The following is a 144,179-nucleotide window of genomic DNA, read 5'->3' on the forward strand; positions in this document are numbered from 1 at the left end:
TATACGTACTTCTGTTATATATATACACCAGAAGTGTATATATATATATATATATATATATGTATATATAGAAAGTGAATGGCAGAAATAGTAAGGCTCTTGAAATCGGGAATCAATACCAGGAAATGATATTTTCAACGGACATACGTATATATACGTACGTCTGTTGAAAATGTCATTTCCTGGCATTGATTTCTGTTATTTCCTAATATTTGTAGACTAAGAGCTGATTATGCACTTCCATGCGGCCACGTTCTGCACGGTCTTCCAACTATCACGCACCAAGATTTATAAGTACGCATATGCCGCGTAGATGGACAGAATGAAGGTAATACTATTTTCTGTCTCTTGGAGATACTCAGCTTAGGTTTTGCGCGCCGCCTAATTACATAAGAAGCCTTAATTATTTAATGAATTTTTCAAACGTTTCACTTGGATGGTCAATGAGAATATTGTAGACCAACATGAAAAACCCCCGACACAGTTCTCCGTTGCTCAGTACGTGCTACATAAAAGTGTTCTTCGAGCGTGGAAGAAGCCTGCGAATAAATGCAAAGTACCTCGAGCTGCCAGTCGCGCGGCAATTTTGCGTGTATTCGCGGGCTTCTTTCACGCTCGGAAAAAACACTTTTATATAGCACATGCTGAGCAACAAAAAGCTTTGTCGGTAGCTTTTCATGTTGCTCTAGAATATTCTCATTGACGCTTTTCACTTAATTAATATATTTGAGAAGTTGATTAAATATTTATGAGTAGTTATGTAATTAGGCGGAATGCAAGAACCAATATCAGTATCTCCAAGCGACGGCAAACAGCATTATCTTGGTTCTGCGCGGCTACGTGACATTTGCCTACTTTTATATCTTGGTGCAAGATAGTTGGGACACTCTGTATATGTAATCATATAATCGAATAGTTGCCTTCTTCCGAGTCTAATTGAAGGCGTTAACGTGAACAAGTTTGGTCAGCCTTTATTTATTCGTTTGTTGTTGTTGTTGTTGTTGCTGCGTGAGAAATTACCTATTTTCCTCCAACAACGTTACGAAACCAACTGGGCCAGCTTTCTGTTGATAAAACCTTTGTCTTTCTTTACCAGGCCGAAGGAAATCGATCAGTTTGCTGAATTGTTTTTCCACGCGCTACTAAACAATGACTACGGCACTTGCGTGTAATATTAGTAAGGCCATTAAACATGCCATCTCATATGCCTATATGCCTTGAGGCATTACCCTCGCATTAAAAAGACAAAAACAAAAAAACATGCCGATATAAAGCTACTTCTATTCTTCCTTCAATTATGGGCCAGATTTGTCAATGCTTGGTACATTGAGGAGTCCTGGAAACGAAAATTCGACTGAAGGTGTCATTTAGAAATTCACCTCTAGCACATGTCATGCTAGGCTGATTGAACAGTGAAAACATTTTCACTTTAGAGGACTCGGCTTGGCTATCTCTAAACAATAGCACCGCTAGAGAATAGCAAATGCAGTCAGATTGCCTGATTTTCCACCACAGACGATGCCACAAGCCTTAGACTCACGCTACAGACCGCACTTTGCAAAGCGTAAGCATTTTTTGGCGAGTACCCCAGCAAAATCTGCCTGTCATGAGAAAAGTGTAATGCCTTGTATCTGCACGAAAATGCGTAATTTGCGAAGTTAGGAAGTTAAATCATTAATATAGTGTAAATGTGGATGATTGCTAGTCTCATAAATGATAACAAGCAACAGAAACCAAGAGAAAAAAAATACTGTTAAAGAGAATACCCATACTAACAAATTTATGCATAGGCATAGGGCTCAATCGAACATGCATAGGGAAGCCTGTAGTAGGTGGGGCCATCTTGAAATTTGGGCGTGGGCCAGCATATACTTGGGGATTGGCCAACTTGAAATGGAGGGGTCGGCCAACTTGCAATCTAGGGGTGGGCCAACTTGAAATTTGGGGGTGAGTCAACATGAAATGTGGGGCTGGGCCAACCCTAACGCTTTTTTTTTTTTTTTTGGCGGAGGTTGGAGGACAGCTTGAAATTTCGGCATGGGCTAACTTGACATTTAGGTGTCGGCCAAATTGTAATCTAGGGGTGGGCCAACTTGAAATTTGGGGGTGAGTCAACATGAAATTTGTGGCTGGGCCTACCTTAACCTTTTTTTGGCGGGGGTGGGGGCGCAGCTTGAAATTTGGACGTGGGCTAATTTGAAATTGAGGGGTTGTCCTACTGAAATTTGTGGTGGCCCAACTTGAACTTCGCGGGTATGCTTCCACATTTAGACAACTCCAGCGGAGTTTCTGGATATATATATACATATATATGTTTGTGCTTGCATAATCACTATAAAGAGTGCAAATTCGATTCCTTCCTTGCAGCGGTGCGCCTTCATTTATTATCGTGTCAGCATGTAAGCTCAACGCATTGCGACAACTATGGTGTTCCCTGTGCGTGGGCGTATCACTGAAAGGCGCGCAGTCAATTTGAGCGTTGATGACCAGCGTAGCATTCTCGCGCACCGTGGCGAGTGTGTCGGTGCCACTCATGCGCCGGCCTGCAGTTACGTTAAATCATGCACCACGTGCATCACTTGCGAATATATCAGAGCGGCAAGCGTGTACTGCCGGAGAAAATGGTACTCGTAGACGGAGACGTCTTTGTGCGCGTGTTCGGAACTACTTATAATACGCCCCTGTCTGGAATCCGCACATAGTGCAACGGGTCACCTGTCATCGCTTTCTGTCTCTACGTTTCAGGGTGTCTAAGAATTGGCGGGTACGTGCATATATGGCTAGAAATCTTCGAGGAAAGATTTCGCGTTCGCGGCTCCTTTGTCCTTGCCCAAAGTTCGCAGAAAGTGCGCATTCTGGAGTTTACATCGCCTAATGTAACACTTGACACGGTTACCTGCCTAGTGTTTAAGGAAAAAAATACAATGTTGCCTTCGTTTATGAGTATGCAAGCTACAGGCAAGGTGGCGCTACAACATGCATATGTAGCTGCCTGTTGGAAGTTGCAGAACGCAACCGTTCAGGCAGGGTTGCAGCGTGCTGCCTGTTCTTCTGAAACTCGCGTATTTCTGCAGCCATAGAGGTAGGGAGATTAACCAAGGATGTGACCGGTTGACTGCCCAAAACTTAGGGCAGAAGAAAGGGCGCAAAATAGATAACGAAGAAATAAAAAAATAATAAGGTGACTCATTCTGAACACAAGAGATTTGCAGGCTGGCTAGTCAGAATTGCAGACAGGTAGCACGTCTTCAGTAAACATCAAATGAAGTTTTAACGTCCGTATCGTTGACTGCACTCCGGAGAACACACAATCCAGCATTTGGCGGCTTGACAGAAGTAGACAGAAGTGGAAAACCGTCACTCCGTGTTTCGTTTATACTTGTTTGCATAAAAACGACGTGTGACAGAGAAGCTCTTTATTGAAAAGCAGAGTGTATATTTGCCTACGCGCTATCGTGTAGAAAATAGGACGTAGTGGAAGAAAGGCCCTGGAGGAGCGTAGGCAGAAAAAAACTGGAAAAAAACACACATCAATAAGAAGCACTTTTGTGCTTTCATCGGCTGCAGAAGAAGTGCCCTAGGCAATGAAGATAGGTAATGGCGTTAAGACTTGACGGCTCATGAAAAAATAAAGAGAAAAAAAAAACGCATTCCCAATGAGATGACGTATGTGGGTGGTAGCTTAAAGAGTAAACCTATTGTTAGAATATATAAAAACAAATAGTCCTAGACTTTGCGCTGCTTTGATGGGCAACACCAGGGACCCAGCGTCCATGTCAAAGTCACGGGGCCTTAGTGGAGCTCTTCCAAATTCAATCAAACAAAACAGATTACAAATGCCCTACATCGCCTGAATGTTAAAAAAAAAAATAGCTGCGCATCTCTTCCCCTGAACCGTTTCCTTTCGTCACTGTGTTCTGCCCCAGAAAATGTCCCTTTTCAGCGTTAGATGGTTAGAAACGGCCTCCTGGTTACCACCTTTGCAATCAAGGGGCCTTGCAACGCATTTCTAAAAAATTTAATTATGGGGTTTTACGTGCCAAAACCACTTTCTAATTATGAGGCACGCCGTAGTGGGGGACTCCGGAAATTTCGACCACCTGGGGTTCTTTAACGTGCACCTAAATCGAAGTACACGGGTGTTTTCGCATTTCGCCCCCATCGAAATGCGGCCGCCATGGCCGGGATTCGATCCCGCGACCTCATGCTCATTTCTAAGTCACCATATTACTTCTAGGCGTACTCTCAGCAGGTCAATGAAGGGCTGAATAAAATGTGAAAAATAACGCACATGAAATCCGTGTTACCAACCGCAGGAAGTTTAAAATGTAGGCAAAATGACAGTTACCACCGACTTGTATTTTCTATCCGTGGTAGACCAGCGGCAATGGCGTTGCGCTGCTGAGCACGAGGTTCCGGGTTCAATCCCGGCCGCGGCAACCACATTCCGATGGGGGCGGAATGGAAAAAGAATGTGTTCATGTACCGTAATTTGTGTACATATTAAAGTACATCAGGCAGTTTAAGTGAACGCGTAGCCGTCCACTGCTTCGTCACTCATAACCCACCCTGAACTTTGGTGACCCGCATTCAAACCGCACAATTTAGTTTAGTGTTGTGATACTATCGTTCCCATCCAACATGCTTTCACGGGCACATAACGTGGTCCTTTCTGAAAGGCTCGTCCGGTTGCTAACCGCTCGCGAACTCTGCGCATATCACCGCAGGATGCACGCAGAGAGAAACTGCGCGGTAACGGTATGCGCCAAGTGCTCGCGCAGCAACTTGGCGCCGTCCCATTCTTTGTATTTCGCGTCTCGCTTCTCGCAACGTCAGCAAACGCTCGCGCCAGCGGCAACAGTTGCACGATATCAATGCCTCCCAGGGAAGCGCAGCTGTCAGGCGCTCAGCTCGCGTGAAGGGCGTTGGCAAAGTTTGCGCGCAAGGAAGAATCTCCCTTTCAGGTCGCGAGAAAAAAAGAAATATTGCCCGAAGCGAGGCGTCTGTTCCGACTGTCCGAAGTGCTGCGTTTGCCCCCATCACCGACTCGGGGCAGGATTCTCTCACATCTATACAAGCGCTTGTCAAAAGCTTCCCGCGCGGCCCTGCCTGCATCGATTTCCGAGAAGCTGTGTATATAAGAATGCTCTTTTTTGAACACCGGTGCGTGCTCTTGACAGGTAATTTCGACGTGTTTCCCAGAGGCCGTTAATGCATATCCTGCACTTACTTTTCTTGAGTAGCATTGCTTTGCGATATACTTTTGTTTCTAGGTGATCTCAAGGGAACCTCGGCGTTCCCGGAGATCGCTTATTGCTGGGAGCCAGTTTAAAGACCTGACGATATTGCTTGTCATGTGCAAGCAAGGTTCGACGGGAGTCACCTAACTGCCGTCACACGTCAGCGATCCTATGAGGTGCCCAATATGCTCCCTGTCAACCTTACGTTCCACCAAAACACAGGTGCGGCGCTGGTTGTGGGCAGTAAGTAGTAACAGCCTCGTGTGGTGTCGTATCACTTAATAGTACTAATTATGCACACGGTCTATGTGCCACCTGCTTGAGTGCTTGCAGCGGCTTTAATCGTCGCTAAACAGGGGAATATTCGTACGAATTTGTTTTTCAATATTGTGAGCCGTTTCAATGTTGTGAGCACACTAGAGCGCAATAAGAATGAAGAGCAGTTTATCTGACAAAGAACGCAAATCAAGCAAGGAGTACTTGCAACCTGTCTTAAAATATGCGCTAACAAAAGAAAAAGAAAAAAGACTCAGTGCCCTCCAACTATGAGAAGAAGGAGGACTAGCGAAGCTTTGTATGGGGGACCCTTAATTGCGAACTGCACCTGCGCCGCTGGTCGGCCTGGTATCACACTATCTTCGGGATCGGCATACGTATGGGGAGCGCTTAACGCCTGCATCACCTCCGCCGCGGGTCGGCCCGGTATTGCTCTATATATACCTACGGCATCGGCATACGTATGGAGAGTGCTTAACGCCTGCATCACCTCCGCCGCGGGTTGGCCCTGCATTGCACTACTTGCGGGATCGGCCCACGTGTGCTTAACGCCTGCTTCACCTCCGCTGTGGGTCAGCCCGGCATTGCACTATCTTCGGAATCGGGCCACATTTGGGGAGTGCTTAACACCTGCTGCACTTTCGCCGCGGGTAGTCCCGGCATCCCAGTACCTGCGGGATCGGCATACGTATGGGGAGTGCTTAACGCCTGCTTCACCTCCGCCGCGAGTCAACCCGGCATTGCACTATCTTCGAAATCGGCCCACGTATGAGGAGTGCTTAATGCCTGCTTCACCACCGCGGGTCGGCCCGACATTGCTCTACCGGCGGGATCGGCCCACGTATAGGGTGTGCTAAACGCCTGCGTCACCTCCGCCGCGGGTCAGCCCGGCATCACACAACCTGCGGGATCGGCCCACATAAGGGGAGTGCTTAATGCCTCCTTGACGTCCGCCGCGCGTCGGCCTGGCATTGTACTAGCTGTGGGATCGGCCCACGTGTGGGGACTGTTTAACGCCTGCTTCACCTCCGCCGCGGGTCGGCCCCGCATTGCACTGCTTGCGGGATCGGCGCACGTATGGGGAGTGCCTAGTGCCTGCTTCCCCTCCGCCGCGGATCGGCCGGCATTTCACTACCTTCGGGTTCGGCCCACATAAGGGGAGTGCTTAATGCCTCCTTAACGGCCGCCGTGCGTCGGCCTGGCATAGTACTAGCTGTGGGATCGGCCCACGTGTGGAACTGTTTAACGCCTGCTTCACCTCCGCCGCGGGTCGGCCCCGCATTGCACTACTTGCGGGATCGGTCCCCGTATGGGGAGTGCCTAGTGCCTGCTTCACCTCCGCCGCGGATCGGCCGGTATTTCACTACCTTCGGGTTCGGCCCACATAAGGGGAGTGCTTAATGCCTCCTTGACGGCCGCCGTGCGTCGGCCTGGCATAGTACTGCTGTGGGATCGGCCCACGTGTGGGGACTGTTTAACGCCTGCTTCACCTCCGCCGCGGGTCGGCCCCGCATTGCACTGCTTGCGGGATCGGCCCACGTATGGGGAGTGCCTAGTGCCTGCTTCACCTCCGCCACGGATCGGCCGGCATTTCACTACCTTCGGGTTCGGCCCACATAAGGGGAGTGCTTAACACCTGTTTCGCCTCGGCGCGGTGTTCTGCATCAGCTCGGCGGCGACGCATCGCTTTTCGCTCGGCAGTACGGCGCTCTTTCTGGTAAGCCGCTTCTACTTCGGAAGTCCGGGCTTCGGTCTTCTCATGGCAGGCGCACGTACGCACGGAGTAGAGGAGGCGAGAGGTGTGTCGCCGAGAGGGCTGTTCCAAGCTTTTACTCGCCCGTGACGTTACGACTCCGCCCTACGCGCGTTCCGTGCGAGGAGATTACCTGGCTCGGTGCTTTCGCAGGTGGTTGCTAGGCAACACGAGTCGGCGCACAGCTGGGCTGAGTTTTCTGGTAACGCTGCACGGCGGAACTAAAAGCTTAAAGAGCTCCACTGTTAATACAAATTTCTGCACTATCGACCACAGGATTCTGATTTACACGTTTCCGGCACCCACTATCGGCCGCTTCCTGAGTAGCGCCTCCTATTGATACAAGGTACAATAGATAAGGCAGTGCGAGTTGAAAAAAAATTGCGTATACCATCGGCGATGATGGCCAACGTAGGAGATAGCTGAACCCCGAATATCTGAACGACGTGCTTGCATGCGTATATTTGATACAGCGAGGACGTTTAGGCAGCATTTAGGCAGCGTTTAGGCTGTAGAGAACGGAGTTGTTAAACAGCACGTGAGGAATGGCCCCGGAGCGTTCTCCAGCACCGCTACAGGTGGAAAGGGTGGCGAGAGAAGAGGAGGGCAACTATTTCCGAGCGCTGTACCACATCATCTAAACCTTCGGTACCCCAGAGCACGTGCCGGGAGACCCGGCTGTTCGTTAGTTACGTCAGCTAATGCTCACATGCTGGAATGACGAGCTGACAGAGCGAGGAGGCGAGGAGATTTGCTGCCCTACCCTGGGAGTAAAGGAAAAGCTGAGTAGGGGGGATCGAGTGAATACTGGGTGCACGCTGCAGGATGCACAGGTGTATAAACGAGGACTCAGCCTAGCACACTTCAAGAACTGCGCCAGCATACGAACAGCCTAAAATTGGACTGTGGCCATGTCGATCTGAGGTTGCCGAGCCCTGGGGGACTCCGAACGGGAAATCGTGGCCTCTGTGTTTTAGCCGATAAATCGGGAACACCATTTTATGTAGCGCATTGTCCTCAAGGAATCAATGTGCGGTTTCTGCACAGAGAACTGAGCAGCTTGTAGTATTATCTGCAGACGTAATACTTTGTTTTTTCGAATGTGCAGGTTGTTGTAATTAATTATTTCATTGGACCTTGAAACATTGAGAAAGCTCGAGCATTTCCTCCTCTTGGCAGCCGTTCCATTGTCCTAATATAGACCACCTTAACCTTCTGTGGGGAAGTGTTACCGTTTTGTAACATACCGTGTTCTGTGCAGTCTCCGAGACTCACAGGCTGGTATCCTCTTACTAACGCTGCACGTGGCAGTTTTCTGGCTTACCTATTTTTCAATGTTGCTAGGTCAGGCTTTTTCCTCCAGGGAGCAGTTTCTGCGAATCTTCCGTCAAAGCATGAACACGCGCGCTCATCGTATTATTCTTTTCACGTTTTCTTTGGGCAACTATTCTTGCGCCTGTCGTAGCTGCATGAATACTAAAAGTACGCATAAAAAGAAGGAATAATAAATAGATGCATGATCATCATTTGAATGCGTTGGTGTTCCTTTATGTAAGTGAACCATTCGAATTCGTGTTTGTGTCTCCATAATAACATCGCGGGATAGTTCGTAATATTCGGTCCTCTTTTGTCAGAGGTTGTAAGTTTTCTACATTTTTGCATTTCTGGCTCTGTCAGCTATATGCATTCTATCAAAGCGTACGCGATGGCAGCAATCAGAAACATAGGCGTAAGTTTTTTTGTAAGCGTAGCTTCTCGCGCGAAGACTGGGCACTCACATTTGTGTTTTGACCACTTGCTAACATACCGCGTTCATGTTTCTCATGTCCGGGCTGTTTCTCACTGTGTCAATTTAGCTCAATCTTCTCTAAACCAATGTAGTCAATCATTTAATGGCTTTAGCATTGTCTGAGAGCCTATCCTAATTTTGGGTATCTGTCTATCCGTTTTGTGGATAGACAATAGCGCACGAAACCAGAGTTTAACCAGACTCGCACGCGGAGGCCAAGCGGTGCTTCTTCGAGCACCCCTTTTTCGAGGACCAGTTCTGAACCCCGCGCAGCCTCGGTGCGCTAAATGAATAAATAATTCACCCATCATACTCCACCTATTAAACGTATATCACCCATAAAACATAGTGCTACACAGCGGCACAAATAAACGCCTCTGAAAACGTGCTATACGCATTCTTCGATAGTAACCGGAATTGGTTCTTCATAAATTTTTGTAGTTGAAGGCCGGAGTTTGCTACAAACGGCCATCTGTACGCGTTCAGCGCATACCTAGTGGCAGTGAAGAGCGTAAATTTGAAATACCTTGTTGTGCGATGTTAGTAAACGGTAACATGCTAATTTCTCGTTTTGTTTCTGAAATAAACAGGTTCCGTTTTTCGCAACGATTTACAACTGGATTAGTAAGCACTAAGAGCCAGCAATAAATTTGTTCAGTTTGTTTCTCAATACATTGCACCAGTGAAGCTCTTAAGCTTCCGACCCTATTTGCGCCGTGTAAGGAGCACTTGTAGTTTGTAAACATCCATAGAAAGATCTGGTTGTACATAAACTCCACAAGCGGCGTTACTGTATATTTTAGGATAGTTTCCTCTATCATGCATGACATTTCGAGCGCAATTATGTGACAGAAGAAGAGTACCCGGGGCCACCTACAGGAACCAACATACATTAATGAAGCTAATAAAACAGGACTACTCTAATAGTCTAGTATGTGGTGTCCTACGCTTTAGGTGATAGTCTCTAATAGTTTCTCAGTATGCTATAGCGCCGATGTGCGCATATATGTGGCAAAGCGCACAAGACCCGATCTGATTACAAGAAGGCCAACAGCCCGAACCGATACTTAACCCCATTGGAGCATATTTCCCTTGTTTCGTTTATTATGTAACCATAGGCGAATGCTTACGTCTTGACAGTTTGCGCAGTACAGGTCATAAATTCGAGGCAATATGAAAGCAAAACGCTGACGCCCGCTTTGCGTTGCCTCGAAGCACCTGGTGGTTTAAGCCATTCCGTAATTTGCTTATTCATCGTCCAACACTGAGAGGTTACCGAGCAGCCCGCCTTTCCCCAAAAGATATCGGGGAGCGGATTCAGCGGGGAATTCGCCCATCCAATCCATAACAACGCTACCAAATTATCTGCGCGCCTTATGGCCGCCATAAACTTCCTCTTCCCGCTGCTCTTTGAAGAGGTCGTTCTCAAGGCGATGCGGCCCTTACGCGGCCCTGTATATGGCTTCGTTTAGAAGACGGCGACTGCAGGAATCTCCGGCGTTTGGGAGAAAGCGATGATGAGGCACATCTCATTCACAATAATTTCACTTAATGAGCTTCTACCGGTGGAAACTCGACAGTGACCTTTCACTACGTGAATGCGGCACGCGCATATGGCCGCCGTGAACGTGCACAGCGAGCACCACGGCGTCGAACCACAAACGGAAAGGGCGCGAACGCAGTCGCGGACGCCACATTGATCTCGACGGTGCAGCGCCTGCGGCGTGTCACAGGGAAACCGCATGTTGCTACACATGCAAAGAGACGCCACGAGCACGCGCAGTCCACGACGTCGAAGCACAAACGGGAATGCCGGTGCGAACGCGGCGATTCTCTTCGCCAGGCGCCTTCCTCCTCCGGCGCTCGCTTCCCTCGCGACTTCGACCACGATCTATTTATTGAAATAAAAAAGACAATTACTGGCGCTGCAATGGCCTTCGATATACGTGCACTGAAATCAGTACTCTCTGAATCCGCAATGACGCGAGAAATCACGCACAAGTTACCAAGGGCCAGTGGTCGTGCTGTATAGTTATGTGGTGGGTTAAAAAAAAAATTTAACTTATTTACAATGTGGGGCTCCACGTGCGAAAACGACAATTTGATTACGACGCGTGCCGCAGTGGGGGATCCGAGTTACTTGTGACCACGTGGGATTCTTCCCCGCACACGTGCGTTTGTGCATTGCGTCCACATCGGAATGCGGCCGCCGCGGTCGATATCGAACGCGTAACCTCAAACTATGAGCAGCGCAATGCCATAGCCACTGGCCGGTATACCGTGGCAGGTTGCGTCGTTGGCGCTTTCGTCAGGCCCATTCTTTCTCAAGGCGAGGTAGTGGACCCGACTCAGGCTGGTTAACGTACCTCGCTGCCTTTCCCTAATCAGTTATCTCTTGCCTCAACTGCACTCGACGCTGGGAAGAAGAGCTTTTGCCAAAGGTGATGAGCAAAGCTTTTATCAATCAATCAATCAATCAAGCAACCAACCAACCAATCAATCAATCAATCAGTGAAGCAGCGCCTTCTGGCAAGATTTTATTTATTTATTTATTTCTGGGGTCTAACGTCCCAACGAAGCACTGGGACTACGGGAAATGCCGTGGCGGAGGAGTCCTGGTTGAGCGGAAGCTTTAGCTCGATGGCAACCGCGATGCCGACTATTGAAATACATCTAAAACGCAGACCCGGCTCACCGAGTAATTTAGCTCAAGGGTTCGAATTGTGGTAGCTGCCACAGGCAATTCTTAAAAATTTGGCGCAGCTAAAGAAACACTCTATATACGGGATGGGATGCCGAAGTTTTGACGCATCATTTCCCAATGTGTGGGACGAAATGAGTGTTTCCAGTTACTTTTGTGCTTCAATGCATAAAAGAACCTTTCGTTAAGAAACTAAGTGGAACATACGTGCACCTCTACGGCGAGCTTGATGGTGCATATCTCCAAACTGGTGCCACTGGAAATTTCTTCCCAGCGGATACGCCTTGCAAACTCACCGCCTACACCTCGTAAATTGTGATATGCACCGCAAAGTAATTAACAAAGAATTTAATTAAAGAATTTTCGTCAATTCGTCGAATATGTGTTTCGATTGGTCGTGCAAGTTATGTCCGCCTTTTCGCATAATGGAGCTCAAGGGCAATCATTATGCTATCTGATACAAGCGATCTTTAAATATTCCATGAAACTTAAAAGTGATCCCTCCTTATGTGAACTAGCGTGCGTGTACGGAAACAGAGACGATGACGACGTCACAGTGACTCTTTTTTCGCTACTGTAGTGAATGTGTCTAGCAGCTGGGTGCCAACACCTCTCCCGGTCGACGTACCGCGACCACGCGCTACCTTGAAGGGTAAAATAGAGATTAGCGACGGAGCCCCAGTCACTACAATAGAAAACGCTCGAACTGGTATAGTAAATCTTGGACATATTCAAAAGCGTGACCGTGGAAACTCTCTTGACTCTTAAGATTCTGTGGAGTCACATGCGATGAAGTTGCAGTGGCCACGGCGGAAATAGGTAGGCGCGTTCCTGCGGGGTCCTGCAGGAACGGTGAACACCAGGTAGTAAAAATGTACCAGTGAACCGGGGTTTCAAAAAAGAAAGCTGGTACGACGTTCGATGCGCGGCTCCGTGAACGGATGTTTAGCATGAGGCAATGGTGGCGCGCCATTTGGCGCAAGTTAAAGAACACCGGGTAGTCAAAATTAATCCGGAGTCCTCCATTACATATCGTGATCATCATGACCATAGTAAAAAAAGTGCAACAACAGTGCATTTTTACGGCGAGTTTGATGGCGGATATCTCCAAACTTGCGTCGTTCTGGAAATTTATTCCGAGTAGATACGCCTTGCAAACGCAACGGCTACAATTCGTACATTGCTGTATGTGTCATGAATGAATTAATTGTGAAAAGTGTAGCTATGGTAAATATATAAATGTCTGTTTTGATTTCTCGTGCTATTAATGTCTGCCTCGTCGAATAATCCAGCTCAAAGAGAAAAATTATGCTATCAGCCACAGGCGATTTTTTAAAATTACGGAGCACTTAAAATGACTACCCCGTACAAGGACAAAAAGGCACAGAAAAAAAAGCGACCTCCTGCGCACAGAGCGTCCACCCACTCGTACAAAACATTCTTATTTGCCCTTGCAAGAAAAGGTGGACTGAGAACGCGAATGCTCAACGTTTCCCGTCGTTCCCTTTTAGTTGCTCTTCGTGTCCACCGAAAAGCAAGCATCCGCCTTATGAAAACGACAGTCACATCCCCTTTCCTGCAAAGCAGTCACAACGCGAGATTATTCAAAAGCCTTTTCTTACGATCAGCCAGAGAACTCGGAAACTGAAAGCCTACCGAACCGGCGACATGGACATCTGCGTTCGCGTAGCGAAATTTCAACGCAAGCTTACGATGTCGCCAGCATGACTTCCTTGGAACAGCGCGCTCCCGCTGAGCAGCACCTGGATCAAAGATACGCAGCTAAGTGCCCTCGCTTCAGACGGTGCGCGCACAGTCCTTTTCGACCCATTCCAGTGCACATCGATACGTCGTATAAAGAAGCGGCCACGACGTCTACCTCGAGCTCTACGCGCTCCTGCGTTGCATACGTGCTGGCTTGAACGTGTCGTATTTTTCGCACTAGTACGGTTCGCATCTGGTGTAGCGCTTGGCAGTGGCTCCATTCAAGTGTGAGAAAAAAAGAAGCCTCCCTTATTCCAACATTTCCGAAATCGAGTGACATCGATAACGAGCTCAATAATACACATCCTGTGAGACTCGATGTTTCACGCAGTATGTGTACCAGAACACATTCTCAACGGCGGCGCGCGTGGAATCGTCAGAGAAGTGATAGTACAATCACTCTCATTCACTTCACTTAATATATTCAGTTGAGTTGGCGTACAGGGCTGTCTCGTGCACCGTAGAGAGTGTAGCGCGAGGCTACCTCGTGAGGTATTCCTCGTTCTCTCATCTCGCATCTGGAAAAAAAAAAATTTACCGCATTGCGGGGTCGCACTTTCCAAAGCAGCTCACAGTCTGTGAGAGACACCGTTTATAATTGCGAGCGCCGGATTTATTTCGGCTACAGCTTAGATCGAACAGCGTGTTTCCAGTGCGTGATGCATTGAATGTTTTGTGTGTTGCGCCCCCGTCGACATCGAGCTGTCGCGGTCGGCGATCGAACCCTCCAACTTCTGCTCACCAGTAGAACGCCATGTCGCAACCGCCTCTGCCACATGCTGCAGCCTTACGCGTTTTAACTATACCGCTTCAAGCGGTATAGCTGAAAGCGGCGACTATCGCCAATGGTGGTGTTGATGATGGTGTAGAGGTAGCCGATTCGCTAAAACTTTCTAATGCATGCCTGCTCGCTACGAAACACACCTCACGCACGGATTTTCCAGCGTTCTCCTCTCAAATAGGCCAAGCGTAGAGCTTTTTTTTTTTTTTTTACGTTCTGCGTTCGATTTATTTCGCTTTCAAATCTTCTTGGACGAAACTCGACGCTCAACTTAGAGAAAGCAAGAAGAATTGAAAAAAAAAACAATGTTGCCAGCTCACTGAATTTTATACCGAAAGGTCAAGGGTTGAAAACGCTCGAACAAGGTATACATACGCAAGGAAGCACGGGTGCCTTAACTAATGGCGCCCAGGCTTTTATGCATGTTGCATCTTCTCAGCGGCCCACGTTACAACGGTAATGCATTCCGTAGAGTTTGCAAGTTAAAGCCGTGAAGCGCGCCTTTGCCATCGTTTCTTGCGATGAAGGTACATCTCGGTACAGCTATAGAACCGAGAAGCCGCTCAGTCGTGTAATCCAATTTACCGCGTTTTCTAGCTTCTGTGCCTTCTCAGCGACTTCAGAACACTGCCTTCTAATTCTGATGAAAAAAACCCAATAAAATGGAAGGGAAGGGAACGGACGGGGCCAGCACGGTCGCAAACTTTGCACGCGCGAGGCGTTGCAAACAAGGTAGACATTGGAGCGTCCGACGACGCAGATATTATTGTAATGAGTAGTAATCCGGGGCGGAGAAGCATATTACGCATCGGGCGGTGTAAAGGACGTTCGCTTCTTGGCATAAAGCACTTGTCTCAAGTGTTATTGGAAAAGAAGCAGTTATGGGCGCGCAAATACGCCTCTTAGTTCTGCGCATACTCGCAAATGACATTTTATGGCGGTGATACGGGGAGCGCTCGAAATGAAGTGAACCAAGCTCCCCTCTTTTCTTCCTGCAGTGCATGAAGTCAGAAACGTATTGCATTTTATATACGCGACGAAAGACAGAGACAGAGAGAGAGGGGGGGGGGGGTGAAACATATTCTGGTATTGCAAGTATGCGGCGCACATTCGGCAAAAGAGGAAACCAAGCATTCCGCGAAAAAGAAATGATCTCACGAACGAGGGCCTGCTTGACATTCAGTAAAAACTTATTGCTACCCTAATGCACGATATAGACAATGCACCGTTATTGAACTCGCGCCATACCGTAAAATGACGCATTTCTACCTTTTCTTTTTCTTTGATTAACATTCTTATACTAGACATATTTCCATAGCGACATCAGCTACTAAGTTAAAGTACAGCTAGATTTTGATGATATCAACATATTTTGTGAATTACTTTGGTGGGCAATTCTAAGTAAAGCGTTCAGAATTCGCTGGCGCTCTCCGAGGCTTCCATGGGGTTCGTTAGTCGAGCGCTCCGGGCATATCGCAAGAAAATGGTGTGATAAAACTAATGCGTCTGCATTTGGCCCTGCAATTGTCAATAGTCCATCTGGCAGGTAACTTAAGAGGAAGCTTTAGCTCGGGCCCAACTCCGACGCCGCCTATTCAAATACATGTAAAACGCAAAAACGTTTTTATGAGATAACCTTTGGACCGATTTTAATGAAGTTTGTTGCATTTGAGAAAGAAAGTTAAATTCTAGTGACTGTTGGAAGCGGAATTTCGATTTAGGTCCTGGATCTTGTTAAAAGAATTTTCAAAAATTTGGAAGTTCGAAAAAAATAGAAGAACGAAGTTTACAAATCCATAACTCTGGATCAAAAACAGATATTGCGGATTTGTAAACGGCATCCATTAGACAATTGAAAGCGGACAAATCTGATATGTCATTTCATATCTTACGTGAATTTGTTACGTTGTTTACTAAGGTTCTGCAAAAGCTGTATTTCCATATTACTAAATTTTTTTAGATTCATGTATAGCATATCAATTTTGTCCGATTTAGATGTACTATTAGATGCAATTCAAGGAATTGTATTATCGTCTTTAGTTTTAGAGTTAGAGAGTTGTAAACTTGATAGCTTCCTTTTTTTTTAAATTTGCAATATTTGTCAATTTTTAATAAAAGATTAAGGACATAAATCAAAAATTCGAAACCAACAGTCACTAGATTTTAATTTTTTCTTTTAAAAGCAACAAACCTCGTCAAATTTCGTGCAGTGGTTGCCGAGAAAAACGAATTCTCCTTTTACATGTATTTAGATAGAAGCACCCGAGCTAAAGCTTCCTCTTAAGCTCAGAGCCTTCATTCGAGACTGGTGACCTCGCGCCGGCCCTAGAAATGATATAATTTTTTGCAAAAGGTACTAGAAGAGAACTGCGGCCCTAGTGCTACGGGAGTTGCAAAAGGTGTGGTTACGATGAAAGGTGTTTATATACAAATGCTTACATGAACTATGATAGCGGAGGGTTTAGCTACGGAAACCGCTCAGGGCCCCGACCAACCACGTTCTCTTCTTTCACCGGTCGACCAATGTAATGTATAAGCCAGTATGGGAAACCGTGCTTAGTATACAGATTTGCATAAACTTCCTCCTTAATTCTTCAGATGGTTTGTGACTTCGCACACTGATCGTATTGAGCCAAACGTTGCGTTCTAAATGCAACCATTCGCAATTGTTATTGCATCTGCCCAGAGTCTTGTTGCATTGTGCGTTTAGGAAAATACAATTGCATGGATAGAAGCTAAGGGTAAAAACCTAAGGCCACTAAAACGTTTGAAGCCCAGAAGACCGAGCATTAGACAGATCCACGTAATACTCATCGTTCTCACGGTAACTCAGTGATCGCATCGCCAAAGTTTCTTCTGAAAAATTTTGTAGAAAACTAGCAAGCTTTCTTCATCTTGAAGTTACATCGTCAAACAGGCTTGGAAGAAGATGGCCAAGCTAGGTGCAGGTAAGTTATGAGACCCGGTTAGTGGGCGTTCGATCTTGATAAGCAGCATGAAACGCAGCAAACGGTGGACAAAAAGGGTGGGAATGAAGGCAAGTGCTGTGACCTGCTTTTTTCTGCGCTGAATATGGAACGCCGATCTTACGATGCACGCATGTCAGCATGTCCAAAATAGCCGTTTCGCAAGCGCGACTTTGTAGTGAAATAGTCTTCATTTTGAAAACTTCATACGCAACTTTCCGGCTTCGTTTCGAAATGACGTAGCCTATAACTCGGATTAACAAAATGCCAGCTCCTGAGAATATGCGCTAACAATGAAGGCACGTCGGCCATCTTAGCCAGCAATCTTTATTGGCCCATCTTGACGTCGCAAGAAAGCTTCATATCGTGGCTGAAGCTATGACACACAAATACTGGTCTTCTCCCAGCCTCCCGAAGTCTCATCTTCATAGTATTGACCAATCCTTAAAGCTACAAGGGCCATCAAAATTTACCCGCTCTGAGGCGACTGGATTGAGCCGCCACTGACTCGGGATGGCATTTACGAAGGCCCGGTTTTTCCGCGTTGGAATGGGGGATACGCCCATATGCGACTGTTGTGGAACTATAGAAACGATTGAGCATATCCTATGTTTCTGTCCCCAGTACGGCATCGACCGTGAAGCTCTCCGAGCAGCATTCAACCATCCATACTCTAGTCCATTTTCGGAAATGAAGCTCCTCGGGCAATGGCCGTACGCGTCCATGGCACAGAAAACCACGAAAGCGTTGTTGAAATGTCTCAAGTCGACAGGGCTTGGCGACCGTGTGTAGACACAGTGCGAACCTTCAAATGTGCGCGAAACTGCGCTCTCTCTCTCTTTTCGTCCTCATACCCCTTCCCACAGTGCAGGGTAGCAAACCGGACGTGCGTCTGATTAACCTCCTTGCCTTTCCTATCTTCTATTTCTCTTTCTCCCTCTCGTGTGCTTCTACAGTGTTCGAGAGCTATAATAACGTCGAACAAGCATCGACCTCAGGGCATGTCGGCTGCGCTATTCCATTGAGCAGGACACACACGCTGCCACGTTTATCTACGCAATCTCGTTTGCGGAAAAGTGGTGGGATAACATGTGCACGACAAAAATGTGTCACCTGAAATGCAATTTCAATTTTTTTCTTAATGCTTTTTTCTGCTCCTGTTCGGTGCTCTACGGTGGAGGAGGAGGAGCCTCCTCCTCATCCTTCTCCTCCTACGGTGCTCCTGCTCCTTTTCGCCCATGGGATAACAATATCAAAGACCGGGCGTGCGCTCTTTTGAAGCGAATTAAGAGCGTAGTAGACGGTGGCTTTTTGTATGCACGCGCAATAGTTGATGTGGTAGTACTACCAGCACTTGGTAGCACGCGTTCTAGGCACTGACGTGCCCGGTGATCTTTAGTGGAGTCGACGGTCGCGTGATGTTAAAGTATTTTAGCTTTGTGAAACTTGATACCCTCGGCAATGTAAGAAATTTAGGCAGTTGGTATTCCATGACCAAAATTATTTAGTGCGTATAAATCAAGGACAAAAAAGGGAAGAAACAGCTACAGTAAGGTAGCACGCCAACGAAAATTGGCTGCGTACATTCATGTGCGAGTGAAATTTGAGTGGAGTAACTAAAACGCGAGAACGAAGGCGCAATTGATTTCTATTTGCGAGCACTGATGGAAACCCTTGTTCGTTTTTTCTGTCACAGGGCACAATGCAATGCAAGAAGTTCCCATCTATGACGTTGCTATAAGTAACCAAGACGAGAGGCAATCATCTCTAGCTCCCCCGTTATCATCTGAATTTTGCCGTTTTCGGTTCTCACCAGCCCACGTACCTGCTCCGTCTTCCTCCGAAATTCATTGTCCTGCTCTTTCGAAACCTGAGACGCTATTTTCTGCTTGTGTTCCATTTACGGAGACACTGTAACCGATTATCAAGCGTCACCAGACGACGGCACTTAAGAGCAACGGCTATATTAAGCCAATTGTTTGGTATTTTGTGTCATTTGCGGCGCTCCAGGTCTTGAGACAATGAGGACGAGTTATGCCCAACGCTCTCGATGAACGAAGCAGCACTCGCTAGCTTTCGGGTCTCCTGCAGGTTGGTAGCCCGTAATCACTCACTCTCGCTCTCTATGCCTACAAACCGGCTTGCGTGATGATTAGGAAAGCAGCGCTTGTGCATTGGAAATCATGTCACTTTCCTTTTTTGCTGTGATTTTTATTGTTCTGCCTACGGAAAAAAAATGGTAATGAGAGGCGCACACCCAGAGGAGTACGATAGATCCTTAAATATAGTTAAGGATTCAATGCCCTTCGTGTCACAGCGGCATATACACGTCCTGGAGGATTGACCAAGGATCGGCGCATGCCCAGCGACATATACTCAGTGCCCCGAGAACGAAGTAGGCCAAGTATGAGAAAGTTAAGAGCGCCGTTGAATAGCACGCGCTATTCCATAAAGGGCTCTGTGTGCTTCAAAAACCGATATGGGCCTTGATCATTTGTACAGGCTTTTCGTCGTGATATGTCGTTTTATTACGCAGAGCAGTGGCACAATCACTGCCATTTCTTTGTCTATCAAAATTCGTGCTATACAATCCAAAGCGTTTGGTGGTACATACCAAGTGTAAGAAACTTAGTAAAATCAAAGAAACCTGCGAATGTTGAACTTGACTATGCGACACTCAATAGTAAATCAATAAAGCGTTGACTGCTGTGGCCTCAAAACATCGCTCTGGCGGTGTATGGGCCAGAAAAAGGAAAACGTTGTCCACTCACACCAAAGAAACAAACAATCATAATAATAAAACAATAGGTGGCACTATGACGGCTCATTGTGGTTCGATACACTACACAAACAAAACAAAAAATGCTCAACAAACGGCGCCCGTAGAATCGCAGCCTACAAGATTCACGAACAAGCTTATGGAAAGCAGCTATGGTGGCATCGTGTCTGGTAACTAAGTGGCATGCACCAAACGATAATAAAATTGAGGACGATAAAGTTTAACATAGATTACTTGCCGGAAATTCCGAGAACATTCTATAAAGGAAGGGGAATTGGCCGGCAGAAAGAAAGTAAGTTATCAATTTCTTGCAGCCTCGTTACAATAAAAAGCGAGGTTGTAATTCAAAGACCTGATCTATGAAGGTAAAGATTTACAGAACTCTGCAACGAAAGCTAGAAGTCACATGGCATTATAGTGAAAGGCATTCGCCTGTGTTTTAAGAGAACTGCCCTTGTGCAGAGCCATGTTAGGAAATCAAGGAATACGGTGCTGTGCGTAATTGCGAGATAAAATTTGGAGGACTCTTAAGCTTCGCCTTTAAGAGTGGAACGCAATAGCATTCAAATATCCCTGACTCCTTCTCACGCTTCCCAGCAACTACAGCGTATGTAACCGTAATTTTTACCGGGAAACGCTCGCGGCGAACCCTATGCACGAAGGCGGGCTTTCTGGTAGAAACGTGACCTCTTGCGTGGACCGCGATGCGGCGGAGGCGAGCGCCATCTGGTAGTGTTTCAAGGAAGCGCGCGTCGCTACGTGGACTCCGAGATATTTAGGCACCGGCGCGGGCCAATGGCGGACGCCGTCACCGGTCTATGGATGGTAGAAACGCTGGAAAAGGGGCTTGTTTGCGCCACATGGAGGGCCATGCTTTGAGTGCTTCCAAAAAATTCCTTGCGCCACATGGAGGGCCAGGCTATGAGTGCTTCCAAAAAATTTTTGCCGAAATGACGTCCGGCATTTTCTGCGACACGGGGTCCTTAACGCTATCCCGTTAAAACACCGTTTACTTGATACGCTTGCTATATAACAAGAAAATGGAGACAACACTTAAGCCCTAGCACTGAGTGATATCGGCGCGAGAGATACAGCGCATTTAATTAGGACGATTTTCATTCCTTCATAGTTCACATAGACCGAACTTCACAAAGGCTATTTGTCACAAGCGCGGAATACATACGAATCAGAGATGAACGCTTAACGGTGGTTAAGCGAGCATTAACATGCGCTACTGACTGTATTCACATTAAGTTTATGAGCTTTCAACTTGCTGACAGCTTTAAACAGTGGTGAGAAACTGCAGGAAAGATCGGGGTGAAACCAGACAGACTGCGATCAAAATACCACTTATAGGCAAACCGAAATTAAATTTAACGTTGGCTAAATCAGTTATATATGCTTAGCGCAAGCTATTGCATCAATCTTGACAAAGTTACAGGCAAGTAAGCGAAATTTTGTCATTAGCAGCCTTGGAACAGCGGCTAACCGGACGACGCGTGTACCTGGTCGTTCGCGGTTATTACGAAACTCCCAGCACGGCGCCTCCGAGATCTTTTTGAGCACCGCGGGCGCCGCCTATTCTCGGAGGTCATGCTGTGGAGCAGCACTGGATCTTACAGTTCCGAGTCAAATGCGTCGCACGGTTCGAGTGTGAATGGCGGAGTTTTTCCTTGAATTCCGGCATCGCAGATAAATACTCTGGTATTTTACGTGTCAAAGCCACAATGTGATTACGAGCTACGCCGTATTGGGGGACTACAGAATAATTGTGACCATCTAGTAGTCTTTAACATGTACCTAATGAACGGCACACGGATGTTTTTTTTTTTTTTTTTTTTGTGTGCATTTCACCCCCTTCGAAATGCGACCGCTGCGCCCGGGACTTGATCCCGAGTCCTCGGTCTTAGCAGCGCATCACGGAAGCCACTACGCTACCACGGCGGGTAGTCTTTTGAAAGCTCCTTGTGACGCACCCACTATTACAAACGTAAAAGTTTACATATCTACGTATAACACATCTACATATTACATAACTGCATATAATTTGAATGTCTACATCATCTGCAACTTGGCATTTTACGGCCTCCGAAATTTCATTGCAGTCGACTATAACTTGCCTACAAAACATGTCATATTCTGCCTTCTCCAAACTTAAGGTCTGCGTCAGCGGAAACAAAAGTGGAGGTGAAAATTGAACCAGGTGGTTTTAAAGGAGACATCTTAAACCTTTGTGCTCTTTGTGTGGTTTGGAAGTAAGTCAACAAAAATCAAGCTAACGTGATGTGAATTTGAATGGGGAGAAATTAAACATGACATGCGAATTTTGAGGTGAATAAGCAGAGATCAAACCCGTAATTTGAGGGCATCAATAGCAAACAGAGATTCTGAAGAAGTGATCATATCGATTTGGGCACGGCACAGAGGTGGAACCTCGATTGAAGCAGTGTAACTTATGTAAAGCGTGTTATACTCAAAGTAGGAAAACCGATTCTAGCTGGAAGCAATAAACATTTTTTAAAAGAAATTCTGGAACCTAGTATTAAACTTGGTTCGGAAGAACGCCACCTACTTGTCTAGAATCCACAAGACCATCGACAACATAGTCGTACGAGACTGAAATATCAAAGAGAGGGAGAGAGCAAGACAGAAATAGAAGACAGGGAAGGCAGCGCAGTTAACCACACGCACGTCCGGTTTGCGACCCTGCGATGAAGAGAGAGGAGAGAGAGAGAGACAGCACAGTTTCACGCTCATATGAAGGTTCACACCGAATCTACACACGGTTGCCAAGACCCGTCGACTTGAGGTATTTCAACAGCACTTTCGTGGCTTTCTGTGCCATCGGCGCGTACGGCCATGGTCCAAGGATCTTGATTACTGAAAATAGTCAAGAGTCCAGCTGGTTCAAAGCTGTGCGGCGACCTTCACGGTCGACGACGTATTGGGGGCAGGTTCATAGGATGTGTTCAATCGTTTCTGCGGTTCCACACGAAATATGAAAAGGTAATGATGCTCAAGTGGGCCTTATCATAAGAAGCCAACAAACACTGACACCAAGGACAACATAGGGGAAATTACTTGTGCTTAATAAATGAAATAAAGAAACGATATCTAAATGGAAATTAAAGTGGATGAAAAAACAACTTGCCGCAGGTGGGAACCGAACCCACAACCTTCGCATTTCGCATGCGATGCTCTACCACTTGAGCTACCGCGGCGCTGTTTCCCCATCCACTTTCTTTGGTATTTATGTGTACTAGTAGAACCCTGGGAGTGTTAGCCAGCGCCACCACACACAGACCTTGGCGGCGGACGTGGGACGTCCTTTTTGCCGCAGGCGTCACGAGAACGTGATCTTTTTGGGTGAAGGCAACTGGCCAATAAACCCACACATGTTACCTGAAGGCATCAATGTTGCCGGATTCGAGACCCTCGTTATGTAATAAACGAGAAGAGAGGGGGTTAACCGAGGGTCCCGATTTTTATTAGTCATATCATAAGAAGCCAACAAACACTGACACCAAGGACAACATAGGGGAAATTACTTGTGCTTAATAAATGAAATAAAGAAACGATATCTAAATGGAAATGCGAAGGTTGTGGGTTCGGTTCCCACCTGCGGCAAGTTGTTTTTTCATCCACTTTAATTTCCATTTAGATATCGTTTCTTTATTTCATTTATTAAGCACAAGTAATTTCCCCTATGTTGTCCTTGGTGTCAGTGTTTGTTAGCTTCTTATGATATGACTAATAAAAATCGGGACCCTCGGTTAACCCCCTCTCTTCTCGTTTATTACATAACGAGGGTCTCGAATCCGGCAACATTGATGCCTTCAGGTAACATGTGTGGGTTTATTGGCCAGTTGCCTTCACCCAAAAAGATCACGTTCTCGTGACGCCTGCGGCAAAAAGGACGTCCCACGTCCGCCGCCAAGGTCTGTGTGTGGTGGCGCTGGCTAACACTCCCAGGGTTCTACTAGTACACATAAATACCAAAGAAAGTGGATGGGGAAACAGCGCCGCGGTAGCTCAAGTGGTAGAGCATCGCACGCGAAATGCGAAGGTTGTGGGTTCGGTTCCCACCTGCGGCAAGTTGTTTTTTCATCCACTTTAATTTCCATTTAGATATCGTTTCTTTATTTCATTTATTAAGCACAAGTAATTTCCCCTATGTTGTCCTTGGTGTCAGTGTTTGTTGGCTTCTTATGATATGACTAATAAAAATCGGGACCCTCGGTTAACCCCCTCTCTTCAAGTGGGCCTTGATATACAGAATCTCCAGCTGTCATGCATCGAGATGAAAAGAAAAGGAAACACGAATCATTATACGTGAATAAGACTAAGTACAAGTTGTTTGAAGTCTTGTTGAGAAACCGCCAGTAACTTTCTTCAGTCACCGACATCCAATTATTTCTTTAAAGGCAATTAAATTATACAGCTGTCTAACTGTCGCTCAAATTGTCAAAATGTCGATTAGGCAGCTGTACAGAACCAGAAGACACGTCGAAACGAAGTGTTTTCAGAAAAATAAGGTATATATCGCGTGTTTGCTTTTCTTTCCTGAAAAGAGAGAAAGTGTGTGAAATATCAAAAATACCAAGTGATTGCGCCCCTGAGTGCACGGAGTAGCAATGCCATGAAACAGACTCATTGGGGAAGCAAGCTGTTCGTTAGTTACTGGGCCGAGAGAAGGTAAAACCAGCACGCGTGTTGTTTTCCTGACATGCGGACGGCTCCCGGCCACTATGCTATTTTATTTTGATTTTACATACTGCAGCCTTACAAAGGCTGTAACAGGAGTGGGCACAATAGAGGATTCACAGAGAACGAAGATCAACGCGAATGTTACGAAAACACAAGGTAACGTAGCATGACATAGTAGAATCAACTGCACAAATAAAATCGTCAAGGGGAAGTGAACGCACATTACGAGGTAATAATTTCCAAAAATTAATTATTCTAGGATAGAAGCGGTGTTTGAGTATGCCATTGTGTCCGTAGACTGGTTGAATATTAAGGTCGCCGTAACTCCTCGCAGAAGTTTTGTTTTTTGCGAACGTTAAGTATGCACAGTTTGATAGACTGGAGGAAGAGTTATTGATTTTATACGAGAATCAACGTATAGGCACCGCCGACAGATGATACCGCATTGTTCTCTCACCGTCAAGGTGACAACGGGGAAGTGAAACGTAACGAACGGGAAGCATGACCTCATGGAAACGAAACTGGACCGCGGCATGAGAGCGTAAGAGCCGAGCAAAACGTGTGGGACGTATAAACGAGGTTCTGCATTTCGTGCGCACGCTAATATCTTTCCTATTCGCCTTTTGCACACGCCTTTGTACCCCACACGAAATGCACAATACCTCACGACCACACCGGCATAGCAATACGCTGCGATGTAATCGTCTGCACTTCCATTCACTAAATGGGCATGTTGCCTGAGGCCTTCCGCGTCGATAGGAAAGCTGGCACGTCTACGAGTTCGCCGTGGGTGCGTCGTTACACACAAAATGAATCACGTCTAATTGACGTTCTCGGCTTTGTATTCTGCGGGTTTGCTACGTCAGCTCCGGTTTTTAAAAAGTTATCCTATATACTGCCTCGTGCTAAACAAAGTTTCGCTCCTCTCGCTTGTCGTATCCCATGCAGTGTCGCCTAATTTATCTATGGCTCGAGTGGAATGTTGGTCAGCCGATGGCTAGTCGATGTGCAGCTGATGGTTAGTCACTCTACCTGCGCACAGCTCTTTACATAGTCGCTCACATTACATCTGTCCGTTGATTTTATTTCTGTTTCGTTTGCTTAACGGCCAGAATAGAATAAGAAACGCCTACATCCCGATGGACGTCGGGGACGAGAAAAAAGAGCACAGGTCCGATGGATAAGTGCTCTCGCGTCTGATATACCTTTCTTTTTTCAATACTTCTTGTGATTAATTATCTTTTGCCACAGTCGAAGCTCGTAAATTATTATCAACCTTGCTAGTTAGCAGGCGGTGTCCCTGTCATTGCATTAAAGTGCGTTAATATCCGGGAGTAGAACCTTCTTTCGAGAAAGCGGTTCTTCAGAAAGCGCACTTAACTCCATTTACTTTTTCATTTCTTTGTTATTTGGATTAATATTATTTTATCATTATTATTATTTATTTTTTTTGCTTTTCTGCGGGGTAGTGCCTCTCTGGTGCAATCAGTCTGTGACAGTTTGGCAGACTTAGAGTTACTTTTAGCTTTCCAAAATCCACAATAGCGCTCGCGTATCGCTCTATAACACATCCACCCCCACCCACCCACACTCCCCCCCCCCCCACACACACACGCTAACGCACATACACGTACACACCCATGCACACATACACGCACATACCCACGCGCGCATACATACACACGCTCACACACACGCTCACACGCAAACGCGTCATTCCTTGTGTGCTATGCGACAGCATAAGTAGGTATATCTAAAACAACAGCGAAAATGCGATAAATTAAAAGGCTCTGGCGGCGTGGGGTGCCAATTTTCGGTGATCACGTCTGCTCCCAATTTCTGCGTCTTTGCCGAGCTTCGTGTGGGCTTTCTCTTCTCCTTTTTTTTTATCAGCCTTCAGAGCTTTTTCATGGTACCCTGTCTTTGCCGCTTCCGCCAAAACACACGTTCTCCGTCGACCTCCTAACGACGTCCACGTCATTAGATGGTCTTCTTTTCTGTCCGTATCTCTGCTTCCCACTTAACTCTGTTTTTATCTTTTCTTGTACAGTCATCTTGCGCGTAACTTGAAGCCTGCGTTCTATAAATCAAAATAAAGCCGAAGCTACGGCTAGATGTTAACAGCCAGCGGATTCCGCTGAGACCGGTAATCTTGCGGAAGATGGAGCGGAAAGCTTGTATTAGAACTTCACCGCGGCTTTTCCATCCCACCGTAGTCTCGCTTATCAACCCGATGGACCAGTAATATAGAAACGATGTTTCACAGAGTAAAGGGTACTACTGGGCGGGCCATTAGAGGGAAAAACAATGGCTCCACCATCCTGATAAATACTTTTCTACTGTGGGACATTTGTTTTCTTGTCTTTTCTTTCTGTGTCAGAGGGCACCGTCGTTTGGCTTATTATTTCGAGGGTATTACAATAGATATTCTGAACGTTGGCATGTTTTGAAAGAGCGTAGTCAGTTCGTCCAGCTACTCGCACAATACGTGATAAAAAGACCATAGACATCCAAACATTTTTTCGCTGTTATTCGATGCCATTCTGAAACTTAAAACACCAGAGAAGAGAGATAATCGGTAGAGATTCATAATATTAAAAGCACACTTGATAAACATAGGCCCAAGAGAGATGAAGCCCAAGGCGCCCTTGTGTTTTCCGTTTTGTCTCACCTGTCTCTTTGAATTTCATCCCTTCCTTCATGATGAAGATCCGTATTCAGACATAATATTCACATCTAAAGCGTGCAGACTGTACGCAGACATCTTTACAAGATTAAATTTATGAATAGTTATCGAAACGCTGTTTTTGTATATGGTTGAAGGCATGAGCGTAATGCCGCTGCCTGCCAGGCGGTAACATTGACTGGCGTTGAGGTAAAGGCTGTGACGCGACACAGGCCGTGTCGGCAAGTGTTTGTATTTTCCTGGACAATACTGCGGCAGAACCCTACTGGCGATGAATGTCGACGTTAATGCAATTAACGCAGAATCAATGCAGCGACACAAGATTGGTACATACTAAACGAGGCATAGTCACCAAAGTCGGCGTCAAAGACGTTCACTTAAAAGCAGCAGATACCCTGTGGCGCGTACACAGAAATCCAAGCTGACAGCACAGAGGGTCACTGAAGAGCAGCAGACAGCCAGGAGCGCGTACCGAGCGACCCACATTGGCTTCAAAGACGTTCATGAGCGTGCCAAGTGGCAAATACCCAGTGACTCAAGATGTCGTCAAGGGGGTTCACTGAAGAGCGGCAAACACCCAGTGTTTTGCACTTAGTGACCCAAGTTAACCTGAAAGAGCTTCGATCGAAGAGCGGCGCATACGTAGTGGAACATACCTAGTGGCAAATTTAGGCGCCAGGTTCATTGAAGAGTGGCACAGACCAGGTGTCACTTGCCCAGCACTTCAAGTTGGTATCAAAGATGCTGATTGAATAAGTGCACATACTCGATTCCACGCACTCAGTGAATCGAGTCGTTCAGATGGTTGGGGTCGATATATTTTCCAACAGCTCAGACGCATTACTGTGACGCGTCGTTCACTAGACCACGGACAACCCACTCCCAGTGACACAGTTTGGCGTGAAACAGATCGACTGGTGAGCGGCACATATGCAATGTCACATACCTGTGACACACGCTGGCCCGACGATTGGTTTCTAACCCGGTTCCCTAATCACAGGAGCGCGATGCTCTAATCACTACATTATGGACTACCCACAAGCCCAGTTTCGCGATGAAATGGTCACACACATCGCCCATCAGTCGATCCTAAGAAAATGCGCGAAATGGTCTAATTAAGTTAATCGCACTGAAACTCGCTGAACCCCTTAGGAAGAAGCATAATTAATTGGGTGTCTAAATGCAAAGTAAATTTGAGCCCCTCCACAACGAACGCCTCCAGCGAACGTTTCTGCAACCAAAGGAATTGTTTGATGAAAGACTGCGTATGTGCCGATCAAAGCCCTATCCTTCATATGTGTTGCGAACGGCTGTAGAAACAAGAAACGAAATCGACGCTGTGCACATGATGAAGGTTAACAAGTCACTTGTGCCTGACATTGTTAAGGAACGGTGGAAAATGTAGTTCAAGCAAGCGATCGCAAATTCGCCATTCGCGTTCAACAGAAAATAACTAGCTTTCGGTACATGTTGCATTATTAGAATCCACCAAAATCCACCACAGCACTCACGAAACGAAACGCCATTTGGCCGCACCTGCCACGGTTTTGTTCGATGGTTCAGTTAAGGTCGCTGTTATCAAACGACTAGTTGCCTCTTTTCTTAGAGGAGTATGATCAAGCAGCAGAGCCTCCTGTACTTCTCAGAATTCACGCGGTTTAAGCTGTCAGCTGTGAAAGCAAAAAAAAAAAAAAAAGTGGATCGATCGGGGTAGTTCGTGTGCTTCATACTGAGAATCGTAGTTACGCTAGAATGAGTTCACTTGCGGTGAATTAGCAGTCAGTGACATCAGCAAGCGGCGAAGCATTCGGTGAAGACTACCGATGTTGTTGTTTTTTTTTCGTTGGAGCGAATACAGACGTAATGATAGTGATGATGACGATTGGAGTATTACTGCAGCAGTGGTCTACGGGAACGCCGCTAATCGTGAGTTAGGGCTTCGTAACCGCTACCCGTGCAAAATGGACGTCCAACGGTTTCGCCATTATACAGATGGTTATGCGACGTTCGACGCCTCGTTTCACAGAGCTCTGTCGGCGCTGCGAAGGGCGCTCAGGCGAGCGACTAAGCATTACTGCTCGCACAAGCGGGGGGCTCCAGTGACGATCGGGTAACCAGGTTACCGCGATTATAGCGCCACCTTTTCTCGTGATAGAGCTTTAGATATGTTTTTCGTGACGTTCGCAAGACTGCGACAGCCCTATGAAACGGTGAGCCGAATGCGCCATTAGAATAACTGATGGCACCAGTTTTTCTGAACGCGCAGCCAACCGGTGTCTCTGCCTTGGAGAAATATATTTATTCCTTTATGTGCATTCCCCGGCAACTTGTTATTTGTTGTTAGACATGCGTACATAAAATGACCGTGGCTGCCATGACACGTCAGCTGGCCCTCTTCTTGTTTCGTCGTGGTGTCTTCTCTTATTTTACCTTCGCTCTTCCTACCTTTTTTCATTTTATTTTATTATGAAGGCCCGAGTTGGAGAGATGAGCTGTACTGTGCTTCTCCATGTTGGTTTAGGTCGATGTCAGGCTAGGTTAGGCGTGTTAGTCTTCCCTGATAGACTCGATGCGTCCTTTGCTGCCCAGGCTGCTTCCCGAGCGCTGGATCTTGTTTCTAGCTAGTTTTCGCGCCCGTTGGTGATTGATCAGTTTGCGCTTAGGTGCGTTTTTCTTTCTTTCACATTTGCCTGTCTGTAGCGGTTTTATACTCTGGTTTTCGATCCTGTCTTTCTTTTTGCATCATGCGTAGTGCTGCTGCTTTATTAGCCTTGAGTTGTCTACTAGCTTACTTTGGTACTTCCCGGCCTCCCAATTTATCAGCGTTTGATGAAGGACAACAACAGGAACGCCTCGAATAACATCCACTTGCTTTGCCGTATTGTGTCGGGAGATTATTTACCTCATCTATCGGTTTAAATTGCTTCTGGTTACGTCTCATTACGGCGCTGCCTCTGACTTAAAGTACAGGGCAGGTGTAGCCTCCTTCCTTCTATGCCGTGCCCCTCTCTGCATTTTTTCTTTTTTGCTTCATGATGAGCACCACCGTAGATAATTTTTCGTGGTAGCTGAATGAAGGGCAAGTTAGGCGAGTTTGTACGGAAACCTTCCAAGAGATGTTTTTCCTCGTAGTTTTTTTTCTTTCTTTTCAAGCATGAAATCCCTTTAGCTCCCGCTGTCGGCGACCTTCAAGAGACTTTGAGCCAATATCCTGAGCCTTTATCCGGGCACTCAAAACGAGAACATCCAGGCGTCGTTGCGAGAACAAAACAACATCATCTGGGCAACCAGTCAAAACTTAAGAAAATGCGACCTTTTAGCTCAACCCTTTGTACAGGACCGCATCACGTGAGCTAGTTACTGTCCAAACAAGTTACAAAAAAAAAACATCTGTGCAACATCTGTCCTGGCGAAAAGCTTCGTTACCTATGGGATTGTGGAATAAAACAGCAAGCTCTACGCTCTGTGCAACTAATGTGCGCCTGCAAACGCGTCATTCCTGAAATAAAGCGGGGAAAAAAAACGTTCGCTATGCTTTCGGCTATTCGCTTTCGTTGAGTGTCACCGTCTATACAGTTTCTGCACAAATGGTTTTTTTGTTTGTTTCGAAGTGCCTTGAAATTAATTTCCTCGGGTGAGCAACATATTCGCGACAAAGGTTCCCCTCACCAAGTACGCATAATCTGTTAGCCCGATTTAAGTAAACTAACTACCCGAAAAGTTGCCCGTCAGTTGCAATCTGCGCGTGGACCACTCTCAAGTGGTATTCTACTTAGTGGCACGGGCGTCTAGCGGCACTCTCGTTTCTTGCGACGACCGGGAAGGAAATTCAAAATAAATAAGAAAAGTATAGAAAAAAAACACTACAGTACAAAAGTGATGCCTTTCATTATAGATACGTTATAAGTTTATAAGCATAAATTTAGTTACAAGTTGTATTGCTGATGAAACTGGACTAATTATAATTAATTACATATCACTGAGACAACCGGGGTTGAAATTCAGAGTAAATAAAAAATAGCAAAAATAGTACAGTACCAAAGTTATGGGTTTCATTAGAGATACGTTATCAGAGCATAGGTTAAGTTACAAGTTGAGTTACTGAAGTGTCTGGAATAAGTATAATTAATTAGAAATAACTGATTACCGCACACCAAAGCACAGAATCATAGAATTTAGAGACCCGCCATGTTAGCACGACTTTGGTGAAATTCGTGGAAACTCGGGAGTAGAGATCGGTGGTAATGACATCACTAATGACGTCACACACAAGAAGGTGGCGTGATATTAAACCAGCTAATTAATGGAAAACAGTTGCTTCCAAGTTCAGTTCGTCCGTTGCGTTCGCCTAATGTTAACCATAAAGAACACCAACGCAAGGTGCGAGGGCGACTAAAAGACACCTAAGTATAAGATTAGGGTCGCCTACAATATCTTTATTGTTTGTTTTGCATTGCTTAAATTTCTGGTGCTTATTTTTGAAGTGTGAAGAGAAGTGCCCAGAATTTTACGAATACACTCCTGAAGTCTGGAATAAATCTTGTAGTTTCTTAAGTAAGTAACTGAAAAGTAAACTACTTTAACGAAAAGCAGGATTTGCGTACTCTAAATAAACAGCAACACGAGAGTATTCGCGTAACCTTTGAAGGAGCATAATAGGCACAAGCCTTTGGTTAAATGTGCATACTTGATACACAAATATTTTAGAAAAGTCATTAAGCTTGATGCGCATACTGTGCAAAACAGTTCTCGTAAATTTATCCATCACGTTGTGTGCTCGCCTGATCCTTTTGTTCTCTATTCTTTAATATCCTGTAGTTATTGAAATGCCGCAGTGTCAGCAGCCATTTCTGAGGAGGGAATTAAGCAGCATCAGACATGCCAGCCTTGGAATATTATATTTTAGAATTTTCGCCGGCATTCTATTTTAGCGTGTAAAGAATTTAATTTTTGTATATAGTTGCCCAGAGAGGAAAAGAGAAAAGCAAAAGAAAAAAGGGGAAATCAATTCTGCTTGTGCAGAATTGTGTTTCTTCGGGCGAATGACGATTTCTCTCTTTTATGAACGCTTATTAAACTTGAATGGTTCGGCTCCAGCTCCTCGCCATATTCGTTGTCGTTGAGCTTGGAGATGTCGAGTGATTCATCCTCGCTCTCCAATCTGCCATAGCCTCCCGATTTGCTCATGTGGTGGAGCGACTGGCCCGACATTGGTTGCAGGTTCGATTGCCAGACTAGGACGAATTTTAATTTAACTATAAGGCTTTCGTCATAAAAAGTGCATGCGTGTTTCCTTTGTAACTTTGTTTCTGTACCCTCTCCCTTCTTTTTCTTCCGCTTTTCCCTTCCCCCGCGTAGGGGAGCCAACCAGACTCTTGACTGGTTAACATCCCTACCTTTCCTATATCCCTCCTTTCTCTCTCTCTCTCTCTCGTGCTACAGTCAGGTGGATAACAATTTCCTGTTTCAAAAACTTCAAAAGAAATGGGAAAGTGCATTCGAATATTGAAAGGCTGCGGCGATGCAGCAATTCTAATTGGTCCTCGTAAATCGTATATGAACGCGTTCAGCGAAAGGTCTTATACGTTGTGTGTCGGCCGTTTCCGGTTGTATGACTGATTTGTTTTTCTGTGTGTGCGTGATATTGGAAGCGCGGGGTAAGTCTCGTCATTACATTTTTCACAATGTTTTAGTGCCATTATCAACGGACAAAAGTTAATGAAGCGCAGAGCATACGGAGCGACAAGTATTTAACGTTGACATACCTCAATGTATAACAAAAGTAGCAAACGCTTTGTTTGTTACAAAAACATATGCATCGCGGCATCTTCACTAAGGCCCGCTATGGCCGTCCGAAGACTAAACATTATGACACCGATAGATGCACGACACAGGAAGACTGCCACAGAGCAAGTATTGCGAGCTCAACTGAGCGAAGCAAAAGAGGAGGAAAAGGAACAAATGACGAGATCGAGATAAAGTAGGAAGCAAATGTATACGCTCTAAAGCTGCACTGCAGTAGTGAATTATAGCCAACCGAAGGAAACATACAAGAATGAGCTCCATAGAATAATTGTCTCAGTGCTTATGCAGAAAAGTAACACACGCACCCACACGTATGCCTCTTGCCCACTCACCCACACACACGCACCCAATAGAGAGATTTGCCGACATAGACAACAAAGTGTCATAATGATACATGCATATTGCGTGTTTCTTGTGGACGATGCACGTGGGCGCCCCGACGACGAGGACGAACGGTCTCTGGCTCTCGAGCTGTCGGCTGAACTGGCCAGCGTTGCAGTTATCATTTGTAAATATACGTTGTAAATAGTATCCAGTTCTTAATCCTTCGTTCGCATAACATTGTTGGTCGAGGTGCGGGGTAACGCGAACTTTACGCGAACGAAGGATTAAGAACTGTAGACTATCTACAACGTATATTTACAAAGGATTACTGCAGCGCAGGCCAGTTCAGCCGACAGCTCGAGAGGCAGAGACCGTTCGTCCTCTTCGTCGGGGCGGCCGCGTGCATCGTCCACAAGAAACACGCAATATGCATGTATCATTATCCCCGGTGGCAGAAGCACCGTCCCGGGGCGTATAAATATGGGTGATAACAGGAGAGTAATATGGTTTGAGGCGTGCGACATGCACAACGTCAGTGGAATTCGGGGCAGGTGAGGCACCGCAGGTACCGACTGGGGCGATCTCGTACGTAAATGGAGTGCCGGCACGCAGCACTCGACATGGGCCTGTGTACCGAGACAATATTACCACGACAGAACTGGCCTTTACCGAATATTGGGCCTGCGGAAACAGAACGTATAAAACTAAATTAACTAATCCAATAGACAACACATTAGATATTGTTCTTGCTAATGAATGCAAATCGTGGCACAAGAAATGTATGCCTTTACGGCGAATATTTCTGGCGCAACGACCAAAAAGCAGGAAAAGAAAAAACTTCCTATTACACTTTTGGACTGCTTGGGCTGCGTCACAAGCTGCAACAGCACAAATTATTGCGCCGGTTGAAACAAACTCGACAGAGGAGTGCAAAGGCTGCCGAATGTCATAATTTTTCTAGTCCCTCGCGATGTTCGCTAAGCAACCACGTCATAAAGCTGCTTCCACTGACGTTCGCTCGGCCGCCCGCGTGTGGCGCTGACAGCGCGCAGAAGAACAATAGAACTTGAAGAACGCTGCACGAAGCGGTCTGTCATAAGGCGCCGCGAGCGCAAGACGATGCGGCAGCCACGCCCACTTTCTCAATATAAGAAAAAAAGGAACAAAGCACAGATTGCAGTATTAAGCACGCATTTTTTTTCCCTCTGGGAAATGCAACGATGTTTGTGATCAAATTGCACGTGATTCCGCTCGATCGGTCGGTGGATGCTGTGTTGCGTCGGACGAGACGAGGCGAGAACAAATAACCGTCAGAAAATAGTCGGAGGTTTGCTTGACGGGCGACCGTATACGAAGCGTCACGACTTAGCGCTGCGCCCTCAATCAGAGCACGCACAAACGTGTCACGTGTGTATAGCGACACACTGTTCGCGACATTTTCCCCGCACTGAAACATTCGCTGTTATCGCCGATTCGCTGAGGGAAATGCAGTGGTTTAGCTGCCATCAAAAGCGGTAACGAGTTCGCGGCGTGGGTCTCTGGGGAATGACACAAAATTACAGTGTTTACGCGGCCGGATGTCTGTCAGCGCGTTCAAGACGCGATGCGCTGTTCCACGGCTTAGTTTCCTGTTATGCCGCCACTGAGGTTGAGGGGAATATGCGCCCATGACCACTCGTTGGAGAAAAAGAGCAAATAGACGCGAGTTTCCAGCGTGTTACGCCAGTTGTGAAAAGTCCCACGGATTGCGGGACTGCCACAGCAACGTAATTTTAGCACACAGTTTCTTTTTTTGCATTATGTTTTCTTGTTGTTGTTTTTGACTACATAGATTTCAAGTTGCCTGTATCATTTAGACGAGAAGAAAGGGGCCGGGTTAACCGAGGGGCCCAATTTTTATTAGTCATATTTTGAGAAGCCAACAAACACTGACACCAAGGACAACATAGGGGAAATTACTTGTGCTTAATAAATGAAAGAAAGAAACGATAAATTAATAGAAATTAAAGTGTATGAAAAAACAAATTGCCGCAGGTGGGAACCGAACCCACAACCTTCGCATTTTGCGTGCGATGCTCTACCAATTGAGCTACCGTGGCGCTGTTTCCTCATCCACTTTCTTGGGTATTTATGTGTACTAGTAGAACCCTGGGAGTTTAGCCAGCGCCACCACTCACAGACCTTGGCGGTGGACGTGGAACGTCCTTTTTGCCGCAGGCGTCACGAGAACATGATCTTTATGGGTGAAGGCAACTGGTCAATAAACCCACATATGCTATCTGAAGGCATCAATGTTGCCGTATTCGAGACCCTCGTTATGTAATAAACGAGAAGAAAGGGGGTTAACCGAGGGGCCCGATTTTTATTAGTCATATCATGAGAAGCCAACAAACGAAGAAGAGAAGACAACAAACGAAGAAGCCAACTTCGCGAAATGCGAAGGTTGTGGGTTCGGTTCCCACCTGCGGCAAGTTGTTTTTTCGTCCACTTTAATTTCCATTAATTTATCGTTTCCTTATTTCATTTATTAAGCACAAGTAATTTCCCATATGTCGTCCTTGGTTCCACTGTAATATTGCTGTGACTACAAAATCTAATGATAAATGAAATTGTAAGTGAATGTGTATACGTTTTCTGGATTATACATCTTGGAGTGGCTGACATACTAGTAGCGTGAGAATTGGAGAAAAAATTGTCATTCATATAACAACACGAAATTGATTATGACTTCATGGAAATACACTTCCGATTATCATTTGGCCGCGATACGTCACGTCATAAATTTTCACGTGTCCTTCACAATTCTACTTTAATCCGCCGTAATACACCTTGCTATGATTTGTACCGACATAATGTTACCTTGTTACACCTTGCTATAATTTGTACCAACCTTAATCCAAATTAATCCACATTAATTCACCTTCATTCACATTACTTCACCATAATTCACTATATTGCACGCTAAGTCTCCCCACTCAAACATGTTTGAGCTTTTTAATTCACTTTACTTCAATGTAATTCACATTAATACATTTTATTTCATAATTACCCATAATTACTACCACATTATATTGTTATACCATTTACTACCTTCTGTATTACTACTGACGTCGTATAAGACGCTGCTGACGTCACATTGATTTTCGGTACCCCTCGTTGCCGACAACGCCGGCATTTCTGCCACATGTGACATATAATGCTCTCGCATTAAAAATCTAATACATACAAACATTGATTAATGCATATACGTATGAGCATTCTTGTACCCAGATTTATGCATCAATGTGCTCTACACATGTTATTCGTCGATTTAACACCCTTCTTCGAGCAAACTTGTGGTATACACCCTTATGAGATGATATCGTGAGTAAAATGAGTGCTAAAAGGGTGTAAACGTGGAAGTACATACAGAAAACACCCTTCTTACTACCCATAAAGGTGTAAAAATGTTTAGTGTGTACTTTTGAACCCGGCCGCATTGGTGCCTTCAGGTAGCGTGTGTGGGCTTATTGACCAGTTGCCTCCACCCGAAAAGTTAACGTGCCCGTGACGGCCGCGGCAGAAAGAATGTTGCATATCCGTCGCCAAAGCTTGTGAGTGGGGACGCTGCCTAACACTCCTAGGGTTAGTTCTAGTAGGTAAACATAAGCACCCCAGAAAGGGGATGTCGAAACGGCGCTGCGGAAGCTGAATTAGTACGCGTAATCCGAACGCGTGGGTTCGTGTCCCACCTGCTGCCAGTTTTTTCAGCCAATCTCCTTTCCAATCATTAATTTATTCTTTAATTCAGCTGTGCTTGGTGTCATTTTTTTACCGTCTCTGATATATATATATATATATATATATATATATATATATATATATATATATATATATATATATATATATATATATATATATACGCACACAATCTAGGCCGCAGCATGTCGCGTAGCAAAAATTGGCAGGGCCTCGTCGCATCTGCCGATCGCTTTAACATGGCATAATTTTGCGAACTGTAATCATAATACCAAGCTTAACTTTAAACAAACAAGCGTTTCTTTTACTCTATTCTAAATAAACAAGGGTATGGCGATGCAGCACAATGTACTGGCAATGTGCAGAGTTTCAAAGGCGTCTCTCGAGGCACTAAGTAACACAGATCAAAAGAAAGATAACGAATCACTCGCGTAAGTTTTGGGAAGACTCTGCTATAAAACATTACTACTTCTTCGTGCCTCAGGCGAAGCTCATTTTTTAAATACTCTTTGCTCTTGAGAATCTTATTGCATCATCCCAATTAGCCTTTCGCCGTGCATACCATCACTCGTGGTTTTGTTCAACGTCTTACTGCGTACACTAATATTTTTACATTGTATAGTTGAGTTCACGAGGACACCCATCATGTGCCAACCTCATTACACCGGACACCAAGGAAATTTGCAAGCTTCGCAGCGCAGCTTGCGGTACCCTGGCACCTATATCCGAGCATTGATTCCTTCTCTGGTTTCAACATCTTCGAAACAACGTTCGCCCACATTGTGGCTATTGTTGAAACGGAGCTCGATTTCTGGTCGATTTCGTATTTCAATTGTAGGAAGGCTCAGAATCTACCGTCGTCATAAAGAAGACATCGTTTCGGTTTCAAAGTTTTAAAAAAAAGGAAAGGTATTTTTCCGAAGGAATAAAATTACGATCACGCTTTCCTTGCTACCAACGCACGTCATTCATCGAAACCAGGAGCTTAGCTAACCTGCCCGTGGAGCCCCGTACCTCGTTATGTTGCGCAAATGCTTTTAAGCTGGATCGACGACTATGGCCGCAGGGCCGACCGGCCCCATAGGCTAAGATTTCCTCTGCGGCTACGGCTCCATCGAAACGAATCTATATAGCTCTCTGAAAGCAGTCACGTCTGTCTGAACCGAGGTACGACGAGACAACGAAAATCTCTCCATTATCCGCATTCCGGCCCACGTTCCGGGCCTGTCGAATCCAGGCCGCCGCTCGCATTGTGTTCCGGGCGGCTGACCAATATTCAGAAGGATAACGCTAGAAAGAAGTGCATGCCGCACAATAGGCTTGGGCGTCGACAACGTCCAGGTGTGCAGTAAGGCGCTGAGCCGAGATTTGGGAAGGGCGGGGGGAGTAGCTGGTGGAGTGCTCGAGGTGACTTCCTTTGGTCGAAGGAACGCCTGTGGTTCCTGAACGACGTGTTCTTTCGTTGTATTATGCTTGTGGCTTTCTCTCAGAAAACGTTCAGTTGTATTGTTAAAAGGAGCCAGTGGAGAAGTTGGCAACGATGTTCCGAGAAATGTGTTCTTGTTCCGAGACGCCCTTGGCCGGTTGCAGAAGCGTGATGCTTTTGTATAGAGTGACTTCTCAACGGCGTATACTCTGTCAGGACGACTTCATGTTGGTTAGTAAAAATTGTGGCGCGACTCTGATGACATTGCTCTCGTCACTTAAATGTACATTTAATAAGGGAACGCGGATTGTAAAAGCGCCGAAGCAATTTATAATTGGTCTATTTGTGAAGCTCGTGGAATCTTTCGAAGCAATTCATACTTCATACATGGGTCAACGACTCTGCGAATCTGGCGCTTAGAAAAAAAAGAACATTTTGCTTTCAATTTATATACTTGGCAGGCGCATTTAAAAAATCCCTACAATTCTTTGTTAGGTCCACGATATTTGCTTAGATCTATTCTGAGAACAGTCAAACAAAGAGGAGCAAAACAGTTGTGATAATTATCCCATGCACCTACAGGTTATCCGGGGTCGCGGGAACTTCGAAATGCAATCAAAATGAAAGTTACCCTCAACTCAAATTTTTCGCGGCCGTAGACGCCACATTCCATTCTTCCGTGACCTTAATTGCGGCACAGAATACCAGCAGGGCATTATTGTCACGTAGCGGAAGCTGGCGCGCCATCCTTGCGCAGCCTGGTCAGCTCACTGATGGCGCCATTTCTTTGAAGAACACCTTCCGCAAAGCGCTAGTTGGCGCGCTGTGTGCTCGGCTTGTTGATGGCGTCATTGCCATTGTTTGCGAAGCCTTCCGCGTGGCAGTCGTAATAATTAGGCGGAAATTCAAGTAGTTGTAAAACGTGATGACGTAGCTTCTTTTCACCAGTACTCGAAATGACATATGATATACCTGTAAAAGTTCAGCTTTATGCAGGTTACTTCATCTTTTACTCGGAAATCGAAGGCCAGCTAGATTAAATTCATTTCAACGAGGCACTTAAAGGGGTTATTCGCGGGTGTGATTAATGTCAAATGTCTGTAAAGTTTGAAGAGACCGTTTTCGTGAAAATATCCCATAAACGTAATCCTCATTTCACATATTTAGCTTGTAACGTCTTTCTTTTGGTAGTGGAACACTACAAGTATCTTGGTCTTTAGATTTCCCATGACCTTAGCTGGACGAAATACATGAACGCTGTAATTAGCTCATCTAAGTATAAGCTCTTTTATCTAAGACTAGCGCACAAACTTCCTACTCGCGCTGTTCCCCTTATTGCGTTTAAGGCAATTGTTCAACCAACTTTAGATTATGCATATTACAGTTTGTTAAAAGTACATTAAAAACATGTTAGCCAAATTGAAAGCAATGCACAACAGAGCGGAAATGTTTATTTATGATAGCTTTAGGCGAACTTCGATCACTTGTTTATTAGCAAAAGCCAACCTCCCAATGGTAACGCAAGGAAATTAAGTTTTAAGATTTAAATTTTTGTGTCAATTCGTTAAAGGCTAATATAAGGCGGACATATCGCAGATTCTTTCTCTACAGGATATGCTACAAGACAGAGACGCGCCTTGACCATAACTCCTTAAATAACAGCGGGACAATAACTGAATGGAATAAACTTACGAACGAAGTCGTTTCGCAACCAACCTTAAAGCTTTTTCTTGTATACCTACAGAAGTGACTTGTCTCGCATCTCGCGCTAAGCTTACTATACCCTCTCGTGCTTGGTTCCAGTAAAGCTCCGTGTCACTTTGCCAAATTAGCTAATTACTTTCCGTGTATTCCTTTTATTCTTACAGTTGCATGTTTGCTAATCTGCAAAACCCAACAAATGTAACTCCACTCTGCTAAAACCACAAGTCTGCGTCGCAGTACTTATAAACAAATAAAGTAAAAATAAACACTATCCTACGAACGTAAATCGCCCCATATAAACTTTTATCCAACGATCACAGTGTCACCGATCGACGTCGCACAGAGTGCGCGAAGTCGTCAAACCCGTATGAGTATCGCACAACAAGCGTTCTTGGGCGAATTGCAAGGCCCTTTTCAAGAGTCATGCCCGTGCTCATACGTAACGCACAAGTTGTCGCTACGGGAACTGCAGACACTAGGTACAGCGTACACGGCGATCCTCTGTCAAAGGGAACGGCGGCGCTGGCATCGAGGCACCCTATGCGGAGGCTGCTTAGAGCGCCAGCAAGTGGCAGGAAGGGGAAGCACGTCCGCTTGTGGCATCCTCTATTGGCGGCCAGGATAACCAGTCGTGGCCGATAGACAAGCGCTTGCAAGGTAGCTTGCCCCAAATTTCAAGTTGGCCCGCCCACGAATATAAGTTGGCCCATCCCTAAATTTCACTTGGCCCACGCCAAAAATTTAACGTTGGCCTACCCTCAAACTTTAGTTGGCCCACTCCCAAATTTCAAGTTGGCCAACCCCTTGCCAATATATTTTCTATGAAGCCGTAGGTATCCCTATGGGTATTGTCTCTGACAATTTTTTGTTCTAATTGTTCCTCATCGGGTATAAAGCTACTAGTCATTTACATTTTCACTACTGTAACGAATAAATCAAGCCGCAAATTGCGCATTTTCGGGCAGATACAAGGCATTAAACGTTTCGCGTAATAGAGATCTCGCTGCGGTACTCGTCAAAGCATGCTTACGCATTAAAATACGCTGCGAGCACCGGTCAACTAGCGGGCATATTTTGGCACTTTCACGTTTCCGGTGCGCTAGCGTACCGAACGTGGCTTGCTAGCAGCAAACGCCGCGCTGCAGGCTTGCGCATCTATCTGGCGTGGGAGGGAGCCCAGCAGGCGCGTGCCAATCAGCAATGTCTGGTTATCGTGGCCGCCGCTAGATGACGCCACAAGCGGACGTGCTGCTCCTTACTGCCACTTGCTGGCGCTTTCAGCATCCTTTCATAAAGGACCACCCTGTACATGCCCTCGGGCTGACCATAGAGTCCACACAGGTAGACCACGTTTGCCCATATCCCCTTTGTCTCTGGTATTAGGTTAACACACGCTGCTTAGCCTAAGCCAACGTGTTAGCTTGCTAACTGATACGGTAGCACACGAGAGGGAAAATAACACCCCTAGGCTAACAGGCCTGAGCTGAATGCGAGTCTAGGATGCACGAGAAAAGTCTGGCTGAGAACTTTAGCCTTCATAATTGCTCCTAATGCGCATTTATGCATGTGTTTACTCGTACATCACTTGCACGTTTAGACGTGTCTAGCCTACCACATCAGGCGAGCTTTTTGTCCCGTCCGAGTGGCCTCCTAAAGGAACACAACCTCGTTAGTTGAGAGTGAGATTTAAAATAAAAGCGGCGCTGAGTAGCCTCGCCACTGATCTGTAGAAGGTCAGGAAAAAAGAGCCGTATGAGTGCGCCATTTCCTTGTGTTTATTCCCGTACACGGTTTCTCCTTTTCTATATATATATTTTTCTTGTCTTGAGCTCAGATGGAAGTTAGCCACTCTTATACCAGCACGGAACTCGCCAAAGAACCATCCCCCCCCCCCCTTTTCTATATGCGACGCGCCACGCAATATAACGCACTGCAGCTCAACTGGGTATAAAAATAAACAATATAAATAACTGGGTTACAACATGTCGTGGCACCAGCATATTTTTGTTTATTTCCTCTTCGTCGGGGTGGAACGAAGTGGCACCCTTGGGACGCCCACGGCAAAAGAGTACATTTTTTTTTATTCTTTGTTGTAAAGACATGCATGCATCGGAATTCTCAACGAGGCATTTTTCCCCCGAACAGCAACAACTGTGTTTTAGCAAGCTGGACTTGCATTACGCGACGTTAGTTTACTGGAGTGACCCATAACAGCGCAGCAATGAAGTACCAGTAACAGCTTCCTGGTGGTTGTTTTATTTGCGTTCATTTTGCTTTCCTACATTCGTGAAAACAAGGGAGTAGCGTCATTACTTAGTTTACCCGAAATGCAACGAAAGTGCTCCTGTGAACCAAGGGACTTTGTTGTCACATTGAGTAAAGGCAAAAGTTGCTAACATGTTTCAAATGACTGAGGTTCGTTCGTGCCGCCCTGTGAAAATAACCTAACGTACCACCAAAAAAGTCACTATATATATGCAGTACGTTCTACAAACATCCGCAAGCCTGCTGAGAAGTTGCATATTCGTTGAAGGCAATGGAAGTCCCTTATGGGAACAATTACATTTTGGGGTTTTACGTGGCCAAACCATGATATGATAATGAGGCAGGCCGTAGTAGGGTGGAGGGGGCTCAGGAGTAATTTTGACCAGCTGGGGTTCTCTAACTTGTGCACAGGGCCCGAAACACAGGCGTTTTTGCACTCACATGTACAGAAATGCGGCCATCGTGGCCAGAATTTGATCCGTCGCCCATGGCTTAGCGAATTACAGAAGAGTCTCTGCTGCTGTCGAGCTATTCCTCATTTTTGCATGCTGCCATAGATTACAGGAACAGACTGTACCTGATGCCATTGTCAGTGAGCATAACCCGGAAAGTTGGTTATTGAACACTTCAAACGTTAACATCGTGTACCAGGTTCCTACTTTGTATTACGCTGTTCTTTCTATTGTCAACTCTTCTGCAGAAATTTATTTTTTCTAAATCAATTATTTGGCCCTCTTGTGACTCTATCTACATTGCGTTATGTTATTTGCTCCCCATTATTTGATGCCCCTCAAGGTGCCTTTGATGATCAAATAAGATAATGATGATCACGAGGATGATGACGCACAGTGAGCAAATCGTGGCATATTGGACTGCTCGCTTCAGTTTGCCCAGCCAGCGGCGAATAATGGTCATCTAAGGCCGCAACACAGCTTAACACGATGCAGAGACGGATACATTGGCAAAACGAGGCGTGATTTCTACTGGCGGTGCCGACTTATGCTTCTTCGCATGCATCTTTAGTCCACCCTTAACGCGACATATGCGTACCTCGATGGCGACGCTTCTCGCCGTTTAGTCATCATCATACGTCCGCCATTGTAGTACGCCCAAGGTCCAGCCGCCGTATAGCATATAGCCGCCTTATAGTTGGAAGCTGGTCATAGTTGAACTACTTTTGTTTGTGAAATTCAATTCTAGGCTTATTAAAAAATAATAACTCGTTGTCTCGGGCAAAACTATTTTCTATGGTAGATTACTGGCGTTAGGATCGCACATATTATTTGCCAAGATGTTCAAGTTTCATCCTAACACCTGTGCCACAAGTATACGTCGAGCAGTACCCGGCTCGCCATTGTGGTACACAGTAGACGGGGCTGCTGAAAGGGTGTCGCCACCCTTCATGGCGGCACTTCCACGGAGGCACCCTAACAAGATATCTTCAGGGCTGCCATCCGCGGGACATGTACATGTCGGTATTCATGTCAAGGGCCCTGTCCTTTTGAGACACCACGATCACCACGAAAGAAGTTGGAAACATTGTACGAATGAAGGCCTCTGCTTGAGAAGTTTTTAGATCCTGCACAAAAAATTGTCATATATATATATATATATATATATATATATATATATATATATATATATATATATATATATATATATATAACAACAGGCAATTATAATGTCAAAGAGCAGTGCCATTAGAGCCTTCTATTGTTGCTCCACCCGAGGCAATATTCCCCACTCCTCATTAGTGGAGCTCCCGACGACGACCGGCGACAATGAGAGACGCTGATATCTTCCCGCCTTTCCTTTTAAGCATTTTCCGAGCCTTTTATTGCGCCGTAAGTACCAGTTCAGCTAAGCTTTATTAGTCGGTTTGCTTTTCTTTCGATCCAACCTCGAGTATTAGCATCCCATTTACGGCTTCACATGGTTAGCAAAGTGTTTACTAGATGTGCCAAAAACACACATCAGCAGTCAAACTAAAGTGCCTAGAATAACAGAAACGCTTTGCATGGACATGAAGACGGATCCGAGAAAGTAAAAAGAAACTTCTGCGCTTAGTACAAAAAACTACACTCAACGGTTGAGAATCGTGACAATGGAATGCCGGGCCCAGTTAGAGAGCTTTCCGTGCCGGTCATATTCTGGAACCTAGCCCGGTTTTATTGTGTCTTTATGGCAAGCAAGAGCAGCAACCAGATACTCTCCACTTGAGATCTGGTGGGAGAGAAAGTCATGACCATCTTACCATCTCTGTTTTCTTATACTTAAATATGGTATCCTTAACAAAACCGCACATTTTCACATTTCAAAGGTAACCAGCGGTAAGCCATCCTATACATTGGTAACACAGTGAAGAGTGCAGGTATTGTTGATATTGTTCATCAGGCTTAAGGTTAACATTCCTCGCCGCAACAGCTGAAGGAGCGAATCCTACAAGGTACAAGTACAATTATAAATCAATTTATTCTGCCATGGCTTTGCACCAATCTCGATGTGAAATGAGTTCTCCTAAAGACCGAAAGCTGAGGAACGAATTATAAGCACAATATATTAGTGCTTTCGCTTTCCGATGAAAAGGCTTTTCACCGTTGAATAAATTTGTCACGCGTGTGAAATTATTCTGGCGCGGCCGATTGATTCGGAAGTTCCTCGGTGCGTTGTAGTGTTGTTTTGTGGCCGAAAGACTACTGAGGTGAAAGAGTAACAAATTAAGGGTAAGGTTGTAAAAATAGGACTAAATTAGCGTACCTCTGATCTGCTGCTCCACACTTTCTGCACAAGCTGTAATGGTACCAACTAAACATTATATCAATATATTATATGCTGGTGGTGACTAAAAATAACTGACTGGGAACTTCAGTGGAAAATTAGCGCTGTTTACTCGTCTCTGTCCTTCCTTTCCTACTTTCGCGCACCGCCGCTATGAAATAATGACGGTAGGCGGAAAGCTTTGCTTCTATAGCCCGTATAGAGGAAACAAGTGCTCCCTTTGACGCAGCACTTGAAGCTGCGGAGGCCTCTGTTCGATAATCCAGGCCAAATAAGCCCGGCGAACGCTTAAAATGAGAAGAAAATATGCACAGGGATCGCACAAGCAGTGCTGCTACCGAAAATAATGTGTAACTTAAGAGGCAGAAAGAGGCCGCATGCACGATATTCTAGTTCAGATAACTTGAAGCGATGCATTTTGCGAGTTGTGTAGTGCGCATTAGAGATAACCAGCGCTGTGTAATACTAACACATTATATTTGTTATCATATCTTAATTAAAAATCATGCGGGCAGCACGCTATGTGGCAATCGATGTAAGCGAAGCTTTCTGTACTGTTTACATTGATTACCCATAATTAGCGGTGATGCTGACAGCGAACCTTCAATTTCTTCACCGTTTAGTTAAATGCGTGAGTGGTGAGTTGATGTTAGACGTTTCTTTGCGAGGAACCACTGCCGTTTGTCTGCGCAGTACACAAGACCCCACAGCTAGACGCGTTTGCTTGAGGCGTTGTTGATAACTTCCGAGATAGCTAGCATTGTCATTGCCACACACGGCATATCGCATCGCAGCAGAAGCGTTAAACTTTAAGTGATGGGGATCATGAGGCACGCCGCATCGTGAGGCATGCCGTATTGGTGGGCTCGGGATTAATTTTGACGCCGTGGATTTCTTTCATGTGCACTTACATCTAAGTACATGAGCGTTCTTGTATTTCGCCCCCGTCGAAATGCAGCTGCTGATCGAGATCATATCCGCGATCTCGAGCAACGCTATCACGGCGGGCACAGAAGTGTTGATTTTACGTGCGCACGGCCGCTTCCATAGTGTCGTTTAGACGTTACAGTGCAGACGAAAATGCAGACGAAAAGCTGCATTTAAACGCCGCTTTTCGTCTGCACTTGCTGCCTCAGTTGTACGCTTTAAAATTTTACCCGGTGTTTAAGTTCAGAAATAACAAAAACGTGCCGTACCGTACCTTAAACTTAAATTTATCCAGTTAGTCGGCCACCGCTATCGTGTTTAGTAGTAGCCTTCCCTCGCCTTCTCTCACCGCCTTTTCCCTCTCCCGCCCTCCGCTCATGTATGGAAACTGCGAACGAAGAGTGGCGTTCATTCGTTTTGCGGTTGCGTCGGTTCTGCCTATTTTCTGACTACTCTCCCTACCTCATCTTTACCATTTTATCTACCTCCACTCTGGAGTGTTGCACGTTAGTATAACGGTAAACTCTGCAGTTTCTGGGATGCTTTTGCTTGGGTCACGTATAATTGCAGTTCTCAAAAGGGTATTGAAGCAATGTCCACGGAGCCCCAGAGGACATTGTGTACATGCGACGTGATGTAAAGGTCCATACGAGTTTCTTGCCACGCTCCTACTACCTCCCGATGCGAAGTGCAAGGCAGCAACAGCAACAGCACCAGTGCAAAAGTCGAAAGAAGAGGCAAAGAGTGTTTCGCTTTATTAATGTAACTTCTTTATTTTTGTGAAGTAAAAATGGAGTAGCCGACGTACTGTCACGTCAATTTCTGCAAAGCAACCGATTTGTCGAAGACCATAACAGGATGGTGCCACAGCAGTGGGAGCAGCATTCGATTGAGTCAAATAATTATAACCATGAGATTTCGCCAGTTGCACCCTTTGCGGTGTATATTTGTTCCACAACAATAGTCGTCATCTACCTAGCTTGCGTTTCCTTCCTTGAAAACTCGGCGCTCGCTACTTTCCTGTCGAGAATGCTGCGTCACACTGATAACGCGCATGCAGTTGGGGACTATAGGAAGTACCGCGCTCGCAGCGTTAAAGAAAGGAAACGCGGGCAAGACAGATGACGATTATTGTTGTGGGACAAGATAAGCCCCAAAGGGTGTAAATTTTTCTAAGAGTGTAGGTCGTATCGTCTGCGACGTCATCACTGCACTATAATCATCAGAGTTTTAAAAAAGGGCAGCGCTCTCAAAAAACAAGAAAGACGCACACATGGCGTTTCGTTAACTCGATTCCGTTGTCAAAACTTTTCTGCCTATTGCCGGTAAATCTTTAAACATGGCATGAAAAGTGGGGTGACAGTCGATGCATTGCAGATACTTAAGCTTTAGCTCGGGGCCAACTGCGATGCCGTCTATTGAAGTACAATTAAAACACAGAAATGCTTTTATGAGACAACCTCTGGATCGACGTGAATGTAATTTGTGGCATTTGAGAGAAAACGTTGAATTCTAGCGACTATAGAGGGAAATTTTTGATTAAGAACTTGGAATTGTTAACGAAAATGCTAAACAATCAGAGCGTTTAAAAAAGAAGCAAGAATTTAGCAAATATGTAACTCCGCCCCAAAGGAACTAGGATATATTGCAGTGCTGTAAACTGCGTTCGTTATAACATCTAAAACGGACAAACCTTCATGCATTAACTGGTTCTCAGTATTTGTTAGAATGTTCAAAAAGATTTTGCAACAATCTTGTTACCGTATTAGTCGTATATTTCCACGCAATGTGTATCACATCAATTTTGCCAGCTTTAGGTGTATATTAAGGTGCATTTCACAAAGTTGTGGCACTATTCCTTATTGCTGAGTTGCAGAGTTGATAAATTGATTGTTTTGTTTGTTAAATTTGTGAAGTTTCAATGTTATTTTTTTTAAATCAGTGGCTTAAACGTGTGCTTCCTATAGTCGCTCGATTTCAATTTGTTCCTTGAAATAGAACAAAGCTGAAAAAAAATGCGTGAAGTGGCTGCCGAGAAAAACAATTTCTCCGCTCCCAAGCATTTAGATAAAGGTCCCCGTGCTAAAGTTTCTTTTTAAACGTACAGGCGCTTCTTCAAGCTTGACGCCCTTCATGTGGTTTTCGGGCGATTGAGTACACACTAAGAAAAATCACATCCTCGAGGGTGGATTAGATATCGGAGCAGCCTTTTCACACCCTTACTTGCTTTGAATATTACGAAAGCGGGCGCATTCGTTACAAGCGCATTCTTGGTAAATTAGTCTACGTTTTATTTAATTTGAGGGTGCTAATGGGGTGCTTTGTGCGTAACGTACACGTTGCAGAATTCAAAGGTGACTTGGCAATTCAATGTTTCTATGTAAGTAAAAACCAAGGACGCGATAGGAGATCTTTGTTCGATACGCGTTCTGTTCAGTTGCTGCAACGTCACAAAGTGGCAGTATGCAAAATTCCTAAGAACGGGGCGGAGAGAGCAACCAATCGGCAAGCGGTGAATTCCCCGGAAGTTCACTTCGCTCGTTTGTCGTCTGCTTGCAGACAGTATACTACAAAACGAAATGTTTCTCTTCTTCCAACGAATGAAATCTTTATCTAAAAGTGTACTTTTTTTTCTTCTCAAGCTCAAACACGTTTTCAAATAGTAGTACGTGTGACTACTGCAATTTATAACTATTAGTTTCTCTGTGTCGTTCCTAGGTGGTGTCGCGCACAGCGAGAAGTAAAAAGAAAAAAAGAAATGACGGGGACAGTGGCGCATTTTTCAAGAGGCAGCAACAACATTCCAGTGGCTCGCTGGCACCGATGATGGGGCCGATTTCGCTGTACAACCAACGCACTATTTGTTTCTAGAAAGCGACACCGGAATTCGCTTTCGGTCATTTCTTCTACGCGTTTCGCACAGCCACCCGCTTTCCTTCCTCCTCGAGCAACGCCAGCTGTTCGCAACGCAAGCGCCATTTTTCTCGAAATAAACTATGGGTTGGATCCGAACGTGCTATTCAGCTGCCGAAGCCGCCTTTTGGACGCAATCCAATCCACCAGACGCGCCATGCGAAGCCGGTCTCGTAACGAGCGATGATCGCTCCAAGCTTCCCAACTCCCGTCGCGTACGGCGCCTAGCAGACGACGTGCTCGGTGGCAAGATGATTGACAGGAGCGTGTCGTCATTTTGACGTCACCAAAAACGTGGCCGCGCCCCGCGGCTGGCGACGTCGGCGCGGAGTAGGCCAATCGCGCGTGCCGGTAATCGAACGAACGCGCCGAACAACGATCTCCGATCGCACCCCAATGGGTTATATTTTCCTGTGGTTCGCGCCAACGCATTGTTCGAGCACGTCATATGGTCACAGTAGGCTACGAATGTCAATGCGCTACCTAATGCACATGCCGTCTGCGACGGTGAAGTGGAAAGACGTAGCTTTTATTTTTTTTTTCCTGCTCTGCCTTTGACTTTCTACATTTGCTTTCCTTAAGAAGTTTCGGTTCGGTGTTGTTTAATAGATCAGCGACCATTCTTCAGCCAATCATAGTCCTTCAGGCGCACGTTCTTCCTGGTGTATCATCGGGGCCAGCGCAATGTTATGCGCAGTCAGTGTAGTGCTGTTTCATGTTGTATTGGTTAGCACAAACGTTGTCAGGTGCGTACGGAGAAACCTTCTACCGCTAAGGACGCAGCATTTATTGTGGAGGTGCCGCGCTCATGTCAAGTGGAAAGGCCCAATTATTTTGTCACCTTCTCTCCTTTCTGTTCTTGACATCTTACTTCTAGCTTTTCTTAACTTGTTTCCACTTTGTGCTGATTTACACATAAACTGAATCACCGAAGAGCTTGGCGTCATCCTATCAAAGCCGCCAGAGGTGTTAGTGCACTCTTAAGGTGAGCTGTATTATCCCCTGCGATTGCGTCGGCGGAAAGGTCAGCAAACAACCGGAAACAATAGGCCTTCTTTTCCTAAATTGTTCGGAAAATGTATATTTTTGGTGTGGTTTAGAAAGGCCGGTTAAAGAAGAATTCCTGCTACGACCGCACAGCATTAGTCATCTAGCGATGGAAAATGAAGACGAGATTCCCTTTGACTTAATAGTGCTTATTGGCCTCCATAGCTTAAGGCGCTCCCGAATGACGGGATATTGAGCCAGACGACGCGACCCAGACGCATTATCTGGGTGGTTGTACGTCCCAGAAGGAATAAATGCCTACTTCGAGGCGCGAAAAGCACAAGAACTCACTCCTTAATGATTCTCAAGGTTAGAACTATTGACCGCACGTAGATAACTCTAACAATATGTTGTCCGTGTCTTTTAGCGCACATGTTCTGTCAACGCACGTTCTGAAGATGTCTATGCGTGTTTATGTGAAAATAAGGCAATAAAGAAAAGAAAAGTAGTGACCGAGAGCTACCACTTCCAAGTTGCAATCTGTAGCGCCACAGTTTGAACCCAGGGTGCGCGTCTTTGTGTTCTTTGGTTTCTGTTTCGTTTATTTATTCATAAATGGATCGCAGAACCCTTTGGAATGGCTTCGGCCGTCGTCCTACAGACTATAGAGTAGTGAGTGATAAAAGATGTCGCTACAAAAGTAAAACGTAGTGTGTATTTCGGAAAACGTACATTAAGTTGGAGGGGTGCAATTCTAAAGAATATCACTCTCTCAAATGGGCGCATCAGTACCCATAAACACCCTTTTTTATGGGTTCAGGGGGGATGCGCAGTTATTAAACAAACAAGCAAAAAACGACATGAGTTACAGACACCAGGAAACACTCTTAACGGTGCAATTTTCTTCAGTTCGCAGGCAGGGTACACCTGAACCAGCACAGGGATAGTAGCGCTCTTAATAGAAATTAACGCTCCTGCATAGACATTCGTCATTCAATGGACCTAAATTCGGTTGCGATGATGATGACGTCAACGACATAAACACCACCATTTAGGAACAAAGTAAAGGCTGTTCAGCAATTACGTAATGTATATTTTACTGGGCTTTTAAGGTAGCGGTTTCCGGCTTTCCCTGCTGTGACTAGCGTAACTAAGTAAATACGAAGCTTACTGTCTAGAAGCTCCGCAGTGTGGCATCACGAAAGCCGTAATTGAAATTTTCGAATGTTCAGCAGTGCACGAACATTTTGCAACCTGCCTCCCTCGGATAGCGGCAGCCGGAGCTGAAGTTACGATCTCAGGCTCATTAGTTAAATGACCTCCTCGTAACCGCTAACCCAACCGCTAACTACGTGCTTCTCAACGACCTCAAACCCATCGTGTGCACTGGGTTTCTACGGAGAAATGAAAGAGACACAACACGCTATTAGTTCAGAAGATGTCCAAACAAGCTTGTTTAGTATAAACAAAATAAAAACCACGCAACTATGTATTCACAAGCGCTGCACTGAACTAACTGTATCCAGTTTGTTCTAGCCATGTTGTCCAAGGCTTTCTTTTTAAAAAAAACGTGCAAGGGGTGCGGACGCAACACGCTTGGTATTCACTATCTAGTAGAGGCGCTCGGGGTAGTTTTTGCGATAAGCCTAATTTAAGCAACAATTAAATTTATTACGAAATGCAAGATCTTCGCTGAACGAATACAGTTTGCTTCAACATTCCCGTGCAAAGCTTTCAAAAAACGACACCCAAGGAGCACGAATGCAACCAGCTCAATCATGTTCGCTGTCTTCTGGAGTAACTTGAAATATTTTTGCGACAAGGTTAACTTAAGGAACAGTTTTATATGCCATGCAAGTCCTTCAATGACGAAGTTGCCAAACAAATTGAGAAACTTAAATGACCGCGTTTTTGCTGTTGCTGTTGTTGCTTCTTCAAGAAAGAGACCCTAGAAAGTTCGGCCTATCCCAGGACCCCTGGCAATACCGAACATCAAAAATAAATTGCAGTGACGAAGAAATTTGATTAAAAAAAATTGGAAAAGAACGAAGGCATAACGCAAGAATATTGGAGGAATAAATTATCGCATAAACACGAGTAAACTACGGCGTTATATACAATTTTGCACTTGCGGATTGCCGCGCAACTACAATTTGGAATGTTCGGTGTACCTGAATTTCAACTTTTCGGCTGTTTCGCCCTTGTGCTGTTCCGTGCCACAGCCTACTGGTTTGCTTAGATTCTAGAGATATCGCCCAGGAAAGGCTTTAGTCAAAAGTTCAATCCCCGGAACACAACAATTTTCTTTTTTAAACTGCGATGCTTCCTTACTGATGACCCCGTATAAGTTACCTTTGAAGTGTCGAGCAATTGTTCCGTGGACGACATTTTTATTTCTTGTTCAGTTTTGTTTACTGTACTATGTGTAGTTAGAGAGCTCGACATGTTCGCAACAGGCTGCCGTCCAATTCCAAAGCCCATTACCAAAACAAAAATAAAATAAGATACTCTTGCATATAGCGTAAAATAGAAAGAAAACATCACCATACACAGCTAAATCCCTGCGTGTAAATTAATGACAGTATATTCGAAAGAGAGCGGAAACATGGGTTCAAGTTTCGCGAGTGTGCACAAAGTCAAATTTCGAAGACATCGATGAACGATCGCTATTGAAGTGGACTGTACAACTACGAGAAAGTCGTGAAGCGCAGTTATTGATTGGTACTATATTGATGCATGAGAGTTTGCGTCCCACGCAACAGTGGAGCTAAGAGAGACATAGTACCGATGGGCTTCGAAATATCTTTACTACTTGGGGTTCTGCTCTGTTATACATGGGTTGTTGTTGAAAAATTGAGGCCGAGTGTAATGCGGCTACTCAATTTCTCTTTGTTATGCAGCAAGAACCAAAGACATAATCGGTAATGTAAAATGAGTTGAATTAATAAAAAAAAATGACAGCGATACTGATTGATGATAAGAACATTGCAGCAGATAGTTCACTAACGTCTCACCATGCAACTACCTGAATAAAAAATTTGCAGGACTCTTAAGGTTTTTGCCGTTAAGAGTGGAACGCGATAGCAATAAAAGATCCTAGACAGCGCCTCATGATTCCCGGCAACTACAGCTTATGTAACCGTAATATTTACCAGAAAACGCTGGCGGCGAACGCTATGCACGGTGGCGAGCTTTCCGGTAGAAACGCGGCCTCTTGGTGGGCCACCTCGGAGGTAGTACCCAGCCACGTCAAAAAATTACATCATTTTCAGGTTTATGTTATTGTTTCGCACTTTTAATTCTTAAGTCTGAGAAGATTCAACATAAAAGGCATGGGCTGTCGGTGTTTTATTTCCTGACATTTTTTGTGGGCTGCCATCCTCAAAATTGTGAGTAATAATTAACTTTGTCAAGAATATGAGACAAGGTGTGAGCAGGTTTAGTGATAGAATGGTGTGGCGCTATGACCCACATATACCCCATCTCCTATATTAAGGCGTGGCATATACATATGCCTAAATACCTAAGGAAATTTTCGCTCACGGTCAACTCCGACGACGCCGACAGAGAATTTTCTGCGACATGGGGCCATTAAAGCTTTAGCCTTAATATGTACACTTCGTAGTCCTTATATACGTTGGTGACAGAGCCATCCACGTGCCAGATAGATGATAGGTCCAAACAGACAGCTCCGTTCAATTAACGTGCACAGTACAGAGCATCAGGCACATACCCAGGATCTTTTTTCGGGAGGAGAGGGGGGAGCAACCCAAGGTATTTCTGTGCGAATGGAGGGGGGGTACCTTAAAGAAACAGCAGTTGGCAACCAAGGCACGCGGACCACGCGGGGTTGTGTTAGTCCGTCAGCCAATCACAGAAGCAAACAAAATTGTCGTCATGCGGCCTTTTTAGGATGGCGTCGTACTTGATACCTCCGGGGCGTCTGCTGCTCCTGAAGAGTATTTTCATCGACGGAAGCAATGAGGTGTGCAACAGACATGGACAAAGCGTAGGGAGTCTGAGCATTTCACTGATCAAAAGTCTACCCGCCGTGGTTGCTTAGTGGCTATGGTGTTCGGCTACTAAGCACGAGGTCGCCAGAGCATTATAAGAGCACCCACTCATATATACCCTGAACACAAATACGTCTCATAAACACTTGTCTAACTCGATGGCCGCAAACATTTTATGAAAGCGAATACGTTTACCATTACTGACTTCCTGACCACAGTCCAAATAATTGCTGCATTGTAAAGTAGCGTTTGTCTAAACGTCCCAGTTTCCTTTCTTTTTTTCGCAAATGTTCTGTGACGTATGTTGAGCACGACTCAAAAAGAACAAAGCACATGTGGGGCCCTTTAAAGTGCACGTATGTATAAGTACGCGAGTGCTTTTGAATTAAGCACTCATAAAAATGCAGCCACCGCGGCAGGGAGTCGCACTGGTGACTTCGTGCTGAGAAGCCGAACATGAAGTGCCGTGTCAGCGTGCCACTGAATGACCACGGACGCGTTGACTATGAATGCTGCTGCCTGTTCGTACCACTGTAGCGCTCGCATTTGCACAAGTAGAAGCTACACGTGGTCTTGCATAACCAAAGGAGTTGTTTTCTTGACTCGTGGTAATTTATACGGAGATGGCGCCGCAAGAACCGCTCAGTGGAGGGACTGCTAACCTCAGTCACTAGACTAAACCAGCCTGCAACTAGGGTGCGCCACCGGCATCACCACCATACCTTTGGTCTCACCCCTCGGTACTGTGAGCTGTGCCATGTGAATGAATCTGCAAAACGTGTACTATGTGGCTGCCCTAAAAAAATGGAAGATCGGCACTCGTTGGCTGACACTCTCGCCCGTCTCGCGAGCCAGCCGTTTTAAGAGGATGCAATATCGGGCCCTTAGCGTCACTAGAAACCTAGCTTTCAAACCGTCAAAGCTTTACTTTTTTATGTGCGAGACTCATATTCTAAGCTATAAGTATAGACTTGCCCCCTATGTATTTTGCCTCCAACCTCTTTCACCGTCGTAATTATTCTTGTCCCTCTTCTTCGCCTTCTTCCAGCGCGCAATAGCTGAATCGTGCAATCTACCCGAATCAAATCACAACAAAAAACTTTTTTTTTGCTCTCACCTCGTGTGCAAACGACGGTGTGACGCAATTGCTGGCACGGCTTTGACCGCAGCTTTTGGCACGGCAGGTACAAAGGCTTCTTAAAAAAATCGCAGTGTAGCATAAGGCACGAACTACAAGAGACTCAAAGCAATGCAAATATTTTGCCTTGTTAGTTTTTTTAAGGAAAAGTTATTATCACACGAGTACGACATATGCATTTGCGCAGACGCCCCAAACTTTTCCAAATGGCAGTATTGTGGATTACTTCTGTAAAAAAAACTTTCTGTTGTGGAAAGAAATCAACAAAGTAAAGAGCTTCGTGTGTTCATTTATCCTTAAGTGCGGCTCTCTCGGATTTCTCATGAGCAAATAAGATTACGACTTTCACGTTGCTTCAACAAGAGCAAAAGCGTCTTAGGGCGTCACGTGTTTTCCTAAGGAAACGATCAAATTCTTGTCGCAGTGAGCTCCTTCTCGTCTTTGGCATGATAGTAATTTCTTTATACGCATTCTTCGCCGCTTCCTCATAAATGCCGAGCCAAATTTGCCAGCTGGTTTCGAAAGCTCCTGTGATTAGCAAACAGCCACACGTTGCTGTACTAGAATCAGGCAATGAAAAGAGATATCCAGACCAGTAACGCTAAAGAGAAACGATGACATGCCTCCGTATTTTGTACACGCTAATCCTCTTACTCTAATACCAAAATCGCCCTGTGGCGAGCGCCGTTTAGGATAAAGAGGCAGCGCCCTGCGGCGCGAGAACAATGCGGCAAAAGAAGAAAGACAGCCTGAGCTTCATGCGACACGGAGCGGCTGTTTTGTGGACTAGTCCATTCCGGCGAGCATTCCGAGTCAGAAACTTGAGGGCGTGGACGTGGGAACGACAAGGCACAGCTATTTGTTATTCAAATATGATCTGTGGAGTCTTGAGGACGGAGTAGGTTTCCCCGGAAAAAAAAATTACAAAATTACAGGGTCACTTAAGATCTCCCCTAAGAGGTGAACGGCGAAAGCCTACTCTTCCCCCTCTTATCACTCGCATCTTTCTCTTTGCCTCTTCTCTTCCTTCTTTTAGTCATTACTGCTCACTACTAAGCATCTTTAGTCATTTGTAATCAATTGTTGTCATTACAAGCAGTCTTAAGATATGTTGGTCATATAGTGTCACGTGGTGGTGACGTTGAATAACACAGTAGCAACACTGTGAACGACAAAACTAACTTTTGTTGGGCGAACCTGTGCCCACAAAACAGGCTACACTTATAGCACAGCGATTAGCGGCGAACACGCGCGGCGATCGTCGAAAATCTCATCAGCGGGTCAAGCGCGTCGGTTTTTATACAGCAGTCGTCGAATGTTGCAGACTAATCGTTCGGACCCGCGTGCCTTCCACAAAGTTCTACACCATTCGCGTCACGCGATGAAATCAGATAACGCAAGGTTCGGCGACAACAGACAGCCGGGTAGAAGCATCGATAACTTTCCAGAAACTTCGGATACATGCAGGCGCGTCCCGCGCTGTGCGATTACATTTGTTAGGCGACGAAACGTGGTCGCCTGATAAAGATTAGTACACGTGTCAATAGTCGTTATAGTATTAATTACAAGTCATTTCAGTCATTATTAGCCATTGTACTAGTAATTACTAAGCATGCTTGGTCATTTCTAATGTTAGAAGTTGCGGTTAGACATATTGGTCATCGTATAGTCATTACAGGTCATTTCAGTCATTATTAGTCATTACGGCTCACTACTAAGCATTTAGTCATTTGTAATCAATTGTAGTGATTAAAAGCCGCCGTGAGACATGTTGGTCATATCATAGTCATCAGTAGTCATTACAACTCATTTCAGTCATTATTAGTCATTACTGGTCATTGCTGAGCATTTTTAGTCATTTGTAATCAATTGTAGCCGTTACAATTCGTCGTTAGACGTATTGGTCATTCCGTAGTCACTAGTAGTCAATATAAGTCAGTAGTCATTTTAGTCATTGCTACTCATTACTAGACATTTATAGTCATTTGTAATCAATTTTGGTCATTAAAAGCCGTCCTTAGACACATTGGTCATTTCTAATCAATTTTCGTCATTACAAGCCGTCGTTAGATAAATTGGTCATTTCGAAGTCATTAGTATTCTTTTTATTTACTCTCATACCCACAGCGCCATTATTAGTCATTGCTAGTCATTACAAGTCATTAGTAGTCATTATTAGTCATTGCTAGTCATTACTAATCTCTACCAGTCTCTATTATAACGTTATCATTCACGAACCGTCACTATCAATCATTTTTGAGTCCTTTATCTGTCGTCATATGGCGTGATGACGCTTCGGCGGACAGTCCGGCGGTCAGGTCTGCTGACAGAAACTTCACCATGAGCCTAGAAAGGCTTTCGCCTTAATAAGCCCGACTGTAGTAGAATGCTACAGCGAAATCCACACACGTTTCCTCAAAAAACAAACTCTGCAGTTCAACAGAAACAAAAAAGACAGCTTCGCCTTCAGGCGGTGCACTTGAAAGCGAGAGCAAGGTTAAGCGTTGCGATCAAGTTCATTGCACGGTGTTCTAACAGCACGAGGGGGCAACATGGCGTGACGCTGCACATGAGACAATTGCATGCTCTGCCGCAGGAACAGGGCCCTATGAGGTACCAGGCGTGTCCCACAGCAAGTCTGGCTTTGGCCAAGCTGTGCAGATCTTGCACCTTCCTCCGATTATTCAGCGGCAGAAATCACTGCCTCCGACTTTTCCTCCCTGGACACTTTCGCCTCTACATATAAACCAGTTTGTACCCGGTGTAATTAGGACAAATATTCCCATGCCACAGGCCGCGCTACTGCAGGCCACTCTCTACTACTCAGCCGAGAAATATACTCAGCACACCTACATCTACACGGACGCCTCAACCACTCAGGTGGCTTCCTCCTGTGGTCTTTATGAGCCCTCAACAAGACAAATGCTTTCTTATCAGCTGCAGCAGAGGACATCCTCAACGACAGCAGAGCTTCACGGCATCAGAGAAGCTGTGCTCTATATATTGCGCCGAGCACCAGATCAATGAGCGATTTTGACTGACTCTGAAGGAGCGCTACAAACATTGTGCGGTCTGTTGAAAAAAAATAATAATCAGCCTGTTTCTTTCGACATTGTGTACTTACGTCACTTAGCCATTGCATCAGGCCACTGTATCAAATTTCAATGGATACCTGCTCATTGTGGTATTCTGGCCAACAAAAAAAGCAGATGAAGCGGCATGCAAAGGTCTTCAACACCAAAACTATAAGCGGATTTATTTAACTCAATCTGATGCTTCCCAACTAGATAATATATTTGCTTCTGAAGAAAAGGACGGGCTGTGGACCTTGTAGACCCAACATTACCTTTTCCTTTTTTTAGTCGACCCAAATCTTAGATCCAGACTCCCATCCAACATTCCTCGCCATTTGTAAACTCTATATCATCGTCTTCGCGCGAACTTCGCCTATGGAAACGGCTTACGGTACCGCTTCGGTCAAGTGACAAGTCCACTCTGCAACAACTGTGGCTCAATCGAAACCGTGGAGCATATCCTGTTTGAGTGTCGAGCGTATGCCGACGAGCGTGCGTTCTATGAACATTGCATGCATTCGCTTACACAGAGATCTTTGTCATTTGTCTCTGTCTTATGCCCTTTAGCCCGCCTCACTCAACAGAGGCGTGCGATGAACGTTTTATTCACATACTTAGGAAACATTGGTCAACTCGACAAACTGCAGTTCTATTCTGTCACCCTCATGTAGCTTTCACGCAGCGAATTCTGTCACCTCGTTGTAGGACGGTGCATACGCTGAAGGACTTTACCATAGCACGCCGTTACCCATAAGTCAGAAAACTCAGTGGCCAATTTCCGTTTAACTTACTCCTTTTTTTTGCGCCTTTCTTCTTCTCTATTTCTCTCCCCAATTCCCTACCCCACGCAGAGTAGCATGTCAGCGATGTCTGTACGCCGGCTAAAATTTCTGCGTTTCGTAAAAGGGTTCTTTCTCCCTCTCTCATTCTCTCTCTCTCTCTCTCTCTCAGACGTGTCACAACGCATGGCGCGATGAATAATACTGGTAGCGGTGTTTACCGACGTCGTACCTCGATGGTGCACGTGATGAGAGAAAAATAAACTCTTTTCATTAGAAGAAGACATGTTGGACCAGATAAAACCGACGAGAGAGAGAGATAAAACTTTATGGTGTCCTTGATGGGGTTAAGGGGTGGCGGGGGTTGGGAGACTAACCCCCATTCCCCCCCTTCCTCAGACGGCGGCCAGTCCTTGCTTTCTGGCGGCGTCTTCGGCCATCCGGACGGCCCAGAGCTGCTCCTCAGGGTCCAAGCTGAGCAGCAATGTCTCCCACTGCTCGGCCGTACTAATGATGCGTGTGTTAGTGCGAGAGGTGTTGGTGGGTGAGGCTTTGGGGCATTGCCAGATAATATGATTGAGGTCGGCGCGGGCCTTGCACGCTTTGCAGAGTGGTGAGTATGCATCGGGGTACATGCGGTTGTAAAGAACGGGGTTCGGAAAAGTTCGTGTCTGAAGGAGTCGCCAAGTGGTGGATTGAGACTTATTCAGTGTTTTGTGTGCTGGGGGGTAGCGTAACCGCTCTCTGCGGTAGTGCAGGAGAATTTCTCTCAGCATGACCATTCGGTCCCGCGCGTGACCGCGATGCAGAACAGAGGGCTGGTCGGGATCGGAAGACGCAGGAGAAGGATGATGCGCCCGGTGTGCGAGAGCTCGACGAAAGACCGTCGGCGCTTGTCAGCGCCCCATGAAACATCATGAGCCATTCCACTAGGTGAAGGTGGATGACCAGCAAAACTGTTTAGCACATGACCAAGAGGGGACACAGAATTTTGAACAAAAGTACGAACAGATTTATTGCCTTAATCGGTGGTCGTCATGACGGAAGCTAAACGCATACATTTCTTACACATCCGCGTTCATTCGTGTTATAAATTTGTTATACACATTCCCTGATTCATTTCGCGATGTAATGAGGCAAAGAAATTCAGACCGCAATCACCGCACCGATTGACAGTGGGTCAGTGCTGTCAGCGTCTTCGCAGAGCCAGGGACAGTAAGGGAACGATGGCATGATACGCGGCAACGGAGCCAGCCGAGCAGAAGACGATGACGAGCGAGCGAGCAGTGGCACGAGCCATGGCTGATGATGATAGTTTTCACTCACACACATTCGCAGACGAACACGAAAAATGCAACGGAACCCTGTCGATAAACAGCTTCTCTGTAATATTTTACTCGGTACAGTGTATGCGCCACGGTGTCGCAATGCAAGGAGCTGCACAGCACGAATATTAGTTTTTTGCCCGCATAACGCTCATGCCGAACCGCTCAAGCCAGAATGCTTCCACGGTTAACGGCAGTGACCATTTAGTCGAGCGTGAGGGCACGTCAGCTCAAGCCGAAAGCACAGCGTGCGTCTCTGGAGACCTTCAAGCCGTCCACGCGTGGGTTGCGCATGCGCGATCGATGCCTTGACTGCACAATGGTGGCAACGGCAGCGGCGGGGCGAACGTGCCTTAACTGTCCGTGTAACTGCTACCGAAATGAAATTCGTCCCTGTACGGGGACCGAAACCGGAACCGACCACTTTCGTGCAGCGGCAGCTCTACCATCTGAGGAATAACCGTGGGCGGCCAGCAGTGTGGGACCGCTACGCTGATTACCGCGAAGCGCTGAATGTTTGCAGGAATAAATGGCAGAACTTGGTGCGGCGGAAATAAATTCAACTGAGAAGTTCGCTTTTGGAAGGCACCGAATATAACTGTCTCGGCAGAATTCAGCTACCTCCGTATGTTCACTGTAAGTTTGTTCGTATGTGCGTGAACTTAACTCTTCAGTTACCCTCACAATAACTTTCCATAGTTACCACAACAATCCATTTGTTCAAGAATCAAGCAGTTCTAATTTGCCGATTAGGCCTCACACGGTATTCTGCAAGCCTGCTTCCTTAATCAATCAATCAATGAAACACTCAATCGATAGACCTTTACTAAAACACCATATTAATATAAATACTAATATGCAGCGAAATGTCTCAACATGAGAAATGACGGCGGGACATCCTGTCACATAATACCACATAATAAAAAGCAATAAAGGTAGCACACAGCCAAATACCAAAGCAAAAAAGTAAATAATAACAACAGAAACATCACAAGAATGTTTTTGATAACAAGCATTAAATGAAGATGAGACATACACTGGTAAAAAATGATAAGAATGTCATGATTATCTATTGAATAGCACTCTATATATTTAGCTAAAGTATACGAATAGCCATTCTTTCTATTCTGGTGCAAGACAATAAGAAAAAATGCTTTCCTTCCCGTGAGAACAGTTTAGCTTCGGCAAAAGAATATTATTTAAAAAAAAACTCAGTGTCCTTCCAATCTGTGAAGAAGGACGACTAGGGAAGCTGTGTATGTGGCCCCCTTAATGGCAAACTGCAGCTCCGCCGCGGCTCGTCCCCGCATTGCAATATTTTCGGGATCAACGCACGTACGGGGAGTGGTTAACGCCTGGTTCACCTTCGCCGCGGCTCGGCCCGGCATTGCACTATCTCCGGGATCGGGCCATGTATGGCGATTGCTTAACTAAAATTGGTACAGCGCAACGTAGAAAGGAAGAAACAAGTCAAACCGGTCAGATAAAGGAACAAAGCGCTGATAATAAAAGACACACATATATTACAATATAATGTCACCATCATCAGCAGCAGCCTGGTTACGCCCACTGCAGGACAAAGGCCTCTCCCATAATTCTCCAACTACCCTGGTCATGTACTAATTGTGGCCATGTTCTCCTTGCAAACTTCTTAATCTCATCCGCCCACCTAACTTTCTGCCGCCCCCTGCTACGCTTCCCTTCTCTTGGAATCCAGTCCGTAACCCTTAATGACCACCGGTTATCTTCCCTCCTCATTACATGCCCTGTCCATGCCCATTTCTTTTTCTTGATTTCAACTAAGATGTCATTACCTCGCGTTTGTTCCCTCACCCAATCTGCTCTTTTCTTATCCCTTAACGTTACACCCATCATTCTTCTTTCTATAGCTCGTTGCGTCGTCCTCAATTTAGGCAGAACACTTTTCGTAAGCCACCAGGTTTCTGCCCCGTACGTGAGTACTGGTAAGACACAGCTGTTATACACTTTTCTCTTGAGGGATAATGGCAACCTGCTCTTCATGATCTGAGAATGCCTGCCAAAGGCACCCCAGCCCATTCTTATTCTTCTGATTATTTCAGTCTCATGATCTGGATCCGCAGTCACTACCTGTCCTAAGTAGATGTATTCCCTTACCATTTCCAGTGCCTCGCTACCTAGCGTAAACTGCTGTTCTCTTCCGAGACTCTTAATCATTACTTTAGTTTTCTGCAGATTAATTTTTAGACCCACCAATCTGCTTTGCCTCTCCAGGTCAGTGAGCCTGCTTTGCAATTGGTCCCCTGAGTTACTAAGCAAGGCAATATCATCAGCGAATCGCAAGTTACTAAAATATTCTCCATTAACTCTTATCCCCAATTCTTCCCAATCCAGGTCTCTGAATACCTCCGAATACAACATAATATAATACAGCACTAATATAACATATAACATATAACATTATTATATAATATAATACACAATATAACACAGCGCTCTGATCCTTTATCTGGCTGATTACGCTTGCTTCTTCCTTTCTACCTTGCGCTGCACCAATTTTAGATTGCAATACCAACTCGCCCAATCCTCAACCCTAGTGATTGCTTAACGCCTGTTTTACCTCCGCCGTGGCTCGGCCCAGCATATCACTATCTACCGGATCAGCCCAGTATGGGCAGTGCTTAACTCTTGCTTCATCTCCGCCGTGGGTTGGCCCGGCATTGCACTATCTTCGGGATCACACCACGTATGGGGAGTGGTTAACTGCTGCTTCATCTCCGCCGCGGGTTGGATCGGTATTACACTATCCTCGGGATTGGCCCACGTATGGGGAGTGATTTACTCCTGTTTCACCTCTGCCTTCGGCCGGCCCGGCATTGTACTATCTTCGGTATCGGCCCAAGTATGGGGAGTGCTTAACGCCTGTTTCGCCTCCGCCGCGGGTCGGCCTGACATTACACTGTCTTCGGCATCCGGTCACGTAAGAGGAGTGCTTAACGTCTGTTGCCCCTCCGCCGTGTGTCGGCCCGGCATCGCACTGTCTTCGGGTTCGGGCCACGTATGGGGAGTGCTTAGCACCTGTTTCACCTCCGCATTGGGTCGGCCCGGCTTTGCACTATCTTCGGGAGCGGCCCACGTATGGAGAGAGCTTAACGCCTGTTTCGCCTCCGCCGCGGGTCTGCCCGGCATTGCGCTGCCTTCGGGATCGGTCCGCGTATGAAAAATTGTTAGTCTACGCACGGACGCGATCCGCCAGATTCTAGCCATAGACGGCCTCGATGTAAAAGAGGAACGATCTATTTGGGTCAGACAATTATAAGAATGGAAAGATAGCAAGTGTAGTTTAAAAAACCTGAAGAACAAAACATAAGTAAACATCGAAAATATGCAAAACGTCAACATCTGCTAAATGCGGTGAGGAGGCGTCATGTACGTCTCAGTGTTTATTCGGCGCACTGCTTGCTTTCTCAGTTTGTCTTAATGTTTCCGAGACGAAGTTATAGGCTGTAATGTAGCAATTGCGGTAACTAATTCTGAACATGAAATGATGCACAGCGGGGGCCTTTTTCAAGTAATATCAAAAGCTAGATATATTGTCTGTCTGAGTGTGTATGAATTCTTCCTTTGCAAACTGAATTGACAGGGTGTCGAAGAGATATGTCTAACACACATACCGGAGCGGCTGCCACAAAATTGCCTTTGTTCCATAGTTAGGTACCCAGATCGGGTCAAATTTTTTGCGCCGTAGCGAAGGTTGCCTTTTAGCTCATCTAAATAGGTTTATTTGTAGCGTGGCGCTATAACTCAGAAGGGTGACATTTTTTTATGTGTTAGGAGATGGCAGTGCCTTGAATGGTGCTGAACCCTGTAGAGGGACATAAATTGACTGATGATGATGATGATGATAGTGATGCCTACCGCAGTATTTTTTATTGAGCAACAAATTTTTTATGTGTAATGGATAGGTACAGTCTCTTTGTAGTTGTATGAACGATCACCGAGAAGCAATGTAAACATTAAGCCGTCGTGGTAGGGCAGTGGCTGTGGCGTGGCGCGGCCGTGCTAGAGGTCATCGGTTCAATCCCGGTCGTGACTCCCGCATTTGGATGGAGGCAAAACAACAAAAGAAACGCTAGCTTACTTAGGTTTATGTCTGCGTGAAACAATCCCAGATCGTCGATATTAATCGAGAGCCGCCCACTGCGACGTGTCGCATAACACGACCATGGTTTTGGCACGCGAAACCCTCGGCATTTTTAGTCTTTAATTTAATGTAAACATTTCAGCAGGCCACACCGCGCCATATTAAGCATAATAAACCCACGAAGGCCGCTGAATGTTTAGATTCACCAACATGCATTTTACAAGTGGAAAGAAAAAGAAAAAATGGCCAGGCTTAGCTTGGTTATGCCAAGAATGCGTTGCATATTGCGCGCGTTGCATATTGCGCGGTCCGTGACGTCAAGCGCCGGCGCAGCGCCCCTAGTGGGAGGAGCGGGAGTCAGGTGGTGGCTGCGGCCGCGTGCGACCGCGCGAGTTGGGGCGCAGCTTTTCCTCCGGCTGTCGTGACGTCACGTCACGTGGTTGCGCTAAAGGTCAATGGTGGCTGCCCGGCCGCGCCCAAGGGCTGAACTGAGTGATTGCAATATGCAACGCATAAAACTCTAGTGTAGGGGCATGAGCCACTATGATGGCTCATACCCCCAATGGTGGCTGCAACGGCGGTCGTCACCACCATCGATAAACTGGTCACAGGCGCGTCGATACGGACGACGAATACAGCCGAAGCAGAAGTGGCCGTGGCCCTCGCACTCGCACAACCGGGTGTGAGGACCGTGGTCATAGACTCCCAGAGCGCCTACGCAAGCTACCGCAAGGGGAACATCTCTCCCGCAGCACTAGCGATCCTCACCAAATGCAAATCACCGGGACGGGCCGTTGAGCTCGTGTGGGTCCCGGCTCACTCGCAAGTGGAAGGCAACGCACTCGCCGACCACTATGAACGAGAACTGTCAATCCAGGCCGAGGACGAGCCAGAGCTACCGCACCCCGTGACAAGCTACAAAGAAATCACGCAAATGTACAGAAGCGGCAGATGTAGGCTTCCCCGTCCGCATCCGCAACTCACTCGAATGCAGCAAACAATCGTGCGACGCACGCAAGCGGGGTCACTAGCGCATCCCGTGCTCTTGCACAAGATGTTTCCAACAGAGCATGACACTTCATGCCCTTTTTGCAGACGGTCAAAAGGCACTCTAGCACACATCCTTGCAGAGTGCACTAAGCTCAAGAACCCCCCCCCCCATCCCTACCCCCGACCCTCCCCAGCCCCAACCCCCCCGAGCGATGGAAGACCTTGTTGTCCAGCTCCGACCTACCGACCCAGCTCGCGCTGGCGGCTAGGGGCCAGGAACTGCTGGACACGTATGGGACCTGGGAAGAAGGTTCCACGCCATCTGGTGCCAGCACGCACCAACCGTCACTAAGGGCTCACTACAAAAGTTGTTTCTCTCTCTGCCCGGCCGCGCCCAAGGGCTGAACTGAGTGATTGCAATATGCAACGCATAAAAAACAAACAGTAATACGTTTTTAACACGTATGTGTTGTGGGGTACGTGGCAACCTTTTCTAGCGCACTGGCAGCCGCCCGTATTTCATCAACTAGAATACGTCAAAAGGCAAAAACTCCAAATTCAGCTTCAAATTCTGGTAAAGAACGATAACTGTACTATATTTCTACTCCGCTTGAAGAATGGTGGTAGCAGACGTGACATATCGAAATGTGAGTTCATTAATCGGAATATGTTTTGCGATAAGGAAGGGTGTCTTGAAAACGAAGCGCTGGAGGCTTGAAATGATGTTTGATTCATTTAACTTTTCTAGACAGCATCTGAAACATTTGCGTAGCGGAAAACAATTTTACTGAGCTACAGACATAAAGAACTAGATCCATGCTTTATAGACACATTCTCAAGAGGTTCTTTCCATGAGTCAGATCTTCATGAGGGCTAGTTGGTTCATATTTAGAACTGACGTCGAACCGCGGGAATAAAAGAAGGACACGAGTAAACAAATACCACAGACAAGCGCTGACTGCCAACTGGAAGTTTATTTAATATTCTCCAGCCATTTTACACCTTTGTTCGCATAGTCATGCGTACACCAGTCGCAAACAAATCTGCAAATCAGCAACATCATAATCTTTCATGCAAGAAAAGCTATTTCTTTTTCCGACAAGGCAAGCGAGGGAGCACTTACACATTTATCTCCTTCCTTTATGATGTATTAAGCCTCTATTATTTCCCTTTCCCTCTTACTTTTTCCTTTCCCTATAAATTTTGTTTTTTCGAAGATTGGAGTTCAGGGACATTTAATACAATGTCCCGCTAAATGACTCCCATAGCTATTCTTTAGGTTACTGCTGTGCGGACGAGCTCTTTCATTGAAACACTGTCCCGTTTGTTCTATATAAGTTATTCTGAAGCTCAGCGGTATCTGATAGATAACGTTGCGCCTGCAGTCACTGAAACGAGATTTATTATTTGTGCGGCACAGGGGCCTTTCCCGTGTTTTCGTACGATCGCATATCGCGGAGAGCTTGCACGGAATGACAAAGCTGAAAACGCTGAAAACCTATGCTGACGGATGTATAAAATGGTTGGAGAATTTCAAATAAACTTCCAATAGGCAGTCAGCGCTTGTCTGTTGTATTTGTTTCCTCGTCTCCTTGTTTGATTCCCGCTGTTCAACATCAGTTCTCTTTCCATGAGTGGTACAAAATTTATAATGCTTGCTTTCTTTTTCAGTGGAATAAAAATTTAGAAAGTTGGTAATGTTGGGGTCTCGGTGCTGGCGCCCGTTATTGCGAATGGGTCGCAAGCCCCAAGGGTAGCGTTGGCCTGGCGGCCTGGGGCACTGGAAGCATCCGAAGGTCCCGGCAAAGCAAGAGAAGACTGGTAACAGAACAACTTGTTTATTCTAACATAGCAAAAGAGCGGCCGGTCAGGTCGACCGAAGTGGAGAGACGGGAGAGCACGTAACTCAACAGTACAAATCGGAGCCTCTCTCCTGGCGTCCGGGGGCAGCTGCTCTTATACTCTCGGCGTCGCGGGCCAGAAGGAAGGTCACGGGATGAGCCCACGACACGGCGGAGCATGAGCCCACGACGGCGCGCACGGTCGAGCCGAGAGACCTGCTGAACCGAGTGTAGTGACGCATCGCCAACCCGCCGACGGACAAACCTGCTGGCTCCTCACTTGGGGAGCTCCGCTCCCCGGCTGCCGCGCTTTGACAAGCGTGGGCACACACACACACACACACGCACGCAGACACGTGGCACTGAAACACGCCTGGACACGCTTGGCGGGTAGGCGTTGCGGCGGCGTCGAACGGGCCAAAATGTCCGCCGCTTTGAACAAAGCCCCGGCGTCCGTTGCATCCGCGCCGGCATTACCGCGCGTTGTAGGCGAAACGTAACAGACCGCCCCGCCGGGGGAAGGAGATCCCGATGGTCAGGGGACTGCATCCGCTGTCCGGAGGGATGTCGCTCGATGATGCTCATAACCGAAGTCGGGCGTCCTTTGGCGTTTCTTGAGCGCAGCGCACAGAGAAGGCCTCGTTCTCACGTTCAGGTGCACACAGGACACTGCAAAGTGACTTCGGGAGAGTTGACATTTTTGTTCTCGTTTCCGGCAAGCGTTAGAACTACGCCGAAAGTCAACCGCTCAGTCAGCAAGCACGGCACAACCCTCACTAAGCCCTGCCAGGCTCTTTCCCCTTTTATACTGCTGCCTAGTTCCTTACAGTAGTTTAGCAGCACTCAGAACGCGTCCACAAATCGTAAAATTGCACTAGAAAGCACATCATCACTTTGAAACACTACACAAAAGCAATAAGTTAAAAAAAATCCTGCCTCAGGAAGAAAAACATCAGTAACAAGCAATTTTGAGGCTGATTCCCACGTTAGGGGCTTCGACTTAAGCCATCGGCGTTACCGTTGAGACTCCCCTTTTTGTAACGCACCTCAAAGGAATATTGTTGCAAAGCGAGGCTCCAGCGCAGGAGGCGGCCATTTTTGGGAGAGATGGTCTGCAGCCATTGGAGAGGGCAGTGATCCGTTTCAATGATAAACCTCGAGCCGGCTAGGTAACATGACAATTTCTGAACGGCCCACACGATACACGCACACTCTTTCTCGGTGGCGCTATACGCCTGCTCACGACTCGTCAGCTTACGACTCGCATACAGGACGGGGTGTTCTACTTCTCCATTTTCCCGTTGGCACAGTACAACGCCCATGCCTCGCTCACTAGCATCACACTGAACAACGAACCCTTTTGTGTAGTCGGGCGATCGTAGCACAGGCTGGCTTGTTAGGGCGCTAAAAGCTCTTTCCTTTGTCTCATCCCAGACGACTGTTTGCGGCTCTGTCTTTCTTAGAGCATCCGTCAAGGGAGCCGCGATATCAGAGTACCTGGGGATGTACCTCTGATAGTAGCCGGCGACACCTAAGAACGACCGAATATCGGTCTTCGTGCGCGGTTGCGGGAAGTCTCGCACAGCGGCCACCTTTATTTCAGAGGGGCGGCGACGACCCCGACCAATCACGTGTCCGAGGTAGACAACCTCGGCCTGTGCTAACTGGCACTTGGGAGCCTTGACTGTCAAGCCCGCATCGCGCAGGCGGGTTAGCACTGCCCGCAAGTGCGCCATATGCTCAGGCCAGGATGCGGAGAATATCGCTACGTCGTCTAGATACGGTAAAGCGAATTCTTGCTGTCCCCGCAACACTTTATCCATGAGGCTTGAAAAGCAGTATGGCGCGTCCTTCAAACCAAAACTCAAAACTTTAGGACGGAATGTCCCCATTGGTGAAATGAACGCCGCATACCTACTAGCCTCTTCTGTAAGTGGAACCTGCCAATAACCCCTGACAAGATCTAGGGTGGAAATAAACTGAGCGCTACTCACTCTCTCAAGGCGCTCCTCGATGTTAGGGATCGGACAAATTTGATCCTTAGTGATGGAATTAAGCCTGCGGTAGTCGACGCAAGGACGAGGTTCCTTGCCCGGTACCTCAACTAAAATCAAAGGGGAGGTATAATCACTCTCACCTGCTTCAATAACACCGAGCTGTAGCATTTTCTTTACCTCAGCCTCCATAATATCGCTCTGGCGGGGTGACACCCAGTACGCCTTAGATCGTACTGGCTCTGGGGAGGTAAGTTCTATGTCATGAGTAAGGACAGAAGTCCTACCAGGCCTCTCAGAGAACAGACCTTGAAACTCTTGTAAGAGCTGGTGTAGTTCGGTTTTCTGCTCAGGCGACAGCGATGCTTTACTTATTAAGTCACTAATGACTTGATCGGTGTCTTTCCTGTTCGTCACTGAGCCTAGTCCCGGAAGCTCGACCGGAAGCTCTTCGGGAACGTTTACCATCATGCACACCACTGCTTCCCGTTGCTTATAGGGTTTGAGCAGATTACAGTGGTAAACTTGCTGTGGTTTCCGCTTTCCTGGCAGACTCACCACGTAGTTAACGTCCGACAGTTTTTGAACAATCCGTGCTGGGCCCTCCCACTGCACGTCGAGTTTGTTCTTTAGCGATGTGCGCAATATCATGACCTCATCGCCCACCTCAAAACGACGGGCCCTGGCTGTCCGATCATAATAAACCTTGGCCCTCTGCTGGGCCTTTGCCATTGCTTCACCTGACATCTCCTGTGCCCTTCTTAAGCGTTCGAGGAGCTTAAGCACGTACTCTACCACGACTGGGTCGTCGCCCCTGCCTTCCCATGATTCTCGAAGCATGCGAAGCGGAGATCGCAGCGAGCGACCGTACACCAGCTCAGCTGGCGAAAACCCCGTAGCCGCATGCGGCGCGGTCCTTAATGCAAAGATCACTCCAGGCAGACACAGCTCCCAGTCAGTTTGATGTTCAAAACACAATGCTCTCAACACGCGCTTCATAACGGAGTGGAGCTTCTCAACGGAATTCGACTGGGGGTGGTGCACTGAGCTGTGTAACAGCCCTACCCCGCACCTTTCGAGAAAGGCTGTCGTCAAAGCGCTAGTAAACACTGTACCCTGATCTGACTGGATTTCTGCAGGAAAACCAACTCGCGCAAATATGGACAGTAGTGCATTGACTATCTCAACTGAGCTGAGTTCTTTAAGCGGCACTGCTTCAGGGAACTTTGTCGCTGGGCAGATCACAGTCAAAATGTGTCGGTACCCCGTGGCTGTTACCGGCAGAGGTCCCACTGTATCAATAACGAGCCGTCTAAAAGGCTCCGTAATGATAGGTACCAACTTCAACGGCGCCCTCGATTTGTCCCCTGGCTTGCCCACCCGCTGACAGGTGTCGCATGTCTTCACAAAGTGGTCTGCGTCCCGAAAACACCCTGGCCAATAGTACTCTTGCAAGAGACGGTCCTTAGTTCTCTTAACTCCTAGGTGTCCGGACCACGAACCCCCATGCGACAAGCGCAACAGATCCTGACGATAGCATTGAGGCACGATCAGCTGATCGAACTCCACTCCCCTGCGGTCTAGATACTTCCGGTACAGGACCCCACCTCTTTCCACAAAGCGAGCATTTTTCTTGGCGATACCTTCCTTGATAATGCAGCGTATGTTTTCTAGGCTGCCATCCTTCTTTTGCTCGGCTATCAAAGCCGACCGGCTGACTTTTAGCAACCTGTTTAGTCCGTCTGACGTAGGCGCGATGAGCAAATCTGGAGACAGCTCTTCTAACTTTCCCGTGTCGGGATTTTCCTCTCCAGTATCTGGTGCCTTTAACGCTACAGGCTCAATTTTATTCAGTTCGGGCGTGCTCTGAATACCAGCTTGCTGCGCCTCTGACCCTTTCTCATCGTTCAACAACGTCGGCCCCGCAACTACCGCCTTTGCAGCGAGCTCCCGAACCTTCGATCTGGTTAAGGCCTGAACGCTAGCCTCACCAAACAAAAGCCCCTTCTCGCGCAGGAGGTGATCGGACCTGTTCGAAAATAGGTACGGGTACTGGGGGGGCAGCATAGATGACACTGCGGCCTCCGTCTCAAGTGCTCCGAAAGGTCCTTCAATAAGCACTTTTGCTACCGGCAGACACACGCTATGAGCTTCCACTGCTTGCTTCATCCATGCGCACTCGCCCGTGAACATATCGGGTTCTACGTAAGAGGGGTGAACTACATCCATTGTAGCTGCGGAATCGCGAAGCACTCGGCACTCTTTCCCGTTCACGAGGAGGTCTCGCATGTAAGGCTCGAGAAGCTTCATGTTCTCGTCAGTGCTGCATAAAGACAAAAACACGACTTTTGTTTTTGTTTCTGGACACTGCGCCGAAAAGTGACCCGGCTTCTGGCACGTATAACAAACGCGCGCTTGCCTCGTCTCGAACCGCTTTCTGCGTTCGGCTTCGGTTGCCGCCGTCTCCGTACGTTCGGTCGGACTGCTTTCACTCGCATCCGCACTACGTGTATCCCCCTTTGCTCTCATGGGTGTGAACTTCGGCCTCTCAAACTTGGAGCCAAATTCACCCTTTTGACCGTCCTTAGCTCCGCGAGCCCGACGCGTCACAAACTCCTCGGCTAGCTCAGCGGCTCGAGCCACCGTACTAACGTCTGGCCTATCCAAGACCCAGTACCGCACGTTCTCAGGTAACCGACTATAAAACTGTTCTAGCCCGAAACACTGCAGAACTTTCTCGTGGTCACCAAACGCTTTCTCTTCTTTGACCCACTCCTGCATGTTTGACATAAGCCTGTACGCAAACTCTGTATATGACTCACTTTTGCCTTTCTCATTTTCCCGAAACTTCCGACGGAACGCCTCCGCTGACAGCCGGTACTTTTTTAGCAGACTCGATTTCACTTTGTCGAAATCCTCTGCCTCCTCTCTCTCCAAGCGAGCGACTACGTCGGCCGCCTCGCCGGGTAACAAAGTGAGCAAGCGCTGTGGCCACGTTTCCCGAGAGAACCCCTGCTTCTCGCACGTTCGCTCAAAGTTAACCAGGAACAAACCAATGTCCTCTCCAAGCTTAAACGGCCGCATCAGGTCAGTCATTTTGAACAATACTCGTTCTCCTGCACCGTGTGCCTGACTTCCATTACGAGCGCGTTCCATCTCTAACTCGAGACGCTTCATTTCCAAAGCGTGTTGACGGTCGCGCTCTTCTTTTTCTTTCTCTTTTTGTTCTTTAAGTTCGCGCTCCTGTCTTTTTGCCCGCTCCTCAATGGTCTCAAGGCAATCCGACAGCTCGTCATCCTCAGCTTCTAACTCAAGAATAGCCCTTAGCAGTTCTGGTTTTCTGAGTTTGTCTGAGACATCCAGACCCAACTCTCTTGCAAGCTCCAGCAATATCGGTTTGCGCAACGACTTCAAATCCATGGCTGCTCTGAATGCTGCTTTCTCTACTGTCTACTATTGTCTTGCCGCAAACTAACCCGGCAGCAACGACAACCACAATTACCAGCTCTGTTTCTGACACTAACAAAAGCCTGGCAAAACTCAGAAGAAGAAAGTCCCGCACTCACCAAACCTCGCAGCCAAGAATTCCGCGCAGTCGTTCCGCTGCAGGCAACCAGTCATCACACAGGGCTCGTTGCACTGCTCCCGGATGGTCGTTGTGCTGCTCAGCATACAGTCAACCGCATCTCTTCGCTGCTGGCCTCCGTTGTCGCGATCTCACCGCTGGCAACCAGTTGTTGGGGTCTCGGTGCTGGCGCCCGTTATTGCGAATGGGTCGCAAGCCCCAAGGGTAGCGTTGGCCTGGCGGCCTGGGGCACTGGAAGCATCCGAAGGTCCCGGCAAAGCAAGAGAAGACTGGTAACAGAACAACTTGTTTATTCTAACATAGCAAAAGAGCGGCCGGTCAGGTCGACCGAAGTGGAGAGACGGGAGAGCACGTAACTCAACAGTACAAATCGGAGCCTCTCTCCTGGCGTCCGGGGGCAGCTGCTCTTATACTCTCGGCGTCGCGGGCCAGAAGGAAGGTCACGGGATGAGCCCACGAGACGGCGGAGCATGAGCCCACGACGGCGCGCACGGTCGAGCCGAGAGACCTGCTGAACCGAGTGTAGTGACGCATCGCCAACCCGCCGACGGACAAACCTGCTGGCTCCTCACTTGGGGAGCTCCGCTCCCCGGCTGCCGCGCTTTGACAAGCGTGGGCACACACACACACACACACGCACGCAGACACGTGGCACTGAAACACGCCTGGACACGCTTGGCGGGTAGGCGTTGCGGCGGCGTCGAACGGGCCAAAATGTCCGCAGCTTTGAACAAAGCCCCGGCGTCCGTTGCATCCGCGCCGGCATTACCGCGCGTTGTAGGCGAAACGTAACAGTAACGATTGGTACAGCAACAGTACTATTTACAACAGGAACGAACAAAAAACATATAAGCAAATGTCCAGTAAAGATAAGCTTAATAAACAAATTATAGTAGCTCGCCAAAGCGTCCTACAATCCGCGCCTGCAATGCACAACGTGTAATACAAGATCACTTCGGACACTAACAATAGCAGTCTGACGGCGCAATATCCCGCACAGCGGCGCTTGAGTCATTTATTTATTTTGGTTTGTTAACGTGGCGCCCACCAACGCCGCTACGCGCGGACGCTAAAGGTCAGCACGTGAAGTTCGTCAACTAGCCTGTATATCGGAGTTCACTACGGATATCCGGCACATCAAAGGCAACGAAAACGAGGCAGCTGACGCCCTCTCCCGCATCACCTCCCTCGGAACCTCTACATCAACTGTGGACTGGAAACGTCTAGCTCGGGCGCAGATGGAAGACCCTGAGCTGCAAGCGCTGCGTTACCGTCCCCGTTCCCACCACTATTACTCGTTCTTCACCCGTTTGTGCCTGGCCCGCTATGGTGTGAAATTTCAGCGGCTGCACCTCGCCCCTTTATTCCGGCTGCTTTCCGTCGTGCGGTGCTCTAATCCCTTCACGACATCTGCCATCCCAGCATCCTACCACGAAGCGCCTCGTTACACAGCGCTACGTCTGGTCAAACATTAACAACTATGTTCGCCAGTGGTCGTTCGTGCCTCGCGTGCCAGACCGCTAAAGCTACCCGCCACACGAAGACTCCGACGCCATCTTACTTGTCACCTGGCTGTCGCGTTTTGATTTGGCTGGACCACTTCCTCCCTCTCACGACTGCCGGTAAATTCTAACAATGACTGACCGCTTCAACCGTTGGCCGAAAGCCGTGCGCATTGCGGACATCACTGCGGAAACGGTCGCCAAAGCCTTCGTTTCAGCATGGGTTTCCCACTTCTGCTGCTCCAGCATCGTGACCACTGATCGCGGCGAAACAATTTGACTGTACCCTCTTCACCTCCCTCAACCGCCTGCTTGGCGCTAAACACTGCCGTACCACTGCACATCATCCCTGTGCAACGGCATGGTTGAGCGGCTGCACCGCCAGCTCAAGGCTGCCCTCACTGCGTTCCTGGACCGGGAGGACAGAGTCAACCACCTTCCTATGGTGCTTCTCGGCCTACGCGCTGTCCTTCGTCGCGACCTTGACTGTTCTCCGGCCGAACTCGTCTATAGTGCCCCGCTGCGGCTTCCTGGAGACTTCTTTGTTCCTTCGGAACCCTCGCCCCAGCCGCTTCCGAACCTTCAATGCCTACAGGACTGCATTCAGCAACTGCGCCCCGTCCCGCCTCGATCTTCGGACCACAGCATCGTTGTGTGGCCGAACCTTGCGTCTTCGACCCACGTTTTTCTCAGACGAGACGCCGTAATGACACCTCTCACACCCTCCTATGATGGGGCGTACCATGTCCTCCACAAGGCGCCGGAGTCCGCGACTATCCTATTGAATGGTCGCGAAGAGGTAGTCTCAATAGACTACCTCAAAAATAGGCCTACCTCGTGACGCTCCTCAAGGAGCTCCCCGCGGATGTCGTAGCCGTGTCCGCTGATGTGCACGTACCCCAGACAGCACCATCTCCGCTTCGTCGGCGAGTACGTTTCGCCGTTCCGTCTGTGCGGGGGGCCTTGCAGCGCCCGCCGACGCCGCTACGCACGGACGCTAAGTGTCGGCGCTCTCGGTAGGCAATTCGAAAAGATTACGAAAATAAAGTTGGGTGGTGCTGGTCCCGGCGCAAACAAGGCACGCGCTAGTCCGTTCTAAGAGCCTGCTACGCTGGTCATCTGGTCATGGCGCTCCCCTGCAACCTCTCTGTTCGCGACAATAATATTGACAACAAGCACAGTACGTCGTCGGCATCTGGACAACTACAAGTTCGTAAATGAATGAAGGATTATAATTGGTGAAGTGATACATCTCAGCTATGGAGCGATTTGCAGAAAAAAATACAAGGGAGTCAGTTGCAACTAAGATTAAATAACGCAGTGAACAAATCAGTAAATAGCAATTATATCATATACATCACGTTCTCATAGTCTGACATGTGGGCTGTATCAACCGCCTGCTTTAGTGCTCACAGACACTACACAGTCACTGCAAACGAAACAGTCAATAGAAAAAACAAGAGCTTTAGCATAGTTTTGCAATACCACAGACAAAAATAGGATACCTCATCAAAACTAAATACGTGCATCGACACAAAATCACACTGCACGAACAACGTTACAAGCATTGTGGCGCACTACAAGCTGCAGTAATTCCTGTAATAAACCTAGCTGGTAGTGGACACGTTAGTTTTGTTCAGTCATATCAGTCATATCATATCAGTTCAGTCAGGGAGTCAGTGAATCAGTCAGTCAATGAATTAAACAATCAATTATTTAATATTTCAATCAAATTCTTGTTATGAATGCAACAGTAGTTGCATAGGTGAATAGGCCGAAGCGGGTCCCTAGGTTCACCTGGCTCGTAAGTGTTACTGTTGCTGTAGGGTTCTCGTTTTCCCCCGCCCAAAGTGCAGGTGCCTGACATTAATCTTTAGGACACAGCGTGTGCAGCGTGAATCGGTTCTTGAGAAGCGCTCACTGAAAACAGGGCTTATTCGCAGGGTGGTAGTCCTGCTGACTGTTTTTGAGGCATGCAAGAGTTCTCAAGGCTCGCTTCTCTGACAACTTCAGTGGCTTCTGACACGGTTGTGAGATGTTGTTCTTATTACCTGCGACAAAATGCCGGAACCTTTGCTACTGAAGTGCTATTTATCCCGAAGATAAAGCTAAAAAAAGACCTCGGGGAACGTGTGAAAACCAGAAAAGCGGGACTTTGCTCAAAACATGCCACGAACAGAAGCGCCACCCCGCCCACATGGCATTGAGCTTTAGCGGCGAAAAAAAAAAGGCTTGTTTTGCCGCAGTTCTCGGCTCGTATTCGCAAAACGTTCTTACACTAGTTAAATTGGAAAAGATAAAATCCAGCCTAGTAGTGGGAGAGCATGATATTTCCGAAGACAGATGACCAGCAGAAAAAAAAAGTTCTTACGAAGAAGCTTTGCGCATTCGGCCTCTGGAAACTGTGTTTTCATCTTATTCAACTTCCGCCTTGATGAAGTGTTATGTTATTTTAATTTCTTTCTTTCTTTCTTTCTTCTCTTTTTTATGTGATGCGTTATTTAGAAAACAGAGCGTGACCCTGAAAAATCTTAGGCTGAGTATACTTTATGCATCAGTTTTCTCGTAGAAGGCTACGTTCGTCAACTTATCGGCACGTTCGTCTCAAATGGCCGTGCTGTAGACTGCGGCCATGTGACTAGCCCTAAGAGTGGGGGGTTTTGCGTAACGTATGTTAAGCAAATTGAATTTATAGCTACACGTGCTGCTTCGTGGACTGTGACGACAACGACTGCGAGGGCTAAGCGCTCAGTTGTCACCGTGACTCCGCACAGAGAGCTTGCGGTCACTGTGCCCCGGGAACAACAGTTTTCGATCTATCTAGCGAGGTTTTTGAGACATCAGTCGTCAGGAGTATTACCAGTAGCGGAGAAGAATTACGCCGTTTTCAGGAGTTTATTTGTCTGGGGACAAATATTACAGTGACAGTTTATCTCAGATTCGATTGAATTCTTATCATTGTAGAGTGGCCCATACTGGCGATAGGTGGGGTGTGGGTCTGTGGGAGCTGGGGACGAAGGTAAAAAAGGATGGAAAATTCAATGAGGTGTAAGGAGACATAGGGCATTTGGACGCTGAATTCACAACTCTTTTGGTCCGCAAGTGCGGCCGGCCGTGAGCCAGCTGCTACGGATGCTAAAGATGCTAAACCTGATAACGTAAAGATTTCATGCCACCTCCTCCTACGAACAATTGTAGTGTGAGAAATTTTCGACAATAAGGACCCTGTGGCCAAATCCATAAAACATTTCGTTCGTAAGAACTTTGATTCGTGGGCTGCTTTCACTATTAATAGGTTCGATGTCAATAGTGGACCGTTTTTGTTGTTATAAACTTAACTAGCGCATGAACGTTTTGGGAATACGTGCCGTGGTTTTTAAAGCGACAATACTCTGGCACTTTTTCATGACACGCAGAAGAATACGTACATCCGAGAACGTTTTGAAATCACAGTGAAAGCCTAGAATGACTGTCAGGCACTTTGATATATGCAGCAATGACTTTTCAGTAACATGGATATGTTTTTAGAAGATTTATCACAAAGAAAAATAGCTTCAACGTTTCATGTTCTTTCTCCCACAGAACTTATCGAAAGTGCTCCGTCATTGTCCCCTCCCTGGTGTTGCTGTCAGTTATCCGGTTTTGTTTTGGGACGCTAGGCTTAGACGAAAGCACGCCTAGCATTTCAGGTAAATTTCCGGGTAGCTTGTAGGGGAAGGAGTTCACTGTGGTAGACATTCTAGACTTAATAAAGCCGATCTCATTTTTACCAAAGTCTTATCGCCTCAGCAGGTTTAACATAGTGGTTACGGAGTGTAATATGGCGACGTTGGCCGTATTAGGCCGATCTAGGCCCCTAAGCACGCAGAATTCCAATCATACGCGATGCCTGTTGAGCCGATCTTCACTAACCCCAAGTCGTCACCACATTTGTTATGCACTACAGTGCAGCAAGTCACCACCGCCATATTATTGGGCAGGGAGTAGGGATGCTGCTGGGTTCCCTGCTGGCGCCTATGCCACAAAAAATCAATAGCTGGGAATGGCTTCAGTCGGAACAAGTCATGATAACTAACTGCGTGGAGTGGCGTCGTCCAGCCTTCCGTTTTCTGCCGACATATCTAGCATTGTCGCTGTCAGCCCTATTCAGGAATAACGACATATAAATTCGGCCTTTATATTACGTCTGTTACCCCGGATATGCAAGAATTGGTCTAATTGAAGGTACGCCCAAACTTCTGACCACCTGATTTCTTTTTATGATTGATAACTCTCGGTGAGGGCTTCGAGTGTTAGTTCAGGTTCACTTTCGAATCTACGGTAATTCCTGTTTGTTAAGATGCCGTCAAAATGTTAAACTACAACGCGCGACGTAACGGTAAATGTGCACATAACTTTCAGTGTGTCGTCACCACCCGCGCTTCGATTTACTATCGTTTTCTTGCCTATTTAGGTTTATAACGTAAATTTGTCTGTATTTGTCGCCTCCATGGCTGAAGAGTAGGCAGACAGTTGTGCGCATTTTGGTTTCGTCTTTGCCCATTCTATTGACCCTTTTTGCGGTAATCCCGTGGGCGCTGCCATGTTTGATCACGTGGTGACGCATCCATTGCTTGCCTCAACTGCATCCGTTACCTCCGCGTTTACAATCAGGTGCGTATGACGCCGGTGTGGCTTAACAAAGCTCTGTTTCGGGAAATAGCGTAGACAGTGGCTAGATTGATGACACGAAACGTTGGCCACAGCTTCAGAGAAGATGGGAACGCGTTTTGGAAGCTGATTAATCTACGTCCAAACGGGGCGAGCAGTGTGGATATGGTGCTTGTTTTAAAAATGAGGCTAAATATGTATTCCAAGCAATTCAAACTTTCCGCTCATGAACTGAATCAGGATTAGTGTGTTTTGCTCTTTGTTCTTTATTTGGAAAATATTTTAAAGCAGCGGCTTGTCCCATTTCTGACTCAGCAAATTTCCTTGGTGCGGTCACTACCTGATTCTTTATGCCTAATCGCTCGCGGGTGTGCTTAGTTCAGATAGATTTATTCTTGCTGTGCGCAAAACTTGTAACGTAGCCATTTTGTACATTGTAATATCTTGTAGCAAAGAGCTATTACCACTAGTAACTCACTCACTCTTGTGGACCGTCAGGAAACATGCAGCTTCGACCATTCGTGCGGCGCTATCGGTGTAGTCCGTCGTTTATTGCGCGTTTATGGTGCACATATATTCAAGTGTGCGCCCATACACTTATTGACACGTTGGCGATAGAGTGGGCGTAAGGTTCCGTGCCAGTTGGGGTAGATGTGTGTAGATATTGACCGTATAATGCAAAACTATTCCATTGTTTTTATTCCAATCTCCTGACGTGAAATTCACGCAACCACCGACGCAAGTATCGGGCGGTAACACGCAGAGTTGTTTCAAAAGCCCAAGCAAACGCCCTCCTCGTTTATAGGAGGTCAGTTTTGTTTGCTTTCCAAACCAATAAAGTTATGTACACTGAGCGGTTTTTCTTGCATGATTTGCTGACGAGAGGCGAGGAACACGCTCAAGTGGACAGGGATTCGATGGGGCCGAGCCAGCACAGTGAAAATAGATAACAGGATGAAGAGCGTGCTGTCGGCGTTTGCGATTGATCCGCTTCCCCTTAGCTTGCGGTGGCTGGTCGAAAATCGCGGCTGCGTGCAACGGAACGTTAAAAATGCCCCAGAACGGATCCTCAGCAAAGAAAAATTGGCAAAGTGATTTCGCATACGTGCAGAAAAGGCTCGATAACGTTTAGTGCCACGGGAAAATGTTTATTACTCGCAAATAATATTGCTCCGCAGCCGCTCCCAGTAGCTATAGTGCCAGAGCAACCGGTAGAGATTTGCGCGCGCCGGCGCGCGCAAATCTCGGACGCCGTGGCTTGTCTATTAATGGTACACACGCTGGAAAAGGGGTTTCTGTTTGAGTTTCCCCGCAACACAATGATGTTTTATGGTATATTGAAATAACAATCCGACGCTATCATGCCTGTAGGTTGTGTGTAGGTCGTACTTTACGAGTTTTCTGACGTATTTTACTTTGAGAAATTAATTTAGTTCCGTAACTTCTTTACGCTACACGGAGGCTCTGCGTGTTTGGATATGCGTGGTTAGGTTTGCATTATTCGAAACGATCCCGTCGGGACGATGGTCGCCGCTGGGCGCGGGACGCCGGCGCCGGATTTTCTGCGACGAGGGCTCCTTAGCGCCATTTCGCTATCGCGGAAAAGTGGACTGCCCGTTTTGTGCACCTAAGACTTGGAGGTGGTGTCCAGCGAGATGAGGATAATCAGGAAAACACGGTGCCTCTGAGTTATAAGTCTTTGCTTGCGAAATAATTTCAGTTAACGGGAGCTACACGTTTATCTGAAAAATGGGCTGCATCTGTCTGCATCCACAGGGTATCCCATGTAACCCTAGGAAAAAATATGCAAGTGACACGCAGGGAGACAGAAGGAAGGTAGTGTTTTTTGCCGTTGTTTGTAGATATTCAGACCATTCGTTGCATTCCGCGTAATTGGATAATTATTTGCGTTCTTCCGAGCGGGAATGCAGCAAGTGAATACACGCAAATCGCCTCGAACGGCAGTCGCGCGGCAATTTTTCGTGTATTTGCGGGCTTCTTTCACGCTCGGAAAAACACTTATGTAGCGCGGACTGAGCAAAATAAAGCTATATCGGGGAGTTTCTCATGTGACTCTACAATTTTCTCATTCAGACATTTCACCTAATTCAAATATTTCACAAGTTGATTAATTAAGACCAATTATGCAATTAGGCGGACTGCAAAATGTACTCCGAGTATCTCCAAGCTGCGGAAAACAACATTACCTTCGTTCAGTCCAGCTGCGTGGCATTTGCATATTTTTAAGGTTCGGTCAAAGTTACGTAGGACCTCCTGTATATATCCTCATCAATGTGCCGCCATTACAAACAGACGCCCCTATTGTAACGACACTTTAATCCTGAAAAAAATCTTGCGATGCCCTCGAATGCGAATCCCATACTGCGCAGTCAAACCACTGACTTTCCTTTTGCACTCATCGATCGCCTAGCGAGAGCGCTGTGTGATGTATCCTTCTGGAGCGATGCGATGAGTCTTTCGGTTCAGTAAACTTCGCAGGCTGGTCAATTTAGCGCAGACACAGTTACTTCGTCATAACGGCGCACCTCCAGAAAATAACGGTCGCAGTGCGTAGCTTCTATCAGTTGGAGACGCATCTCCGCAGGCGCACGACAGAGTGCTTGTTTCATCAAAGCCGATGAAAATGGCTTTTGCCGCACGGATCCGTTAGGCCGCGTCTGTGTAGCGGCAACGAACGGTTGAACGTGCGGAGAGAAGGAAAGACCAGTGACAGGGCGGGTCTGGTGGTCTGGTACGTGCGTTTCACGGACTGAACAAGCTGGGATATATAGGAATGAACCGCTTCCCTAATGAGTATAGACAACTTTCGCCAGCTGCAAGTGATTGTGGAGATAGCGGGGTGGCGTGCTGAGTATGTTGAAATAGAGGCGTCTTGGGAGACGCGCATTCGGAGATTTCGAAGTTGCAGAAGGCTTCAAGTCATTGACTCCGCGGTGCTTTACTAGGGTAGAAACGCAGCGCAACCTTACGGTATCGCCCGCAGGCCATACCGTCGACGAAACTCGCAATGACCGCTACGAAGCAAAATTTCGGTATTCTTCGATCCTTCGGTATTCCTTATCCACTTGTGCATTTTCCAGCGTTTTATCTACGCACTCGATTTCCGCGCTCCGGAAGACTGTGCACCGCTGAAGCACTGCAGACAAAAAAGCCGCTGCTGGCAAAATTACGGTTCACATTCGAGCGATTTCGCTGAGATCTCGGTGAAGAAACAAAAAAGCGAATTCCGGCAAAAGCCAACTCAGGATGGCTGTCGAAGTTGATGCGTTTAGCAATCGAGGCATGAAGCGACGCACCGTACTGACCCGGCCGTAACGCGTCAAGTGCGAGCCGTGTATCGCAGCCGAGGCTCCTCTCATCGAGCCTCGCTTTGGACACGCGGCACCACGTGTATTGTCCCTCCTGTTGCACGGTCTCCGAAATTGCACCGGTGACGCGTCGGTGCGTGACAACACCGAGAATAATTCCTCGCTGCCGGCGAGCGTGATACACAGGTCATATCTAGGCCATCATTATGTTATGTGCCGTCTATGCTTGCACGCTTCTCGCACATAGTATTATATACATAGTATTTCACGCTTGGCGCGACGCTGAAGCGCCGGGCTGCTGCGCTTGAGGAACATGCGTGACACTCCTTCGAATCCGCCGAGCACGGGATAAATAATGAAAGGTTTTTTTTTATTGTATCAAAAATCACATAATGAGGCTATAAAGATAGACAGATTGATGATGTACACAGTGGTTGAAGTAGGCTAAAAATCAGATTTGTACGCTACTATTTGCATGAACCTAATTACTTGCAATCATTCATATTCGTTGCTAATATGGTAACTTAACCATTACTTTTTCGTTAACCTAACGGTCACTGTAATTCAATTACATTTTCCAGTACCCAATCACCTGAAACCACTTGCTTTATTGTTGAGACCAACCCGAGTTTTGCGCACGTCATTCGGAGAAGCTTTTAGGCGCCATCTATAAGCGGCGAGAATAGCTACTGAATTCATCGCGGAGCGCAGTCTATGATTTCTCTTATATCGACGAGTTCCTCATCATTAAACGTACACTCTGTTTACACGTCTCACACTCACTTACAGTTGTAACACAAACAGTATTTGTCAGGCCTGAATGGCAAACTGTTATAGCTTTAATTACATTACAGGCTTATCCACCTATTCAAGGAACGCGAAGTTCTGCTAGCGCCCCTTGCCACTCTTCGGTTTAAGTCTGAGTGGCTAACGAGCCGAGGGGGCCGGAGAGAGTTCCACCCGATAGGTTCGCCGTCGAATTGAACAGTAATTGCTATGACCCCTATGCAATGGTCACTTCTGAGGTCTTTGCGAGCAAATCATCTAGGAACAATATTTTTCCTTTCTTTTTTTCAGTTTTCCCTACCAGGAGCGTCTTCTGCGAACTCCAACGACAATGAAATACTGCCGTTCTTAAAGGACCCAGATGCAGGAACCGGGGCATCGAGCGACCATGATCTCGAGCGCAATGTGTTCATACGCTACAACATCGCTGTTTCTTCCAGCGCGCACAACGAACGAATCTTTAGTGTTGCTGCTGATGTTTTCACAAGAAAATCAGGGAAGATCAGCGATCACGAGTTTGAAAAAACAGTTGCTAGTAAAGTTAAACAGCGTGTGAAGGCTGCTACGACGCACTAAAAGAGCCAGTCCACCTCGTTTTAGATATTTACTGTATTCGTGCAATAATAATAAATGTTGCAATTGTTGTAAAAGTAATCGATCATTTCTTTGTGATTGTTAAGGTACTTTTTTAGGGCAGTATTTGGTAAATAGCATCACTAACATTTCTTGTTCAAGTAATTGTAACTGTAATCGGTTACTTTATTCCCATAACGTGCACAAGTCGGTTAAAGATGCTAAAATAAAGAAAAGTCACGCGGTCGACAGAAGTTGGCTGCTAGAGTGCCTGTGTGATAAGTAGTTTCTTGAGTCAGCTAATATCCATCGGCGAAAACTACACAGCAAGTGACTGCGCGCACGACGGAGACAGAAAAAAACAACATGAAGCAAGGTGCGAGACGCAGCTGCAAGAAATATGCGTAAATTCAAAAATGTGTAGTCTCAAGGCGCGACATACCTGTTCGGATGTGTTGAGTCGAAACTTCCTACATTAAACACTGACCATCTATACAAACAAACGTGATTCCAACCCATCCTGGAGCTTTTCACTTAGTGGTCTTACGCGAAGTGTACCATGTGTAGTTACCGCTGGCCTTCAGTTGAGACTTGAGTCGGCTAAGATCATCGGCGCCGCAGAGCTTGTCTGTGAGGGGCGCCACTATTATACGTTGCTTGAGAGCACAGCGTTGTGAAGTATGGTTGAGTAGAGCCGATGTTCCGCTAGCCTGCGCTCAATCTAGCCCACTTGATTTTTTTCTGGCGCGTTTGATTCCCGGCGATGGCGGCAGCACTTAAATGAGTACGAAATGCAAAAAAAAAAGAAAAAAAAAGAAACGCTTGTGTACTCAGTTTTAGGGGCACGTTAAAGAACTTCAGATGGTCAAACTTAATCCACTATGGCTTGCTTATATATTCAGTCAGTGGTTTCGGCATGTAAAACTGCACAATTTATTATAACTTTACGATGCCTCTCATGAGTCCACTGCGCAGTTTCTGGACTTGAGAATCCCCTAATAATATTCACCTTGTATTTTCTTCCCGCTGAGGCTCTTTCGCCTGTCTCTCGCGGCGTCTATAAACAGGGATGCGCAATCGTCCTTTGGCGTGTGCTGACATCTTCTGATAATCGGAACTCAGTTAAGCCGAATTCCGTGGTTGGCATACGTTTTCAAGCGCCTGGTCCTGTTTCTCTATAGGAACGATGCGTAAAAGATTAGGTGCCCCTAAGCACTTTAGTCGGCCATATTTAGCAGACTGATGCGCCTTCGATTACCAACAGAGGACAGTCGCAGTTTCGCCCTAAAGGCGAAGCAGCCATTTCAATAGCGAATGAGTAGAAAGCCATATGAAGTAAGGATATTAGTTTTATCGACCGTATAAACATGTAAACATCGCTTACTAACGAAATTAACAAGCATGGTGTCTGCTGCGCGCAGGCAAACATGCGTGCATCACACTCGATTACCGCTGACACTCGCTGTCAACAGGCTGGCGTGAGGAGGCGCGGTAGCACCAGTGAGTGAAGTGACCTTCCTGTTGTCTGTCGGTTCAACGCAAACTGAGCTGCGAGAACCCAGCACACGCAAAGCTACGAGCCGTCGGCACATGCACCTAGATTGTGCGCCCCAAGCACATCGCTTTCAACATAAAGCCCTCGCAATCGAACGCGGCCACGCCACACGCAGCTGCTGCCAAAGTACAATGCCTCAACCTCTCCTTTCCTCCCTTGCGCGCGCGAGAGATCGAGCCGCGATCGTCGGCTCTCCCTCTCACGTTTAACCCTCGCGCATGCAGCATACGCACGGCGGGCGGCGACGGCGTTGTCGTTATTGAACTTTACACGGAACATCATGGCGATAGCGACGCCAACGGCAAAAATGCACCTCGAGTGTCCATATACTTGCCATTGTAATAAAAGGAAGATAAAGCTTCTCTGTTTCGAATTTCACACCATGACCACAGCGTGGCTATACGAAAATATTACGCCGTGGATTTGAAGGTATTCCTTGGCATACGAACTGTTTTCTTGCAAGAAAGAAACAAAGGTCGGTAGCTCTCCACTTGTCCATTTTGTCTTCCCGCGCCATTGTGTTCTCCGTTTACCTTCTGCTTTGCTTTACGTTTAGTGCAGCGTTTTGGTTGTTTATTGATCAACAATTTACCACCGATGAGGAGATGCTATCAATACATATGGCGTCACAGAACGACGGTGCGGGAGCTTTTAAAGGGCTGTCGCCATCGATAATTTCTTGTCGCAGACATTTATAGCACAGCTCTTTGGCTCGCTTTCCTGCGTTGAGCGTGGCCGTCCTCATCATCATCATAAAAGGTTTATTGTAGGACTGAGGAATTTGGGCCACGCAGGCTCCCGGGCCCCCGCACGGCTCCACTGCACTCAAGCGTTTATGTTGCTTCGGTCCATAACGCTGGCCGCCCGATCAGTAACCATGGTCTGCACGACCGGGCCTCCAGACCGCAGCAGGGTCTCCCAGTCCTCCCAGGTCTTCAGGTGCTCGAGGCCCCGCGGGGGAGGATCCGCCGGGCAATGAGAAAGGAGGTGGAGAGCAGAAGCGCGAGGTTCGGAACAGAGATTACGGGCTGATGTGAGGAAAAGTGGGTGATAGTGACAAAGAGTCGGCGTAACCGAGCGAACGAGCACAGCAAAGGATGAAAGCGCGAACGTGGAGGGCAGCGGGGGATGAAAGACGGCGATAGCGAAGAGAGCGCGAGGAGGAAAGCGTAGGAGGAGGGTATGGCGAAAGCGTGAGAAGAAAAAAAAAACGTCGTGTCGCGCCGACGTTTTTTCCCTGCCGCGACGACCGCTACCAGATGGCACCATAGTAGTGCGCCGTCGTCTGTTCACCGATGGCATGCGGAGAGCGCGTCCACCGATAACCTATATGGAAACAAAGTATTGCATGTGTGGAGGCCTGTATGCGGCAGCTGCTGTTAATCGCGCTCACGCGTCACCCACGCGCATCCTCTTACGATCTCCCGATTAGTGAGGCAATCGTGCCACATTTCGCCCCGTTTGAAATGTGCCGCAGTAGATAGACGGTCCGCGCGAGCCACGCTACTCACGGTGTTCTCTTCCGAATATAAGCCATGTACCTATATAATAATAATAATAATAATAATAATAATAATAATAGTAATAATAATAATAATAATAATAATAATAATAGTAATAAAATTAATAATACGAATTATTGGCCCTCATTTTGCATTGGGGAAAATCGTTATCGTCGGTGATTTTTTTTTTTTGGGGGGGGGGGGGGCGGTTACAAGCCAGCGCTCACGGAATGGCTGACGTTTTGGCTGACGTTCACTCAGAAAGCCTTACCTGATGCTCTTTAGCGGCACCTTACCAATTTCGTTGTTTTATGTTGCTTGTTCATATCATCGCTCACAGTTCAATCACAAGCGGCGAGCTCATTTCCGGCCCACGCTCACAATTACTTTTTCCGGATCTTCGTTTCAATTTGGACAACGTCGCTTCATTGCAACGTTTCTTTCTTAAGCTTCGTTCGCACTTCTCATGAATGCAATCTCTTTCGGGTTTTCGTCGAGAAGAAACAAACAAGAAGCAGGTGACTATAAGAATAACCCACGAAAATAACTAAGGGGAGCTTTGGCAATAGTCGTTACGCGAGCTACAAATATGGCCAAAACGTCATCCTTCTGGCTTGAAACCAGGCTTTGCGACTTGGCGAATTGCAAATTTCCAACAAGATATTGCTCTATAAATGCAACAACTCGCAATTATTATAGACGTGCTCAGACACTAATGGCGTTGCCGAGTTTAGAAAACCACGAATCTTTGGAAGTTTAGATCGATAAAGTCTAATGAGCAACGTCACAGGAACGTTTCAAGGAACAAGTGGGAAAGCTAGACAAGTCAATATCATATATTCATGGTTTCCATGGTAAATGAACGATCGTAGTTCCCTCTCGTAATGCTTATACAAATCTCTATGGACAAAGGCACAGACCTCATCACTACAGCTGAATCACGATAATTTGGCGTCTTTTCTACCGCAACGATTGTCCAAAATACGAGGAACTGCGAGCTGAAGTATGTGCTTAAAGAGCATGGGCACCTGGTATTTTCGAAGACGGCCGAAAATAAACCGGCGCAAAGATGCAATTTACATTCAGTATACCAAACCAAGCAAACTAGGCGTATCGTGGTATCCTGCAAGAGCAAATGAAACCGTATATCTGAAAGCGCGCGTTCGCAGTGATTATCCGGGCGTATCAAATATCGATATCATGAAGCGCTTCGAGCCTTATTTGCCAAATCTTTATCCGGATTGCCTGAGCGCCCAGTTTTCTGTGCTCCTTACGGCGAATTAGCGAGACGACTCGTGCTTTGTGTGTGAGCGCTTAACAACCGTCAACCTCCATCATAACGCGCTGGAGGGCGGAAAGCTTGGCGCTTGCGCGGGTCCACCTAACGATCTGGTCGGCTCTACTTTCTCACGCGCCCTTGCAGTCGCGGAACAAATGAGTCCTCACCTCGTAACTTACACCCCCGGTCAGGGTTCTTCCAGCCGCCCGCCTCAATGTGGCCCTCGGATGTAAAACCAAACATTCACGCAGCGCATATCGGTGCGCGGTGTTGCGGAGGAACAATGCGGGACTGCGCTGTTGTTATGCAGCTAGGTCTTCTCCGATACGCGCCCTGTCAACGTCTCTCAAAGTAGACTTTGCAGCTTCTCCCTGGAAGCGATTCGGTTGCTAGCCAAACGGCGCTCCGATAAAAAGGCAACGCCTCCGCAAATGCAGAAAGCGACAAGCGAACAGCGAAGAAGAGAAAGAAAAAGCAAACGCGCACTTCAATTGAACAGAAGGAATGCATAATGGAGACAGCCAGGATTAAGTTCCACGACGACATTACAACATCGGTGCGTTGAAATGTCGATGTGCATCCGCCTGGTTTAGTGTACATTTGCATGTCTGATAGCTCGTGTGGTGCGTAAACATTGCATGAAGGTAAAAATGTGACCTGCGCAATGTATAAACGTTGACATTGCATAAAGGTACGCGTTGCACATGATGAAAGCAAGCACAATCTAACGCATCGCATTTGGATTTAAAGTATTCAATTAACCGCTTCACTGAAGTTTCGCGAACACATTTACTCCACCATGTGAGTCGCATTAGAACAATGTCTCGTTTTCGCTCAGGGCCGAACGATTACAGAGAGTTGATCAATTTGGCAACAATTACGAAAAAAACACAGGAAAATTGACAGTGTTAGGAAACTATATTCACGAAAATCCTTTACGATAGAGTTGATGGTAATGGAAAATTTCAGCCAATCTTGTTGCTGGACGTAGTATTCGCGAAGGCGGCCAACCAATGCCAAAGAGCACATACGAACAAAGAAAACTTCGTGTGATATGGTTCCAGAGGATCATATACAAGATCAATACGACGTTCTTTTTTTTTTATTAGCTTTCCGTTTAGCTCATTCTTTTTATCTTCTTTCCACGTCCTACATGGTATGGCTTTCTTGTCATTTCTCCCCGTAATATGCTTCAGTGCCTTAGTGTCTCCTAAAATGAACTGCATGACGCAAGGCGCTTGTTTCCGACGACCGGCGAGTGCTTTTGCAGGTACGCTACCCCTCGATTCTCTGTATACCTTTCGTGCATGAGGAAAAGATGAGGGCCCTTCGCGACAGATGTGCCAGTTCCATGTCGTCTCCCACGTATGCCGTTACGCAAGCAGGCCCGCATGTTTCTACGGCGCGACACGGAGCTTCTCCCACGAGCGTCAACAAAAAGACGTGTTCCAGGCGGTGTAGGTTGTTTGCTTAGTGCTCGCGGAACAACAGCTACGCACGCATCTTGCGACAATGGCGGCATAAAAGACAGACTCCCCAGTACGGTCTTCGGCATGGAGCACGTCGTTTATTCATGTCCCAGTAACGTTTCACTTCGTACTGCATGAAACTGGTCGAACATAGAATGTCGCTGGAGCCAATGTGTCGACAAGGTGACTCCGTCTTGTCGTCGTGAAAGCAAATGCGTTCCGTTACAAGTCAACAACGACAGCATAGGGGAAACTAAATGCGCTTGGTAGTTGAAATACAGAAATGATAAATTAATGAAAACGAAAGTGGATGAAAAACAACTGGCCGCAGGTGGGGCGCGAACCCACGCCTTCGCACTACCCGTGCGATGCTCTTATCAATTTAGCTACCGCGGCGCCGTTTTCCCATCCGCCTTTCCGGGTATTTGTGTTTGGCTACTAGAACTAAACCTGGGAGTGTTAGCTAGCGCCACACCTCACGGCCTTGGCAGATGATGTGGAACATGCTTTTTTGTGGCAGGCGTCACGTGTACATAATATTTTTGGATGAAGTCAACTGGTTAATAAACCCACACATGCTACCTAAAGGCATCAGTGCTGTCGGATTCGAAACCTCGCTAGCGGTGAAAGAGAAGAAAGTAAACCGAGGAACTGATTTTTATTAGTCATATCATAAGAAGCAAACAAACGACACCAAGGATAGCATAGGGGAAATTACACGTACTCTTTAATTGATTTAAAGAAATTATAAATTTATGAAAATGAAAGGGCATTAAAAACAACTGGCCGCAGGTGGGGCACGAATCCACGTCTTCACATTTTGTCCGCCTATCCGACTTTCTGCCATTAAAGTTCTTTCTATTAAATCCACGCGAGTAATTATATGAAGTGTGTTGTAGGAAAGAGTGAAAAATTGACAGTCACTTCAGCGTACACCACAGAGAGTGGAGGCGAAAGCCTGCGCGCTCAGAAGACATTTATTGAATTACTTGACATCCTCATTCGAATGCGTTGTTACTTTTTATTACTTATTTTCTACCACCAAAGGTGGTGGGTTAGAAGGCCTTAATTCAAGCTACCTTAATTATTGGGCCTTGATAAACTTCTCCCCAAGTAAAACCAATGGCGGTGGGTTACTTACTCTATCTTAATTAACTTTGGCCTTTTTTTTAACATGATGCGCGGCATCGGAGCGAGCTGTGAGAGGAGACGACAACGAGCGCGAGAGCAGTGGCGAGAGCGATTTCCTGCGCGAGGCGAGCTCACGTGACCCTGTACTGCACGCGGCGTTAGCCTCAAGTGGCGTACGAGCCACGTGAGGCTCTCGCCTCAAGATACTGAGCCGAACATGAAAACTGACTGCAGTACTTCACAGCGCACTTCCTACGAGAAGAGGACAGGGGGGTTCCCGTGTTCTGATAACCTGAGCACGAGTTTTTTAAGGAGACTGCAAGTAGCATGTGAAGAGCGACTTTTATTGCTCACTTATCGGCTTACTTCTGGTCTCGTTGGAGTAGACTGACTTAAGCTGGTCACATGGTAATGACCCGATCCACAGCTCTTCGCTTCTTTGTTTAGTGTGGAGTTTAACGCTGAGAACCAGCCTGATGTTTAACTAAATCACTTGAACGTATCCGCTTGTCGTACGACATACGTCTTTCAACGAATAACGGAATATCGCCTTGCAACTACTGTATGCATAGCACCTCTAGAGAAGTCCACAAACATGCAAGTCAGGTGGACTGACATAGCCAGTCACCGGTGCGCGAGGCTAGACCTCCAGCTGTTGGCGCTGACTGTGTTGCTGCCGCTTGCATGGATGCTCAGAGCTACGAATTAAATCTCCACTGTACACCCAACATATACTATGGCACCTTCGGCTAAAAGCTACCGGGCAGCCCGGTCAACGCGAGCAGTCACGTTTACGCCTGCGCTAAACCGTATATTCCGCATAGTGCCATGTATTTACAGAGACATGCTAAATCTCTCTAATGCTATGGACACCCACGCGAGGCGGAAAACACCGGCTGGCTTCCCGGTATTGCACCACAAGCAGCGAGCTGTAAATGATCGTCCTACGCAGGGAGGGGCGCGGATGAATGCGCTATGGGGATCGAGCGTTCCGGTCCGATTCGTGGGGCATTCTGTTGGAACTTACGCACTGTATCTAGGTCCCGGATGACCATTTGTTGTCACCCGTGCCGCGTAGACGACTGGTGTAGGACACTGGATCGTCATCTGGCACACACCTAGTGGCCCAAGATGGGAGACAACTTGGGTCACTGGGCTGGCAGCGTAATTGGCTAGGTAGATAGCTAGATAAGCTGAAAAGACCGGAAGAAGGCAATGCATGCAAATCGTACTAATATTGAATAAGATTGCCTTTCAAAATGACCAGGAGATCTCGCTGATCAGCCGCATTACTCAACAACACTAATGTTATTGTACTGTTCTTTTGTGTTTTCATGAGAAGAGTCTCAAAATACGTGAAAATTTATCGATGACGGCTTTTTCATCCGTAGCGTGCGGAATTAGCGCAGGAACTGCCATTCACGTTTTGTGAGCAAGTCGGAGTATTCTTCCCGAGCTAAATACAGCCGTAGTCGCCAGGGCAAACGTATTCCGATAACTAGGCGGCTGGTGTTCTAGAACTATGTAATAAGCAGATAGTAAAGCGAAAGCGAGCTCCGTGTTTCCGTGTAAAGCCGGTCGCGCTGCTGACTAACTGTGACGGCAGCCATATTGGTCCGACTCATGGTATTCAGAATAAGAGGTTTATTGACGCGAAAAGGCAGAGAGAGTGCCGGAAAGTGGAGTATCTGGCCTGCTACTCTGCGCAAGGGAAGGGGTAGAGTAGAAGAAAGAGGGTCACAATGGGGGCTGATTATGGGAGAAACGAGATGAAAGAACACATCGCATAGGTGCTACCATCACAAGTGCGAGTACAGGCCCGTGTCGCCCAAGAAACGTGAAAAGGCACTACGCATTGCCTCTATCGTCTGCCAACTCTCCGGCCATGCGCCTAGCAGGAGGTCCTCCGATAGCGGTCTGGTGTCTGAATGCCTCAAGGTAGCTACCAGTGACAGTCTTTCGCGCGCATACACAGGAAACACCACGACCGCACGGTCTATGTAGTGTCAACAACGCCACACGCTGAGCAGGGCAGTGAGTCAGCCAGTACAATACTCTGCAAGTACCTGCGCGTAAAGGTCGTCTGTGTATCAGGCAGGCATTAGGGCGTAGAATACCATGCGGGATAGAAAATGTATAGCGGGATCCAGCTTTCTAAGGCGGACGTGGCGAGCGTCTGGCTGGGCCCAGTATGTTCTCGTCATCATCATCATCATGAGCCTGGTTACGCCCACTGCAGGGCAAAGGCCTCTCCCATACTTCTCCAACTACCACGGTGATGTACTAATTGTGGCCATGTTGTCCCTGCAAACTTCTTAATCTCATCCGCCCACCTAACTTTCTGCCGCCCCCTGCTACGCTTCCCTTCCCTTCGAATCCAGTCCGTAACCCTTAATGACCATCGTTTATCTTCCCTCCTCATTACATGTCCTGCCTATGCCCATTTCTTTTTCTTGATTTCAACTAAGATGTCATTACCTCGCGTTTGTTCCGTCACCCAATCTGCTGTTTTCTTATCCCTTAACGTTACACCTATCATTCTTCTTTCCATAGCTCGTTGCCTCATCCTCAATTTAAGTAGAACCCTTTTCGTAAGCCTCCAGGTTTCTTCCCCGTACGTGAGTACTGGTAAGACACAACTGTTATACACTTTTCTCTTGAGGGATAATGGCAATATGTTGTTCATGATCTGAGAATGCCTGCCAAACGCACCCCAGCCCATTCTTATTCTTCTGATTATTTCAGTCTCATGATCCGGATCCCCAGTCACTACCTGTCCTAAGTAGATGTATTCCCTTACCACTTCCAGTGCCTCGCTACCTATCGTAAACTGCTGTTCTCTTCCGAGACTGTTAAACATTACTTTGGTTTTCTGCAGATTAATTTTTAGACCCACCCTTCTGCTTTGCCTCTCCAGGTCAGTGAGCATGCATTGCAGTTGGTCCCCTGAGTTACTAAGCCAGGCAATATCATCAGCGAATCGCAAGTTACTAAGGTACTCTCCATTAACTCTTATCCCCAATTCTTTCCAATCCAGGTCTCTGAATACCTCCAGTAAACACGCTGTGAATAGCATTGGAGAGATGGTACCTCCCTGCCTGACGCATTTCTTTATTGTGATTTTGCTGCTTTCTCTTATGGAGGACTACGGTGTGTGTATAGATATCTGTCAGTATTTTTACATACGGCTCGTCTACACCCTGATTCCGTAATGCCTCCATGACTGCTGAGGTTTCGACTGAATCAAACGCTTTCTTGTAATCAATGAAACCTATATATAAAGGTTGGTTATATTCTGCACATTTCTCTATCACCTGAATTATAGTGTGAATATGGTCTATTGTTGAGTGATGTCCGGTCTAGAGAACGGCGCAACAGCTTGCAGGTTATTGCTGAGGGTGCACCTTGCCTCAGCATCGGCCATCTCATTAACGTTGAGCCCACAGTGTCCCGGGATCCATTGGAACACTAACCGGTGGCCTTTTTCTTGAGCGGATGAATGGAGCTTGGTGATCTGCAATTACAGAGCCTGACAGTAGGTGTGGCGCATGAAGAATCCCCAAAATTTGCAGCGTCGATTTGGAGTCCGTGAAGATGCACCACTCTTGAGATCGTACCCCGCAGATGTGGAAGATTGCTTCCCGCATGGCCACAAGCTCTAAATTAAAAAAAATTATGGTGTTTTACGTTCCAAAACCACGATTTGAGTATGAGACACGCCGTAGTGGGGGACTCCGGAAATTTAGTCCGCCTGGGGTTCTTTAACGTACACCTAAATCTAAGTACACGGATAGACATCCGTGTACTTAGATTTAGACCGCATTTCGCCCCCATCGAAATGCGGCCGCCGTGGCCGGGATTCGATCCCGGCTACGGCGAGATCGGCCCAACACTGTAGCCACTACGCAACCACGGCGGATGCCAGAAGCTCTGCAGCGGTTTATGTAGAATTACCGCCTAAAGCGAAACTTCGAGTCGTCCACTGGGCGGGTATCACCACAGCTGCTGTCGATGCCTTTGGTGAAGCGGATCCCTCAGTGTGCACATGAACATAGGTCTAGATTATACGAGATGAAGCGCTCACCAAGTTCTTTACAGATGCCACGGAACTATGTGGAAACAAGTGTATTTTAGTGCGATTACCATTGTTCGCCTACCTCAGCTCTTTTGGATCTATCTATCTATCCATCCATCTATCCATCTATCTATCCATCTATCCATCTATCCATCTATCCATCTATCCATCTATCCATCTATCCATCCATCCATCCATCCATCCATCCATCCATCCATCCATCCATCCATCCATCCATCTATCTATCTATCTATCTATCTATCTATCTATCTATCTATCTATCTATCTATCTATCTATCTATCTATCTATCTATCTATCTATCTATCTATCTATCTATCTATTCGCGTAAGCCAAATGAATAGCTTGAGCTGTCTGCCTGCTGGGGTCACTGGGAGCGTGCTCGGGGTCGTGATGCCGTCATGCTCGTTCAATCGTCGTCATTCCAGCTTCTTTACCTGATTCTCGTCATGCTGTCATCGTCACACGTTCTGCCCCGACCCAGTTGCTCAAGTTCTCTAATAGCTACGGCCGCTACGTATGCATTCGGGATCGTGGTGCCGTCGTGGCTGTTGAATCGTTTTCATTCCAGCTTTTACTCTTGTTATGTCGTCGTTGTCACGCCATGGTCGCCATACCACCGTTGTGAGGCCGTAATGATCATCCCATTTTCGACATTCTAGCTTTGTCACCTGAATCTCCTCATGCCGTCATTACCGTGCCTTTCTCATCGACTCAATGAACCAAGTTCTCCAATACCTTGGAAAACTAGGAATGTATTTCTGGTCATGAGGCCATCGTGGTCATTGTATCGTCGCCATTCCAGATTTGTCAGCCGACTCATACCATGTAGTTGTGATCAATCCGTCATTGTCATGCAGTCGTCGTGGATTCTTTGTCATAGCGACGACGTGATGCCATGCTGATCATTCCATTGTCGTCATTCTAACTTCGTCATCCAACCCTCGTCATATGCCATCGCCGTCCCACCATCGTCATCACATAACCGTCATACAATTGTGGTCATGCCGCCTTCACCACGCTGTCGTTTCGCCATCGTCATCGCTTCAGTATTGTAATCCAGTTGCCGTCGTGCCATCATCGTCCCACCGCCTTCGTCGTTCCATCGACGCAAATATTTGTTCGTCATTCTATTGTAACGACAACGTCGCCATTCAATCGCGATAATGCCGCCGTGTTCATGCCATCGTCGTCAAGCAGCCGCTATCGCGCATCCATTATCAGGCAATTGTCGTTATGTAATCGTCGCCATGCCGTCGCCGTCGCTATAGCTTTGTCATGTGATTCTCCTCATGCCGTCGTCGCCGCACCATCATCGTCACACAGACTTCATTATACAGTCGTCGTGATACAAAGGCTTTATGATACAGTCACGATTGTCATGATACACTATTTGTCATATAAGTGTCCTCATACGATTGTCTTGTCATCGTCGTCGTTACGTCGTCGTCGTGTATTCGTTGTCCTACCGTCGTCGTGATGCTGTCGTTGTGGTTACGTCGTTATCATTTTAACTTCGACATCTGACTTGTGTCATACCTATGTCTTCAGCCATCGTCATGAAACAGTCGTCGTCATACGATTGTCTTCACGCCGTCATCGTCTAGCGCCTCCGTCGATCCATCAGCGTTATTTCTTGTTCGTCATTCTGTAATAATCCTGTTCTCATCTTTCAATCGTGATTATGTTGTCGTACCGTCGTCGCCGTGCCATTGTCGTCGATCAGCTTCGTCATACCGTCGTCGTCATACCATCATCGTCGTACCGCTGTCGCTGTTATACCATCGTCATCATTTAATAATCGACATTTCGCTGTCGTGACGGCGTCGTAGTTATTTACCGCCCTTGTCTTGCCATCGAAGTTATTGCTTCGTCATTCTGTCTTCGTCATTGCGTTGGCGTCATACAGCTGTCGTCATGCCCCCACATTGACAGGAGAACATGGCAATTGAGTGCAATAGCAAAGTGGAACGCTATCGGATTAGGGGGCATATAACGGAAACAACGAAAGTCTCAGAATGGCCGGAATACGTGGTAAATAAACTTGACTTCGTGAATACGGTGTTTCGCTACGTTGCTCTAATGGTATTGGCATTACCGTCAGTGGGTTTAGGAGTGCCTCCATTCCTAACTCCGCCGACAGTAATCGTGGAATGAGCTCTGCCGTCATTCTTTTAAATCGCGTTACCTTGAACATCATGGCCGCGCGCAGTGACATCGGCGTAGACTGTGCTAGAATATGATGCACTCCATATTTGCCACAGCTGCAGCCACCTGATCGCGGCCAGTACAGAAATGCAATAAAGGGCCTGTCGGTTTTAGCGCCCGCTTTTATGGCTTGGAAATTCCATTACGGGTCCATTTGTCGGCGCTGAGGAGTGATTCTAGCTGTGTTAGCCCAGTGTGCAGTGCTCAAATCTGCAGCGATATGAATTGTTGTTGCAGCAGTGTGGAAAAAAAGCAGCACGGTAAACTAATAACTAGAACAGGGATGTACTTCTAGGCATAACTTAACTGCTTGTTTCATGAAAGTGGAGCTTTGCACGTGCACAAAGTTTCTAACACACGAGTACGGTGGCATTCTGCAATTACAAGATGGAAAGATTGATAATTTCCTCTTGAGTCCCTTACTTTTAGAAAAGTGCTCTGATACCATTAATGAAGAAACACGTGACAAGTGGCGCATTATGAACTTGCTATGCATCGTTCTTAAAGTCAAACATTTACTAATAAGAAAGATTATCTAACCTGCATGCATTAGTAAATTGTCCTTTTACAATGCCCCCGCCCCCCTCCCAAGAAAAAGCACCCTTAGCGTGAGAAGAAGCTCGGTAAGCTAGGAAAGGTGCAACAAAGGAAAGACGGGGGGCGATGCCACCTTGAAGATGCCGCACCCTATCGCCGTGACGTCAACCACTTTAACAGCTTCCGCTAAGGCCTAGTTAATGGCTTATCGGTAAAAATGTACTACATTGTCTTGTAAAGGAGCCAAAAACTAAACAAGGGAAGTTTTGGAAATCTTTACTTTGGCAACGCAACCTGAGTGACCAGACAATATTGTGCAATTTGTGGCGTCACACTTATGTACGAGTTCTTATGTTTCACTGCAAAATTTAAAGAAAATCTAACTTTTGCCTTCATTTTCTCTGCGAACGATCAAACCATTTTCGCTAAGAGAGAGAGCAAATGATAAAGGAAAGGTAGGGAGGTTAACCAGGACTGAGCCCGGTTGGCTACCCTACACTGGGGAAAGGGAAAAGGGGACGGAAAGATTAAAAGAAGAAGAGAAAGTCTACTGGGTATATCGTTCGGTCACTCAGTTCGGATCACAAACGCTGACTCAAACCAGTAGCCTTCAAATATCGCAGCAGAGCTTTCGTGGCCTTTTGTAGCTGCGATATGCGAGGCCATGGTCCCAAGATCTTCTTCAAGGTGAACGGTGTTCTATCTAGCTGATTGAGAGCTGTGCAGAGGTCATGTCTTTCGTTTTGAAAAGATGGGCAGTAGCACAGTAGATGTTCTATAGTTTCCTCGGCACCGCAGGCATTACAGTTGGCGCTATCAGTCATTCCAATCAAAACCGTATATGCATTGGTGAATGCGACGCCCAAGCGTAAGCGCCACAGCATTGTTTCTTCATTTCGCAGAAGCCCTGGTAACAGCCGCAGTTGCATAGAGGGGTTGAGGGAATGCAATCGTTCTTGGGTGAATTCAGGTGTGTGCCACTTCTCTAATGTCATACGGTGTGCTACCTTGCTTAGGTGTTGGGCTGCGTCGGTCCGCGATAAAGGTACAGAAACAAGGGTTGCTCCTTCGTGTGCTTTCCTAGCAGCTTCGTCAGCGAGGTCGTTGCCGGAGATACCGCAGTGGCCAGGCAGCCACTGAAACACGACGTCGTGTCCTTTCGCTATCATACGATGGTGCATTTCTCGTATCTCCGACACTAGTTGTTCACACGACCCGCGACGAAGAGATAACAGAAGACATTGTAAGGCCGCCTTCGAATCGCAGAATATTGCCCACCGATTAGCGGGTTGGTTGTTAATGTAATCAACGGCACCTCGGAGGGCAACAAGCTCCGATGCGGTCGATGTTGTCATATGAGAAATCTTGTATCGGACGCTAATTGATCGTGATGGTATAACCACTGCGCCGGTGGAGCTGGTCTGAGTGGAAGAGCCATCCGTATATATGTGGACTCGGTCAAAGTAGAAAGTGTTCAAACAATCCAGAGCTGCTTGCTTCAGGGCCAAGGTAGGCAGGTCGGTCTTCTTCCTTATCCCTGGAACCGTGAGACGCACTTGAGGTTGTTCTAAACACCACAAAGCTGAGGTTGAACGTGCTGAGGGTGTGAAGCCCGATGGTAGACAGGCACGATGGATGCTGACCTCGTTGGAGAAGGACGCCTGTGGTCGTCCTTCTGGCAGGCAGGCAAGAGAGCTTGATTGCAGGCGTGAAACATGACGAACATGGGCCCTAAGCGTGTCGATGCTAATGTAAGTCGCGATCGGATGGTCTCGAGCCATTATAATGGTTCCTGCTGTTGAGGCGCTCCGCGGAAGTCCTAGGCAAACACGTAGTGCCTGTGCTTGCACGCTCTGTAGTTCTCGAAGATTTGACTTGCATGTTTTAGCAAGCACGGGAGAACTGTAACGTAGCAATCCGATGAAAAGTGCTCGATATAACTGTAGCATGGAGCCCACTGAGGATCCCCATGTTTTCCCGGCGATAAACTTGAAGACATGAACAATAGATGTGAGCTTCTTCTTCAAGTGGGCAACATGAGGGCTCCAAGAGAGGTCCCGGTCCACAATTACACCCAAAAACCGATGATTTTTCTTGTAGGAGATAGGCTGGCCATTAATGCACACTGGATAATGAGACATTCGTTTTCGTGTGAAAGCGACTAACGCACATTTTTCTGTAGAGATGGTAAGGCCTTGTGTGTCAACATAGTGAGATGCCTGTGTTGCTGCTTTCTGTAGCCTTGCGCGAACCTGCAGACGAGTGACCGCTGATGACCAGATGCAGATGTCGTCGGCGTAGATTGAGACACTCACTGTTTCCGGTAGGGATTCGGCCAGCCCAAGAAGCGCGAGGTTGAAAAGAATAGGGCTTAGAACCCCACCTTGGGGAACTCCTCGGCATGTGTAGTGGTCGGTAGTGGGACCATCTTCCGTACGTACGAACATGGACCTTTGTGTCAAGTAGTTTCTGATCCATCGATATACTCGCCCTCCTAGTTCAATTGTCAAAAGTGCGTCTAGAATGGGTTGATGGGAAACGTTGTCGTAAGCGCCTTTCACGTCCAGAAAGAGCGCTACTGATAATCGTTTCCAAGATTTTTGCTGTTCTACAGATGACACTAAATCGATGACGCTGTCAATCGATGAACGGCCTCGTCGAAATCCCGCCATAGAATCAGGGTAAATCTTGTGGTGTTCTAGGTACCACTCGAGACGCATGAGGATCATGCGTTCCATGAGTTTCCCGACGCAGCTTGCAAGTGCTATAGGCCGATACGATGCCAGTTCGAGCGGCGACTTTCCTGCTTTTAGTAGCGGTACCAGGCGGCTGCGTTTCCACTCCTGTGGGACGACACCATCTTGCCATGAACTATTAAAAAGGCTGAGGAGTTCTCTTCGTGCTTCTCGGCCTAGGTGGCGCAAAGCAGTATATGTTATGCCATCGGGCCCTGGTGAAGACGAACACCTACAGAGCGCCATAGCAGCTTCTAATTCTTCCATAGAGAATGGAGCCTCCATGCTGGTATCTCGTGGACCGGGGATGTCGCTTAAAGCCATGTCAGGGACTAAAACTGTGCCGCCGGCGATTTGCGCGCAAAATTCCTCTGCAACGTCTATCTCGCGGCGGTTTTGATAGAGAGCGAGGGCGTTAAAAGGGTGTCGTTGCTGGGGTCTTGAGCAAAGACCCCGTAGGGTACGCCACACACGGGACAATGGCTTGCGGGGGTCCAGTGACTCGCAAAAGCATTTCCATCTTTGATCCGCTAGCTTATCCATTCGGCGTCTTATCTTCTTTTGCATGCGCCGAGCTTCTCTGAGGTCAAGAATTGACTTTGTGCGCCTGTACCTCCTTTCAGCACGGCGGCGTATTGTACGAAGCCTTTCCAATTCAATGTCATTCTCTGTACGCTTTTTCGAATGTGTGAAGCAACGCGTGCAATCTTGCATTGCGTCTGCAATTATGTCTTCTAATCTGCGTGCGATATGTTTCTTGCAGGTGTCTTCTACTCGATCTTGAAAGACTGTCCAATCGATTTGACGAGATACATCCGGTAATGCGGCGTCTAGACCATTGATTCTCACATAGGTCGGAATATGATCACTTCCATGGGTTTCAATATCAGTGAACCACTGCACGCTCGAAGTCAGGCAACGTGACACCAAAGTCAAGTCAAGGCAGCTACTGTACGTTGTTCCTCGCAGAAATGTCGGACTTCCGTCATTTAGAAGACACAGGTTGTGGCCTGATGCAAAGGATATTAGTGACCTGCCCCTCGAATTTATCCTGGAGCTTCCCCATATATGGTAGTGAGCGTTGAAGTCCCCTGTTATTATCCAAGGACCGGGAGTAGTAGCCATAATATCTTCTAGTCTTTTGCTGTCAAACTGACTTGTTGGGGATAGGTAGACGCCAATAATAGTAAAAGACAGCCTCTTCTTTTTCACACTAACACAGACGTATTGGTTACCGTCGTGTGGCGCTACGGGTTGCGAAAAATACGTTAGGTCCTTGCGAATATAAACCAGAACCTTACTACTACGGGCACACGTTGTTGAAACAAAAGGTTCATATCCTGATAGTCTTATGGAGGCTGATAAGTTCGGTTCACAGATCACCAGTATAGGAAAGTGGTAGTCAAACACGAACTGTCGAAAATCCGAAATACGTGACCTTAGGCCTCTCGCATTCCATTGGAATATGGAGGCACTTCTCACATCATCCCGGAACGATCGCTGTTGCTGTCGATGAGCCATGGTTCTGCTGTAGAAGTTCTCAAGCACTGGACTTCTGAAGGCTCGCTAGAACCGGATTGATGGCATCCAGCACTGGCAACGCACTTCGAGCTGTTGGTGTCTGTATCTTGTCCAGAAGAACACGAATAGCACTCACCAGAGAGCTGATCATGACAACAATTTGTTGATCTTGGTCCGTCAGTTTTTCAGGAGCAGTCGAAGTGTCCCTTGCTGTAGACGTCTGATTTCGCTCAGTAGGAGCATGTAGCCTCGGGAGTGCAGGCCACGCGTCAGCAGCAGGGCTGTTCGTTGCATCTTTGTCCTTTGAGCTGACTGCGTTTGGCCTGGGCGGAAGAGTGGGTGGCAGTGTACGTGGTTGGCGCTCTGCAGAGGCTTTGGAGGTTCGTGATCGACGTCGGCGACGCGATCGTCGCCGCCTAATAGATGTTGTTGCTTCTCGGTGAGACGAGTGGTCTCTAACCATTTTCCTCAATATTGCCATTTCCTTGCGAACTAACGGGCATTCCTTCGAGGAGGCATCGTGAGGGCCGCTGCAGTTTGTGCACTTCAGCACACTGGCTTCGCACGTGTTAGTGGTGTGGGGCCCAGTGCAGCGAGAACAGACGGTAGTGTTCTTGCACACACTACTCACATGCCCAAACTTCATGCACTTCCAGCACTGCAGCGGTTTTGGTATGAAGGGGCGAACTGCGTGTCGGAAGTGGCCCACTTTTACATGCGATGGTAGGGATTCGCCTTTAAATATGATTTTGACACACCGTGACGTGCCGAGACGAAACGCGTTTGTGATGATGGTGTTTTCTGTAGCTGGCTTGATTAAGATCGACAGATCGGAGTCGGCAATGGTCTCGTCAACATCGTAAATTACGCCACTACTGATTTGTTTGCCCAGCGGAATATGAGGGCGGACTTTCATCCCGTCAAGTTCCGTGACATTGCGCAAGGAATCCAACGCAGCCGCGTGTTCTACGTCAATTGCTAGGACGTTCTTACGGGTGTTCACTCTGACGTCTTTGATTTCATTCGGAACCAGTGCCTCTAGATGTGAAGACACGGCTTGCCTGTTGAGGCGTCTCAGGTTGTCAGTAGCGAGAACTGGCGTGAACAGGATGGTGAGCTCCTCGGTATTCCGCGAAGATCTCACGGTGGACTCACTCGAATTCGAGGATGCGCTGAGAAACCTTCGTTTTGCTTTACGACTCCGCACCAGCTCGAAGGCGTCGTCACAAGAATCTTCACCGCTGACATAGTACTGCATGGTGTCGTCGCTGTCAGTGTCGCTCTCGGTGCCGTTGCGCTTCCTGGAGGCAGCCGTCGCGGGCACTGCCGAGTCCGGCGGACGCGCGTGAGACTCCATCTCCATCGCAGTTAAGGAGGAAATAGCAGTTCACTGGCAAAGTCTAAAAAAAATCCACAAAATAAGTAGAGCTGGAAGACTCGGTGTTCTGCCTGAATGGCGCTAAAATAACAGAAACAGGGTTATCAAAGAATACTTGCCCAATATAGATGAATGCAGTTAATTTTTAAGCGGGAGGATGGGTGGTCCCCCTTAAGCTGATTTATAACATACTCTACTAACCAAGGACGATCGCTTTTACATTCTGTAGATCGCATTTCTCATTTTCGACATACTACAGCACCGCACAGTACCCAACTTTACCAATCGAAGCGTGCTGGCGCTTTACAGACATTTAAGTTGAAAAGTGCGAAGTGTCTAGCAGGAGCTGTGTTGCGCATTGTTCTCGTTTCTTGTAGTGTGCAGTTATTAAAAAAAATTAGCTAACATGAAATCAATGCCTCCTGGAATAAGCTTAAATGACCATTAATTTCTAGGCTTCGGTGACTCTGGGTACCTTCATGCATTCGCCGACATGTGTATCTTGCATCTTTAGATACACGACGTCCCAACTGATATATCGAAAATACACATACCGATATTCGTCTCTACGAATGTATCACGATAGACATGCACAATACCCAAATTTTATGTCAAGATTGTATCGAAAACACATGTACCTTCGATACACCCAAGCCCTGCCACTATCCAACGAGGATCTCTGTTACCAGACAAAAGTAGCACTGTTACAGCATTTGACACCTCTGTTAGCGTAGCGCTAGCTGCACTAATCTAGGAACAATTTCCATTGTTGCTTTTTGGAATATGTCTGTAATTTTGAAACTCCACACCTTCTTGGACCCAAGAGTTTGCAGTTAAAACAAACAAAATAAATAAATAAATAAATAACTGTCTTTTTTTGCCTGTTCCGTAATACTGAACCGTAGCGGCTGCTGGCACAGAGATATTCCACAGTAAGGTTTCCATTTGTTCTTCGCACATGTGTGACCTCCAGTGCTAAGCGCCGGTTTAGGATAAGTTTGTTCAGAGAGGGGCGTAACTTTTTGAAGCCGTCGACCTGGCCGTCCGCCTGAATTAGCGAAGGCAGTTGGGCTAGTTGGCGCTTAATACAGACTTCAGAAAGCTAGCGCGGAAAAGATATCGGACGACAGCGAGTAGCACACAGGACAGAACGTTAGGCTTCAATCGAATTGACCTATCTCCGTCAAGTCGATTTGGTCACAAAAGACTGCGAGACATCCTATCCTCAACTCCCAGTCCCTGGGTCATTATTGGAGATTTCAATGCCTGTCATACACTGGGGAAGTTCGAAGGTCAACGCGAGAGGCAGAGCACTAATGTCTTTCGCCTTAAGTAACGAACTTTGGCTGCTGAATGATGGAAGCCCTACGTTTCTACGTGGCTACATACACAGCAGCTGTCTTGACTTGGCTTTTGTCTCACGAAGTCTTGTCAGACGTGATGGGTGGTTTGCGGACATAGAGCCGCACGGGAGCGACCATATCCCCGCGTACGTCAAGATCAGAGGATTATCCCCTTCCAAAATACGAGATACGATCCAAAGAGTGGACTGGTCTAAATTTCAGTCTGTGATGGAAGAACATTGCCTCTTCCATCTTTCGACTTGGAAGAGGCAATCAAGAGCGCGGTGCAAGACACTATGCGCACTCTCACATGCTCTTCGAAACTCACGGATTTTGATGTGGAACTAGAACGACTTCGAGCAATCCGACGACGTGCTGAACGAAGATACCGACGTACGAAGACAATGGACGATCTACGGACCGCCAGACGCACGCAAAAGAAGATCCAGCGCCGCTTAGACAAGCTCGAATCGCAACGTTGGACTGCCTTGTGTGAGTAGATAGATCCACGCAAGCCTTTATCACGACTATGGAGAACGGTGCGCGGTCTCCGAACACTCCCCGTACAGCGGTTCCTATTCAAGGCTTTTGCCCTCTCTCAAAAGAGACCGGAGATTGACGGGGCAGAGGATTTCTGCGCCAGATTATCCGGCCAACTCACACCTCCCAACATTCCAACGCCTTCGAGTCCGCCACCAGGTGATCACCGCATGGATCTACCATTCTCAATCCATGAACTCAAGGCAGCATTAGCTTTGTGTGGCCTTGCATCAGCGCCAGGACCTGATGGAATTTCCTACCGAGCTCTGTGTCATCTGGCTGAGCGAGCGAGAGGTGTTCTCCTTGAGCTGTACAATGAATCTTGGAGAGATGGTGCGCTACCAACAAGCTGGAAGACAATTTGCCTTGTTCCACTGCTGAAGCCTGGCAAGTCGCCGTTGGAACTCTCGTCATATCGCCCGATCGCTTTGGCAAGCTGTGTGGGCAAAGTTATGGAGAGGATGGTCCTAGGACACCTGGAGTGGTACTTGGAGTACCACAACACCTACCCGGATGCCATGGCGGGCTTTCGACGTGGTCGATCATCGATCGATAACGTCGTCGACCTGATCACCTAGATTCAGCATGAGAAATACCGTGAGCCTCTCTGTGCTTCTTTGTTCATCGACGTCAAAGGGGCATATGACAACTTTATGCACGAAGCCATCCACTCTGCTCTCACAGATGTAGGAGTGGGTGGTCGGATGTTTCAATGGATACGGAGCTATCTCTCCATGCGATCCTTTTTTGTAAGCACCGAGGAAGGCCATACTTCTCTACATTATAGCTACCGCGGCGTGCCCGAAGGCGGTGTACTTAGCCCTGTGTTATTTAATCTAACTCTAATTTCTCCCCTTGAGCACGTGCCAAGTACAGTCAGGTCATCAATGTACGCGGATGACATCTGCATATGGACGTCTGCAGTAACACGCCTACAGTTGCGAACGAGAATTCAGAGAGCCGCCGCCCAAACTTCTATCTACCTCCGTAATCGAGGCCTGGAAATTTCCTCCGAGAAATGCGCACTGGTGCCATTTACACGCAAACCCATGACAAACCACGGCGTAATAATAAATGGCCAAATAATACCACCCTTCCGATCGCGCACAAGTTTCTAGGCGTCATAATCGACAGGGACTTATCATGGAGCCCTCACGTATCATACGTGAAAAAACGGTTGATAGACATCTGCCACCTGTTCAAGTTTTTCACTGGCAAGACTTGGGGAATGTCGACAAGTGCCATGTTACAACTGCACAAGGTGCTTCTTCTAGGCTTTCTGCGATACAGCTTGCCAGCAATAACCAACACAGGTAAAACGAATCTACGTACAATACAAAGTGTTCAAGCTCAAGCGCTCCGGATTTGTCTAGGCCTGCCTCAGAGTGCATCAATAGCGGCTACGATAGCAATGGCTAGAGACCACTTTGTGAAGGCCCACATTGAAATTGAAGTGCTGAGGACCCATATTAGGCATCTAACCAGGACTCCTCGTCACCACTTAGCCTTTCTACCAGCGGACAGATCTCGCACATCTTTCAGCCAAACAATTACGCACATGGTGAATCATTCCCAACTTGTTTCACTCCGTCTGCGAGACCTTCGGTTCCCCCATGGTGCCTCGCTCAGCCAAAAAGCAATCTCACAATACCTGGCATCTCGAAAAAAGCTGATCTATTATCACGAACCCTTAAACAGCTCACGCTACTATTTCTGTACGAGAACTACCGTGATTCTGCACATATCTACACTGATGGATCTGTCTTGCCAAGCAGCTCCGCGGCGGCAATCGTGGTACCAGCGACAGTCACAACAATAAAATTTAAGACGACTCACGCGACAACGTCGACGGCAGCAGAGCTCGCAGCGATCTTTGCTGCCCTTCATTACATCGGTAATAAACAGCCACACAAGTGGACGGTATTCTGATTCTAAGGCGGCACTGCAGTCTTTACTGTCACCTTTACGACGCGGACCGCACGAACAGCTAATTTTTCACATTACAGAGACGTTACACCATATAAGTGATGCAGGCCATAAAATAACTTTCCAATGGCTTCCAAGTCAGTGGGTGATTATCAGCAATGAACGGGCCGATAATGCTGCCCGTTCAGCCCATACTGAGGAGCACCACGTACCAATTCCACTTTCCTGAACTGACACAGCACGGAAGCTCCGCCTGCTTGCTCGGCAGTACACCATGTTACAATGGAATGACCCCCTTTTAAGGAAGACGCGACTGTACTCACTTGATCCAACATTAAGTCTTCGAACGCCATCACAGCTTCGCCGTGGAGACACCACGCTTTTGCATTGACTGTGGTTGGGCGTTGCCTTGACCAAAGCCTATGCGTTCCGCATAGGGATGACCGACACCCCAAGCTGGGACCACTGCCGCCATGAAGAATCAATTGGCCATATTTTGTGCGCCTGCCCGCAGTACGGTCCTCAGAGGGAATGCCTTCACCACGAACTTGACCAACTGGACGACCAACCGCTATCCGTAAAATGTATTATACAACATCGAAGGGAGCTAACGTCACAGAACAAGGCCGTGCTAGCGCTATTGCGTTTTTGGCGATCTACCGGCTTTTGCGAACGCCTTTAACTGGAACGCCTTTTGTGTGCGTGCCTCCATGTGTGCGTGTTTCTTTTTTTTTCTTTTTTTTAGCGCTTTCCTATCTGTCATCTTTCTAACCCCTATCCCCCATCCCCAGTGTAGGGTAGCAAACCGGAGACTCATATCTGGTTAACCTCCCTGCCTTTCCTCTTCATGCTCTCCCTCTCTCTCTTTACTACGAAGAAACATAGGATTCATGGGATGCGCAGAACCGAAACGCAAGGAAGCAACGTTAATTTTTTCCCATTCCCCACTCAAACACAGGAGGTTTCGGAACAAGTCGATGAACAGGTTATTTTCCAGGCACGAACACTCTTTCTCATTGAAAGCCAGGGCAGGGGTTCATACACACGTATCGCCCGCTTTTATGATACAAGACGTTACGAATATTTTCCTATCGACCTGCTTGTGGAGACACCCGATCACACGAGTGCTTTGAAACTGCTCTGTGCACGAGCACCTACGGCAATGATCAGCCAGATGGCCACCAGCCGCTAAGGCACTGACAGCTGCCATATGTTTTCATCATGTAATCGTTTAAACACCGACCCGCTTAGCCAACATAGCACTTGCCGCACGATACGGGAATCGTGTACACTAAAGCCAAATGACAGTCAACAAATGGCTTGCTATGCTTTTTGAAACACGCGTCAGTACGTTGACCTTCATTCACCATGTGGATTCTGAATAGCCCTTGTGGCACCGAGAAAACGTTCTAGCGTTCTTTTGTGTCTGCTTCTCGCTGTCGCCTGATGTCCTTTACGCGCCAGTTAATGATGTCTCAAGTCTGTCTACCGCAAGCACAAGCTGTTACGAGTGAGGGATCACGTGATGGGGAGTTTCTAGGGACCTCAACAATCTCGGACTCTCCACAGTTGCAGACAAATACACATGCATATATATATATATATATATATATATATATATATATATATATATATATATATATATATACATGAATACATAGACTTTATCGAAAGTTCGAGATCTTAGCCCAGTTAAATGAGTGGCATTCCGTGAACAAGCGCACCTGCCCAGCTTCGTTACGCCTAAACTGGCTCAAGCTCAAGTTGCATCAGGCGTCGGAAAGGTGAAACGATGCTATAGGTGGGAGCACACGCTGCCTTAGAACAGCCTGCTGTCATCAAAGGCGGCACTCGAGGATGAAACTCGTCCGACAACTTTCGTAACAACGGCGGAAACATGCGCAGGGCTGACGCGGCAATCCTCACATCTTTCTTTTTTTTTTCATTCGCAGGTAGCCGTTCCTCCGCCTGGTTGCCTCGGTGCCGGACCTCGTTAGTTGGCCCCGAAGAGCGGAAACAAGCGGCGGCCACCGCTCAGCGAGCCGCGACGAGGGAGCGTCACGCTCAATGACGGTGAGCCACCCTCGACTGCACGCGTTGGGGCAGCACGTGGCATTAATTTGCCTACCGCCAGCGCCATGCTCTGCCTACGTGCTCGCGCACCGGATTAAACCGGAGAGAACCAGAACGAGCAGGCGCGTGCTTAAGTGGCAGTTCACGCAAAAGCGCCGGCAACTTTTCCACTTAAAGTTTTCTGCTACAAGACTCGTCGTGTTTCAGTGGAGGCTCGAGCCGCTCCTGCTGTGGGGGAGGATCGCACGCACGCAGCGTCCGGGCCGCGCCCGGAAAAGAAGAGACCTCCTCGAAGGTGCACCGTCGCTTAAGGTTTCCACCTCCTTGAACCACGGCACACGTGGCGAAGCCGGAGCGGCAATTTCATCCTGCGTAATGCTGCTCGTGTCGCTGATCCGAAATACGAAACACCTCCACGGCAGAAAACTAAAACCTCGACGTACACACATTTTTTTTTTTTTTTACTCGTGGTGTTCTTTCTTGACAACCGCGGCGGCATCCTGATAAGAAGCAGAATGCACGAAGTCTTCTATCGTCATCAGCAGCAGCCTGTTTCTTATGTTCACTGCAGGGCGAAGGCCTCTCCCAGCGACTCTCCAATTACACCTGTCTTGCGCTAGCTGATTGCAACTAGCGCCTGCAAGTTTCCTAAGATTAATAAAGGAGACTCCTATACTAAGTACCAAAGAGACCCGCGAATAGCGCGAGAAAAGAAACTGTGTGCTCGAGAAAATAACGCGCTGTTTTTGGCTGTCGTGTGGAGTACGTCACCGGGGCCCCACGCGAACTTGCTCGCCGTTAGCTTGACTGTGAAATTCTGCGATATAGAGCTGCCAAGATCTTTCCCATCACTTACACTCATTTATTTACTGAGTACAGCGCTCAATGGAGTTCAGTTGGAGACCTTGGGAGCAGTACCTCTAAGACTACACACCACTTAACTTATAACAAAAATATAAAGTCGCTTGAAGCTATCAATAAAAAAGAAGTGAAAGAAGTAAGCAGAAGGCATACTTCAGCACTGGCCGACACTAAGACATTCAACTGGGGAGAAAAAGTACGAACTAACAACGAACGCTACTGATGGATGCATGGATGGAAAACTTTATTTGGTCCTGCAAGTAGTGATAATCAACCACTGAGCGGGTCGCTCCCACGTCGGGAACGGAAGGCCAAGCCTCACGGCCACGTCGTGAGCCTGCTGGACAGCCCAGAATTGTTCATCCAGGTCCTGGCTGCGAAGTGCAGCCTCCCACCTGGACGCATCCTTGATCGCCGAGTCTTCAATTCTTTCGCAAGACTAGATCATGTGTTCGAGCGTGGCTAAAGCACCACAATCTTGGCAATAAGGCTCTGTATACGTCTCCGGATAAAACATGTTCAGTCTCCGTGGGCAAGGATAAGTACCAGTCTGTAGTAAGCGTAATGTAAGTGCCTGAGCCCTGTTTAGTTTAGGATGCGGCAAACTGTAAACCCTGCGATTAAGAAGGTAATACTTCGTGATTTCATTGTATGTGGAAGGGGAGTCTCTGTTCTCGGGGAGTACCGGCAGGCCGTGGCGCGGGGCAGAGCGGAGGGTAAGATCTCGGGCTGCCTCATGAGCGGACTCATTGAAATTCGGAGGGGCTCCCTCAATCATCCCAAGGTGAGCAGGGAACCAACATAAGTAGTGTTGAGAGATCTCACATGTCTGCATAATTTTAAAAGCAACCTTAGCCACCGAGCCCTTCTCAAAGGACCTAACAGCCGACTTTGAATGGCTATATACAAAAGGCCTGCGCCTGCCAACCAGGGCGAGCGCAATAGCCGCTTGCTCCGCGACCTCTGGCCTATCATTCCGAACGGTAGCAGCGTTAACGACACTGCCCTCATTAGAGACTTTTAGCTCAGCGGGTTTACGTTTCGCTCCGCTCGCGGTCTCCACCGATGCGCCAGCGGAGCGGCTCGCGAAAAAAGAACTTTAGCCCGGCGGATCACTCACCCGCTCGAGCGGGGTAAAGAGCGGGGCGCTCTGCTGCCCCACCTAGTGGTCCGAATAGGAGTTACTGAGAAATGAATTTAAATTACGCTTGCTTTTATTATGCAAGAAATGTTGAATAAAGATATATTACATGTTCTCAGTACATTATTTGTTAATAATGTACTGAGTACTAATGTACGGGTCAGCGCCGCAGTCGCCGTCGTCGATGTAGAACTGCCGGCGCTCATGTTCGCAGCTGCCATCTTGCATTTCCCATACACGCCCGCGCGCGCTTACGCACGCTCGCGCGCTGTGTATACCCTCCGCTGGGGAGTGCTTTCCAGCGGGCGTAAACGCTGCTCCGTAAAACCGCTGAGCGCCTCAGCGTTGTGCGCATGCGCAGTCGCGTCTCCGCTCGCCCGCTCCGCTCCGCTGGCCGTAAACCCGCTGGGCTAAAACTCTCTATTATTGTCGACGACAAATATGGTAAACACCTTCCTCTCCTCGTTAAAATAAGCATCGACAAAGCGAACCTTATGATTCTCATCACAAATGAGTCTCAGCAGGCAAGCCCCCTTGGCCTTTCTTCTACCCACATTTCGCTCCGGATGCATGTTCCTGGGAACAGGCTTGACGTGATACCGATTACGGACCTTCAAGGGAATACCAACATGAAGCTGCGAAATGTTCTCCTGAGGAACAGCTAACTCTCTCAGAGTCTGCCGAGCCGTGCTAGTCCTCTCCTGAGCCTCAGCTATCTCATCCAAGGAATTATGAATTCCTAGCTGGAGAAGTCGGTCGGTGCTGGTGCACAATGGCACTCCCAACACTTTCTTCGTGATCTTCCTAATCTGCGTGTCAAGCTTCTCCTTCTCCGATGGTTTCCACTTGTGCATGGCCGCCACATAAATAAAGTGACACAATACAAATGCGTGGATAAGTCTAATGAGACTATCCTCCTTGAACCCCGTCTGCCTGTTGGCCACCCTCTTCAGTAGGCGTACCGCATTTTCTGTCTTGGCAATGATCTTCTGGATCGTCAGCGTGTTGGCGCCGTTCGACTCAATCATCATCCCCAGAACCCTGATCTTATCTACCCTAGGTATGAGATCGCGATTTCTTGTACGAAGCTGAATGCTCAGCTGGTCCACGGGGATCCATCCCCTTGGCTTGGGTCCCCTTCTAGTGGGACTGTACAGCAACAGCTCCGACTTGGAGGGAGAGCACCTTAACCCCGTCGGGTCCAAATAATTCTCAATTATATCTACTGCCTCCTGCAAAACACTTTCAATATAGCCCTCACTACCACCGGGACGCTACTGAATGTACGTCAAAACCCCCCTACTATGCTGAGCACATGCTGCTTTAATAAAAAGAAAACAAAATATTCCTCTGCAGTCAAAGTTGTCGTTTCAAGGCTACTATCTCGTCATGACTCTCCCCAATGATGGAGGATGATTGGCCAGCGCCCTATGTTCACTGCATTGCAGCTGCCTTCGCTGAGCATACACGCTCTCTCGCTTTTTTTTTTTTTTTTTTAGTGTAATGTTTCAATATAACCCGTGCCAGATAGCGCAGTCTTAACCCTTGAACAAACTTACTCAATAAGGCGACATTACTTCCGCGAGCAATCAAATACGTACATTTAACTTTCTTTACTGAATAATTTGTGCCCATACTGCAATTTACAAATTGTAGCTAGTGAGCTTGCAAGGCGTATTGACTTGGTATCAATTCTGAGAATATCACCGGTTTTGAGATATGCGCCGGCAAACTTGCAGTAAAAATGCACTGCTGTACCACTTGCCTTGTAAAGAAAAGAATTCTTTATGAATTGAAGGACAAAGGTAACTGGAACGCCCAGGTATTATGTCACACTTTGAAAATGATGAAGCTGGTGCCATCCAGAGACTTCCAAGTGGATATGCCTCGCGAATTCACCGGCTACAATACTTAAATTGCTATATTTGCTGTAAATTATGCAATTAACACCAGATAACCGAAATATTGTTTTAATTAGCCAATTCCGCATTTCATTTAGCGTGAGAGTAATGTACACCTCATCGAGTAATTTAGTTGAACGTTTAGAATTGTGCTAGAAGTCAAACGTGATTTTTTTTTTAGTTTGGTGTACCTAAAAAAAAAAGAATCCAGCCACCAAGTGCTCTCCATATATTCTACAGTACGGCTGCGGCTACCATCAACTGCCCGCTTTTCATCACTCATTTGCTGGCGACCAGTCCACCAAAGCGTTTGTACTCGTTATACCAAGCCTCGATTTAGTTACGACACCAGACCTTCATCCTTTCTCAATCGGTTGGCTGCGATAACAACAAACACCACAAAACAAACAAACAAACGAACAACAAATATTTAGGCTCACGTCCGCGTTACCGCATTCGCCGTGAAGATATTGAGCCTAGTCTGCGTGGTGGAGAAGCTTTTTCGTTTCCACAGGTATATGAGAAACAAAGTAAAGGGGTCACTGTACGAAGAACGAGGAGTCTCCGCGATTTTTGCCTAACCGTATTGCTTTGTCGTCGAGGTCAGATGTGGCGTTTAACGCGGAACACATTTAGTATGGTTGTACTGGAAGCCCCGTCATTATAATTTTACCACACGTACTGCGGTTGTCCTCGCGCTGCTGCACACGCTGCGCAATTTCCAGGATGCCGCTGGACGAAAAGAAAGACTAGCATGTACCGTGTTTTATGGTATTTACGAAGTTCTTCACAGATAATGCAGAGGTGGTTGTAAAAAAAACAACATACGGAAATGCACTTGCCCTACAATTTACACAGTTCGAGAACAGGTGACGGTCATTGCTAGAAAGACTCAACGTTGCGATAAGCACGTGCAGGTGTCCGAGCTTCCCCACACGCAAGTTTGTCAACGCGGCAGTCTTATGAAATGCCGCAACCTCACTTAGCAGGGGGACGATGAATGAAACCACCAGCGCCTTTACAACGCGCTTGTGAAGCGCTCATTGCGCAGGCACCTTCTAATTAAGCGAAACTTTCTTCGGCTCCTTCCCTCGGTTTCGTGTTTCGATGGCGTGTTGTCCCGAGTAGAACCGCTGTGAACGACAGTAGGGGTTACAAGAAGGATGGCGAAACAGGACGTAGCATTGCCCAACACGATTTAAGTCAAACGAGTCTGTCCACGTGGTGTCGTCAGGACGCGCTGTAGGTTTCGGTACTCCGGCTCTGCAGGCAGAGCCGTGGCAGTGCAGCCGAACAGGTGCTTGTCGATTAAAAACTACCAGGAACCAAACATTCTCGGTAGACGCACCGAGTCTCAGAGGTCACGTGTTGGGCAAACACTGCGAGGGAAAAAGCGAACGGAATGGCTTCACGGAGAGTTCGCTTGTCAAGGATGGAAGCGGGATGTAGTGCTCCCTCCAATAGCGTATTTCACTCCGTAGTTGGTTACGATTCCAGCACCAGCTCTCCCGTGACAGGAACCTTCAGAAAACGGCAATGCGAAACCGGGCAAAAAGATTCGAAACCAACCGTCCGACTAACTTCGATCTATGGATATATGGCACTGGGTATGTGCCAATGTTCACTGAACCGCTTTGATGCCAACTTGGAGCACTGGGAATGTGCAACTGAATCTGTGTCACTTGTCAATGAACCTGACGCCAACTTGGGCCAATGGGAACAGGCCTCTAGGCTATACGCCGCTCTTCAATTAATCTCTGTTAGGCCAATTAGGGTGACGGAGCATGTGCCACTGCGTATGCGTATGTGCCACTACACTGACATCAGTTAAACCGTTTCACGCCAACTTGTCTTACTTGATGTGTTCCCCATGGTATGTGCCGCTCCTAAATGAACCTCTTTCACCGCAACTTGGGTCTCTGGCTATGTGTAACTGTGTATGCGCCATACTTCAAAAACTTCATCGATTTCATATGCAGCCACTGGGTATGTGTCGCCCGCAAAGAAAAAAAAAGATGTGTATGCCGGCATGTGCTTACGCTCGGAAAATAGAGTGCGTGTCGTTTCCCTTCTGTATTGTCCTGTGTTTCCGCGCTAACAAGTTTCATCATGGATTACCAACTAGCCCCCATCTCTAACACTGTGCTTTACAACCACTTGAATCATTTGGTAGGCGCCACTGGAAGTGTAGAACAAGGTATGCGCCGCAAGCATTCTGATATTTTTTCAATCAATTTCTTTTACGCTAACTTGGATCCCAGCTAATCGTGCTAAAGGGGACATTCATCTTGGGATGGCTTGGGCCAGATTTCTTTCAGAAACCCAAATAGTATTAAAATTGCCAGTCACTTCAGCATACGCTAAGAGGATGAAGGCGAAAGCCTGCGTGATCACAAGACATTCATTACATTACATGACATTTTAATGCGACAGCATTAAGAGCCCCGCGTAAAAGACCGTCCTTCCGCGAAAGCAAATTTCGAGCCACGCATGCCCAATCACGCCGGCCCTCCGTCTAGCGCAAAGATGTTACTGAACCAATCGAATTTCTCAAAGTAAAATGGGTCAGAAAAATCGTGAAATACGACTCACACACAAACTGCAGACACGAAAGCATCGAATTGTAATCTGAATATATGAGCAAACATAATTATCTTAGGCTGGAATTCAAAAACGAGCCCCTTTTGCAGCGTTTCTACGATTCACGCAGCGGCAGGCCCGGTTTCTTGCAACACTTCCAGGTGGCGCTCGCCTCCGCGCATGGCGTCTATTGAAATATCAAGAGTAGAAAGCAAAACGTTATATGTGGCGTCTTTAGACATCACGGGAGGGTATGGCAACGTAGACCGCAACATTTTGTGTGATGTTTTCGAAGGGGACTGCTTAGGCGGCGAATATCTGCAGCTTTTGAGGGCGATTTACATATAAAATACCGTTTGCATTGAATGGGAAGATATGAGGAGCGAGGAGAAAGTTGATATTAACAAGGGAGGGGTGCCCTTTATCCCCACTGCTGTTTATTATGTACGTGATGAGAACGGAGAGGGCGCTAGAAAGAAGAAATATTAGGTTTAATCTCTCATAGAAACGGTCGGGTACAGTAGTAGAGCAGCAGCTCACAGGTTTATTTTATGCGGACGACATTGTGTTGCTAGCTAACAAGCAAAGTGATTTGCAACGTCTGGCTAATATCTGTGGACAGGAAGGCAACAATATAGGTTTGAAATTTAGTGTTAGAAAACCAGGTGCTGTGGTATTCAATGAAAACAGTGAACAGACAGTGGCGATACAGGGCCAGGAAATACCTCGGGTAGAAGAATATAAATATCTTGATCTATGGATAAACGAAGGAAATAGATATATGAAAACATAGCAAGAAACAATAACAGTAAAGGCGGAGAGAAATGCAGTCATAGTGAAGCACGGAGCGCTATGGGGATACAATAGGCACGAGGTGCTCCGGGATATGTGGAAAGGTGTAATGGTTCCAGGACTTACTTTTGAAAATGCGGTTATTTGCTTGAAATCAGGGGTACAATCAGGACTCGATGGGAACCAAAGGTCAGTGGGACGCCTCGCATTGGGCGCTCACAGGAAAACTACAAATCAAGCTGTGCAGGGGGATATCGGCTGGACTAGTTTTGAAGTGAGGAAAGCTCACAGTAAAATTGATTATGAGGAACTACTGAGGAATATGGCAGAAAGGAAATAGGCTGGGATAGAGTTGAGGTATCTGCACAGGAAAAACATTGATTCATAGCGGAGGAATAGAACTAGGAAGCTGACCAGCAAGTATGCTGCCTGTAGGGTGCGCAACACAGCAACAAAGAACGTCAAGCGGAAAGTCAGAGAGGCTGAAATAATCTCATGGGTGGCGGCAAAGGAAAAGAAACCTGCCATAAGTAACTACCTAAAAGAAAAAAACAAAATCAGGTTAAGAAACAAGTTATGATAACTCAAAGGGAAGCTCATTACTTTTGGAAGCGAGATCGGGATGCCTTAGAACACGCAACTATAAAGCGACGTATAAGAAGGAAGAAGAAAGAAGCATGTGCTTGCTGCGGTAAAGCTAGGGAAACGATGGAGCATGTTTTATTACATTGTGAAGACATTTGCCTAGCGGTCGATTTAGGCCCCACTGGTCTCGTTGAAGCCCTTGGGTTCAGCGAGAGCAGGGGAAAAGTAAACATGTCCGCAATAGAGACTAGTAAGAGGCGATTGGAAGATTGGTGGAAGCAAAGTAGGGAAACGACAGAAAACGGAGACTTGCAAAAGCAAAGTTCACAATACGGGGTCAGGAAACGTGGTTGTGGGAGTTCGTTGTGCTCTTTTTTTTTTCTTTTTGTTAACCTAGGTAGGACATTAGGCAGTATAATAGCAAGAGCTTGGTGGTACAACACACCGCCCCGTTCCAAAGGGGACGCTCATAAATAACATCCACCCATCCATTCATCCGCACCTCACGCAAGAGGCGGCGTTTCTACAAGAAAGCTCGCCTTTGTGCTTAGCGTTCGCCGCTAGCGTTTCCTGGTAAACATTACGCTTACATAAGCAGCAGTTGCCGCGAAGCGTAAGAAGCAGCCAGGGATCTATGAATGATATCGCGTTCCACTCCTAAGAGGAAGCTTTAGCTCGGGTGCTCGTATGTAAATACATGTAAAAGGAGAATTTGTTTTCTCAGAAACCACTGCACCAAATTTGAATTTGACGAGGTTTGCTGCTCTTAAAAGAAAAACTTTAAATATAGTGACTGCTGGTTGCAAATTTTTTATTTGGGTCGGTATTTTTTTCTTAAGAATTGGCAAAATCCCAAGTTTTCAGAAAACGACAGTATCAAGTTTACAACTCTGTAACTCAACAATGAAAAATGATAACACAATTATGTCAATCGCATCTTTTAGTACTGTAGGCGAGTCGGGGTCAGGCAATGAACAACTTTATTGCATGAATGAACGGGATATATATACAAAGTAGTGCCGCAGTGGGTCATGCGCAGTGCATACATATAAACGTGACGTAGCACTTATTCAGCCTTGCCACATCTTCCCTTTTACAGTGGAACTTAAGACGTGGTTAACGTGTCTCTTGTTGAGGGTACCGACAGGGCTCGCGTCGAAGTCTTGTGCTTCTCCGTAGTACTTGAGGGGGCTCTGTGGAAGATACGTCTTCGGGCAGGAGGCTCGCTTCCGGCTGTGGGTCTACCAGGCGGAGGTGCTCGTGTGCGCCGAAGTTCCCGGCCGTCTTCAGTCTTGACGATCGTTGAGCGGTGTTCATCGGCTGGTCGGAGAAAGACGGCGGGAGACCAGGTCCGCTGGTTTGTATCGTACACTGTGACCTGCTGACCTGGCATCACAGGCGGCAAGTTCCTGCTGCCACGGTTGTAGTAGGTCCTCTGTCGTTGGCGTATTTCTTGAAGGCGGCCCTGGACCACGTCAGGGGGAATTGTCCGTGGTTCCAGGTGGCTGGTAGGTACTGGTAGAAGCGTCCTAGTCTGGCGTCCCATGAGCCTCTGCACGGTGGACTGGAGCACATCACGTGGGGTATTGCGCCATTCAAGCAATGCCATTTGAAACACAGGCATTTTAAGGGAACACTTCTTTAACAGCTTTTTTGCTTCCTGAACCGCTCTCTCCGTCATGCCATTGGAACGCGGATCATAGGGGCTTGAGGTGATGTGATCAACAGCCAAAGTGTTGAGAAAGTCCTTAAACTCACTGCTGTTAAAAGGCGGACGATTGTCAGTGCACAACTTCCTGGGCAAGCCATGGACCGAGAAAATTTGAGAACACCACGTGTTAAGAGAGCTTGCAGTTGTTGTACGAAACACTCGAATTTTAAAGAAGAAGGAGTAGAAGTCGACAATAAGGGCGAATTCGTGGCCTTCAAAGGAGAACAAGTCCATGCCGATAACTTCCAATGGTAGTGAGGGCACATCATGACTCAGGAGTGCCATTTTAGGGTGTCGAGGCTGATGCTTTTGGCACACTTTACAGGCTTTGCAGAACTGCCCAATGTTGCTGGAAATATTGGGCCAGAACATCACGTTCCTTGCTCTCGCCTTCATATTATCCACTCCCACGTGCGCCGCGTGAAGAAGACTCATCATTTCCCATATCTTTGACTGTGGTACAATTACCTTGTTGCTTCGAAACACGAGGCCGTCCTGTGCATGTATCTCGTCCCGGTACGCCCAATACGACCTAAGTGGCTCCGGGACTTCTTGCTTGTGAAGCGGCCACGTTGTATTCGCGTGCTCCCGTAGCTTTACGAGGGTGTCGTCACCCGCCGTGGTTGCTCAGTGGCTATGGTGTTGGGCTGCTGAGCACGAGGTCGCGGGATCGAATCCCGGCCACGGCGGCCGCATTTCGATGGAGGCGAAATGCGAAAACACCCGTGTACATAGATTTAGGTGCACGATAAAGAACATCAGGTTGTCGAAATTTCCGGAGTCCTCCACTACGGCGTGCCTCATAATCAGAAAGTGGTTTTGGCACGTAAAACCCCATAATTTTTTTTAACGAGGGTGTCGTCATCATTGGTTGCTGCTAGTAAATCTTGCAGGGAGCGTTGAGAGGCTGAAATACATTCAAGAACATTTACTTGAAACTGCTCATTTTCTTCCAAGAATCTTTTACTAGGAAACCTTGATAAAGCGTCAGCGAGCAACAGCTCTTTGCCAGGCTTGTACGTCACAATGATAGGATAACGCTGAAGAGTTAGGCGCATGCGTTGCAGACGTAGCGGGCACTGGTATAGCGGCTTACTGAATATCGCCACTAAGGGGCGGTGGTCAGTTTCAACTGTTTCTGCATGCTGTCCAAATATGTAGCCATAAAATTTGGTGCATCCATGAACAATAGCTAAAGTTTCTTTTTCGATTTGAGCGTATCTGGTCTGTGCCTCTGTGAGTGTCCGTGAGGAAAAAGCAACAGGCTGCGCATCCTGTATAAGCACAGCGCCTACCCCCAGCTGGCTTGCATCAACTGATAGCGTCACGGGTTTGCTTGGATCAAAATAGCTGAGCACAGGTGCCTGAATAAAAGCCTCACGCAATCTAAGAAAGCTTTCTTGCTGTTTTTCCGTCCAAACCCATGCAATGTCTTTCCCCAACAAAGTTCGTAGTGGTGCTGTTACTACAGACATGTTTGGGATAAAGCGCTGTACAAAATTCATAGTGCCCAAAAACACTTGAAGTTCCTTACAGTTTCTTGGTGTCGGCATTTCCAGAATGTCTTGAACACGGTGGGCGTCCACAAGCAGGCCTTCGGCGCTGAGCACGTGTCCCAGGTAGCGCACCTCTCGCTGCAAAAAGAAGCATTTCTTCAAGTTCAGTCGAAGATTCTGTTCTCGGCAGCGCGTTAGAAGAAGCTGTAGATTGTGGTCGTGCTCTTGCTTAGTCTTGCCCCAGAGAAGAATGTCATCCATTACTACTGCGACATTTGGCAGACCTTCTAGGACGCGGTGCATCGCTGCCTGAAATATTTCCGGAGCAGAGGCAATGCCAAAAGGCATGCGCAAGAACCTGTAGCGTCCGTACGGTGTACTCCTTGTACAAAGTTTGGGACTTGAGTCGTCTAGCTTTATCTGCCAATACCCCGATGCTGCATCTAAGGTTGAAAAAACGTTGGCGCCCGCAAGCTTTGGCACAACGTCTTCGAGAGTACGCATAGGATAGTTTTCCCGTAACAACGCCTTGTTCAGCGCTATGGGGTCTAGGCAGATCCGCACTTTATCTTTCTTAATGACTGTGACCATGTAACTTGACCATTCCGTCGGGCCCTTTACCTTTGCTATCACGCCTTGTTCTTCCAAGTGCAGAAGCTCTTCCTTGACTTTGTCTTGAAGGGCCACTGGAACTCTCCTGGCTGGCACGACGACTCCTACGGCTCCTGGCTTTAGCTGTATTGTATACTCCACGCCTTTCAGCTGTCCCAGTCCACTGAAAACGTCTGCGAAAGGTTGTGCTGCCGGGTATAACTCTTCGACGTGAACGTTTTGCACGCGACAAAGAAACCCGAGACGTTCCGCCACTGATCCGCTCAGAGTCACGGGCACATTTTGTTCGACCACGAAAAACGACTCTTCGTGCACTCTGCTGTTAGCTGACTGTCAGAGCCGAATTTTTCCTCTCGCAGTAGTCTTATGACAAAAAAAAGCGGTCAATGTGGCGTGGCAGGTTTGCTGTGGCTTGTTCGGCAGCAGTTTAGCATCCTTGTTTGAAATGACGCAGCAGTTAGCACCTGTGTCTAGCTTGCACGTAAACTTACGGCCTTCAATGTCAACTGCTGCACTCGAATGATCTGCCGCTTCGACTGCACCGACAGTCAGGGCTTGCAAAAAGAAATCGTCTTCTTCGGCTTGTACCTCGCGCAGCACGTTTTTAACGCCTCTGGTTTGTCGTCGCACCGAGGATCTACATGCTTGAGCAAAGTGATTACGCCCACCACACTTCTTGCATGTTTTCCTTCAGCCGGGCATATTTCGCCACGGTGAGTGGTATAGCCACAATGACCACATGGTTTCCTTTCTTTGGTGACTGCTTGAATTACTGTGGCACGTGCTGCTTCTGCGCCTTCACTGATTTCTTTAAATTGCTCTTTTCCCAGTTCCTGGGCCCGGCAAATTTCAATGGTCTTACTGTATGACGAGTTCTCGGAAACAAGCCTTTCCTGCAAGCTTTTGTTTCGCAGTCCCAGAATGATTCGGCTACGGAGCAAACGGTCTTCTAGGTCCCCGAACTCGCAGTTCTTTGCTAAAAGCCTGAGGTCGCGGTTAGCCAGTCATTGAAACACTCCCCTTGCTTTTGGTCTCTTGATCCGAAACGAAATTCATTAAACGTCAAATTTGTCACTGGTTTGTAGAATTCTTCAAATTTCTGAAGCAAAATGTCGACGTTGTTCCTATCCGCTTCATTTTCGAATTTGAAGGCGTTGTAAGCTTTTCTGCCCTCCTCTCCAACTGTTACAAGTAACGTTGCTGCTTGGACTTCTTTGGGCTGCTTACTTAACTGGGTAGCCGTGGAGAACAATGTAAACTCACATTTCCAAGTTTTCCATGCAAGCCATGCGTCTGCTGACGGGTCCACTGGTTTCGGCGGGGGAAGCAGCGTTGACGGGGCCGACATAGCGATAGTGAACCGCTGCCACCATGTAGGCGAGTCGGAGTCAGGCAATGAACAACCTTATTGCATGAATGAACGGGATATATATACAAAGTAGTGCCGCAGTGGCTCATGCGCAGTGCATACATATAAGCGTGACGTAGCACTTATTCAGCCTTGCTACAAGTACTTCTAAAGCGGACAAAATTGATGTGTTATATATGCATCCCAAAAATTTAGTAATATGGAAATACAGCTTTTGCAGAACTCTTGTACACAACGTAACAAGTTCACGTAAGATATAAATTGACATATTGAATTAGTCCGCTTTGAATGAACTAATGGATGCCGTTTGCAGAACTTCGATATCTGTTCTTGATACAGAGATATTAATTGGTAAACTTTATGCTTCTATGTTTTTTCAAAATTTAGAATTTTTGAAAACTTCTTAAACAAAATTCAGACCCTAAATACACATTCCATTTGAACAGTCACTAGAGTTTACCTGTGTCGTTCAAATGCAACAAACTTCATTAAAATCGGTCCAGGGGTTATCTCAGAAAAGCGTTTCTGCGTTTTACGTGCATTTGAATAAACAGCGTCGGAGTTGGGCCTGTGCTTCCTCTTAAAGGCGAAGCTTAAGCGTCCTCTTAAATTTTTCATTCGAATGCATTACTTCCTATTACTTGTTTTGTCCCACCAAAGGTCATGAGTTCGACTGACTACCTGCGATACTTTAGTGGTGCAGGTGGGGTACACCTAACCCCTCTCATATTCTGTCTAAATTGACTCTACCTTAGTTAACTATGTCTTAATTAACTTCGCCCTAATAAACACCAAAGGTCGTGGGTTCGGCTTTCTATGACTTGTTGATGCCATGTATGTTGCCATAACGCCGGACATCGTATTTTTCGTCCCGCGCGCCGTTTAAGGCTTTGACTTTAATAAAAGCGAGCCGTCAGTAACACGGCCCATGCTAGTCAGGTTACCATAACATAGTTTCAATTCAATCAGTCAGTTAGTCAAACTATTCCCAACAGCCAATGGCAACGTGCGGAGCTCTCTTTAGTCTCCAATAACCCGAGCAAAGGCAGCCGCAGTCCCTGCCGCTCGAAATTCTCCGCCGACATTCGGGTGGACCGCCTGCGTGCGATGCCACCGGTAGCCGACCCGGGCCCGAATCGTAACATGCGGCTCTGGTGACCATCATTGGTCACCCGGGACCTATAGTCAAGTAGATCAGTTCCAGAGCTACACCACGTATATATCGGACAGGCACTGTCGATCCCCCTTGCGCATTCGCCGACCCCTGCAGGCATCGGTCGAGCATGTGCAGCACACTTCTGGAGGCGCAACGCCGAAGGACGAGCAGGCGACTTCCACCTCGTGAGGCAGCGTACACCATTAGGGTGTTTCAGTGCAAACTCGCGACCCTTTCCGGAACATACCGATTGAGCGCATACACAAACGTGAGTGGCAATGCTGACCAGGAACTACCATAGCTTTTAAGCACGACGGCGCCGTCGTATTTGGTGCGTGTTATAAATATATAGTATCTTCAAGGCAATATTACGGTATTTCAACGATAGCTGTAGTATAATAAGTCAGTGTGGCGAAGTGATATAGTTAAACTTTAAGTTCAATCTGAGATTTCAATTGCACGGTAAAATATCTTTTATAGATATATGTCGATCTGGCTACTGATACATCACCTACACTGAAGCTGTATGAGTGAGTTCTCACACTCTTCGGAAGTACAAGCAGTGATATTCAAAAACGGTCCTCCACTTCAATCTGTTCCTCCGCACTACTGAGTAGAGTTACTGTATATGGCTCCCGCAGGGAGCCAAAGTTGGGCATAGGTCCGCCATCTTGCAAGCGACTTTTGTGCAGTGAAGCCACCTCTCATTCGCGCAGGAGCTATTTCATTTATTATATACCTTCAAGACCACAAAGGTATTACAGAGGGGGTCCATCTCACGAGCTGCTTGCAGCACTGTGGAAGCTACACAATTTCTCAGCCAATAGGAAGGCCGAATTCCGCTCGAGATGTGCTCATCCGCGCCGCGTCGTCTGCTCAGCGTCTGCTTGCCGTCATGTTGCATGCTCCACGGCTGATAGATTGACGCAAAAAATGTTTTCACGCCGCAACCATGACCTGCATTTACATGCATGCGCTCTAACAGAAGAACGTATTTTAGAATGCCGAAATCACAAACCATCGCAGCGGAGGGCGACGAGGGCACTCTTGTACATATTAAGGGCAACAGAATTGGACAAGGAGCTGTAGTCTGAACAGATGTTTATAGTGCTGCAAGTGCTACTGCGCTGTGTGGTGACGGTATACGGTGACAGTATTTGACTGTGATTGTATGTCTATGCTCTTCTCTTTCTTTATCTCTACTTTTCTCTCACTTTACGTCCCCCTCTCCTTTCTCCCCAACGTAGGGTAGCAATCCGGATCTACCCATCTGGTTAACCTCCCTGCCTACCTATCGCGTTACCTATAGGCTTTCCCTGCAGTTACCCTGCAGCCTCCTTAGCAAGTAGTACTTTCGAATGCCTTTACAAATATTCACCCGTGCCACAGCGTCGGCTCGGCGCCTGTTTCGCATTTGCTCGCTACCGTCATCATGTATTACGCTAGAGCGGGGCAATAAATTAATGATGCAGTGAACAATTAAACGTTTATAGCTTTCCGCTCCATCAACGAATCACCATTGCTAAGGCTGTAACGCCATCTGCTAACAAGAAAGCAAACCAGTTTTACGGCTTGGTGCTGTGTCTGTAGTCCTATCAGCGTGAAATCAAACAGCCGACCCCAATAATTACGACAAAACATGCCTAATGATTGGACCTCCGCTTGACATGAGTCATAGCGATGGCAGATCCTGCCGCTTGTTTTTCGCTGACAGGGCGGAGAGCCAGTAACAAGTTCGGATCGAAGCGGGTGGTCGGTGCTGTATGGGCGCTGCAATGTTGCCACTGTTAGGGTGGCTTCTCTGCGGCGATTCCGAGTTCCACGTGACTGCACTTGGCGAATGGCAACGGAGCGGCACGTGGAAACCAGAGGCCCAAGTCTGGCTCCCTGCGGCAGCCATATACAGTAACTCTACAATGGATGGATGGATGGATGGATGGATGGATGGATGGATGGATGGATGGATGGATGGATGGATGTTATGAGCGTCCCCCTTTGGAACGGAGCGGTGGGTTGCGCCACCAAGCTCTTGCTATTCTACTGCCTAATGTCCTACCTAGGTTAACAAAACGAAAAAAAAATAAAAAGACACGACGAACTACCACAACCACGTTTCCTGACCCCCTATTGTCAACTTTGCTTTTGCAAGTCTCTGTTCTGTGTCGTTTCACTACTTTGCTTCCACTAATATTCCAATCGCCTCTGACTAATCGCTATTGCGGACATGTTTACTTTTCCCATGCTCTCGCTGAACACAAGGGCTTCAAGGAGACCAGTGGTGCCTAAATCGCCCGCTGGGCACTTGTCTTCACATTCTAATAAAGCTTGCTCCATCTTTTCCCTAGCTTTACCGCAGCAAGCACATGCTTCTTCTTCCTTCTTATATCTCGCATTATAGGTGCGTGTTCTAAGGCATCCTGATCTCGCTTCGAAAAGTGATGAGCTTCCCTTTGAGTTATCATAAAGGGTTTCTTTACCTGATTTCGCTTTTTCCTCTTAAGTAGTTACTCATGGTAGGTTTCTTTCCATTGCCGCCAGCCATGAGATTATTTCGGCCTCTCCGACTTTCCGCTTGACGTTTTTTGTTACTGTGTTAGCCACCCTACAGGCCGCATACTTGCTGGTAAGCTTCCCAGTACTTTTCTTCCACTGTGAATCAATGTTTTTACTGTACAGACACCTCAACACTCTCCCAGCCCATTTACTTTCTTTATTATTCCTTAGTGTGTTCTTCATGATCAATTTTAGTGTGAGCTTTCCTCACTTCAAAGCTAGTCTAGCTTATATCACCCTGCGCAGCTTCATTTGTAGTCTTCACGTGAGCGCCCAATGCGAGGCGTCCCAATGACCTTTGGTTCCCATCGATTCCTGATTTCCCCTAATTTCAAGCAAACAGCCGCATTTCCAAAAATAAGTCCCGGAACCATTACGGCTTTCCACATACCCCGGAGCACCTCGTACCTATTGTATCCCCATAGCGCTCTGTGCTTCATTATGGCTGCATTTCTTTTCCCCTTTACTGTTATTATTTTTTCCTGTGTTTCAATATATCTATTGCCTTCGTTTATTCATATACCAAGGTATTTATATTCTTTTACCCAAGGTATTTCCTGGCCCTGTATTGCCAATGTTTGTTCAATGTCTTCAATGAATACATAACACCTGATTTTCCAACACTAAAATTCAAACCTAAATTCTCGACTTCTTGTCCACAGGTGCCGGACGTTGCAAATGGCTTTGCTTGTTGGCTATCAGCACAATGTCGTCCGCATAAAATAAACCTGGAAGCTGCAGCTCTACTACTGTACCCGCCTGTTTGTATGAGAGATTAAACCCGATATTACTTCCTTCCAGCGCTTTTTACATTCTCGCCATGTACCTCATAAACAGCAGTGGGGATAAAGGGCACCTCTGCCTCAGTCCCTTGTTGATATCAGCTTTCTCCTCGCTCCTCATCCCTTCCCATTCAACGCAAACGGTATTTTCTAGGTAAATCTCTCTCAAAAGCTGCAGACAGTCGTCCGCTAAGCTTTCCCCTTCTAGAATATCCCATGAAATGTTGCGGTCGACGTTGTCATACGCTCCTGTAATGCCTAAAAAGGCCACATATAATCGTCTGCTTTCTACTCTTGATATTTCAATACATTGAGTAAGAACAAATAAGTTATCATCCAAACGCCTACCTATGCTGAAGCCATTTTGAAGTTCTCCCAATATACCATTATTCTCTGCCCATGCTTCCAGCTTTAATTTGATTGTCTGCATTGCTAGCCTGTATATGACGGATGTAATGGTCAATGGTCTACAAGAGCGAATTCTATCTTTGTCGCCCTTACCTTTATAACTTAAATTCGTAGTACTTTGTCGCCAACTGTGTGGTATTTGTCTATCTTTTAAAGTTTTTTCCAGTGCTTGCACCAGATCTTCCTTATTTTTTGGACCTAGTTCATTAATAAGCCTAACGGGAACTTCGCCTAGCCCTCTGGCTGTGTGCTTAAAAATTTTCTCGTCGGCTTTCTTCCAGTTGAAATTTGTAAGAACCAGCTCCTTTTCTATCTGGTTCTCTTTCATGATCTTTTTTCTTTGAATACAACCTCTTCATTGCCTTGGAAAGATTCGGCTGTTATTTTTCAGATGTAATTTAATGCCGCTTCCCTTTCCACTTTGTTTCCACCTTCGTCTAGAATATGTTGTTGTATTGTTGTTGAGTTCCTGCCTATTAATTTTATGCGGTTCCAAAATAATCTAGATGCAGTCTTCTTTTTCTCGCGTATTTCTGACAATCGACGTAAACTTTGACCTTTTATTTTTGCTTGCACCAGTATTTGAACCATAGACTTTTTCTCCCGGTATATTTCCCATTTACTGTCTACTTCATCCTGTGACAGCTGCGCCTTCTATGCCTGCCTGCGCTCTTGGGATGCTTCCTTTCGTTCGGCGATCGCTTCTTGTATCCCTGTGTTCCACCAGCTGTTTTCCTTTCCAACGAACGTGTTGTTTCTCTTTCCGTATTTCTGTCGTTATTACACTAAAGCTCTCACTATATTCCCATTCTTTACTTGGCCATTTGCCAAGTTCTTCCGCGACTCTAGTGACTATATTTGTTATTTGTTCAGCGAGCAAATTTGGACTGTCCATTTTGCACTCCACGCTCTGTTTCCCAACTACAGATCCCATTTTCAAAATGATATGCTTATGGTCGCTCCCTATTCTGCTATACCTTTCCTCGTCAATGACCATTTGTCTCAACTTATCAGGAATTCCTTCTGTCATCAGACAGTAACCAATGGTCGATTGCCGGTTTCGGACTTCCCACGTTGGCTGGCCTTTTAGCTTAGACCCTGCATTCACGATAACGAGGTCATGTTGTTCACAAAAGTCTAGCACTGACTTCCCGTTGTTGTCGGTATAGCCATCGAAATCCTGTATGTGGGCATCCATGTCACCTAATAGGATAATTTCGGCATCATTCCCGAAACCCCTAATATCAGCGCTTTTCTTTTAGCACGATACCCCTAATGTTATCACGGTGTCAAGACCCCTCTAGAGGGTGTTGATCCGGGCCGCCTTCTTCGCTCGCGCACGCGAGATTGAACCGCATTCGCCGACTGACCCTGTATCCATGTAATTGCTATCGCAATGAAAGAGAGATCATAAATGTTACTCAAATATAGCAGTCATCTCTGACCGAAACGTCACCGAGCCGCGAATGTTGACTGAGTCGCGGATGTCTACAATTTAGCCAAATAAAAACTTCCTTGTCGTTGGTCCTTAAGAGCGAGGAATGGGCCACGTAAGTGTTATTGAGTCAAGTTGAATTTTCCAAGGGTGGTTTGCTGGGCGAGGTGGTATTCTGTTCTTGAGGCCAGCACCAGAATTGATACAAAGGTAAGAATGACTAACACAGTGCTGGCTCACCTGCGATATCTAGATTAGAGTTTTGTATTAAATGTATCAGAAGCGGCGCAAATTAGCAGCTTGCGAACCAGTAACGCAGTGACGGTTCATTAGCATACCGATGGCTATTTATTTTCGGCTTACTCAATGAGAAAGGGAGAAATAATTAAACCACTGAACACACGGCTCGCAATGAGATAGAGACAAAGACGCAATGAGGTTAATGCTCGCGAAGACCGGAAATTAAAGAAGGCCTTTGTGTGTGTGTGTGTGTGTGGGGGGGAGGGGGGGTCGAGGCAAGTTGTAATTACTTCCTCCCGCTTTCCTGTAGCCGTCGCGGTTCTAGTGCAAGGTCATGAGCTAATTATTTACGCACCAGCCGTTCATCGTTTATCAGGCCTGATAATTAGATGGTCAGAACTATGAAACAATAATGAAGGTCCTAAACAGAAATTGTAATAGGCATAGGCGCCGACTACGGGGAGGGGGCTCCGGGGACCGAGCCCCCTTCGGAGTTTACAGGGGCGGGGGGCACAACCCCCGGCGATGCTGAAGTCCACCGCCCCCTCCCCCCTAAAGTGTCATTTGAAGTTTCTTTTGAGTTGCCTCGACTTTATGACTCAAAGTTTTATTGTGACTGATAGCTTACTGCATCATTTTCGGCGCAGACGTGCAGCGATTTTAATTTATGCTTTCGCTTTATTTCTGCAAATCCTGACAATAGGAGGACAAGCGCATTAGTGGTATCTGCGGAGACTGCCTCGTCTGTGTTTTCTCGCTTCAACATTGCTTTAAACTTTCACTGTTAACATCATACAAAAAGACAGTATATTTAGATATATACACACAGGATAAAGTTTATTATATTTTTTAAAGAGAAGGAGGTCATCATCATCATCATCATCATCATCAGCCCATCCATGTCCACTGCAGGACGAAGGCCCCTCCCTGCGATCTCCAATTACCCCTGTCCTGTGCCAACCGATTCCAACCAGCACCCGCAAATTTCCTAATTTCGTCGCACCACCTATTCTTCCGCCGTCCTCTACAGCGCTTCTCTTGGTACCCATTCTGTCACCCTAATGGTCCAACGCTTATCTCATCTGCGCATTACATGACCTGCCAGCACTATTTTTTTCTCTTAATGTATATTAGAATATCGTGTATACCCGTTTGCTCTCTCATCCAAACCGCTCTCTTTCTGTCTCTTAAAGTTATGCCTGGCATTCTTCGTTCCATCGCTCCTTGCGCGGTCATTAATTTGTTCTCAAGCTTCTTTGTCAGTCTCCAAGTCTCTGCCCCATATGTCAGCACCGGTAAAATGTACTGATTGTATACTTTCCTTTTCAGTGATAACGGAGGTAGTCCAATTATTTTTAAACGTAGGGATAGCCCATGCCTAGAGAATGAATATGTTGCTATTCACCTCACTTCTAATTGCGGGCGTCAAAAAAAGAAAGACCTGCAGACTTCAATGACCCCTTCGCCACAGTCTTTTATCAAAGGCATGTGAAATGCACGTGACTGATCTGTGCCTGAGTATTGCTTCTCTTTCCACTAAGCAATGCTAACAACTCACGAAAAAAAAACTTCTAGTAACTTACAACATTCATTATGAATGGAAACATCGTCACTTGCATGCATCTATACAGGGTGTCCCAATTAACTATCAAGCACCAAGATTTAGAAAAAAAATCAGCAATGCGTTACTCGAACAAAACCTAGTGCATATTGTTTCCCGTCTAGCAGAGTACCTGGCAGAAATTACTTCCTTACAGAGATTTAATTAGGTAATTGTAATTAATTATTAACTCGAGACGTACTATCCTAATTATCGAACTGTCAATGAGGCATTTCTAGACACAGCCAAGGGACATCTAAGTGCGGTATTTTCAGTGACGTACTAATGGCGTACTATTTTTATCTGACTGATAAATAAACTCTGGGAAATATGGAGAATACCGCGTGACTGCGCTCCCACCCGGATCATAAAGCAGCGCCCTCGAACAGTCTCCGCCTTAGTTATCCAGAACGAAATGAAGGAAATGAAGAACAACATCGTCATCGAGCCAGTGCCTTATCTGCCGCGCCCCGGCAGAAGAAACACGTCGCATTTGGTGTTAGTTGGAAACAAGCTGCGATAGCTGTTGTCTTAGGGTACATAAAGTGCACGGATGTTGTTGTTTTTTTTGCCACAAAATCAATCACTGCAAAAGTGAATAGACAACGTTGCATCGGCTCCATTGCTTTTAGTGTTTGGTGCGTAGCTTCGGCCGCGTTATCAAAGTGCTCTTGTTATCAATGTGATCAGTCGGTCTTGAGAGCTGGATAATAGGCGTGACGTAGAAATGATAGCAAGGAATAGCTGCGAGGCCGCGAAACCTGCTGTTGGGGCTCCTTCCACACCGTTATCAAGGTGATGCGCTGTCTCTTCGGGCTTGCGACAGGCAATGCAGTTGCTTTCAGCGAGCCTATTTGAGGGCCCTGCTTTGTAATGAGGGCTGTAGCGCAATCACGTGGCATTTTTCATATTTCGTGAGGTTTCTTTGCCACTCGAAAAAAAAATGTATGTAATTATGACGTCGCTGGAACAGCCGGAAAAAATTAGTAAGCAGTTAGTAGGTCAGTGACAATAGCATAGTTAGATGTCCCTTGGCTGTGCCTACAAATGCCTCATTGGCACTTCGATAATTAAGACAGTACTTCTCGAGTTCGATAATTAATTGAAATTATACCGAATTAAATCTCACTACATTAAGAATTACTGGCGGCTGCTCCAGTGTACTGGAAACAATATGCGCTAGGTTTTCCTCGAGTAACGCGACTGCTCTTTTCTTTAGTTTTGGCGCATCATGATTCGGGTACCTTGTATAATTCACTCAGTAAACGAAATGAGGCCAAGCCGCATTCACTCGAAATCAAAATCAACAGTAGTCTTGCGCAGCAGCTCTTATATTCAGACTCGTGCAAAAAAAAATGCAAAAAAGAGGAGCTAGATGCAGAGGCTGCAGTTTCGCCGCACAGCGAAGCAGTATTAGTGATAGCGAAGTATACGACAATTACACGAAAGATTACGCCACTGAGAGACGCCAGATTCTTGGTTGTGCGAGGGGACTCAGGCTGTGAAATTGAACTGTCTCCTACTGTGAGGTCTTGTAAATTCTCATATAAGGCCGTCACTTCAGTGAACGATTGTTCGAAGCCTGCACGTGTGCTGCAGTGGCCAATACAACTTGCAAGGTTATAACGGAGACCAGTACGGGAGCTGCACTTTATAAATGTAGCTGAGCCTGTTAAACATAGAAAGAGACGAAAAGAGAGGTTCACAGACGCTTTTCTCTTTCTTTTTATCCCAAATGTACTCGCTCCCGTTACCAACAGCACCCGCTTGGAAAAGATTCGAAAGTGCCACTGGCACGAAAAAGGAAGGAAGTGCCATTAGTATACGAATATTGTACAATAAACGCATAACCGAAGGCATGTGCCATCAAATTAACCTTATCAAAATATTCATAACAAGGTGTCATTTTTACCTCCTATTACTTCAGTGAATGCCTAATGACCATTCTGTGAGCAGAGAGAGAGAGAGAGAGACATGTATTAATACGAATGCGAACAGTCTTCCGTATAGCGTTGACCCTCACCTGCACTTTCCAATACCTGATGGTAGTGACCGTGACATACACAGACCCGCTCACTCGTCGCATGAGGTTAGAATACGCGTATACAAGCAAGTTTTTATAAATACGTATACAGGTAAGTATACAGATAAGGCTGCCTGTTTCTCCGGGGAATGCACAATGCGTGAGCGTCCCATCCGTTTTTCGAAACTGAGCTGAACGGAAACGAAGCCGGCGCAGCGCCGCGCGATACCTTTCCTGCCCTTTCACTCCCAGGCTGAAGCGAAACGGCTCTGATTGGTTGCGCGCGTGACGTGAGCGCGCGCCTATGCAGCTGGAATCTTTGCTAACGACTCGCGCTTCGGCGTCGGCGCAGCTGTCAACTCATCAAACCGCCCTTTCCCGCAGCTGCTCTGCCCTGGGAACTTCTTTTTTTTTGCGTGACCACGACAACGCCACTTGTCAGCCAATACAAGCTTGGCTAGAAAAAGTATGCGCCTTCCGGTTCGATGGAACATAGTGGCGCTCTTAGAGACTCCAACGCTTATTCTACTAAGTATTTTATATAGCGATGTATGAATATAGTGATCATACAGAGTAAGGTGAGCGTTTCGCGCGGGTTAGTAAGCTTTATGTGATTACTACTTCCAACATTAGTAACAGCGGTGGGGACACCGCTGTTACTAATGCCAAACGCTCGTCTCACTATGACTTACGGCCAGTGCAATATAAAGACGAAAATAAGTGGTGGAGTGTCCAAAATTGTCGCTATCTTGTTTTCAACAAGAAAGTCCATGCCTTCTTTGTTATTTCGCGATATCGCCGCGTTTTTATACACTACTAAAAGAGCTGGGTGTAACGTTAACGAAGCATTCAAGACGAACTCGGGTTTATTATGCGTGTACAACAAATAGAATGAGTCTTTGGTAAGCTGGACTGTTCCAATTACCTGGGCGAGCGATTTAGTACCCCTTATACCACCGTATCCTTTGTTAAAGTCTATAGCGGTCTCTAACACACCACTTTTCTTTTTCTTCCTAAATGTGGAACACAGCCAAGCGATCATGCCTTCGACGTAGAAAGTGTGAGAAGGACTATGTGCGTAAAAACGCTACTGAAGTTACTAATAAAGAACTGCTTGGCTTCTATGCCATGTCACGTGATAACCATTTCTGTCGCTGTCTGGCGTTCTCTTCCAACATCGCTGTACAATTGTATCGACGTGCGCTTTCCTTTCGTAGCACACCTCAATTGTTTTCGCGACGCTTTAAGCACCGAAGGCGCACTGCATTACATTGCAACTACTGTGTTATAAACTCGTTTTTACTGCTCTGCAAGCGCGTGTCAAGCTGCTCTCGAGATGCGTGACCTGTGCGGTTTCCGCGCAGGACTGTTATACCTTACGCACAAAAAAAAGCCGCCCGTCACATCGGTCCTGTTGTTTTACTGTGGTTGCCGCGTAGTCACGGCACGTTTTCGTCCGCACTCAATTCCTCGGCTCCGTCGCGATTTACTACGGGCGTCCTGTTTACTGCAGCTGTAGAGAACTGCAGCTTTCACGCCGAGTTTCCTCGTGTCCCTCTTGCAGTGTTGATGAGGACTTGGACCGTGTTTTATTTTTCTTCCTTTTTTTGGATCTGTAGATGGTTCGAAATCTCGGGGGCTGCCTTGAAGAATAATGTTAACACGTGTCGCGACACAAACATTGACGCACGGGACGTCTTCCTACCGCTCGCTGGCGCCGCACTGCGCACCAAACAAGCACTTCTACTGTGCAAGCTTACGTGTGCGCGCGTGTGTGTGTTTTTAGTATTCTTTCATACTCTAAACTAGTTTATGTTTACGTGCTAGCGCGTGGGAAGTTGGAGAAAGGCGTCGCACAATTCTAGCACGTTATGCTTACTGCTACAGAAAAGCACGCCTCCCTAGTCCTAACATTTGACTAACACTTAACACCACAAAGCCGAAGCACCGCCTCGTATGAAAAAAATGCTAGAACAAGCTGTTTACCATTTTTCTGGTTCTGGTGGATACGTTCGTAAAAAAAATAAGGGATCGCTAATAACGTAAATTGTAGTTGTAGTATAAATATTCAAAATGTTTACGGCTTTGCTATATAGTGTCTAAATGTGAAAACTCGCTTCAACTTTTAAGAACGCGATTATGAGGTTTGAGTTACTTTTCCCACGCTTAACTCTTTAGCTGGAAAGATAGGAAAGACTTTGCCTAGAATTTCTTTATTGCTTTATTTCTTATTCATATTGCGCAAGCACATACGAAATGAAATATGACGATGTCTCTTGAAACATTAAGTGAGATAGGGTAGGGCAAAAATATTGTTGAGCTGCTGTTAAAACGTTAGGATGGATAGTTGGGCGTGTTGTTTAAGCATGATTTCTGAAGTGAAGGCGCTAAAAAGACGGAGTGTGTGTTTCTTCTTTGTCCTCCGTCTTTTTAGCGCCTTCACTTCAGAAATCATGCTGTTAAAAGTACGGTCCAAGATTGGTTTTGGGTACTTGCTTGGAGTGGTCAGTGTGTATTATTAGATACGCCTCCATGGAGATAAAAAAATAAGAGCTTGCTCAAACAAATGAAGCAATTTTGGCAGTGGCAAGAATGAATATAACCACCAAGTACGCTAAGAAAAAAACGAGGAAGCCTGCGGGTCCTGTCAAAAAAAAATTTTGAGGCAACAACATCTACTGCTGCTTACGATGGACATTTTTGTGAATACCACAGTTGAGCAGGTAGATAAATAAAGGTAAATTTAAAGGTACACATTGATATTTACAGTTTTCTAGTTATTGCAGACGTTTTGTTAGACAACAATATTATTGAGCTGCCAGTTGAAAGGTAAGCCTCCTCAGGCTTTAGAAATTCTTGTGGCACAATACCTTTTAAAAAGATGTCTTAGTGTCAACGGACCTACTACGAACCCAATTCGATGGCAAGGGCTTACATTCTCACATCGCTTCCGCATGTATGTGGACGGGTCTATTTCACCACTTAGGATAAAAGCCTATTTTCTTTTTGTAAACAGATACACACAGGATCAACATCACACGGCGGTTCCTCGCGTTCACTTCTTAGCCTCCATCGTCGCGTATTCTGGTGGCATTTGAAGCTCACTACAGATTCATGCTTTGTTATCTGTGATAATGCAGCGGTATGTCTCACAAAGTATCAATATTTTCGGAAACCGGAGAGAATAAAATGATTACACTCCGGTCAAATAATGACGCTTTCATTTAACGTTGGGTTGTACGAGAATATATTAAACTATTATTACTGATCTAATTACGTCTTCCCCCGTGCACCATTGCCCAAGGCGCAAGGCGGAGGTTCCGAGGGCCTAGAATTTCGTGACCAGCTATAATTTACTAACTAGCATCTTGAGGTATACCAAACTCGGCGCATATCAAATGCATACCTGCCAACCATTTACAAATTTAGGCTCGCTTATGATTCTTCAAGTATTGCGTCGATATTCACAATAAATCAGACTGTTCTCGAAAAATGTTTGCATCGTCATTCCGGAGCACTTCATTGCAAGACTTTTGCTGGCGAAAGGAAATCATGCCGTCGTCGTCGCGCAGTTCCAGTCATGGGCCTTCGTCACCACTCCAGTATCGTCATCCCATTGTCGTTATGCCGTCGCCGTGATACTGCCTTCGTCGATCCATCGACGACATTGCTTATTGTCATCCTCGTAATCGTGCCGTCGTCATTCCATCGTGATTTTACCGCGGCTGTCACGCCTTCGTCGTCGTTGCTTCGTCTTCGGGCCGTCGCTGTCATGAATGCGTCGTCATACCGCCGTGGTAATGCCGCTGTGGTCGTGCAATCCTCCTCACTCCAAAATCGTCATCTGGTTGTTGAAATACCGTCATCATGGGCTATATGTAAGCGGGCGCCACAGAAATGTGGGACGATAGTGGAGTACGACGCATCTAGCTGAAGCCGCGGAAATGTCCGAATGATCACTACAAAGATAATAATAAACGTGACGTCAGAAATACGGCGCGTCGCTACATTTCCCGAATGCTAATCGCATTACCGTCGACGCTCACCGGGAGATGATTTCTGCAGTAATATTCGTTACCTTCCCCGTTCTCCTTTTCTTCATCTTCTCATAGATTGCTTCGACCACTAAAGCATACGAAGATGTGCGCCACTGTTTGTTTCACCATTGGAATTTCTGCCATAGAAAGCCGCGGTGCTCCGCAAAGCACCTCAGCGGGCACGCGAATTGAGATGTGCGATATTCCGGAGTACAACATCCAAGTGGTCGATTTGAAACTAATAGTTGTCTCGCGGAAAATGTACGCGCAGCAGTTTCCGCATACGCAAAGGTGGCATAACAGGTTATTACATTAAGGGTGTGTGAAAACGACAGCGTAATTGTAGCTAACGAGTCATTTGTTCATTTCTCTATACCCGGTCGAAGTTACCCGAAACTGAATCTGAACTACGGCGCCATTAATGCATGCCTTAAATTAACGGGTATGGAACTCCAGCTAACCAATTACATGCGCTGTTGTTCTTAGCTTCTATCATTTCACGTTAGTGCAGGTTTAGGTTAGTGCAGAGTCAGGAGACAGGGTACGTTTGTATAATAAACAACCCACGTGTTTATGAACCACGCATACATAAAATGTTCGCGACGAGCTAGCCAATGCCGGCGGTACCGATCGCGCGTTTAGGGGGCGACGAATGTAATTAAGGAACACTTCCCCTGGCCAAAGCTAACAGCGCTTGTTTAGTAATTGCCGCGTTAGCTACTGAAGCTAAAGTATCGTTTTTGTCAGATTGTCTGGGAACACAACTAAAGCGAGCCGTGCGACGCTTTTACGGCTGCCCTCTTAGTGGTGGATAGTTTAGTCTCCAATTCACGTCCCCAGGTGGCGTGAGAAAGAATGAAACTTCAAGTTGTGTATGTAAAGTATGCCTCTAAGTGAGCTGTGCATACAGTGGCTCGTTCGAATTACTGTATACTCGGCTTGCGCAGCATGGGTCTGCAAATACAGTAATACCATGCGCGGAACAGCGACGAGGAATGTTTCCCGCTGCGTCGCAAATCTGAGCTGCAGTGTTTGCAACTTTATTTCAAACAAAGTCGAGAGGTTGCGGCATAAGAGAGCCCATTTTATCTAAAAGTCACTAAGTGACATTGATCGTGATGCGTATATGTGTCGCGGTTTAGAGTAACAAACAAAAGAAGTCGTTATGTTGTTGTGCTTCGTTTGACTATATAGGTGACATTTGGACTCGTAGGCAGCAGTCATATTTAAACAGACGACCATGAGGAAAGAACAGAACTTATACGGATGTCGATAGATGGGCATCAAAATATAGGCTTGCACAGTCGTTTAAGTGAAGCATAGCAACCAGCGATTTCTTCTTTTTGATGTTTTCACCGCTGGCCCTGCAACTAAAGTTAGCCAGTCATTACACGTTGTTGCAATACGTAGATTCCTTCATCCGTTTCGGCAATGGACTACTCATTCATTTGCCGCAACATAAATGAGCTTCCTCATTAGCACGAAATGAACATTGATGTCCTCGAAGGTTTTAATTACCGCTTAGCTCGAGCTTGATGAATTCGTTGAAGCGCTCGTGATACCTGATTATGACTTGCGCATAGCGGTAATTCCCAATAAAAGGTTTGCAGATGGTGCCTTGAAATGACGGTGCGCATCTAGATCGAATCATTATTTCCGTTGCTACTTCTGTCGCTTCGCATAACGAGAAAGTGATGGCGTGTTTTGTGACAAAAGGCAAAACTGAAAGCCGGCCTTCGTTATCATTACACTGGTGGCTCGAATACGGTTGGTTATTTTCGCCTGGAATAATGACCTGTAGATGTATACGAATTCTGATAACCACGCGAGATGAGTAACAAGAGAGTTATGTGGCTTGCGCCCCACGCCAGATGGCGCGCGTGAGTGAGAGTGCGCTCGTCACTACTGTTTACACGCTCTGAAATGTCGTAGTAAAGATACGTTCGCCTACCTGGCGCCACTTTCATACCAAGTCGACAAAGGTAAGCCTTGTTTGCTCCCCCTTGCGACGCGTTCTTCTTTTGGACAGCCGACACTGTATCACACCGCCTATCGTGAAGAGATGGCAAACATTCTGAGAGAATCGAAAACGGACTTTTTTTTTTGTCGCACGAGAACACAGGCGCTCAAAGCTGCGCAGGTTGATTTAGTAGATGACTACGCAAAGGGGTGGGCAAACTTTTCTCGCGTCTTCATAGGACGTAGCGCCGTAGCGCCCACCGAGAGGAAGGATCCTCTCGTGTGCGCTAACCAAACAACCGAACGCAGCGACAATCTACAATCGAAGAAGACAATCCGCGAATCACTTCCGCAACATACAAAATATCCACCCACAGTAACCGATATGAGAAAGCAACGCTAGGGCTGCGTTCAGTCGCAAACAGTCGCGAACCCCGGCAGCCTCTGCTCCCCGAGGTGCACTCAGGCTGGTTTTTGACGCATTGCGCTGTCCAGGGAGCAATACAATGGCCGCTACAAGTTACGACACGGTCGGGCGGGACCCCGCGTCGTGATAGCAGGAAACGCTAAAACAAACTGAACGGCTTCAGGCACTGACCTGCGCTGTGTCGTGGTTCGTCCCACTGAACAACACCCAGGGTGGCAATATGTTAGTTTGTGTAAAAGGTAAATGTACACCAGCGTTGTCCAGCCACACACTCGATTGGGCATGCTCGTGTGTATATCGCTGCGTGCCGCAACAGTTGCCGCTGCCGCAAGGTCGGTGACAAACGTTGTCAAGGCGTTTAGTTTACTCAGTATGAATTATTCAATTGCTTTGTCTGCAACGTGGCGTTTTCTGAGACAGCGGCTTTCCTCTCCTGCCTCTTTCGTTCCGTACCACTTCTGCGCTCTCTGTTGACAGACATATAGACAACCTGCAAAAATGTGGGCATATAGGCCGCAAGATAACAATAGGTGTGTGAAGCGTAGACTGCTGGGCCAGTCTGTGCATCAAGTAGTGACGTTGAGCGGAAATACGGCTGGGAATTTTATAGGTTTTCCAGGGCGCGGAGGGCAGCACATGCGCAGTCAAAAGGCTGATAGAAAGCTCGAGCATAATCACATGCAAAAAATACTAACGCCCAAGGAGATATCTAATATCTTTATCAGTCAAGGCAACGGACGGGACACTGACACACGTGGCCGATTGTGCGTATATCCGGCCAGCCTCAATAATTTCTCTCGCCAGTCTGTCATTAGAGTTGTTTAAAATGGATGCATTTCTAAATAGCGGAGTGCAACCGCAATTTTTGATGTGTGCAGGTAGGTGCATACCACCCGTAACAGCCTTTAAGGACGCCGAGTGCCTTTCCGCCCGTATTTCCGCTCAACGTCACCACAAATAGGTGTACGACCTATTAGAACTTAATCAATTCGCCACATGGTAGCTAAAAGATTTAGTCCGTTTGATTTGAAAACCGGCATCCGCCTCCGACTAAGTATACATGACTTGCAGATCGACATATCGTGCTCTTTGCTTTCTCAGATAGCTTTTCGTTCGACGCGTTTCTTTTTTTTTTCTCTTTTTCTTTGTTTGCTTCTTCATTGTTCAAATTTGATATCTCCTAGAGTTTATTATTTATGTTTTGGTAGGACAGCTTCAGTGGCCTATTTTTCTAGGTTCTGCTAAAGTAATGAAAGCCAGTTTTTTTTTTTTTTTTTCAGGCACAATGACACATTTGGTTCTACTAGCGTGGCCGGCAGAGCGACACCCCGAACAGGCTCTGCGACTGGCTATATATGAATTAACGTGGAAGCAATGAAAGTTGAGCGAGTCGGTATGAATTCATGATGCCTGCACAACTCAAGGGCGCATTACACAGAGAAAAAAAAAACAAGACGGGACAATGCACGTCCTGCCGTTTTTTTTTCCTCTTGTAGTGTTCCCTTGCACTGTACTTCCATGATATCCACGAACGTAAATTGGCGAAGTTCCCATGCAAATAGGCGCCCGGTCGGATGGCTGTGGTTACCCGCTGCTGCCTCTGAAGCCCTGCTGGGGCGGTTCCCCGAGTGGAAGGAGCAAGTACACGCACATCGGCGGGCAGAAGAACCAAAACGGCAATGCCAGAAACATTAGCTATGATGTGAAAAGCTGTACAGAGTGTGTAAAAACGCATGACACTGGAAACTGACGCAGAGCAGCGGGAAAAAAACAAGGTACGTGAAAGAGACACGATAGGAGCGCAGGTCGTGTTACCTTAACCCACACGCGCTACCTGAAGGCATAAATGTTGACGGATTCGAGACCCTCGTTATGTAATGAACGAGAAGAAGAGAGGTTACCCAAGGCGCCCGATTTTCATTATTCATATCGTAAGAAGACAACAAACCCTCGGTGCCTTTGTTTGTTGGCTTCTTATGCTATGATTAATAAATGTCGGTTAACCCCTCGGTTAACCCCCTTTCTTCTCGTTCATTACATAACGAGGGACGCGAAGGTGGTACGCCATGCAGCAATTACTTAGGCAGCGCAACAAGGTAGATAAAGAAGGTTTGAGGAAGAGAAAGAAGGCATAAGCAATGTATACGAAAATATTAGAAAGAAAAACATGCATAGCCTACCTGATCAAATCAGGCAGGCTAGGTGACCATTTGACACCGCCCCGTTCCAAAGGAGCAGCAACAGCAGCATCGTATCGAGTCACTTGTCACGCGATGGAGATGCGCGTCCCGTAGCGTCGATATGTGCAAATTTTTCATTGCAGTCGCAGTGAATTCCACCAGGTGTCACGACATGTAGCATCATACTGTGCCACTTGTAAAGCGACGTGACATGTGCGCCGCGTAGTCCCGGTACCTAGCTGTGTTAACTCTTCGGTACGAACCGCAGCTGAAGAAGCGAATCCTAGAGCTACGCGCGCAGCTGCAAAGAGGCAACGTTGGGCTGAGCAGATCGCTGTGCAGAGGGCAGCACAATCCGCAGCTCGCCTCAGACGGCGGGCGGAGAGTTCAGTTCCTTCTCGTGAAAACGACGCGAAGAGACTTCGGCGCAAATACCCTCTAGTGTGTGCTGTCGAAAATGGAGTTCCTATGGAGCCACTTCACCAGCTTACGCTGTGACTGCTGCGAGGGCCGGCCTCTGACTTGTTCTATCAAGACCCCTTGTTTTCTAAATTAGATAGATAGATAGATAGATAGATAGACAGACAGACAGACAGACAGACAGACAGACAGACAGACAGACAGACAGACAGACAGACAGATAGATAGATAGATAGATAGATAGATAGATAGATAGATAGATAGATAGATAGATAGATAGATAGATAGATAGATAGATAGATAGATAGCCTAACATGCTTCATTCCATGACTCTTTGCGTAGTCCTTAACTTGTTTTCGAACGTCTCTGTTAGCCTACAAGTTTATGCCCCATATATTAGCATTCATAGAATGCAATTACTTTACACTGCTTTCTTCAGCGACAGTGGTAAGTTTACACTCATGATCTGCTAATGCGAGCCGTATGCACTCCACCCCATTTTGATTCTCTAAATTTCCTTATCAGATTCAGTGAACCGTGTGAGTAATTGACCTAGATAAACGTAGTCTTGTACAGTCTCTAGAGACTGACCGGCGATCCTGAACTGTGTACCCTTGCCAGAATATTGAAAGTGAGTTGTCTTTGTCTTCTATATATTAATATTCAACATACATACATACATACGTACATACATACATACATACATACATACATACATACATACATACATACATACATACATACATACATACATACATACATACATACATACATACATACATACATACATACATACATACGTACATACATAAAAACTCCCTTTCGGGATCCTTGCTCCACCTTTGTGTCCCTACGCTTCGAGTTGTCGGTTAATTCGCCTTCGCTCTGCGATCAGCCAGCCACCTTGATACCTCAGAAGGTAGAGGGGCCTGTATGAAAAAGTGTTCATCCCGACTTCGATCCCCAGACGAGGAAGAACTTCGCTTCACCTCTAAAGCTTTATTTTTTGAGAAACCCGCTTGGGTTTCTTTTGGAGCGTGGGCTACGCCTGGAGGCGTGAAAATTTTTACTTTTCATACATATGCAAACGCAGACACACATAATAATATAGAAACACACACACACACGTATATATATATATAACACCTAAATCTGCACGAGCACACATATACTTTTATCAAAGCGACGTACGCACGGCAGGAAGTAGGGATGACATTCGCAATATTTGGAGAACATCTCACACTTTATGCAGAGGCTGCGAGTTTTGTTTATAATGTCGGCATGTTGACTTTTGTCCACTTCCTTTACTTACACTTCTTCCTTTCGTTTAATCAAAACAGTAAGGTAACTGCGCATTCAACCTTTATTTCTATTTCTATCGTTATTCAGACTCTAAAATTTTCAGATATTTCATTTACGAAACACTTTGCTTCGTTACGTGTTACTTTAAAGTGTGCGCGAGTATTTGTGCCTGCTTTTTGTTTCTGTTTACGTGTGCACGCGCGCGATTGTGTGGGTCTGTGTGTGTTTGCATTTGCACGCGTGCGCGTGTGTGCGCGTGTCTGCGTTAGCATTCCACCAACACCGGAAGCATTCGCTGGATTCACTGCAGCGCGCACAATGCAGCAAACGGATGATGTTCCGCGCACCTTGCACAAAAACTTCCGGGTGCTCGGCAGACAGTCAATCCATTACAAACCTTGCTGCAACGTTCCCTGCTGCTGCTCTCCCTCATACGGATGGCAGCCCGGAAAGATGGCAGCCATTGTTACTTTTGTACGAACTCTGCTACTCCGCCATACAAGCAACTTCTTGCGCTTAACGCAACTCAATATATCCGCATACAAGTAGACGTGCAGATTATGTGGACGTCAACAGCGTGACGGAGCATTTTGCAGCAGTATCGCTGCCGTGCTGTACCGGGTGCGGGCTGTACCAGTGCAAAGGCAACCGTGTTAAACGACACTGCTTCGGGATGAAGGTATTGTATTTTAGCAAAGTACGATGTGCGGCTAGTTGCTCGATACACGTTTTTTTTTTTCAGCTGCACCAATTTTTTTTTAAAGATTGCCTATGGCAGATGGCAGAATTCTCACCATAAATTCTCACCAGGAGACGGCGTAAGGTCACGAACGCGGTGTCGCATGCAGGAGACCAGGAGGATAGGTCGTTGGCGCCACTTAAGAGTTGTGCGAGAGGTGATATATTCGAGGCAAAATTGCGACAGAAGCGTTTTAAGTAAGAACAGAGCCCGATGAAGGCGCCGAGTTCTTTGAATGTCTTAGGTTCAGGAAACTCTCCCACAGCGCGAAGTTTTGATGGGTCGGGGCAAATGCCATCTTGTGATAAGACGTGACCTAGAATCATGAGCTTGCGCGTGGCGAACTGGCACTTTTTCAGGTTCAGCTGCAGGCCTGCGTTGGTCAAAGACGTCAGCACTTGCCTAAGGCGCAGAAGATGCGTGCTGAAATCAGGGGCGAACACAACGATGTCGTCGAGGTAGCACAAACACGTGCTCCTTTTTAGACCGCGCAAGATATTGCCCATCATTCGGTCAAACGCAGCAGGCGCATTGCATAGGACAAATGACATCACATTAAATTCCTAT

The 144,179-nt window shown here is 46.8% G+C and overlaps 1 non-coding gene across 1 annotated transcript; it reads right to left on the reverse strand.

The window, feature by feature from the left end:
• Positions 1-35,597: 35,597 nt before the first annotated feature.
• On the reverse strand, positions 35,598-35,670 carry TRNAL-CAA (transfer RNA leucine (anticodon CAA)). Its single transcript has one exon. It is a non-coding gene; the product is annotated as a tRNA-Leu (tRNA).
• Between the last annotated feature and the right edge of the window lie 108,509 nt (positions 35,671-144,179).

Source organism: Dermacentor andersoni, chromosome 7 (genome assembly GCF_023375885.2).
Source record: "Dermacentor andersoni chromosome 7, qqDerAnde1_hic_scaffold, whole genome shotgun sequence".
In the NCBI taxonomy this organism is placed as follows: Eukaryota; Metazoa; Arthropoda; class Arachnida; order Ixodida; family Ixodidae; genus Dermacentor; species Dermacentor andersoni.